The sequence below is a fragment of the Nuphar pumila genome, chromosome 6 (genome assembly GCF_984573655.1).
Source record: "Nuphar pumila chromosome 6, dmNupPumi1.hap1.1, whole genome shotgun sequence".
In the NCBI taxonomy this organism is placed as follows: Eukaryota; Viridiplantae; Streptophyta; class Magnoliopsida; order Nymphaeales; family Nymphaeaceae; genus Nuphar; species Nuphar pumila.
This window is the reverse complement of record NC_143254.1, coordinates 95,963,802-96,085,697: the sequence shown is the minus strand read 5'-3', so window position 1 is coordinate 96,085,697 and position 121,896 is coordinate 95,963,802. Positions and strand designations below refer to the sequence as shown.

General features: G+C 39.1%; 5 protein-coding genes across 6 annotated transcripts; 3 read left to right on the top strand and 2 right to left on the bottom strand.

Annotated features, from left to right (window-relative positions):
* Positions 1 to 1,595: 1,595 nt before the first annotated feature.
* Positions 1,596 to 9,868, top strand: LOC149835284 (protein ALTERED PHOSPHATE STARVATION RESPONSE 1-like). The gene is made up of 4 exons (XM_090010487.1): positions 1,596 to 2,564; positions 4,469 to 4,644; positions 5,542 to 5,765; positions 8,859 to 9,868. The coding sequence occupies exons 1-4, from the start codon at positions 1,601 to 1,603 to the stop codon at positions 9,664 to 9,666; spliced, it is 2,172 nt and encodes a 723-aa protein (XP_089866613.1). The 5' UTR covers positions 1,596 to 1,600; the 3' UTR covers positions 9,667 to 9,868.
* A 22,909-nt stretch (positions 9,869 to 32,777) lies between these two features.
* LOC149835283 (ras-related protein RHN1-like) lies at positions 32,778 to 46,370 on the top strand. 2 transcript variants are annotated; one of them, XM_090010485.1, is made up of 8 exons: positions 32,778 to 32,938; positions 33,152 to 33,210; positions 34,144 to 34,221; positions 34,298 to 34,471; positions 38,398 to 38,446; positions 39,424 to 39,497; positions 40,281 to 40,374; positions 46,048 to 46,370. In XM_090010485.1, the coding sequence occupies exons 2-8, from the start codon at positions 33,172 to 33,174 to the stop codon at positions 46,149 to 46,151; spliced, it is 612 nt and encodes a 203-aa protein (XP_089866611.1). In that variant the 5' UTR covers positions 32,778 to 32,938; positions 33,152 to 33,171; the 3' UTR covers positions 46,152 to 46,370. The 2 variants fall into 2 exon arrangements, with proteins under 2 accessions (XP_089866611.1, XP_089866612.1); XM_090010486.1 differs by having other exon boundaries at positions 32,781 to 32,938; positions 34,304 to 34,471.
* Positions 46,371 to 64,535: 18,165 nt separating this feature from the next.
* On the bottom strand, positions 64,536 to 70,432 carry LOC149835282 (uncharacterized). The gene is made up of 6 exons (XM_090009553.1): positions 70,192 to 70,432; positions 69,982 to 70,114; positions 69,106 to 69,177; positions 65,340 to 65,512; positions 64,827 to 65,004; positions 64,536 to 64,691 (listed from the first exon to the last, which is right to left on the bottom strand). Exons 1-6 carry the CDS (start codon positions 70,230 to 70,232, stop codon positions 64,536 to 64,538), a joined length of 753 nt encoding a protein of 250 aa, XP_089865679.1. The 5' UTR covers positions 70,233 to 70,432.
* A 12,332-nt stretch (positions 70,433 to 82,764) lies between these two features.
* LOC149835281 (uncharacterized) lies at positions 82,765 to 101,248 on the top strand. The gene is made up of 2 exons (XM_090011790.1): positions 82,765 to 82,999; positions 100,699 to 101,248. Exons 1-2 carry the CDS (start codon positions 82,814 to 82,816, stop codon positions 100,903 to 100,905), a joined length of 393 nt encoding a protein of 130 aa, XP_089867916.1. The 5' UTR covers positions 82,765 to 82,813; the 3' UTR covers positions 100,906 to 101,248.
* A 12,830-nt stretch (positions 101,249 to 114,078) lies between these two features.
* Positions 114,079 to 117,024, bottom strand: LOC149835280 (auxin-responsive protein IAA31-like). The gene is made up of 5 exons (XM_090010484.1): positions 116,895 to 117,024; positions 116,526 to 116,715; positions 115,515 to 115,720; positions 114,831 to 114,933; positions 114,079 to 114,386 (listed from the first exon to the last, which is right to left on the bottom strand). The coding sequence occupies exons 1-5, from the start codon at positions 116,938 to 116,940 to the stop codon at positions 114,335 to 114,337; spliced, it is 597 nt and encodes a 198-aa protein (XP_089866610.1). The 5' UTR covers positions 116,941 to 117,024; the 3' UTR covers positions 114,079 to 114,334.
* Between the last annotated feature and the right edge of the window lie 4,872 nt (positions 117,025 to 121,896).

The window sequence follows — 121,896 nt, the reverse complement described above, 5'->3', positions numbered from 1 at the left end:
TAATGCACAATGCATTTAAGAAATAAAAAAATATTGGCTACCCTCGATTGTACCACAGTTTCTAGTAGAAACAGGGCAAAAAGATTAGGTGCAATATGATTGCACTAATATTTGTGCACTAAGTACTTGATCACCCTCCATCTTGGGCTGATTATCCTCCATCTTGTGGGGCTCAAGCCTGATAGAGGGCAATCAGGTGCTTAATGCACAAACTTTGTTCCATGTGATTGCACCCGATCCCGACTCACAAACAGCTAATTCCATCACATTTTCTTGTTTGCTTTTTGTTTGGGATCAAATCTTATAGATATGATTATGTAGTTTGTTTGGTCAAATACATGTTTTAGATCGTTTGACTGCATTATATACGCAAATTTTTTTAAAGGCTTCAAAATGCAAAAATCTACAATGTGTAAAAATTTTGCAGTTGAGAAAATCATGTTTTTACCTCAAAACTACTTAACTAAAATCATATTAGCTAGTATAAATGGACCATACTAAACCCATATGTGAAGCCAAATTGATGAAATAAAACTCTCATCTATGAGTTTTAGCTAGAGGGTAGGGCACTCTAGAGTGTAGCCAATACTTTCCCTAAGAAACATACATCTTTAAAATTTTAGCAAAAATATCTATGATATATACATATTTATAATGTGAACACAATGTTTAGGGTAATTTATATGTAGGCACTTATGTTAAATGTATGTTTAGGTGCTTCAGGTTTCAAAGATTTTAAGATAAATGTATAAATTCTCAAGAAATGACTTAAATGACTGTCAAGTTAATTTTCATTCAACCAATTCTAGTTAACTCTTAAAAATAACAGTTTCGACCTCTTTTTTTAATTATTGAATGTCACTTTTTTAGCTCCCCAGTATTGTCGTTGGAGTTAAAAGACAAATAAATACTTTTAGAAGGTAAACCGTAAAAGTAACGTAGACTGCCAACAACAAATTTTTTGTTTGTTTTGAACGTATGTATTTTCTTAAATATTTGGACCTTGAAACAGTTAAACATGAATTAAGTATGCATTAGGTGCCTACCTATAAATAAATTAGGAAACACAAATTTATTTTTTTTATGACGAGGAACCCACGCCGAAGCGAGGCAAACCCGGGTGGGGCCCGACGACTACACTGCCTTACGTGGCCCACCTCTAACGACAATACTGGGGAGCTAAAAAAATAATTGGGAAACACAATTCTTATAATAATTGGGAAACACCTGCACCGACCCAGAACCGAAACCCGATGCATTGGGCCGGATTGACGTTTCAATCAACCCAAATCCAGACCCGTATCCATATGTGGGTGTTGTTCCAGTGTCCTGTCCAAAATCCAAATACTTTAATACGGATTAGGTTCTGGAGGATACCCGAAAAAAGACATCCGACCCATTAACAGCCAAACCACGGCACGGAGTGTTCGCCCGCCATTTCAAAAAAATGCAAAGGCTATTATCGGTATTCATAAATATGCAACGTTACCTTTTGGTTTGTCCCGTTTCCCTCTCCTGTGTCTCTGCTCCCCTTTTTGAAGCCCCTCTCTGACACTCCCCCACCCACCCGTCTTCTCTCCTGCGCTCGAGAGAGAGAGAGATGGGTTGCGCACAGTCGAGGATAGATCAGGAGGAGGCGGTGGCGAGGTGCAAGGACCGGAAGCAGAACATGAAGGACGCCGTCTCCCACAGGAACGCCTTCGCCGCTGCCCACTCCGCCTACGCCATGTCTCTCAAGAACGTCGGCGCGGCCCTCAACGACTACGGCCAGGGAGAGGTCCTCGACCCCCGCCCGCCCACCTCCTCCGCCCCAGCCCCCCCCGTCGACCTCCCCCCTCCCCCTCCCCCTCTCCCCGAAGAGTTCACCAGCCACACCTCTCCACCTCCTCCTCCCCCTCCCCTCCATAAGGCCATGAGCATGCCCAATCTCCGCCTCCCCAAGCCCCCTCCCCACCCCGACGGCACCATCCACGAGGAGGACGAGGACGCCGACGCCGATACCGAGGTCTCCGGAGGCAGCCGCGCCACTCCCCGTCCTCCCTCCCCCGTCCCCCAAGCCACCGCCGCCGCCGCCCCGCCCTCTCCCCAGGGTCAGACCAGCCACTGGCCGGATCAGAGCGGCCACTGGCAAGATTTCTTCTTCCCCGACTCCGATCCCTTGACGGGGATGTCCATAGGCGAGCCCCCTCCGCCTCCGGCCCCAGAGGAGGCCCCGCCTCCGCCTCCTCCACCCGTAAACGACGAGGAGAGAAGCTACGCGAAAGCCTCGCGGAAATCGGAGGATCGGAGGAGCAGGTCCGAGGAGGCGGTCGAGAATGTGGAGGAGGCCGCTGCTCCTCCGCCGCCGCCACCCACAAAGGCCTCGAAGAAGCCAAAGCAGAGCACACAGCTGGCGGTCGCGGGGTCGGAGTCCAAGAGGACCAGGGCCGAGAGCGCGAACCTGATCCAGATCCTGCATGATTTGGATGATCAGTTCCTCAAGGCGTCCGAGAGCGGTCAAGCGGTTACGAAGATGCTCGAGGCCCATCGATTGCATTACCATTCGAATTTCGCCGATAATCGAGGTGATTTCTTCAACCCTCCCCCACTCGCCTTCCTGCTTTCATTCCTCTCTGTTTTCAGTTTAGCTCAGATTTGTTGCTGTTCCTTTGTGATTGGTAGTTTTGCTTGTGTCTGTAGCGTGCTGGTTTCTGATTAGACTTCTTTGAGTACAAATTACCCACCTTTCTGCCCTTTTGCGATCCAGGATTGTTTGTAAGCTAGGTATATTGTAGGATTAGTCACTAGTTTTTCACTTCAATTTGTGCAGTTATCTAGATTTTGTGAGTTCTGAACAAATGCAATTCGTTTGCACTGCTTAAATGCTGGTTTCACTATGTTAATTGATTAGGTTTCAACTTCTTTGATTCATTTCAGTGAATCTTGTTTGGTGTCGAGTGGGGATCACTATGGTTACCTTCATACTTAACTGGTGGTATGAAAACTTGAGCAGTTTTCTGATGGTATATGATGGAGTTAATAGGCTCCCGTTATAAAAGAGTTATACTTAGTACGAGCCTCGTGGCAATATTTACATTTCCCATTAATATGGACCATAGTCACAAGGTTAGAGTCACTCCAGGGCATTGTTGAGGACGAGCAACCGAGTGATGTTGATACTGCTATTACTAATATGGTTCTACTTGGTTCTAAGCGTGGAAGATCATTGTGCCTGGTTTGCTGAAGAAGATTCTGAGCAAGCAGTTGATATTGGTACATGGTATGCTACCATGAGTTGGCAAGGCTTAGTTTTGGTTGTTAACCCTATGGAACTGTGTAGATTTGAATATGCAGAGCTCTATACTTTTACAACTAGGCATTCGTAAACAACGGATGCATCCTACTTCTGTAGAAGTCTATAGGATCTATTATTTAGGATAATTTTTGGTAGTTTCGTCCCCTAACTCCGATGACGGGAAACAAGTCATTTGCCCAAGAGGTGGTTGTTAACAACCTGTCCATCAGAGTTTTGTACCAATCCATCATCTCCCTTGATGAACACAGCGGGTCGAATGAGTACGTCAGATATTATTTAACTGAAGACTCATTCTATATGCTCTGGTTTTTCAACTCACTTGAGCATCTTGCTTGTGAAGGCGAACATCATCATTATGTCATTTCAACAATATGCCATTGCACGTTTCGAGGTTACCACAGACCTCTCATCCTATTCATCGTAGTACAAACATATCATACTTGTCTAGTGTCTAAAAATACAATCACTATGAGAAGGGCCAACTTACTTGTGAGGGTGAAAACATTACCATGCCTTTCATGTTTGTTAAGACGTGGTATGTTTTACGTCTTTCTTGGTCTGCATATGCTTAACTAAACATAGTAGAATAAATACTTGGCATCCCAAAAGAGGCCTACTTAAGTGTACTTGCTGAATGACCTTATCCTACTGCTGACCTGTGCTGGTCCTGAGTTCTGTGAAGTACAGAAATTGTGGTGCAAGAGTTTTACTATTTTTCTCTTATTTTCCACTAGTCAGCTATACTATTTTGCATTTATCCCCAGAGCAGTCCACCTAAAACTTGTACAATTCCTCATGAGTACATTGTGCGCATTAAGTATCCAATGGGCAATCTGTGGATTCATCTGAAGCAGAAACCTTTCCCTGTGGTTGTTATTATTTCTCCAGGTGTTGCAGATAATGTAGTCACTAATCATCTTATTTTCTCAAGCATGTGTTTTTATTTTGTAATATCTGAAGTTTGAACTGGTATAAACAAATATCAAGAAATCAACCTAATAATTTATCTGATATATTTCTCCAACTGGTGCTGGTTGCTGGATGGTAGAAGTGGTGCCATCTATTTTTTCCAAATGATCTCGATTTTGAATCTGTTTGTATTAGTGGAATTATAGATCTTCTCTACTTAAAATACATTTTTTGATCTAGTCTAACACATCATGCTTTATACAGGACACATTGATCATTCTGCACAAGTCATGCATGTTATCACATGGAACCGGTCATTCAAAGGAATCCATAACCCTGATGACAAAAAGGACACATTTGATGCAGAAGATTCTGAAACTCATGCAACTGTGCTTGATCAGTTGCTTGCATGGGAAAAGAAACTTTATGATGAAGTAAAGGTGGGCATCAAAATCTCTTCATTGCTTAGATTGGCATGTTCTCTTTGCTTGGCTTCCTGTTGCTATGAAATTCATCATCCATGACAAAATTTTGAATTCTTGGAACTTCAAATTCGTTTTAGTTAATTTAAGTGAAACAAACATGTGTCTTTGACTCTAATTTCTCAATGAGTATAACTGAATCTATAAGATCTACATTAACAAAGATCTTCAAGATTTCAACTTTTTCTTTGGTGATGTTTTGCCCCTGGAAAAGTGAAAAAAAGGATAGAAAACAACCATGTGTCTTTGGCTCTAATTTCTCAATGGGTATAACTGCATCTATAAGATCTAGATTAACAAAGATCTTCATTATTTTGACTTTTTCTTTGTTGATGTTTTGCCTTTGGAAAAGTGAAAAAGTATAAAAAATTTCAAGGGTTTTCCTAGGTTCTCAAATTTATAGAGATTTGGAGAAGTCATTTAAATTCAATTCAATTCACTCCCAACATTTATCATATTCTTACTAGAACTTTCCGCTCCCTCTTTTTTTTTCCAAAAATCATAGAAATGGCATTGGCAATAATATTTTGAGAACAGGTTTGGTTATTAAGGTTAGTTGTCATGACTGAAGCTAAGTCCACTTTGTGTGCATGCGTGGTATACAGGTTCATAATTTTTATGGTACTTATGACATGGTTCAGATTCATGAACTGCCTATAGATCACCTGATTAAAAAATCAGTCACAATATTGGTTCTTTTGGGCACATTGTCTTGGCTGATAGTCTTCCAGTTCCAGTGGATATTTTTATGTATCTCTTATTTGGTTTATTGGCAAGTTCCATGCTTATTGCTTAGATCATGTGGAGTTGTTGATATCTTCGAAATCTTTCACTTATTCAAATTGTGGCCTTCAGGCAGGTGAGACTATGAAAATTGAGTATCAAAGGAAGATGGCTTCGCTAAATAAGCAAAAGAAACGTGGTGTTAGTTCTGAGGCACTTGAAAGAACTAAAGCTGCTGTAAGTCATCTACACACAAGATACATTGTCGATATGCAATCCATGGATTCCACTGTCTCAGAGATTTACCGCTTGCGTGATGAACTGCTCTATCCAAAACTTGTGGAGCTTGTTAATGGGTAAGTTGCAATCAATCAAGAAAATACAGATATGCACACTTATGTTTGCATTGTTGACTTTTTTCTTGATGGAAAACTTTGATATCCATCTCTATGAACCATCAAATATATTTGTTTTTAATTTTTTATCTTGCTACCTGTTTCTATTTATGAATGTTTCTGCTTTTATTTTTCCTTCTCTTTTGCTGTTTGCTTTCATTTGAACATGTTAACTTCCTGTGGCAAGGATGCTGCCATTTGTAACTGTACGCCCACATGCAAATTGTGTTACCTTCTATAGATCATTCAACTCATATTCTTTCTTGGAAGATGTGCTTTAGATCATGTATTCTGCATGATTCTTGTTCTTTATCTAAGCCAAGGAATTGAACTTAATTCAAACATAGGAGCAGTCCAGGACAAGGTGACCAGTCATCACTTATAGGGATAAGGGTGGTGCACTTTGATAGGCTCTCATGTGGCAAATTTTGTCAGTAGCACTCGTTGACATTGTGTATTCTGTAGTTCCCGCTAAACATTTCACCTAGCAGTTTTTTAACACCATGTCCATATCTTCAACCATTTTTTACCTCTTCCAGGTTTCTGAACCTAAATGGTAAAACTTTTAGATGTTGATCCCATGTTCTGATTGACCCTGTGACTGTTGTAAGGTATAGCAGACCTGGACTTTACATTATCATGTATACTTTTATGTGACTCATCTGCCTTTTCCATAGCAAATTGAATGATATGATAAGACTGGTGAGTGTGATTGATACTTTGTCTACGTATAAGGAATCTCCTTCTGAGTATGTAGAAGATAGCATACACCAACACAACTGCATAACACTGTCAATGTGAAATAGCGTGAGGCTTCCCCAGTACATCTGCAGTCAGGATGATGTAGTTATGTATTTGTAGTTACAAGTTAGAACTTGGAAAAGAGGTTGTGATGGTCAACTGTTGTTCTGATTCAATCCTTGTTGATTACTTACTGGACATTTGGGTGGATTATAGCTCACTATGATGGAAATTACTTTTTCTGCACAAATAGATAATGTCCCTGACACATTAGTTTCTTTGTAACAGTAATGGGTCTTGCCTCCTTGAGTCATGCCTCGCAATGCCTTCCAGGTGTCTCAGGATACCTTCTTTAATATTCAAAATTTTGTTTTACCAGTATTTCTGTTATTTCTTATGCTGTATATGCTCTTGTGCCAAAATCCTTGTGTTTAAAGACAGTATAGGATATCTTTGTAGCTGTCAATGTTTTTCACCTGTTTACCAAAGTTGGTAAGTTCTCCCTCACATCATGTTTCTGAGTTGTGTTTCTTATATCAATACCCTAGTGGCACCATGGGCGAGTTGCATTTTAGCGTCTATCATTATAAGGATGTCTTGAACCCTTGGCTTTGCTTCTCAGTGATAGCCTTCATACTTGAGGATGTGAGTTGCATTTTAGCGTTTATGATTATAAGAATGTCTCAGTGACAGCTTTCATACTTGAGGATCAGCATATTGTTGAGAAGTGAAGTTTTTTAGTTGCTATTTTTGGTCTGGTCTTTCTTCTATTGCTCTCATGTAACTAGAGCTTGGTTTACGAAACAAAAGAAACTTTTTGTACAGTATACACATTTGTTTTTGCTGATAGATATTGTTTCTTATATCTGAATCACCTGTGTCCCAAATTAGGGTCTTAATTTATTGTTTCCACCCTATGTCACAGGGACTTGGCAAACCGGGTGCCGCACCCGTGTCGACGCGACGCGGGTGCGGCACCCAGTGCGGTCAACCCGACCCTGGGTGCGTTGACCGCAACTAGGGTCATTTGTGTCCAATTTTTATAAACAACAACAACAACAACAACTACACCTTCATCCCAAAACAATTGGGGTCGGCGATATGAACCAACAAAGAAAATCATTATGGGTCTTCCACATGAATCCTTCTCCTCCATTCATTTCTATCCAATGCCATGTCCTCGGTGAGGTTCAAAGCATTCATATCATTTCTTATCACCTCCATCCATGTCTTCCTAGGCCTACCCCGACCTCTTTTAACTAATATATTTTCCCATTTCTCCATTCTTCTAACTGGAGCATCATTAGGCCTTCGTCGAATATGTCCAAACCACCGTAAACGATTCTCTCTCATCTTAACGTATCTCCTCGTTCCGAATCTTATCTTTTATTGTATTTTCACACATCCATCTCAGCATACGCATCTCAGTTACACTCATTTTTTGAATATGATGTCTCTTGGCAGCCCAACATTTCGTACTATATAGTAAAGCGGGCCTAATAGTCGTCCTATAAAACTTTTCCTTCAACCGCAATGGCATTCTACGATCGCACAACACTCCAGTTGCACTCTTCTATTTCATCCACCCAACCTTTATCCTATGATTTACATCTCCATCAATTTCCCGATAGATCCCAAATATTTGAAAGAATCATCCACCGGTATTTTGTGCTCACCAAGCTTCACTACACTCTCATCACTACTTCGTTGCTTACTAAATCGACATTCCATGTATTCTGTCTTACTCTTACTCAACTTAAAACCTCTTGCTTCCAATGTCTGTGTCCAATTTTTATATTAAAAAAAAACTGCAAGGGGGGGAGCCCCCGGATCCCCCTTTCTGCAAGGGCAAAAACTCTAAATCAGGCTTTACAACTCATCAGCTCGACCCCTCCCCTGCACAAATTTTATATATATATATATATATATATATATATATATATATATATATATATATATATATATTTTGCCGCACCCCGCACCCAAGTTTTTTGAAAGTGCCGCACTCCCGTGCCCACACCCACACCCACACCCGCACCCATGTGACATAGTTTCCACCGTGTTGAAGTTTCAAGCAACCAAATTTATATGCACTTGTGATTCATATCTATATGAACGATTTGATTTCTTATTTGCTTTATAACTGATTGTCAAATTCTTAGTAGTCAATTGTTGCATTAATTCTGTTTGCTAAAGTGATTCTGTACCTGATATCAACTAAAACTAACTGTCCTGAGTTTCCACTAGTGGTGAAACCATATTAACTTAACAAGTAGTTTCTGGCCACCTGACACGCTGCAACTTCTGTATCAGGATGGCTACTATGTGGGAGACCATGCATGCCAGTCACGTTAATCAGAAGAGGACTGTTAATAACTTCAGGCTCCTTGACATATCGAATGCTTGCAAAGAAACGATGGAATCACACCATAAACGTACAGAACAGCTGTGCAATGTTACGAGTGACTGGGGCTTGGAATTCCAGAAGCTGGTGCAACATCAGAAAGAATATATCCAAACACTGAACAATTGGTTGCGGCTTAGCTTAATTCCCATAGAAAGCAGCTTGAAGGAGAAAGTTTCCTCACCACCAAGGGTTGTCGATCCTCCCATTAAGAACCTCCTTAAAGAATGGAACGATGAACTTGAGCATCTGCCTGATGATGTGACCAAGAATGCCATAACAAGCTTCTCTGCAGTTGTAAAAGCTATATTTGTACAGCAACAGGAGGAGCTGAACCAGAGGCATAAGTGTGAGGATGCTAAGAGGGACTACGACAAGAAGCTTCGGAGTTACCACGAGTGGCTAGAGAGGTACAAGCAGAAAAAACAACACGAGGAGGATGTCGATCCCGACAGGGCTGAGGGCAGCAGTGACAAGGATCCTGTTGTGGAAGAGAAGGATTATCAAGTTCAACTTAGCAAGAAAAGGTGGGAGGAAGAGCTGGAATTATACCAGAAGCTCTGCAAACAAACAAGGGAAAAGTCATTGGGTAGTCTGAAGACGGGCTTGCCTGCACTCTTTAACGCCATGGTTGAATTTTCCAACTCATGTTATGAGTCGTACAAGAAGCTGTCGTGCTCTATCCCATCACCCCAGACCACAGAGAAGTCTGCCTGAAGATCTTGTGCAATTTGTTGTACAAGTCACGGTGTTCTCTTGCAGTCTTCTGTGAGTTGCCGATTGGATGTATGGTTAGTGATGACTGTGTTTATATGTTTATACATCTTGTTTGCCTTGATGGCTGAGTGCTTGTTTCGAGACATTTTGCTTATTTGTATTCTCTATCGACGTTTGTTATAAGTAAAATTTTCCAACCTAACATTTTTTTCCTGACGTCTTTAATCTGCTTGTGAATTTGCTTGATCATTCTGTTTAGCCATGAGAGAAATCAGGGCAGTGGTCTTGCATTGATGAGACTTTGTGTGTGTGTATATATCATGAGGGAAGATCTGAAGGTTCGTTGGAGAAAATTTCCAAATCTTCTCTAGAAATTTTGATCAAGTGGAGAAAGTTTTCATAGATATGGATAGAAAGGAACGGCTCATATAAATTATTCCAGTTTTGACAGGAAAAAATTTTGGTCACATTTTTTTTCCGCACAGGGCCTTGGGTCACTTTCAGAACTGAGAAAAAATTTCATATAATAGAAAATGGTTCCTATGAATTGTTTTTATAGAAAAAAATGTCCTTAAAAAAGACTCATCTTATATTCCTAGAGTAAAGTTGTTTTGGTGGTTTCCCCCAATCTAGAACCAGCTAAGCTGAGTTTTTTTTTTTCGAACGAGAAAACTGTGGTTTGTTAGACCCCTACCTCAGTGGTGGAGCCAGGGGTGGGCGGTCGCCCACCCCAGAATTAGAAACCGAGTCGGAAAAAAAATTTGGACATGTGTCGATCCGAGTCAGACCCAGGCCTGACCCGGGCTTTCGATCATTCGAGAGCCTGCGTCTTTAAAAGACGCAGGCCGAAAGGGGCGAGGGGTAAAACCCTCGCCACTTTCCCTCTCTCCTTTGCTCCACCCCTCCGTTCTCCATCTGTCACCGGCGAGTCGGTGACTACATTCATCGGCGCTCCTCCCTCGTGCCCTGCAGCCATCGGCGACTGTGTCGTCGGCCTCCATTTGGTGAACCCGCGGTGCTCCCCTCTAAGCTTCTCCCTCTCTACTGCAAACTCCGACAATGCGAGCCACCGGTGTCGGACCTTCCTCCTCCTTCATCATCTTCCTTTTGTCGATGACCATCGCCAGTCGTCGCAGGTAACCTCCCCACCCCCTTCTCTCTTGTTTTTCTAGTCGATCGGCAGGGGCTGAAGCCCCGTCCTGTAGCTCCATTTTCCGACAGGGCTCGGCCTGCCGGCAAGTGTGGTCGGCAGGGGCTTTGGGGGACCCTCCTCTTGATGTTGTTCGGCAGGGGGCTTCGCTCCTCCCTGCCTTGTGTTGTTTCTCGACAGGGGGCTCCGCCCCTTGTTTCCCGGCGGGGGGAGAGGCCTCCCCTACCCTCTTCTTGCTTCTCAGCAGGGGGTGCCCTCCCCCCCCCCCCTCCCCTCTTCTGCTGTTTCCCAGAAGGGGGGTGCCCCCTGCCTTTGTTGGTGATTCCGGCAGGGGACTTCACCCCCCTTGCCTCTGCGAGCCCTTCCCGACAGGAGGCTTTGCCCCTCCCTGTCCCTCGATTGTCGGCAGGGGCTCTGTTTCCCCTGCCCGACAGGGTTGGAGCCCCTGCCTTTCTCCGGGGGTGGTTGCTCTTTGCCAGGTAGGGGTGAGGCCCTTGGAGACAGGGTGCAGTGTCTCTGCCTCTGCAGCTTGCAGGCAGGGAGCCTCTGTTTCCTGTAAGCGGGTAACCGAGCCCCTTCGTATGATCATACGATGATGGGTTAAGGCTCAGTTTATGCTTGTGCATTTATTCTTTTAGCGGCATATTACTAACGTTTTAAGCATAGCGGCATATTACTAGCCTCATAGAAGATTGTCATTTTCATTTTCCTCCATCCTTTTTTGCAATGAGATTTGGCTCATAGAACATTGTCTTATTTTTTTTCGTTGCATAAAAATGAATAAGTTTATAATGAAAAGGCCAATCTTTGATAAATCTTTTGTAACTCGAGAAGGAAAACCAAGTCAGAAAATAAGCAAAACAAAAATTAATGAATTAGAGTTACCCGCAGACCCTGCACTTCGTCCTTCTATTTGTAGTTATCATCCTAATATTTAAGATAATGTTCGTAGAGCATATATGATCCGAGGTTCTTGTCAACCTCGAGATTGTATGTTTCAACTAAACCATAAAAAATGAAGGTTCATTCCAGCTTGGTATGATGAGTATAAGGATTGGTTGGAGTATAGTACAAGTAAGCATAAAGCATATTGTTTGCAGTGTTATCTTTTCAGGCCAAAAAACACAGAGAAGATTAGTGCAGAGGCATTTGTATCTGAATGATTTGATAACTGAAAGGACAAGAAGATGTTTGATAAACATGTTGGAAGCTCTAGCAGTTTTCACAATTCAGCACGAATGAATTGTCAAAATTTGAGGCAACAAAAACAACATATTGATGTTATACTTTATAAACAAAGTATTCGACAAAAAGATAAATATAGACTTCGCCTTTGGGCAACTGTTAATGTAATCAGATACTTGTTAAGTCAAGGATTGACATTTCGAGGGCATGATGAAGCTAAAGAATCTCTTAATAGAGGGAATTTTATTGAGTTGTTAAAGATATTTACAAAGATCAATGATAACATAAATAAAGTTGTATTGAAAAGTGCTCCAGAAAATAACAAATTGATATCTCTTGATATATAAAAGGATATTGTCAATGCTGGTTCTATATAAAACCACAAATGCTATTATCATGGAACTTGGAGATACTTTTTTTTCTATTTTACTTGATGATTCTCATGATGTATCAACTAAAGAACAAATGACTATTGTTTTACGGTTTGTTAATGAAAAAGGCCGAGTGGTTGAGTGATTTTTTACTCTTGTGCATGTTTTTAAAACAAGTTCTATGTCACTCAAACAAGCAGTTGAAGAAGCATTTTGTAAGAATAAATTAAGCATATCAAGTTTGTGTGGACAAAGTTATGATGGAACGAGTAATATGAGAGAAGAGTTTAATGGATTGAAAAGTCTTATATTACATGAAAATGCATCTCTATATTATATTCATTGTTTTACACATCAACTTCAATTGACATTAGTTGGTGTTGCTAAAAAAAATCATTGTTTGATGTGTTTTTCAATATATTAGGCAGGTTGTCAACTTTTTTCTCCACTTCATGCAAGAGATCTGAGCTTATTCGAGAAGCCGAATTTATGTGAATTGTTGAAGCACTTGCATTGGGTGAACTTGAAATAGGATGAGGATTAAATCAAAAAATAAGTTTCAAACGACCTGATTATACTCGGTGGGGTTCTCATTATGATGCTTTAGTTAATTTACTCAGTATGTATTTTTTTGTTATTCAAGTATTAGATTTCATTGCAGACGATACATATTCAAGAAAAATTTTAGATGCAATTATTTTATATCATCAGTTGCAAGATTTTGAATGTGTTTTTTGCTTATATTTGATGTGTAAAGTTTTGAGAATAACTGATGACCTTTCACAAGCACTTCAGCGAAAAGATCAAGACATTGTGAATGCTATGAGTTTAGTTACTACATAAAAACAGTGCCTTCAAGCTCTGAGAGACAATGGATATGACTCTCTCATAAACAAAGTGTCCATATTTTGTAAGAGATTTGATATTCTGATTCCTAATCTAGGGGACTCATATACACCTCAAGGACGACCAAGATGTAAGGTTGAAAAGATCACCACATTGCATCATTATCGTATTGATGTGTTTTATGTTATTATTGATTTGCAACTTCAAGAGTTGAATGATCATTTCACTAAAGCAAATACAAAGCTCCTCTTTTCAATGGCATGCTTGAGTCCAAAGAATTTTTTTTATTCTTTTGATAAAGATAAGTTGATTCGTCTTGCTGAGCTTTACCCTAAGGACTTTTTTAGAGTAAACATAATTAGACTTGAAAATCAATTGGATATATATTGCAGAAATGCGAAGCAGTGATCAATTTTCAAGTTTAAAATCTTAAGCAGAGCTAGCAGAGATGATGGTAGCAACTCAAAAGCACATTGTATTTTCTCATGTGTATCTATTGATTAAGTTGACATTAACTTTGTCAGTTGCAACAACAAGTATTGAAAGAGCATTTTCAGCTATAAATAATATCAAAAGTCGTCTACGTAATAAAATGTGAGATGAATGGATCAATGATGCTTTGGTTACTTACATAGAGAAGGAAACATTTGATACCATCAGTGATGATGTAATTATGAATTGTTTTCAAAATATGAAAAATAGAAGATACCAATTATAAAATTTTCATGAATTTAGTTGTTTGTATTTCTTAAGTGAACAATCTTTATTTTAATTTAAAAGTATAATTTAAGGTTTTATCTTATTATGTTCATAAATTTAATTGTTTATGTTTGTAACAATTGTTATTTTAATTCAAAGACTTATTTAAGTTTTATCTCTCCACGAACGACTGTTCCTCCAGCGAAAAATTTCTAGCTCCACCACTGGTCCGAATAAATGGATCGTCCTTCAAGACCATAGCATTGTTTCCAAGATTCGAAGTCTGCCCACCCAACGAAAAACTTCTGGCTTCTCCACTGCCCTACCTGTTTATTGAAAGCTTAGAAAAGTTGACCAGAATTACCTAGGTGGAACCTAGTCTGGGTTCAGATTAAACCAAAATTTGTCTACCTTTGAAATGCCCAGAATCGCAAGAGATCTGAACAAGACATTGGATGCTTTAGGAATCAAACACAAATCCACCCTAGGATACCCCTGTAACCTATCCATAGGGAACCAGCCAAGCTGAGTTGGAGACTAGTTTACTCAGCTCCCAATCAGCAAGCAAGCCTTTATCAGTGTTGTCAATATTGGTGCAAATCGGCCTGAATTGGCCCAAATACGATCTGGGGTTATTCAGCCTTCAGCCGGAAGGGAAGGTAATGGTCTTCGCTCTAGAGGATATTCAAAATAGTACTACCATGAATATCGATAGGGAAAGTGAATGCCTGCCAGGAATCTATGTTAAGCAATGTAACCAAGAAAACTATTATAAAAGGAACCTCTCAACTCAATATGAAAAAAGAGAGTTAGAGAGAGAAAAGCATTCCTTCCGTGGACGTAGACTTTGAGAAAAGTCGAACCATGTTATATTGCACTCTGTTTCCTTTTCTGTGTTTTTGCAGTACCTTCTTTTCTTTTGTATGGTATCAGAGCAACCAGAACAGAGCTCCATCTCTTCAACATCCATGGCAACACAAAGCAGCACCTCCAACATGACCATCAGCTCTCTTGGCACATGTTTGACCTTTCCTGTCTTGCCTGCTCCTACTAATCTATAGTATTTTCTTTCAGTAAAGTTAACTGTAGACAATTACTTATTGTGAGAATCACAATTCATCCCACTTCTTAAGAGCTACAACATGATGGGCTTTATTGATGGATCTTCACCATGTCCATTTGAATTTTCGTCTGCTGAAAAGGACAAAGAGGCCACCAAAAACCCAGCATTTCTTGAATGGAATCATATGGATCAATTACTTCTTAGCTGGATTTTGTCTTCTCTAACTAAAACTATCCATAGCCAAGTTGTGGGGCTTGGCACCTCATATAATACTTGGACTGCTATTAAATACATGTATGAGGCTCACTCAAGGGCATAAATTCAGCAGTTAAAATCCCAACTTCAAAATATGAGAAAAGGGACTGATTCCATAACAGTCTACTTTCATAAGGCTAAAGGCATAGCACATCAGTTAGCTATGGCCTCCAAACCTGTAGAAGAAGAAGATCTTGTCATGAACATCCTGATGGGGCTTCCTGCTGAAGAATATGGAGCATTAAGAACCTGCCTGTGCACCCATATAGATCCCATCAAACTTGAAGATCTTTATGCTATGCTTCTTATACAAGAAGTTGATCTCAGTAAAACTGAACCAGTGGAGGAACCCATGGCAAATATAGTGCAGAATCAGAGTTTCAAAAATCAAAATTATAAAGGAAAATATTTTCAACATAAGGGACGCAATAATCGCCCTCAAGAAAATCAAAGGTCCCTTACCTGTCATGCCTATGGAAATCGTGGCCACTTTGCCTCTTAATGACGAACAGTATGTCAAGCATGTAGAAAGACCGGGCACAGAGCATTACATTGCAAAATATATAAATTTCAAAGAGATTCTACCTCTCCAGAAGCATACCACATGGAGTCTGGACCGCAGTCAGAAGAAGGCAGTTGGTACGTTGACACGGGTGCCACACACCATGTTACAACAGATCTGAATAACCTCTCTATGCACTCTGAATATCATGGCTCCGATCAACTGCGTTTAGGAAATGGTGCTGGGCTTCAAATCAAAAGCGTTGGTAATGGCACTCTCCACAATGGTGAATCTAATTTTTTTATAAAGAACGTGTTGCATATTCCAAAATTTTCCAAAAAATTACTATCAGTTCATAAATTTGCTTATGACAATAATGTTGTTTTTGAATTTTACGCAAATCGTTGCTTGGTTAAGAACCTTACAACAGGGAAGACGCTGCTGGAAGGACCAAATAAAGGAGGGTTGTACCAACTGAGGTTGCACAAAACCAGTGGTAATACATCAAAAATGTCTTTCAATAATCATCAATTTTTTGTAGGAGAACCAACCTCGGTTGAAGAATGGCACAAAAGGATGGGTCACCCAGATTTTAGAATTGTGTTTAAAGTTTTGAATAAGTGTGATTTGCCAGTTAGTAGTAAGACTTATAATAAAGTGTGTGATGCATGTCAACAAGGTAAGAGCCATGCTCTACCTTTTCCACCTTCAAAGAACAAGATATTTGCACCTCTTGATTTAATATTCACTGATGTTTGGGGACCGATTGCTACTCCTTCCATGCTTGGCTATAGTTATTATGTGAAATTTTTTTTATGCCTTTTCCCATTTTTGATGGCTTTATATAATCAAGCAAAAATCAGATGTTCTTCTTGTGTTCAATTTTTTTCACAAATTGGTGGAAAGACAATTTGATAGTAAAATAAAGGTTGTTCAAAGTGATTGGGGGGTGAATATAGGACAGTCTCTGAGTTTTTAAAATCAAATGGGATCAACCACTGGATCACTTGTCCTCATGCTCATCAACAGAATGGGCGAGTTGAAAGCAAGCATCACCATATTGTTGAAACAAGCCTCACGCTTCTCGCACAAGCTGGTCTACCATACAAATATTGAGACTTTGCATTCCAAACTGCTACTTATTTGATCAACAGAATGCCAACTACAGTTTTAAATATGAAATCTCCATATCAAGTGTTGTTTAAACATACCCCTAATTTTAAGTTTCTCAAGATATTTGGATGTGCATGCTATCCATGTTTGAGAGACTTCAATACTCATAAGTTGCAGTTTAGAAGCAAACAATGTCTTTTCCTTGGTTATAGTAATTAACACAAGGGATATATATGTCTGGATCCATCTACAAACAAGGTTCTCATTAGCCGTCATGTGATATTTGATTAGACAACATTTCCTTCCAAAGGCGGATCTCTATCTCATGAACACTCTTCTCTCCAACCAACTACATTAATCTCTACAACTCCCATCCCTATCATAGTACCACTCTCTCCAACAACAACAACCTTAAATCCCTTTGACCACCCACAGCCTCCTCCTCCAAATCCTACCCACGAGTCATTATCTCCATCTTCAAGTCCACCAACACCTATGACCCATCCTCTTACTGATATAGCTACTTCCAATCCACCTCCATCTTCTACCCGGATACACACCATGGTCACCCGATCACAAATTGGTTCATTAAGACCTAAGACCTACTTAACTTTAAAATGTCCCTTGCCTGAAGCCTGTCTTGCCAACCTTAGCCTTGAAACCAAGCCTACTAGTTTTTCCCAAGCCAACAAACTTGCCTCTTGGAGATCTGCCATGCAAGAGAAACTCTATGCTCTCCTTAGGAATGCAACTTGGAGTTTAGTACTGCCTCCATTCTCAGCCAATATTGTTGGTTCCAAATGGGTCTACAGAATCAAACGTAAACCTGACGTCACCATTGAACGGTATAAAGCTCGCTTAGTGGCAAAAGGTTATACACAAGAGGCAGGCATTGACTACTTCAAGACATTCAGTCCCGTAGTCAAACCACCTTCTATTCGAACAGTTCTCACCGTTGCTATTAGTCATAAATGGCAGATCCGACAGTTAGACGTTCACAATGCCTTTTTGTATGGTTTACTTACTGAAGAAGTCTCTATGGCTCAACCACCTGAGATCAATGATGCACATTTTCCTCATCATGTTTGCAAGCTTTATAAAGCCATTTATGGACTGAAGCAGTCTCCACGTGCATGGTTCCAACGCCTGAGTACCTTCTTGCTTTCTTTGGGCTTCATAGGATCCAAAGTTGATACTTTATTGTTTATGTGTTTTCAGAGTAACATGGTCATTTATCTCCTTATTTATGTGGACGACATGATCATCATTGGCAATGATCTATCTACGATTGCCTCTATTATTCACAGGCTCAATGAAGAATTCGCCATTAAAGACTTCGGATCATTACATTATTTTCTTGGAATTGAAGTGACCTTCTCTGCTAGAGGACTTTTTTTATCCCAACAAAAATACATGCTTGATATCCTCCAGAAAGCGAATTTGATGAAAGCAAAGCCCTACTCCACTCCCCTGGTTGTCTCCACCAAGTTTTATGCTCATGATGGCGAAGTGTTGCCTAATCCTATGCCCTATCGCCAGTTGGTCGGTGCTCTCCAATATCTCACACTTACGCGCCCAGATCTGGCCTTCGCAGTTAACAAAGTGTGTCAATATATGCATCATCCTACCACTACTCATATGGCTGCTGTTAAACACATATTGCGCTATGTCAAGGCTACTCTCACTTTTGGTTTGCTTTTATGGCCATCCACCACCTTTCAACTTGATGCATATACAGATGCCGACTAGGCTGACAATATCTATGATCACCAATCTACTGGAGGATTCACAATCTTTTTTGGGCAAATCTCTCATATCCTGGTCGGCTCGGAAACAACCTACAGTGGCTCATTCTAGCACCGAAGCCGAATATCGTGCCCTTGCCTTCGGTGCCTTTGACGTTCTCTGGCTCACTTTCTTACTCAAAGAGCTCCGCATTCCTCAGCCCCACATCCCTCATCTTTGGTGTGACAACCCGAGTGCCACGTTCTTATCTGCCAATCCCGTGTTCCATAATAAGATCCAACACATTGAGATTGACGTGCACTTTGTTTGAGATCATATTGCCAAACGCCATTTTGAAGTTGGATATGTCCCAACTCAAGACCAATTGGCTGATATCCTTACCAAGCCACTGTCGTCAATCACCTTTAATCATCTTCGAACCAAACTAAACACTCTTGATCGAGTGTTCAGGTTGAAGGGGGTATTAAGGATATCAAAGCCCTTGACACTTCAGGTGCAACAGTCAAAGAAAGAGATAAACATCCATGTGCAGCAGTTGAAGATAAAGATAAACATCAAGCTAACATTTAGGGAAGTTTTATGAAAGGAGATTCTGTTAAGAGCTGTAACTCCTAGAAATCAGGAATCTATGTTAAGCAATGTAACCAAGAAAACTATTATAAAAGGAACCTCTCAACTCAATATGAAAAAAGAGAGTTAGAGAGAGAAAAGCCTTCCCTCCGTGGACGTAGACTTTGAGAAAAGTCGAACCACGTTATATTGCACTCCGTTTCTTTTTCTGTGTTTTTGCATTACCTTCTTTTCTTTTGTATGTGAGAATATGTCATGTCACTGTTTTTGCAGATTCTCAATTAAGCATTTAATGCGTATGAAAGTTGGTCACAAGTCAGACCCATGACCAACTTTCAGAAGTTACAAGGCTTTAAGATCCATAGGAAGGATCACTTTCCCAGGGTAAAACTTTCTGATGTAATCATGTTTGCAATGCTATAGGCTTCTTTTATCATCATTTTTTCAAAAATCATAGGAAGTTTTGAAAATTCCAGAATCACAGGGTGCTGCAAACATGCCCTTATTAGAGCGCCTTTTCCAAAAGCCACTCCATCTCCAAAAGACAGAACAAACAATGTCTATTTTATGTGCACCACAAGCGATATATGCAAGGTATAACAAAATAAAATAAAAAGATTCTTAGAACAAAGTAAGCTAGAATTTCATATATGTCAGCCAAGAATTGCATTTTTTTTCCATTCTCATCATTGTCATTGATGCAATCCCTCAATTATTTTTCCATTTTGAGCTACTTTCTTTTTTCCGTTCTCACTATATTCGTACAATCCTTCATTTTTCCTCCCTGCTTTGAAATGAGTTACTTTTTTTGTCTCATTGCCTTCCATTGTGGGCCATACATGCCTCTACGGTGGGCCCCACCGTTTTGCAGATGGGCCGGTGGTGATGGAAGGTGAGGATGCCAAAACAAGTGAGAAAAAGACAAACAGCTTCAGTTGCTTTGATGTATAATACTTCATTTTGTAAATGATGTGGAAAGTTTTCACACTAAATTATTTTTTAGTGAAAAAAGAAAAGAAAGAGCATACATTAGCAAATGAAGCCCAAAGGCGTACTGTAAACCTTTGAAGTCAAAAGATTTGCTATAACTTTACAAGTGAGAGCAAAAAAAGGTGGCAACGTAGGCTAACTTCTTAGTGAAATAACCATTTCCTTTATTTGGTTGCATGGAAAAGGGGGCTGTTTTTCACATGGAAAAAGTCTCCCATGTTTGAAGGTTGCATTTGGGGTCTGTAGAAATGGTGCCCACTTTCTGTGCATTTTCACAGACGAGACTATTTCCGTAGCACACAAACGTCCTCTAAAGGGAGAAGTAAAAGAAACCACACATTTCAGTTACATTGATTACTTCCTTGGTAAATGATATGGAAAATTTTTCCTATCATTTCGAGAGGAAAAAAAGGATATATATTTGCAAAGGAAACCCCAAAAGATGTGGGAAACTTTTGTAAATACAAAAGATTAGACATAATTTTGCATGATTTTGCATGTGAGAGCCAAACGATCATGGCAACTTCGTTCGGTTTAGAATGAATTACAAAAAACTGCCTAAACTTATGATCTATTCACAAAAAGCGATCCAATCTTTGGGCTGTCAGTTCAACTGCCTGATTTATTTTACTGCATTTCGGATATTTGCCTGAGGTCTAAAATAACATTTTTGCCTTTTTTAAAATAGAACTCATCTTCTATAATCTTATGGTCTTTTGTTGCACAAATAAGGGCATTTTAATCACTTTATTTGACTAAACGAAGGTCATTTGAAGATAATTTTAGGACCAATCGTGTATTTGAGAGGTAATTTAGTGAAATGCTATGCAGGTTTTTGTAAATAGATAATAAGTGAAGCAGCTTTTTGTAAAGTTATCAATATTTTATCTTAAGGAAAGCAACCAAGTTTTTTAATTTGATTCTCAAGGCTATTGGACACATAAAAATTGTGGGTCTAAGTAAGAAGAGCTAGTTGGTTGGGAACCAAGAACCACAATTTTTTTTTGATAAGCAAAGAACACAGTTTTTCTTTTATTATTATAATTATCATTAAAGGTAATAATCAAAAATAAAAAAACCAGACAGAATATTTTTTGAAGGTCAAATCGGAAAAGGCAAAATGATGGCTGTATATAAAAGAGAAATAGATGGAGAGAATATGGTAAAGGTAAAAGAATTCTGAAGTTGGTTCATTCTTTTCTATTGTGCCATGAGAAGAATCCTTTGAAGCCAACCTAGTAGACTTTGCATCAGGTTCTCTACTGATGTAAACAGATGAAAGATGGATGGTGGTGCTCAATACTTATGGCAAATGTCATCCATCTTTTTTTTGATTTGTAACTCGAAGAAACTGCACCTGGAACAAAAACCTGATCGCGCTGGCTCAGCCTGCCGTACCTACGGTTGTCATGCCGGCAACATAAAACTCTGAGGCTAGGACCCGTGTTGGGCAAAACCCTGTAAAAACAACATGACAGGGAGCGTACTTGGATTTGCCATTGTCCGTGTAGGTAGTTCAGCGTTCTCCTCAGCCGGTCGACGCCCACAATGAGCCCAGGCCTTATGTTGACAGTGAGCCAGACCCTATTCTGCTAAGTCTGAATGCAGAACTGAATTTGGGCAGGGAAGTGTTATGAATTCCCATCATCTTCGTAACCCCTAACCCATTATATAATGGAGAAATTGGGCAGTTACGTGAATGTGATCTCTCCACATTCACGTAACTCTCACCCACTATCTCCATTACTCAGTCACTTACGTGACCCACTAAGAGGGTGTCAAACCGGGTCAGATTGTGGGTTGGACCCGTAACTCAAAATGTCCAACACCCTGCCCTCGGGGCTTATGTTACGTGTTGGCTTATGCAGAGGAGTGACACCTATGGGAATCAAACCTTGACCGTCTAACAGCCAAGGCCCCCACCCCACTACGCCAATCCACCCTTGGGCAAATGTCATCCATGAAATTTTCACCCTAGGATTTCAGATCCTTGGTTTTTTGGGGTCTGACCCAACTTTCCCCACCCCTCTAGGACAAGAAAACCATGGATTTATATTTTCTTAAGAATCTCAATTCCGATGATTTTAGATCCCTGTCTGCATGAAGGTCAGATTTGGTGTAGGCCCCAAGTCAAATCTGACTTTGGGCAGCACGTTCTTTGGATCTTAGGGGTACCTGGGATACAGGGATAACTTAAATAATCTCCTTATGCGAGCAACACCAGCCAATCACATGACAGCATTTCATGAGCTCCACACGGTCAGAATGTAGGCCCAACTCAAAGACAACACTTATGAGATCCCTGGACCCAAACGTATCTCTCGGGTAGGGATGCCAATGAACTGAATTTTATCTGACGATTCTATTTAGTAGCATTTGGTAAGCCAAAACAATATCCGGTTATAATTGGATGCGGATGTGGATATGGTTTTGACTTTTTGCTACTGAATCCGAGTTTGACGAATATCCAAATTTGTTTACATCTAAAAATGTAGATCTGGTATGAGCCATCCAAATCCTAATCCTTTTAACCAACATCTGATTAATAAAATATGGCATTGGTCACATCCAATCCATTTATTTACGTACTCTGTGGGCATATGAATAGATCTACAAGGAACATATACTAGAAGATCAACACAGTGGATAGTAGTGGGTGGTTGATAAGGCTGTCAACTGGTCGGGTTAGGGTCAACCCAGACCCACACATATCATTAATGATCGGGTTCAGGTTTTGCCAGGTCACTAAAAATGCATATAAAATACTCGGGTTGGGTCGGGTACCTGGCAAAAATCATGACCCAAACCCGGCTCGTGTATTGCTCGGGTTGGGTTCGGGTCAGGCTGGGTACCTGATACAAACCCGTCCCATTGACATCCCTAGTGGTTGATACGCAAAAAAAAAAAGCATCAACCACATGGTCAAACAAGACTCAGATTGAGTACAGTCCATGTCTCATTTAAACCAATGATGGTTGCTGTCCCAAAAATTGTGGATCAAGGTCAATGGACTAGTGTGGTACTCAAGAGCCACACATATCTTTGGACCATTGGAGGGTATTCTAGCAGATCAATGAAGAAGACGGTTATGAGTTATGGGTTAGTATATATCCGAACCACAAGTTGGTTAATTTTGTACAAAGTCAAGGTGAGCACAGGTAACCCTTTGGGCATCTGATTTAAAAGTTGCATAAAGTCTTTTCCTGCAGCTCATGGCATCTAAGAAGGTAATTTCCCAAAAAATATGACGGTAAGGCATGGAAAGCGGATCCGAATCCGGATATATAGTAGTTGATCTGGATCTGGATTTAGCCTTTGGGAACATTGGATACAAATTTATACCCAGATCCGGGATAGATCTGAAGAGTTGGAGAAGTGAAGTTAGTCCTGGATTAATTCTTTAGTAGTAACACCATTTTAATGAGATCATGAGCTCGTTTTATCTGATCTTTGCTGTCATGAGCAAAACCTACAATTTTATACTGTCACATGGATACTCTATTTTGATTTTCATTTTGGTATTGCTTTATATATTAATTCTATTGAAAACCTGGTTTATATTTGGTACTAATGAAGGTATGAAACTATTGAGATGGAAATCAGAGGTTCAAGTTATAATATCAACTCAATTTGACTGTATAGATGTGTTGAGCGTGCTTTTTTTGCTAAGGATGAAACCATGGGTCATGTTTTTGAAATATAATAATAAGTTTTTTTAAGACAATATTTTGGTGTATTGTGTCTCATTGATTTTTAAAGCCTTTAGAAAACCTGTCACATGATTCTAAATTCATTTTCTACTAAACAAACATTGCATGTCACATCCATGTGGTCTAATATACAAAGGAATACTAAAAAATATGAAAAAAAATGTGATTTCTACTCAATAGTTCCGGGCCTTCATTAACACCAAATAGTTACCCTATGTAACTTTGTAAAATTGCCTTATCTCTCTCTCTCTCTCTCTCTCTCTGATGAATCCTATCAAGCAGGGGTGGGCAACGGGCCAAGCCAACACGGCCCATCATGGGCTGAGTTCGGGTCAGGGTTTTATGCCCTGTCCCGTTAGCTTGAAACCTGGGCCGTTATATAAATGGGCCGGGTCCATGTCAGCCCATGAGATACAAGGATGATCCGATGGGCCGGAGCTATCGAATTAATTGGTTTAGTAATAATGAAACTAAAGCCAATAACAACATTACTTGTATTAAAACTAATATGAAATTGTAAATTTTATGATTTTTCATTAATTTATTGCTTTTGAAATTCATTTGTTTACTTAATTTTCAATATACGAGCATGACTAGGTCTCTGATCTCGGAGGTGGTTTCTCCGTTCCTCATGCAAAAAAGGAATTAGAGAAATCAGAAAATTAAGTGAAGAGACAGGGATGTATTCTTAACTGAATCCGACCTAATCGGATATTGGCTAATCAAACTCTAATGGAAAAAGGTATAATCCAATCTGGATCTTTAGATATGTCTGGATTCAGGTATCTTTCGGGTTCAAATGTATATACAAACTGAATCCAAATTCAGTTTTATTAATTGGGTTGGACTTGCTTTACCGAATATGGCTAATTAATCAGAGGTTTTCAGTTGGATATCATATGAAATCCAATCCATTCAGATCTCTCTCTCTCTCTCTCTCTATATATATATATATATATATATATGAGACAAGAATATGATAACTGAAAATATGAGAACTAATATGTGAACCACAATTTTCATAATTTTTTTAATTCTTTTCTATTGAATCTAACCATACGGATATGATCTACAAGCTTGGTTTCATAAGAACGTGATCTTGAACCATCCAATTTTGAAGCATAAATGAGATTTTTTTAATTATTTAAAATCAATGGCTTATATTCTTAATAAATATTCAAGCATTCAAAAATCATATTTTTTCATGGAAAATACACAATCCAATTGTTGATTCCTAGCAAATTCATCATGACAAGCATGGATTTGCAAAAAAGTGTTGATACCGATATTTTCAGTTCTCATATTTCAGTAGATTTAATATATATATATATATATATAACCCATCTTACATGACCATCAATCTTGCATGACATACATTGCTACAAGAATGGTGTACCATAGCTCATTGCAAGAAGGTTACTATTTTCTTACTTGAAAAGTCTGGCATCACATGCATTGGTACAAGAATTCAGCTCCACGCGTCCCCTCTGTCATTTTTGTCGTCACACCTCATCTTTGATCAAATCTGGGTGCATAGGTGTGATCTACATAGTTCATTCGACACTTTATTGTGTTACACAACCAATTCCAATCCGACACTTTATTACTTTATTCTGGATACGGATCCTTACATAAGATCTGAATTGGTACTTAGATCAGATTTGAATTTCCTTAATTCCATTATTTTTGGTTTTGGATATACTGGAGTAGTATTTTATGTTGGATGCACGTATGAATTGGCATAAAATGTGACTTGTTTGTTATTTGTAAAATCTTGTTTTCAGCATTCTTCTAACGGACATACCATAAAAATTGAATGCAAATTGGAGTTGGATTCAGATCCAGACTCGAATCTATTGCATGCAATTTGGAGTTGGATTCAGATGGAGCACCATCTGGCCTGTATCAGATCTGGTTGCATCCTTAGTTTCCTACAGGATGATGACACTTAAGTGTTTTGGCTGATAAATGGACTTGGATCTGACTATAAATAGTTTGTAACAACAATGTCTGATCCCTTCATATGAGTGAGTAGTTGGTTTGTTGCAAAGTCATCCAGCCAGACATGATCTTCATGCTGATGATGGTATTAGTCATGCTTTTGTAAAACCTGTAAAAATATTTATTGGATATTATAAATAAAATAATAGAATCATCCTTATTCACGAGTTAGAATCTTGTTTCTAACTATTAAAATTCTTTTATTGGTGGATTTCGTGTCCATTCACTCATTCTGTCTAATAAAGACATAATTGGCATTTTAAAAAAAAAAAAATTGACAAATAATTATGGCTTGCCTATAGCTGCAAGTTCATCGCATGCATTTTAAATTTTTTTTTTTATATAATCAACCATTGATAATTCATTTTTGCGATGAAGTTGCAATTTTTGGACAAAGAGAAACTCATGCTCTTTAGAGACATGAGCAAATGAGGTTGTTAAGTCATTTTATACTTCTCGAGACGTTTGAAAACCCACGACAATGCTAAGAACTTCTTTAGCGAGGGTCCCAGTTATCCACTCAGGCAACAATTGATCAGATTTTCTCCATGCTACATACTCTAAATTAGTATGTAGCATGGAGGTGGCACAAGATGTCAACTTCAAGAAATCCCACCATATCTTGACTTTCTATGAGGCTTTGCCACAATAAAAAATTGTTATGACTAAGCTTGAGTGTCAAAAAGTTGGTGGCATTTAGATTGAACGGATATGGATACTTGATCGAACTTGTCGATTCTACAATCATGACAAAAAAGTGAACCAGACAACAAAAAGAAGAAAGGAGAAGCACACCGGGCGCTCTGCTCTGATACCATGAAAGCAATAAAACAGAGAATAGGAAAAAACATGATCACTTTCTAATTTGCTTGAGATCTCACGAGGTCTCGTGATTTTTGAATCTCAAGCAAATTAGAAAGTGACTCATTTGCAATGGCAAATGAGATTCACTTTCTCACAGCTTAACTTTTTATGTTGGGTTGCTTATACAAATCAGATTCACTTTCGCATTCAAATGAGAAAGTAAATCAGAATGATCTAACCGAGCATGCTCGATCTCATGGGACGAGTTTGCACCAACTTTCCACTTACAGTTTTGGTTTAAGTAGAACATGCATGCATGCATCAATTGGCCTTTAGGTGCATGTGATGCATACACCATTGCAGGCACCTGAGGCTGGTGGCCTACATTTTTCTCAAGTTTCTTATATGGTTGTTGACACCCACAAGATCAAAGGAGCGGCTAAGTGCCCAGCTATGTGACACTAGCCAATCACATGACAGCATTGCTTAGGGTCCACAGCTACAGATTGTAAGCCAGCCCCACAGGGAGCAGATCAGGTCATATGCTGAACATGAGTTTTTTGCTCATGCTTATGGGGCTTGAGGCTAGGAGTTCGGGGGCAGTGCCTCCGAATTTTTTTTAAAGAATCAAAATAACAATAAAATTTGCATTCACATTAAATAAATATAATATTCCAAATATTTATATTATATTAAATAAAAATGTATAAAATATTTATATAAACTACCTAAACAATACTCACTGGCCTTAAAAATGGGCCCCTAAATTTTTTTTGGGCCTAGGGGCCCTGAGGCCCAAGCCTCATTGGCCTCTTTACAGGTCCGGCTCTGCTTCCAGCCCCCACATGGCATGTTGTCATGTGTCACGTACCCAGGCACTTAACCACTCCCCTACATCCCTGAAACAGACACTGCTTGCTGTCGTGCATAGGGGTGTTAACTGTTTGGGTATGACCCAATCCTGACCTGTACCGATTTTGGTAGGGTCAGAGTTTAATTAGTAACAAAGAAACGGGTCCGAATAACTATTTGGGTGTCCGGTTATTAAATAAACCCTATATCATTTTTGAAATTTTATACCAAACTGGAGTCTAACCCTTGTTCGGATTAAGATCTATACATTTTCAATGTAAGAAACTCAAAAAATATTATTTTACCGGGTATGGACTGGTTTGGTTTATGTAATCTTTATCAGATCCGGGTATGATTTTTCTTATTAAAGTGACAGACAGATTCAAATCCAGAGCACTTAATTAGTTGGATCTGGGTTGAGACCCACCCATTTTTTGTGGGGGGTCTGACCCGTTGACACCCTAGCTCTACAAACCAAACAAGCTTGCCACTGGGACAAATTATGAGGTAAGCGATTCAGATTCGGGTCAGATATGACCGATATTATACCCGACTAATCACATATTGGCTGATTGAAGACAGAATCAGATGGAGAAATGCTCATACTATATCCTAATTTTTACATATCATTGGATGTGGATATCAAAAATCCGGATATCTGCCAGATTCGCTACTAAAATCCCACACCATATGATCTGAATCCAACTATAATTGGATATGGTATTGGCTTACTTACTCTGACTCTGTTTAGTCCGATTTGGTTGGGTATTGGACAAATCCGATCTGTTGACATCACTAGGAAAAATGACGAAAAATGTAATCAAGATATCTTTCAGAGTAAAGATCAAGAAAGACCTGAATTTTGAAGGTCTGATTATAGTTTGAGAAACTATTAATCACAAAGGTTTCTTGAGATCTTAATTAGCTACGCCATGCATTTGATTTCTTTACAATTTCTGCCCTACGAATTACTAGTTAACAATCTCTACAAATGGAAAGAATTCCAGCTTGAATCTGGATCAAGTAATTCAAGAAGAGGTTTAAACACATTTCAACCTCCTTTTTTTAATGAAGAAGTGGGTAATCTCCAGGTGGGGTCACTGACACCCAAGCCCTTATGGAGCCCACCGCACCCGCGCACCCGACGGAAATCAAACATGGGACAAAGGGGTCAGTGGTTACAAATTAATACAAGGATTTTCCTTAGTTTCTTTAAAAAGGCAATTATTTTAGTCCCACCCACATAAAGTTTGACCTTCATGTTGGATCCCTTTGGATTGGATCGAAATCTAATCTATCTGAATTCGAACCATAAATGCGTCCGTAAAGGCTGATACCGATATTGACAACATTGGTCAAGGGTAATGTTGTAAAAAGTGTTGAGGCCTAGCTTAGAGTTTCACAAAAAACTGAAACGAGGAGTAATCCTTGAGGCGTAAATCATAAGCCTTAATTTTTTTAAAAAAAACTTTAAAAACCTTTTTAAAATATCTATAAATATTAATAAATAAAAGAAATGCTTTATTAATGAAGCAACAACTAATAAAAATAGAAAATCTCAAATAAATACCGAAAAATATGAAATTAACATGAAAATTCATACTTTTCAATCCTTGCATTTTCAGCATAGCTAACATTAAAAAAACTTAAGAGATAAGTTTTTTTAACACCTATGGGGGGAGGGAGAGAGAGAGAGAGAGAGTTTTTTCCTCTCTTCTACTTTTTAGAGACGAAATGAAAGAGAGAGAGGGAGAGGCGAGAGACTAAGATACTCAAAATGCTGACAAAAAGAGGGAGAGAGTCAAGGGATGAGAGAGAAGTGATAAAGTCGAGAGACGGCAGAGAAGAGGAGAGTCGAGAGACGAGAGAAGAAAGAAAAAGAGGAGAGTCGAGAGACGAGAGAAGAAAGAAAAAGAGGAGAGTTGAGAGACAAGAAAAGAAAGAAGAAGAGAGAGAGAGGCCAGAGAAGAAGGAGGGGCAAGAGCCCGACCCTAATTAGGGTCGGGCTTGAACCTCAAATAATGGTCAAATGGGACCTTTGACCCTCATTTGACTTAAGCACGTGTTGATGTGTGCCTCACCCCAAGGTGTATGCCTCATAACCCATGAGGTGTGAGCCTTACCCCCTCGTACTTTTTGCATGCACTTCAAGGAACAAAGGGGCTTGCCTTGGGGCCAGGCACTACGCCTTTTGAGGCACATTTTTAATAACATTGATCAAGGACATGTCAGCTGGATCTAAATGTAAATGGGGGTGAACTAAGGTTGGATAAAGAAAATATCGATTAGCTAAAATTGAATCTGGATCTGACTAGCTTAAAATCCACTTTTACATGTATTCCCATGTAGATTTAGTCAGATTCTAATGCAAAACTCAATACCAAATCCGATTAGTTGGATTTGGATCCAGGTCATGAGATGCATGTCAGTATTGTTCGACCCATTGACAATACTAGTGTCGGGTGGAAGGTGGGGCCCACTGGTAGATGCAGTGGACGGCCGAGATGGCAATTGCGGACAGTGGTGATGCATTATCACCAGTGAATGGTGATGAGACTTATCACTGGATCTGCTGCCTCTACTAGGTGCTTGAAAGGGCGTAATGATCTTATTTAACCCCACACATCAAAATTACTTGTACGACCAGGTTAATATTTGGTCATGATTCTTTTCTTTTCTTTTTGTTGATGAAGAGCAACCATCACTGAGAACCGGGTCATTTAATGGACCCACCCTTACGAAACAAACCCTAACCCTAGTTGGGGTTACCGAACACCCAAGCCCAATATTTGGTCATGTCATTAGTATGTAATATCTAGTAAACATACAGTTTATTTCACGACAAAGTCATTGTGCCAGGTGCGGTTTCTTCCGGTTTCATATAAGAAAAAAACACAGTTTATTTAACCTTTTTTTTTTCAATGCTCTATAAATCAAGCCATACATAATATGATATAAAAATGATCCCTATATATATAGCACTTGTTTGGTGAGAAACGTTTTTTTTTTTTCTTGTTTTTGATACTTACATCAAGAAACCTCCTCTTTATCCTTGCAAAACTCTGTGGACTTAACGCTTGGATGCCCCCCCATTGTGTTTTCTTTTTTCTTGAAAGAAGCCATAAATGTTTTGAATTATGCATTCATCCACGCGATGAACCACATACCAAATACTATGGATCGGTTCTGGGACTCACAGGTATTTTTCAGAGCCATTGACGCCTTAGATCATGAACGGCATCTGAGGTTTGCAAAATGAACGGCTGAAAAAACAGTTCAAAATTTGTTTTTTGGATGCTAGATGAACGGCATCAGAGCGAGCACTGATGGATCACCGTCAGAGCTGGCTCATCGACTGACCTGGCAATGGCATGCACTTTTTTATATTGTATAAATTGCTAAGTCAACTGCAATTGCTAAGTCCAGAACGGAAACCATTATGAAGGGGGTTAGACAACTGGCAGTTTAGCTTGCAATTTTGCACAATAAAGTAACGTCCAGTGACGCCAGCTTCATTTCTAACACCTTAAGCAAACACACCCTCGTATGCTTGCTAAATGCGTTAACGGTAGGGGTGGTAAAATCTGACCCGACCCGCCAACCCATCAACCTGCTTCTTAGCCGGGTTAGGGTTTGGATTAAACGGGTTCGTGTCATAAACGGGTTGACCCACCTAACCCATTTATTAAACGTTCGTGTTAGGGGTATGCCAACCCGCCAACCCATTTGACCCGTTTAATAAATGGGTTAGGCGGGAGGTCAACCCGTTTATACGAACCCGTTTATATATATATATATATATATATATATATATATATATATATATATATATATATATATATATATATATAGAGAGAGAGAGAGAGAGAGAGAGAGAGAGAGACTGTCTGATAAAAAAAGTCCGATTCCCCACAAGTTAAGTTGAGCAAATGCACAATCCAACTAAATGTCAGATGCACTAAGATAAAAAAAATACATAGAAACACCTTAAAATTTTGATATACATCTAATAAATGTTTTGGGTGCCTATTAATTTTTGCACTAAAAACTGCCTTTTGAGAATCAAATTTGCACTAAAAACTCAAAGCAAAGTTTTAAATAGTTTCACCCTGACTGTCTTGCGAATTACACTTTTACACTTTGAGCTTAGAAAAGCCTCAAGACTTATATCTCACACGTAAAGAGTGCATTCAGACACCTATGGGATGCGAGGTGAAACTGAATTTCCATTAAAAATTAAAAATGTAACTTTAATTTTTATTTCAAATATATAGATTTAATTTCAAGTCTAAGTTCTTAAATTTGAAAACCAAAATTAAAATTAAAATTTAAGTTTTGATGTTAATTGAAATTAAAATTTGAATTTGAATTCAAGATGAAATATCAAGTGAAATGTTGGTTCGAGTATTGTTCTATGAAAAGCTGGTCAATCTGCCCAACACTTCTCTTGATTCAACATTGTTAGTGTCCATCCGTTCGGTATGATGACCTTTGCTCTACTTTGAAACCCCAAAGCTTTACAGTGCCCAACATTATTGGTTGAGAATTAAGTAGTCTAATTTTGAAGATAAATTTTAATTTGCATACTTAAATTCAAATTTAATTTCAAAAGATATATTTAAATTTAAATCTGATTTTAATATTAAAAATCAAATTAGAATAGTTCAAAGTTGAAAGTTAAAGTTGTGTCAAGGTAAAAAGGTCTAGCGTGTGATCCATCCACCTTACCCCTCAAATTGAGATCCAGACCCATATACAAACAAAGACCCGGACCACCTGGATGTAGTTTTCAATCAACCCATATACAATTTCGGTCGACCCTTCCACAACCAAACGGGTTCATCCCACTGTCATAGGGACATGCATGCTTTTTACTACCCGACCCGATCTGAGTATTATATATATATATATTTTTGATAAAAATAAAATTTTAAAATATTCAGGTCCGGGTATGGGTATGGGATACTGTTTTCGTGACCCGATAGAACACGAACCCGGTTAATACTTATATGGGCGGGTCCGGGTCAACCCTGATCGGACCGCTTGACAGCCTACCTCCGTCGACTCACACTCGATTATTTATTTATTTTCTGTTGCTTCAAAGCGGGCCATCGGCCGGTCAATTTTTCCGAATTTCAAACCTAACGGTCTCCTCCAAGTTCTCCTCTACGTTTTCTACCCTCTCTATTCTTTGTTCTTTTTTTCTCTTTCCTCGACCCTTTTTTCTAATCTTCTCTCGTTGCTTTATCACGGGAAATGTTTCCCCAATCGAATCATTGATCCTCTCTCTCTCTCTCTCTCTCTCTCTCTCTCTCTCTCTCTCGTATCCAATCCGGACTCAGGAATTTGGTCTGTGAGGCGAAACTATTAGCTTCTTCTTGATTGAATTTTAATTTGGCATTCCGATCAATCGAGGTAATTCTTTGTTTAAATCCTCAATCCAGTGGTAGGACTCATATTCATAGGATGTGGGTTGAGTTTTGTGGGTGGTGGCCACCGATGCCAACGCTTCTCCTTTATCCTCAATCCAATGTCGGGACTCCTAAATCGAGTCTTGTTCGAGATAATGGAATTCCCTTTTTGAATCTTTCTTTTTGTTCTACTCTGATTTTTATTTTTATTTTTCAGGAGGAGAAATCGTTTTTGAGATGGCGAGAAGCAGCAACAAGAATATTCAGGCAAAGCTGGTGGGTAGGTTTGGTTATTGTTTCTTTCATGATCCTTGATTTGGAAGTTTGCTTTCGGTCATTAGATCATGCAATTCCATGCCCGATTGTATAGACAGTGGGATAAGCAGGGACGTTGCAGTACTCAGCACAATTCAAATGTCCCAATTTATCCTATTTTTAGGATAAGCTGGAATATTACAAATTCATGATCTTGGTAGTACTTTTTTTTCCTGATAAGATCTTGGCAGTGGTGTTTTATCAGTTATTTCACCATGAATTATGGTGTCCCATCCAACTACTGGAAAAACTTCCATAGGAAAAAAACATAACAAATGCATCGCACTATATGTATATGAAAAAGATATTCTTCTTGTGGGAAAGTAACAGAGTAAGATCCCGTCATTCTCTGAAATCGTCAGACATCACACATGCCCTCATGGATGGGAGCAGTCAATCTTTTAGACAGCGATCTATTCACATGTTATTCATTCCCCTTTAGCACTGGATGGTTGGAACTTGATCGATATGCTGAATTCCCATCTACCCAAGGTGTGAATGATTATACTCAGATTAAAAGATGTGGCCAACGAGTTGGGCATATCATGCGATCGCTGTCTTAAATGAAAAAAACTGATAATTAACCAAAGACAATGAGATGGATTTAATTTATTATTGCTTTTCAAAATTGTTCTCCAATTGGCGTGATCAAATTATCAAATTATCCAGATAATGTAAAAACTACGTCTTTTCTGATTTAAAATCTGTTACTGTTTTAGCCCATGAAGACTCAGCTATTTGGTTAGGGGAGCAGCTTGTGGCATCCCAAGTATCGTTTGATTTTTTGTGTTCTCAAAACTATTGTTTGAAGGTGGTTTAATAATCATAACTTGATTGGGTGATGCATTCAGAAATATGTAAGGTTTAACAGGATATGTTATTAGTATTTTCCAGGTACTCCTAGGGGACATGGGAACTGGAAAAACGAGTCTGGTGCTGAGATTTGTGAAGGGACAGTTCTTCGATTACCAGGTACTTAATTTCTAATGCCAGGTTACTTTGTGGTTGCAAACATTTCATAATGAAGGATAATTGACTTAATGATAAGTTTCAGGAATCAACAATTGGAGCGGCTTTTTTCTCCCAAATACTCTCTTTAAATGAAGCCACTGTCAAGTTTGATATATGGGATACTGCTGGCCAAGAAAGATATCATAGCTTGGCACCCATGTATTATCGAGGGGCAGCTGCAGCTGTTGTTGTCTATGATATTACAAGCATGGTAAATTGCATATCCTTAATATCATGCATACTGTTGAAAAGATTTGTTTTGAAATTCACGATTGGCATGTCTTGGTCAATTTTCCTTTTTAACAGCAACCTTTTCAAAAGTGCTCATGAGCTTCTGAAGATAGCTAAGTTCAATTGTTAATATGCTTTTTGCAAGAGATATGAAGTGATAAAAGACTTGAAAGTTATGTTGTTCTTGATGAGAAATAGATTAATTTTTAGTTGGTCCAAACATGTAGCTACCATCGTGATATGGTCCTAGCATCGTATAGGTGTATATCGAGAACCTAGAACAGGGTGTGTGTGTGTGTGCTTCAACTTTCTGAAATATGATAATCTTATTTTGGTAGTGTTTTATAAATATCTTAAATCCTCAAAATTTTCTTATTTTTGTCATTTTAAATTTTTTTATTTTGAATTGATTTATTATTTTGGGCTTCTAGGCGACATGTGACACTTTTGACTACTAAGGTGTGGATGGAATATTAGGTTGCTACCCTGTGTATGTGTATAACTAATAACCTTATCTGGTTTTCCTTTTCTCCCAAAATCTCTCTCTCTCTCTCATTTCCAATTTGAACAGGCAACTGCAGTCTTCATTCTTTTCAATGCATGTTTTTCTATCATATGAATTCACATCTATTGAATGCCAAAAATAAATTATTTTAATCAGAAGAGAATTACTGTGAATGTGAAGAAGCCATCCTTATCAATGCATCCAACCCCGTTTCTTAAGGTCCATTTTAAATCTTCTGGATTTTTCTTTATCATAACAAAGCTTGAATTGTGATTTGAATATGAATAGCCCGTACTGCATCTCAGATGATTTTTAGAGTTCTACAACTGTGTTCAGGTGAAAAGTTTGTATCCCATTCAGGGTTCTTAAGCACAGTGACAACCTATAGAATTAAATCCATCTAATATTTCTTGCACTTGGTTATGCTTTAAGATCCATGATCCATCTATTCTACAAGCTCCTCATCCTTGATTGACTGATCTAAATTTATGAACTAAATTGTTGTTAAGAAAATTCAAAACCATTTAAGTAAACTGCAATCCGTTAGTGTACATTATTGTTTTATCTTCTGATGAAGCATAGATTTTCTATGAATCAACAAGAGTCACCTGTAGCTAGAAATTGATGATTAGGGCTGCACATGAATCATGAAAGATAACTGGATTTCTTTCCTTGACTGAACTAAAGATACACTGTAAAAGTATATCATCTAGGTTCCCAATCCAAGCAACTAAATTTCTATCCTCTAGATGGTAGAAAATGTTTCACCTGTTTCCCTAATAATAATAATAATAATAATATCAGTTTCATCCAAGGTCGTATGTATCGTATCGTAACCCGTATCATTCGGGCCCAAAATAAGACATGTATCATATCGTAAAAAATCATAAATTTTGAAGAAAAAGACTTAAAAAATCTTAAAAAAAATTGTAAAAAAAAAATAGCAAAAATTCTAAAAAATAATAACACAAAAAACAATGATGAAATGCATAAAATGCAACCACAAAATCACATGTGAAACATTTATGTCTCTATGAGATACATAAGACATCATCAATCATCAAATCACAAAATAGTAATATCTTTAATAAAAAGCATGTCACAAAGATTCATCAAAAAGCAAAAAAACCAAGTTTATGAATACTTAACAATTACAAATTACAATACATACCCAAATTTTTAAAAAGTATACCATCAATAATCATTATCATCATAATCTTATTCTTTTTCTTCATCTCCTTCTTGGACATTCAAATCATCTCCAATATACATGGGGTCTTCGTCATCTACGTCTTGAGCTCCCTCCATGTTTATTCATTGAATGCCCTCTTCATTTAGGAGGTCTGCTTCTTCTTAAACCTATTCATCCAATACATCGAAGTTCTCTAAACTGATGGGATGAAACTATTCTTTTGCCTCCTTGATGACAACTTTTGTATTTACCTAAAAGGATAACATAAAAATTTAAAATTAGTTGAATTTTATATGCATAAAAAAATTATTAAATAACGCATGAATATGACAAATAAACTTTATAATTTTAAAATTACCTTTGCCTCAGTCGTAGGTTGTAGCGAACGTACATGATGTCATTGAGCCTTTTGTGCTCTAATATGTTTCTTTGCTTTGTATGAATCTCCTCAAAAACACTCGAATTTCTTTCGCATCAACTTGCACTGCATGTTTAACTTATGATGCGAATAGTAAAAGCTCTTAGGTTTGAAACATCACTTTCAAACCTAGCAAAAACATAACCCATTTCTGCCTCACTCATATCTTTTTCTTGTCTTTTTTCTATCAAACTAGTAAGTAATTGTTGGCATTGCCATTTCACAGCATCCGACAGAGTCCTTGACGTTCATGCCACAACATTTAGATGTGTCTCAGCTAAATGATGCTTCAACCGAGAGATACCACCCAAAATAACAGTATGACAACAGTTGCACTCGATTTTCAACTAGTTTTCACTCATTATTCGAGTGCCCCATTGCCATGCCGGATCATTTGATGTCATTTCCCCCCAAAAAAACTCAATAAGAAGCAAATAATAGGGTTTTTTACCTTAACCCACTTCCTTGAATGAAAAAATGGTGGAAATGCACTTTTACTTGATGAAATCGCAAAAGCCCTTTCCCTTGCACACTGATCGGTCCCCAAATCGCTCTCATGAGTCCTAGGGTGCATAGATACCTATGTAATGGCCTTTACACAAATGAGGGAGTCAGCCCTCAAGAGTTATTTAAACCCCAAAAAATGAAAATTTACTTTTCGGCCGTTTTTAAGTGTGACACACCCGTATCAGATGATATAGGTTAGTATTGTACGGTGCATACGATACGTACTCGTATCGCGATATGAGTGTGTATCGTACCCTATCGTATCGTACAATAGGATATAGACTATAGACAACCTTGGTTTCATCTAGCAAAAGGACATTTTGGGTCTAGATGGATCACTATTCACTCTAGAACATATTGAGCCTATCCAATGAGCCGAGAACCACTCCTACTTCTCAAACTTCAGGCAAATCCACAAACTCATGCATCGACTTTTTACATAAACCAACTAAAGGTCTGCATAGAATGTTTCCAAAATAGAGGTGGTAGCTACAAAATTTGGATTAGATGTTCACAAGGTATATAAGCTGTACGTGTGTCTTCTTCATGGACTCATATGCCTGTTGGATCTATCTGTAATAAATTCAATCATCTGGGCATCAAACCATATTTTGATATCTTAGGAAGAAGTCACCTCTTGTAGATCCAAGTGAAAAATTGAGGCCTTCCTACTTGAGTATTCTGCTGATCTTTCATTACAGGGAGGAATGAAGAGGCTGAAAACATGGAGTTATCTAAGTCATTGAGTCACCAAATGAAGTTGAATACTGCCATGGATAATTTGGTTGTTCTCAAGGCAGATTCCTTAAAGCCTAGATCACCATTCTCCTTAAGAGAATTTCCACATTTACTAATGTAATGCAATGTCTTAGTATTGTGGTTAACCTGGTTACCCTGTCATCACCCTCAATAGCACTTCCCTGCCTCATAGCAATTAGAGAAGGCCTGATTCTGCCATTAGTGATGTAGTTGTCATATATTGCCACAAAATGCCAATTTATATGAGCTCACTGTTTTCCTATGTAGATGTTGTCTCATTGCATTAATGTGATGGGGGAGCATAATTTGGTCAGACAATTTATCCATGAAGAATGAACATGCAATGCAAAAACATTTGAACATTATATACAATATGCATAAATTTTTAGTACCATGCGAGTTATATTTTTTCACCTGTAACTCTTCCACAAGTTTCATCCTTTTATTATTTCCATGCTTGCTTCTTCATGTTGTCTAATAAAGATTATTAAACAAATTTTGATGGTTAATCTTTTCTTCTTACAGGACTCATTTGTTCGAGCTAAAAAATGGGTTCAAGAACTACAAAGACAAGGTGTTTCATATGAATCTTCATTTTTCAGAAGGAACCTATCTATCCAATTTGTCTATGCTAACCTAAATCAATGATCATATGGCATAACAATATTTTGATGTTTGCAATTGATGCACTGGCTTGATTAACCAGTTTGAAGTTTTTTGTTATTGATAGTAGATGAGTTGCTTCATTTGACCAACTGATATCTTTTCATGATACACATCCATCTGTCAATGAATTTGGAAAATAGCAATTTAACTATCCTAGTAATAAAAAATTCAAAATTTATTTGATAACTAAGAGTAAATGACACTAGTTGAATTTATCTACTGAAAAGATTTTCTAGTGTCCTTGTTTATGGAACCTTTACATTGATCAGCCCATTTCTTTCACAGTAATTACATTTAACTAATATCTATGTGAAAGATCATCGCAGATGAAATTTGTTTGCTTCCCAAAAATTTGAAGTTTGCTAGTCTTTTGAGAAATGTAACTCTTATTTTTCCATCCCCTATTGTCCTCTATTTTCTCTCTTCTTTTTCATTGTCTATCAAACTTCATGCATATGTCTTCTGGCAAAAGGAAGAGGGCAAGGGGGTTTTCTTCATGTTATGGGCCTTATGGCCCATTCTTATTAAACAAAGTGTTGGCTTCTTTTCCTCATATGGGAGAACAATGCATGGACTCAAACAACTTGGATCCTGGTTGTGTTTTCCATGTTATTGCTAGGTGACATGGTTTTGCTATTGTCTGCTCTTGCTTCATGCATTTGTATAGAGTTTTATAAGATGGCTATTTAATTGCTAGTCTATTACAAAATCACTGATTCTATGTATGGTCCAGAGTTGATTAATTTTACTTGACCAAATGCGTTTAGTATTGAGCATCAGGTGTTCATATGCATAGTGGGCTTAAGCTTATCATACTCTTAGTGGGGCATGAATCTTCATTTTTTTACATCATGTTTTGGTAATTGACACCTGTACCTTTTGTAGGTAATCCAAATTTAGTGATGGTATTAGTGGCAAATAAAGCAGACCTGGAGACAAAAAGAAATGTGACTAGTGAGGTATCACTAAAACCTATGCAGGCTTTTATTCTGTTTAGTTGTTCATCGCTGTTACCCAGCTGTTTCACCTGAACTTTTAAGATAGAGAAATTTTGTTCTGATAGCTACTTCATTTTGAATGATAGGGTTTTTTAATTTGTTCATGTTAGATAAATGAAGGTTTATTATCATACTCTATTTGTGATACATTCACAAAATAAATGGGATATAAATACAATGAATGCTGTCATAGATGAGCCTATGGCTAAAGAAGTCCCAACTCTCAGCCTTTGTGACATGGGCGCTTTTACCAGCCAGTGTTGTTTGCGCCTGACACTTGGTGACATGGATACCAAGCTTCAGTTCATTGACTGCTCTTTATAAATTTAGTTGTGGATCTAAACATGTTCCACAACAAGTTTAGCAACATTATCTATAACAACATATTCTAATAAAATATGTAACGGCATAAAAGTATATTCTGTGCATGTACAGTATATATTCAGAAGTGCCCAAAAGCACCCAGCGCCAGCATCCAGAATTAGCAGCGCCAACATGAGTATGCTCAGGCGTTTTAAAGTACCTATATTATGCAGTCACACATCTTCACACACAGGCACATGCACACACCGGTTCATAGTGAATGTTTCTGTAGCATGTGATAATTCCTTCTATATTTCTAATGTATGAGAAGACTAACGATTCATGCTGATGTGGGTGAGCTATTTCTTGATAAAACGGGATAATGCTTAGATTTTTGCATCTTTATCATCTCCAGATAATGGCAACTTGTAACTGTTGCAGGATGGTGAAGCATATGCTCAAGAAAATGGGATGTTTTTCATTGAAACGTCTGCAAAGACTGCACAGAACGTAAATGAGCTCTTTTATGAGATAGGTAAAAATCTCCCCATCGGTGTTCGAAATTTCTGGCAAAAATCTAGCTTTCATCACCTCTTTTTTTATTTTTTATTTTATTTTGTATTTTTTTTACTTCAGTTGGACCTTGGCTGGTGTCACAAGCTTAAACTTCGCCTTTGAAGTTAGCCTTGTGCCGACACGAGATCGCCCCGACCTCGTTCAGCTTCACAGCAACAGAAGTCTTTCTTTGACACAAGCCGACTGTAAACAATTACCCACACTTGTATTATTCACATAAAATACAATCACACTGGTCTGGCTTGCATCTCTTGCAATGCCCAGACATTACATCTTTATAGCTTTCAAGGGACATGCCAATCAACGCATCATTTGGGTCGCACCCTTCAGCGAACACAGGTGTCTTCACACCCCTTTGCCACCAACAGTCACTTGGGTCACACCTCTTGGCAAGTGCAGGCGCCTCCTCGCCGCATGCCACCAGTCATTCGAATGCCACGCCTCGTTTCGCATGCCGCCTTGTAATCCGCATTATGCACGCCGCGCCCGTCACACTGCGCATGCCGCCCGCCCGCGCATGCTGCACATGCTGCACATGCCGCGCATGCCGCATGCATGTCGCGTGCATGCCGCGTGCGCTGCACTCCGTTTAGTGAGGGTCTAACAGGCTTTCCCCACCAGATGAATCTGACGTCCTCGTCGGGTTCATCTTCTTTAAGAAGGCTTGGATCAAATCCTCAAATTGCCATAAAGTTGTGTCCTTCTCCCACGTTGCTTCCTCTATTAGCAGTCCTTTCCATTTGACTAGGAAGTAGGTCCTCTGGTTCTTCTTGCTTTGGCCCTCCACCCTTCGGTCCATGATGAACTCAGCTTGCTTCTGAAATTGTGTTCGTATGTTTGGTGGAGCACACCGTGGCACCATCCGCGAGGGTTCCTCCAAGTCTTCATGGTACTCATTGAGGAAACTAACGTTGAACACTGGATGTACCTTAATTCTTTTTGGAAGTTCCAACCTATAAGTTGAGCGTCCAATCCATTTTGTCACCTTAAAAGGTCTGTCACACCGAGGAATGAGTCCCTTATGCGTTGTCTTCCTTATGATCTTTTTCCATATCTGGGGAGTGAGTTTCAGCCATACTCTATCCCTAACTTGGAACTCAAGTGGTCGACGCTTCTCGTATGTCCACTTTTTCATCTGCCTCTTGGCCCTTTCCAAACAATCCTGTGCCTCTTCTATCCTCTCATGTCGTGTTCTTGCGAACCGGTATGCCGCAGGACAACGACCTTGGTCCTTCTGCTTCACTACCTCATGTGGAGTGAAGGGTTGTTGCCCCGTTGCCAACTCAAAGGGACTCTGACCCGTCGTCGAGGTCTGTTGCAGATTGTAGCAGAATTGCGCAATATCCAGCAAATCCACCAAGTTTTGCTGGTTGGCCAGCACGTAATGCCTGAGATATTCCTCCAACAAAGCATTAACGTGTTCCGTCTGACCATCTGTTTGTGGATGATTGCTTGTCGAGAGGTTGAGCGTAGAGCCCATCAACTCGAACAAGGTGGTCCAAAACTTTCCAGTGAATCGTACGTCACGATTACTCACAATGTTCAGCGACAATCCCCAATACTTCATAATCTGTTTTAAAAACAATTGTGCAGTAATCTCCGTTGTATATTCCTTTAGAGCAGGAATGAACGTTGCATACTTCGAAAACCTGTCCACCACGATCATAATCGATATAAACCCTTCCACCTTGGGCAATCCAGAGATGAAGTCCATCGATATGCTTTCCCATGGTCTGGTCGGCGTCGGTAGGGGCTCCAGCAACCCAGCAACTTTTTTCCTCTCCGTCTTGTCTTGCTGACATACAAGACAAGTTCTGACATATAAGTCAGTGTCTTCTTCCATCCGCGGCCAGTAGTAACTGGATGATAGGAGTGCCATCGTGCGCTCCTGTCCCGGATGCCCCGCCCATGGGGTATCATGTGCCTCCCTTAGTAACAGCTTCCGCAAGCCGCCACCGTTAGGCACATAGGGGTCGCCTTCCTTTAGCATAGAGAACACCATCCTCTATCCAAAATTGCCTTGTCACCCCCTCTTCCACTTGCTTCAACAAACGGATAGTGACTGGATCCTTTTGAGTTTCTTCCTTTAAACTCTGCAAGATATCTCCAGATACTTGCGTGATTGAAACAACAACCACCTCAGGTTCCTCCTTGCGGCTTAAGGCATCAGCAACCAAGTTTTCCTTTCCTGGCTTATACTGCAACTCAAAGTCAAACTCTGCCAAGAAGTCTTGCCACCTAGCCTGTTTAGGCGTCAACTTCTTTTGAGTCGCAAAGCAACTTGTAGCAACATCGTTTGTCCGAACTATGAACTTGGAGCCCAACAAGTAGTGCCTCCATGTTCGTAGGCAATGTACCACCGCCGTCATCTCCTTCTCATGAACAAAGTACCTTCTCTCTGTATCATTGAGTTTCCGACTTTCAAAGGCAACTGGGTGTCCCTCTTGAACCAGCACCCCTCCTATTGCAAAGTCTGATGCATCGGTATGGACTTCAAATGCCTTCTCAAAAACCGACAGACGAAGGATGGGTTCTGATGTTACCACCCTCTTCAATTTAGTGAATGCCTCCTGGCATTCAGCAGACCAATCCCAGGTCTTGTCTTTTCTGAGCAACTCAGTAAGCGCCACCGTCTTTTTAGAGTAACTCTTCACGAACTTACGATAGTAGTTCGTAAGGCCAAGAAACGACCGCAGCTTCGAGACCTTCTTTGGTTCTGGCCAGTCCATAATGGCCTGAATCTTCCGTGGATCCATCTTTATTGTGCCTTCTCCGATAATGTGCCCAAGGAAGTGAATTTTCTTCCTTGCAAACTCACATTTCTCTCGCTTGAGATAGAGTTCATTCTCCCGCAGTTTGGTCAAAACTATTTTCAAGTGCATCTTATGCTCCTCAAGAGATTGGCTATAAACCACAATATCATCAAGATACACTACTACGAACAAATCAAGGTACTTCCGAAAGACATTGTTCATTAGAGTGCAGAAAGTTGCAGGAGCATTTGTTAGCCCAAAGGGCATTACAAGGAACTCAAAAGACCCATACCGAGTCACACAGGTAGTCTTTGGTTCATCACCCTCAGCTATCCTGACTTGATAATATCCCGATCGCAGGTCCATCTTTGAGAAGTATCGTGCCTTCCCCAATCGATCAAACAGATCTTCAACGTTAGGCACCGGATACTTGTTTTTGATGGTTACCTTATTAAGAGCACAATAATCTACGCACATCCGAAGGGATCCATCTTGCTTCTTCTAGAACAACACAGGCGCCCCATATAGTGCCTTGCTTGGCCTTAAAAATCCAGAATCAAGCAATTGATTGAGTTGTCGTCGCAACTCAGCCAAATGTGGAGGAGGCATCTTGTAAGGCATCTGGGCTGGTGGAAGTGTCCCTGGAACCAAATCGATCAAGTGGTCGATATCTCGCTTTTTGGGAAGCTTCTTTGGCAACTCATCCGGCATCACATCTGCATAGTCCCGCAGAATATCATTCACTTCTCTCGATTGCTCTGCACCATTCGATCCGCCATCTTCTATCAAGGTTGCAACATAGGTAGGAAGCCCTTTTCGGATTCCATCCCTGAGTTGTAAAGCCGACACCAAGCTCACAACTAAATTTTCTTCCAAGCCCCGAACAAAACAAGGCACCCCCGTCCCTGTGATGAGGATGCTCTTTAGATGTGGCATAACAATGACCGCATTCTTTACCAAGAATTTCATCCCCAGTATAACCTGAAAGTCATCCAGTTGCATTGCCATCAGACTGCAACTGCCAACCCATTCCCCAACTTGCAGTTGGACATGGGCAATGCCACCAATCTGCAATGCTTAGGTGTTAACTGCCTTCACTCGACTTCCGTCCTTGGACAACGGCAAGCCGAACGCCTTCACCTCTTCTGCAGAAATGAAGTTATGGGTCGCCCCAGTATCGACCATAGCCTTTACTGGTTTTCCATTAATCTTTGCCTCCACATAGATTAACTCATTTCGCACAGTCTCCTTTCTCAACGTATTGAGAAGTTGGAGAGGATTCACACGGACTTGCTTTGTGGGTCCTTCCTCACCCACCAAAGCATTTAGCTTCTCTTTCTTTGGGCAATCCTGAGCAAAGTGAGGCCCTTCACAGATGTAGCAGCCAGAAGCTTTCTTCCCGCCTTTATCCGTCTTTTTAAAGCCTGCATCCTCTTTGGGCTTCTTTTCAATCTTGCCCTTACCTTTGCCATTTTCCTTTGACTTGCCCTTGACATCTTGATCATTCGAACCAGAAGATGCCAACTTGTAGTCAACGAGCGCATCAACCGCTGCTACTGCCGCCTGGAGATCTTTCACTCCCTATCTCCTCAACTCAGTCTGAGCCCAAGCCTGCAGCCCAGACATGAAGTTGAAGAGTTTGTCTTTCTCGGACATATTCTTGACATCAAGCATGAGCGAAGAGAATTGTTTGACGTATTCCCGAACAGAACCAACCTGCTTCAAGTTCCTCAAAGCATTCCTTGCCACCCACGCAATATTGCTAGGCAGAAACTGCTCTTTCATTTCCCGAACAAGGTCCTCCCATGAGGCAATAGTTGGACGTCCAGTTTTCCCAGACCGAGTGCGCCACCAAAGTTTAGCATCCTCAGTCAGGTACATGCTGGTCATAGCAACCTTCTCAGCGTCCGGTGTCTTGATATTCTTGAAGTAATGGTCCATATTCTACAAGAAGTTCTCCAACTCCTTGGCATTACGCACACCAGTAAATGCCTTAGGTTCTGGCACTTTGATCTTTCTCATCTCAGTGTCAGCCGAATTACTAAGTAGCGCCAATTTTAAAAGGCCTACCTCATCCCCCAGGGACTTGACATCGCTCTGAATCATGGTGATAAATGAAGGCTCCCCGTGAGACTTCTCGAATCTTTCCTCCCAAGATCTCATGCAGACATCAAATTCAGTAACTCGGGTCTCCAACAGCGTCAACTGAGTGCCCCATGCATCCAGTCGCTCCTCCAGGAGTCCTATCCTTTCCGCAGTCTTATCAGACATGATAGGCAAAACCTGACTCTGATACCACTTGTCACAAGCTTAAACTTCGCCTTTGAAGTTAGCCTTGTGCCGGCACGAGATCGCCCCGACCTCGTTCAGCCTCACAGCAACGAAAGTCTTTCTTTGACACAAGCCGAATGTAAACAATTACCCACACTTGTATTATTCACATAAAATACAATCACACTGGTCTGGCTTGCATCCCTTGCAATGCCTAGACATTACATCTTTATAGCTTTCAAAGGACATGCCAATCAACGCATCCTTTGGGTCGCACCCTTTAGCGAACACAGGTGTCTTCACACCCCTTTGCCACCAATAGTCACTTGGGTCACACCTCTTAGCAAGTGCAAGCGCCTCTTCGCCGCACACCACCAGTCATTCGAATGCCACGCCTCGTAATCTGCATTATGCACGCCGCGCCCGTCGCACTGCGCATGCCGCCCGCCCGCGCATGCTGCACATGCCGCGCGCATGCCGCACATGCCGCGCGCATGCCGCACATGCCGCGTGCGCTGCACTCCGTTTAGTGAGGGTCTAACAGCTGGAGTAAGTTTAATGTTTGGATGCATCATCTTAACCACTTCTTTGTCTATGCTTCTTCACAGCGAAGCGCCTCACAAAGGCCACAAAGGCTTCTCTCTTGAAACGGGGCGGGATGAAGCTGCACAATCAACCACAAGAAGGGAGGAGGAGACTGTTCTGTTGCTGAGTGATCCACCAATTATGTAATTTTGTGCATGGCTCTTATTAATAAGCCGAATCCTGTTCTGTTGCAGACGTGAAAGTGACATGGTTGCCACATTATTCTTTGTTCGGGTCCAGGTATGGGTGGGCTACTCAGCCAGTGTTCTTTGTAACGGATGGCGCATTTGGCTCCTTGATGGTTGAACACTTGATCTTGTATATAATCTATACCTTCATTTCTTGATGCGGTGTTTTCTGATTTGGTGAAATTGGTTCAGAAGCTCAGCATCCCAATTTCCAGTTTCATCCGGGAATTGATGGTGGAGATTGAATCAGGAAACTTAGTAAACTTGACCACCCACCTACTGATTATTTCACAAACGTTTAGCCAGATAGGGGTGGGTAGCGGGTCGGGTACCTGCCCCTGAATGGGCCAGCCACCGGATACCTGACGGTACCCATCCGGGAAGGGATGGGTTTGGGCTAACCTGGCTACGTGTGTTGCCTGAATCACAATAAGACCCATGCCTGACTCAGTCGGAATATACAGTAGGCTTGGTTTGGGACTGGGTTGAAAAAATAAAAGGTCTTGTCCCCGGCAAACTTGGGCATAAGTTCTATTGGTCTGACCTGACTGAAGGAGTGCCAGATATGACCTGAGGGTCGGGCCAGACTATCAGTGGATCGGGGTTGGAGCCTGATCTGTGTAATGAGTACCTGGTTGGGTTGGGCTGGCCCAATTTCCACCCCTGCAATAGGGATGTAAAAGGATCGGAATTGGGACAGATGTAGTCAATACCATATCTGACTAACTGGATATTGGTTAAATGGATTCAAATTCAGATTCAGATTTGGATGGTGAAAATCTCATACAAATTCTGTTTTTTTTTTTTTTGATGTAAACAGATTCAGATATCCATCCAATGCGAATATTCATGAGATTGAGTAGCAAAAAATCAAAACCATGCCTGCAACCGATTATAGTAGGACATGGTTTTGGCTTTCCAAATTCAACTAAATGGAGTTTGGATTTGGTTGGATATTAGATAAAATCCAATCCATTTACGTCCCTAACCTGCAACGAGAATCTAAGATTAATGATGATTAGCATGGTTCGTAGGCGTTTGAAAATGGTGTCGAGTCTAAGATCCAAGCCCCATCCATTCATCAAACCGTAGGTAATGGGAAAAAGAATCCAAGATAACAACTATGAAGGTTCCCTCTGGTGCCTTTCATCTGAAGGAATTGCAACGTTTCAAGCAGTCATAAAATCCAACCCCTTGAGAATTTAGCACACAGACTGGTAACGAGCTGAAAGCCTGACGAGTTCATGATGAGCCAAGCAAGCTCAACAGTCCCACCGGGCATCTCTTGCTCAGGCTTGGCTTTATTAAGACATAACGAGCTCATTAGCCCCAAGGGGGGTTGGCGCAGTGGGGTGGGGCCTTGGACACTAGAAGGTGGTCAAGGTTTGGTTCTCATGGGTGTCTCCTCTCTGTACAAGCTGACTCTCAGCGTAGGCCCTAGGGATGGGGTCCTAGCCTCGGAGTTTTGCCCTGTGGGTACGATGACTGTAGGTATGGCAGGCTGAGCCAGCACTACCAGGTAGGTGCAGTTTCTTAGGGTTATAAATCCGAAAAAAAAAAAAGACATAAGAAGCTGGTTAAACAGACTTGCGCTCTCCAGCCTAATTTACGAGCCCATAGGGTTACCCAAATCGAGTCATGAGCAACTCCCATGATTCAAGAAACATCGTCTCTTTGGTTTCCCATGACTTGTATAGAGAGCCTTGATTGTATCATTGTCCATACCAGAAATTTGATCCAACGAAGTGTAATACATGTAGCTGCTCTATTCTATTTAGTGACATGACAAAAATGTGGAATACACAGCTGAGACCAGCGAAACAAATGATGAAAAGAGGCTTATTATCAACAGAGCATTAAATTGTAGAAGAAACAATCTAATTCCCTACAAAGAACCTTACCCATTATTACCTTCCCTGATCAGAAGCTAACCGTGGAAACCGATCGATTGTGCATCGAATGACCCCTTAGCCATTGCTTGCCCTCCTCATGGCTGCAAATCGAACAGCCAGATCATCATAATCTGGGAGCTTAGGATGAACACGCAGTCCATTGACATTCCCCAAGTCTGGCTGCATCGAAGCTGCACGAGCAGGTCCTTTAACACAATTTTCTTCAGGCTTTGATTGCTCAGGAGGAAGTGAAACAACCCTGTTAGGAGCATGACTCGATTCCAATGCCGAATGTGTTGCCGAGCCCAATGTGGCGCCATCACCATCATCAACATGGCGATGAGGGTGCCTAGTCCCCACTTGAGGGGTATGTTTCCTACTGTAGTGTATTATCAAGAGCTCATCCATGATCTTTTCCTCGTCGTCACCACCACCATCATCATCATAATGCTGAACCCGTCTTCCACGCCTTCTTGGTTTGCCATCAACAAGATGGCCATTCTCATGTCCATGCCGGGCAGGAGAATCATCATTTTTATCAACATTGGTGTGTACTGGTTGTGCGCGTCGCCTCCTCACGGATTTTGGCTTAGGGGCCTTGTCATTGACAGTGTTACTACTATCATGGTCTGCCGGCCTCTCATGATTAGCAGCAGAGACTGCTCGAGTTCTTGGTATTCTGTAGCTAGATCGATCGTCTTCGACCAACAAGTCAGCATCTTGATGACTTTTGGCACCTGCAATTTCATCCTCAGTATCGTTTCTAGGCTTGTGAGCTTTGGGTATGACATAAGGAGGCCTTTTAGCAGCATCCGTGGCTTTTGAGTCGACAGCATCCTGATGATTGTTGGGACCTGCATTTTCAGCCTCGGTATCGAGAGGGTGGTGTATGTTCGCCCCTGATGATTCACTGAATCCCACGTCTGTGTTCGGGGGGTCGAATGAGCGCCACGTATTCATGCACATGGGGCTCGTATTCCCGTGTATGTTGACATAACTTTGCATCAGACTCTGGTGCTGTTGCAAAGACTTAATCACCCTTACTTGCTTTTCTTGCCCTGAAATGACGGTTCGAGAAAATGACAAAAATACCCTCCATTCAAAAGTTGTGAAACGACGGGTCGATAAAAAGACAAAAAAGTCCTCCATCCATTAAGTTCGATGTTAACCATTTAAAGTGGAGACGTTCCCTATTCATTAAACTCCTGCGCCATTTGCTGTAACAGTTGCTCCCATTATCAACCAAAACTTTTCCTTCGTCTCCAGTCGAGCTTTCCGCCTTGTTTTTTATCCTGTTGTACAACACACTGTCGCCTTCTCGTGTCTGCCTTGCGTTACAAAACATTCCTTCCAGTGTCTTCTCTTCATTTTTGCTGTCGTTAGGCATCATGGTAGAAAACAATGATTCACAAACATTTCTTCCAGTGCCATTAAGGCAACGTGAGTAGCTTTTCATCTCATCATGCGATCGATGAAGAAGGCATGTCGTCTTGTCGTCTTGTGTGCCATTAAGGCATTGTTTGGTTATTGCAGGTAGAAATTGTTCTTACGAAGGTTGGAAACTTATCGATATTTGTAAGACGCTGGGACCTATTGACAAGAATGCTTGTTTGCAGATGCTAGGAAGGGCCTCTATCCCATCAGGTATCCTACATTCATTCATCCTTATCGATTTGTAATTAGTAACAGACTCCCGTTTTTGTGAGATACATTTTTGTTAGTTAATATCGATTTGTTTGCTATTATGCTCAAGTTCTTCCTTATCGATTTGTAATTTATTGTGCGATATATTTATCGACCTTTTAGATAGTATGGTTTTGTATCGTCGTGTTGTAAGTTATTATGCTGAACTGCCGTATCGATTTTTAATATCTTACAAATCGCTATACATACATATCGTTTTATAAGATATTATATTTCATGTAATATGTATTTGTAAGATATTTGTACATAGACTTTGAAAACATGTGGATGCAGAAACACATCGTTACACGCATGGCGGGGCGATTTTCGCATGCATATCGCTGCTCTCTCAGCGACTTCTACTGAACTCGCTTTAGAGCCTCGTGGATATTATGAGAGCGTTATCGTCAACACACATGTACGACATGTGTATTTTATTGGCATGGTAAGCGATAAGTCGATGCTCAGTATAAGCAAACATCAAACTGCACTTGCTTTGATACTGTCATGCATTAAATCGTTGTTTTGACTTGCTTAACCCTAGTGGTATCCGTTGTTATATGCATCCTGATTAAATCGTAGTAAACCTATGCCGCTTGCTAACGCAAATTGATATATTGCTTACAAAACATTCCACTGTCTTATTGTATTTGTCGTTGTTGTTAGGCATTATCGAAGAAAGCAATGATGCACAAACATTCCAACCAGTGCCATTAAGGCAGCGTGAGTAGCTTTTCATCTCATCATGCGATCGATGAAGAAGGCATGTCGTCTTGTGTGCCATTAAGGCATTTTTTGGTTATTACAGGTAGATCTTGTTCTTACGAAGGTTGGAAACTTATCGATATTTGTAAGACGCTGGGACCTATTGACAAGAATGCTTGTTTGCAGATGCTAGGAAGGGCCTCTACCCCATCAGGTATCCTACATTCATTCATCGTATGCATTGTATCTCAAACCGTTGTATTAGTAACAGACTGACGTTTTGTTAGTTAATATCGATTTGTTTGCTATTTTGCTGCAAACACAAATTGATATATTGCTTAAAACATTGTTGAGCTTATCATCAGGTTGTAATAAAGACGATGTAGCTGAATCAATCGAAAGATCTAGAGAATTGAATATCTATACTTATGACGCAACTGAAGAATTGAACATCTGCACTAACAATGCACATGAAAAGAAGGGTGCAGGCATTAGACCCACTCTTGACTTGAATGTTCCAGTGGAAGAAATGCAATTCAATGATGAGGTAGACTACCATGATAGTGCACATAATAAAAGTGTAGGCCCCGGCAATGTACACGAAAGTACACTTGACTTGAATGTTCCAGGAGAAGAAATGCAATTCAATAATGAGGTAGATTTTGATGTCAGTACATTTAATAATACCATAGGAACTGAGAATGTACATGGAATTACACGTGACTATGTTCCTGTAGAAGGAATGCAGTTTAATAACGAGCAAGATGCATATAAATTTTACAATGATTATGCCTTAAAAGTTGGCTTCAGTGTGAGAAGGTTTTCTTGGTCAAAAAATGCACAGGGTGTCTTGGTTAGAAAGACATATGTCTGTTCCAAGCAAGGTTGGAAGAAATCAATGGAAAATCCAACAAGGAGCATGCCAGAATCAAGATGTGGATGTCAGGCGAGATTGGTTTTGAGAAGACATCTGAATGGGAAATTTGTCGTGCGTACTTTAATCAGTGATCATAATCATGATTTATCTGCATCATTTATGACTGCTATGCTAAGGTCACATCGTAAAGTAACTGTAGCGCATGCTGCAATGGCTGAAATAGCCGATAGCGCCGGCATTGCACCAAGGAAGACATACAATTTGTTTACCCGCATAGATGGTGGTCGCAAAAATGTGCCATTCACACCTTTGGATATAAGAAACCACTTGAGAAGGAAGAGGACAGATAACATGAAGAACAGAGAAATATGTTGTTTGGTTCGCTACTTACAGAATAAATCAAGCAATGATCATGGTTTCTTTAGTGCAATGCAAGTGGACGAAGATGGATATGCTGTGAATATGTTTTGGGCAGATTCAAAGTCTAGAGTAGATTATGAATGCTTCAATGATGTGCTTGTGTTTGATACTACAGTAAAGATTAATACCGAACAGTGGTCATTTGCGCAGTTTGTGGGAGTGAACCATCACGCACAGAGTTGTATATTAGGCGGTGCTTTTGTGTATGATCAGACCAAGGAAAGCTTTGAGTGGTTGTTCAGAGTATTTACACAGGCAATGAACGGGAAGCATCCAGAAACTGTACTTACAGATGGTGATCACGCAATTGCGGCTGCAGTGCTTCATGTGTGGCCGAATGCACATCATCGCCTATGTTTGCGGCATATCTTTCAAAATGCAGCAAAGAACATAGGACACATATTTAATCAGAATACAGGGTTTGACAAAATGTTTACAAGGTGTGTACTTCATAGCGTAGACGAGGTCACTTTTAAGTCAGATTGAGACAAAATGATTAAGACATACGACCTTACTGATTGTATGTGGTTACAAAATTTATATGCAGAAAAAGAGAAGTGGCCATTGGCATATGGAAAACAATACTTTTGTGCAGGTATGATAAGCACACAAAGAGCCGAATCTATGCATTCCACCCTGAAGAAAACTCGGTATTCATGTTTAACAATGTTTTGTTTCATGGAACAATATGAATTATTTGTAGATGGTCTAAGACAGAATGAGCTTGAACAAGACGTGAAATGCTTCAATACACGACCTCAAACTTTTGGCATGAAAATATTGATGCGACCTGCAGCTCTGTATACACTAACTATATTTGAATGGATCAAGAAAGATGTGTTGCATGTCATGAATTGCAAAATAGAAGGACTCGTGCAAACCGAGAATATGCACAAATACCATATTTTTTGTCAGGGCGAAAAGCATCAGGAAAGGCAACAAGCACATGTCACGTACAATGTTGACAACGGAAGGGTAGAATGTTCGTGCAAAATGTATGAATTCAAAGGCATTCTATGTTGTCATGCATTAAAGGCACTCAATCAAGAAAAGATACAAGAAATACCTGAGTCTTACATAATGCGAAGATGGACCAGACGCGCGAAGATTGAAATGCTCGTTATGGACAATGCGAGTAAATCTGGTGTTGACGAGAAGTGCCACATAGCCTCACGTTACCAACAACTGTGTAGGTCATTCATGCATGTTGCTGATTTGGCATCGAGAAGTGAAGAAGGCTATGCATGTGTGAGAAAAGCTGCAACGAAGTTACTTGAAAACGTGGAGTTAATTCACATTAAGTTCGTTGCAGCGAATGAATACCAGCCGAAGATAATGGGATCGAAAAGCGTAGGTCAAAATAATGTTTCGCTTGACACTCCTGAGAAGTTGCACCGAAGCGTAAACATTATCTTCAACAAGTCAGTAGTGAACGTTGTTGATTATGATGGACATATTCATGAAGCGAAGGGTATCAAAAGAAAACTTGCCTCTGATCGCAGTCGTCGGAGGGCAAAGGGTGCAGTAGAATTTGTTGGCAAGAAGAGGATTAAGAAACAACCTACCTGTAATAAAAAACAACAAGGCCCTTGCAATGAACAGGTATGTAAAACATTATATTGCTTCCCATTGCGTGAAGCTTGTCAAATAGCTAACTCGCGTAATGTCCATCATGCAGCAATACCATGCAGAAGTACCACCAAACGTTCAAACCTACATTCCTCCCGACCAGATTTCCGGCAACAATCGCTACAGTTTTACAAGTCTTTTGGTATGTAATCAATGTTGCGAGGATGTATGCATTTCTTGTGAAACTTAATTCAGTGTCTAATATTTTCTCTTTCATGACAGGCTCTGATGCATTCGACAGATAGGTATGGGACACAGGAATCTCGTGTGGGCTATTAATTTAGTTGTCATGTCTCTTTGCATGCCCCGATCTCCATAATGCCGGATTTGTTTTTGAGTTTATAGTCATTTGTCACTGACGACTTGCGGTCTGTGGTTGGATTTGCTTAAATCGATAGATAGCGATTTTTTGCTTCTGCAGGAAGTCGATTGATGACATCACTGTATGACGATTTGTGATTATTGTTGATTAGCGATATGTGGCATCGCAGCGTAGTGATTTGAGTGTATTGTTCGAATGTCAATCAAAGCGGGATGACAAAGGTTTTTCAAGTAAGCTTTTTTCGGCCAATGAGCAAGGTTGCGCTTCATTTTATGATCTAAGTATGCTATCACCTGCGCGGTTGAAAGCCTACTTGGATCATAAAATGAAGCGCAACCTTGGTCAATGCCCCAAAAAAGCTTACTTGAACAACCTTTGTCATCGCGCTTAGATCGACAGTCGAACAATACCCTCAAATCGCTATGCTGCGATGCCACATATCGCTAATCAACGATAACCACAAATCGCCATACAGTGATGTCATCAATCGACTTCTTGCAGAAGCAAAAAATCGCTATCTATCGATTTAAGCAAATCCAACCACGGACCGCAAGTCGTCAGTGACAAATGACTATAAACTCAAAAATAAATCCGGCATTGTGGAGATCGGGGCATGCAAAGAGGCATGACAACTAAATTAATAGCCCACATGAGATTCCTGTGACACCTCCAATTGCCTTTTGAAATCATTATTGTTATCCTGTGAAAAGTTGTATCCATATATTATAAATAAAATGCTACTCAATGTGTCTTTTCTCTTCCTCACTTCATTTCTTAAGAGGTAAGTCAACCTCTTCATCTGGTACAGGGGAAACTTTGTTCACTTTAACAGTGGAAGTGCAAGTGTGAGTGGTACTCCACAATTTCTCACAATCGCTATGTAGTTCAACCTGTGGGTTTTTTTTTAGATCCGTGGGGTTATTATCAATAAACGTTTATTATCAATTTATACTAGTATCGTTTAACACCGCAAATCGGCGTTGACTAACACCCTTTACAAAGGCCGAGTATTGCTGCACAAATCGCTATTCAACGATAACCACAAATCGCCATGCAGCGAATATGAAGTCGAATTACTCAGTTACAACGGATAACAATAAATGTTTGATTTGTCGTACAGTATTCATTGATCATGTTGGTTGAGCAGTAAATCTTTTAGGTCATAAATAGTCACACAAGTACTAAAAGTTGTGTTTGTCTTCTACTTCGTGAACCAGCAACAATCAAACCGACGGTTCCTTCATAAACCTGGAGATCCGTCCTCCAACATACAAAGTTGTGGTCGGTGACGCAGATGAAGACAGCTACACGACCAACAATGGCGAATCATGGGTATATTGTCTACACATCGTCTACATTTTCATCAAAATCCGTCTGTTTCATGCCATTTTTTGCGATTTGTGTTTTGTGTACTGTATAATGTAATTTCAATATCGTTCGTTGCAATGTCCGCATTCATTTCAGTCGAACATCCACCGACGAAGTTGGGCGAAAACTTAGTCAATCACTCCTGGAGGACATCAACCGAATGCAGAGTGAATTCGCACAATACAACATGATCAGTAATTTTGTTAGTATGAAACTAGTAGCAGTTGTCTATATACGTAAGCCATGTGTACGTCCGTTAACAACAACATATTTGCTGCAAACAGACTATATCCGATTTCGTCAGTTATATTAAAAGCAGCGCACTAAGCCAGACTGTAAGCGTCGTAAGCCCGTATTTCATGGTATATCGGTTTTATTTTATGTTGTTTTCCGTTATTGATTTAGTCCAATTGATTCATATGTTATCGTTAGTGTTAGCAATGTTTGGGTTTGCAGACTATCTTACGTCGTTTGACATACTCTAGTGGATTTCAAGATGGCATACTTTATTGGGTTAACGGTAATCACTGTAGAGACCTTTTGTCAAGTGAAAAGGTAAGCAAACAAACCTAGAGTGCAATATTACAACATAACAAGTGCTAACATCATTTTTTCGATCTATTTGCAGATATTGATTCCTACACTATGGCAATCTGAAAAGCATTGGGTCTTATACGTGATGGATTTACATGAAAAACAACTATGGTGTTACAATTCGTTGAAAGTTGAAAGTGGTCTACGGCTAGACATTTCTCATCTCGTAAGTTTCAATATGTATGTGAGGAACAAGTCGTGTACTGGGTCATGAATTTAATGTCGGTCGCATTATTCTCAGATCGGTTTCCTCAAAGCCATTTTGGGAGTCGATGCTAGCGAGTGGATCTATCGCACGGCATACAATGCTCCTTTACAAGATAATGACGTTGATTGCGGGGTATTTGTAATGAAGTACATTGAAGCAATATACAATGGTGCAGAACCCTGTTTCGACGCTGTATGACATTTCTTCACCTCTGTTATTGGGGATTAAGTGAATGTCTATTACTTCTACTTTACAATCTGTTTTTGCAGGTTGATATACCCGGATTCCGTGAAGAACTCTGCAAAAAATTGACGTCCTTTCTAATTGCGGAGGAGAAAGTGAAGGAGGCCTCGCGAGCATCTAAAAGGCTTGTAATTGACAAAAGATGTGCGCTCAACCCGCGTGGTTGACAGTCGCTGAGTGAGACTGCAATGTATTTTAATGAACAAAGACTTCTACTGTTCGAAATGATAATATTCAACATCGCTATGAAATGTTGTATGCTTAAACATCGCTTTATTGCTGGCATATGAAAAAAGTGGTGAATAAGAGCCATTAATGTAGCTTTCGTATTTTACGAATAGTACAAAGCGATACGCTTAGTGGTCTACCGTCAACTACACTGCTACCACCATGAAAACTTGTGAAAGAATTTGAAAATTTCTTGAATTTTAAATGACATTTCCTTCAATTATGATCTTGCAGACATATGAAAAAAGTATAAATGGATACGACAATTGCGTCAAAGCCGCCTATATGCAGGAATTATTGATTTGTCGGTTCCTTATTCGCGAAGCAAAGTGGAAGTGTGTGTTGTGTCATTCAAATATTAATGAAACGTCCTATCACCCTCCGTCAGTTTTCAAGTATATACGTCAGTTTCATTAAACTAAAAGCAAATCTTCAGTAAAAATGCACTCCGCATTAATGAAATTGAACAATGTAGGGGTTATTCCCAATATTAATCAATATGATTGGACCGAATTTTTTCGATCTCAAATAAATCCACAAGTATGTCCACACGCGTCCCAAGAAATTGCCTTAGGCGTACCTTAACGTAGGTTCAGCAATACAACGATTTCTGAGAACAAACCTTTCTTATTGATAAGTTCACTGAATGCGATTTTTAGAAATATCTTTCGCCGTACAGTATTTTTCATTACTGAAGAACAACTTCTACCAGCATTGGTTATGCGTATACGACACAAAACTATTTCTGATTACGATTTACTTTTCGTAGAACACCCATCACCGGAACAAGATGAACACCCGTCACCGGAATGATGGCTCCGCTGAGACCTCCTCGCTAGGGAGAGGAAGACGATGTGTTGGAGCTTCTGCTGGCCATCCTCAGCGCGACTGCACCAACTGGGTTGCTGTCGAGGAGGAGGGCGAGAACGGTGATGGCGGAGCTCGTTAGGTTGTACAGACAGAACAATCGATATGTTTCACTTCACACTGCGATGTCTGCCGTTCTTTTTAAACTCAATCAATTGTTCACATATTTCGTCGCGTATTTCCGACATAATATCCTGCAACAAAACATGTAATGTGAAACGAATATATAACAGGAATAAACAATAACATCGGATACAAAGCTCATACAGCGTGGAAAGTAACTTCTATTCCATTGTATATTGCTTCAATATGCTTCATTACGAATATGCCACAATCAACCCCATTACTTTGTAAAGGAGCATCGTCAGCACAGAGCAACATCCACTCAGCAATGTCGACACTCATAGTCTCGTTAAGGAATCCCGCCTGTGATAAAGGGATAGTATATTACACTCCGGTCCACCTCGAATAGCTACGATTCACCTATGGCCACAATCTTACAAAATGCATAGCATCGCGTTCTACGCCACTGTGGCAGTCCAATGAGTTGTAGTACCATAGTTGTTTTTCCAGAAAATTCATCTCGTATAGGACCCAATGGTCGGGATTTTGCCAGAGTGTCGGAAGTAAAATCTGTGAATCGAAAAAATAATTTCTCATTTCATAGACATATCGTGATGGGGATGTTACGACTAAACCTTGGAGAAGAGGTTTGTTCACTTACCTTTCCAAATTTCGAAATGTCTAGGCACTCATCATCGCTGTTCCAACAAGGTAGTGCATCTTTGAATCCAATGTTGTATGGCTTTCGCCAGACGTACATCTGTTGCATGAAATAGTAAGATTTAACCACCAAGAAACATGAGTACGTAATAAAAACAAACAAAACAACAGTGGAACAGCCATACCATGAAATAAGGGCTGATTATGCATACTATATTGCTCGTTGGCTTGCTCTGGATGTAATTGACAAAATCACACATTGTCTAGTTGCACAAATTTACGAACTTCAAAACATACAAACCGGAATGACCTAGAAATTGATAGTGGTTAAATACTTACAAAATTATTGATAGTGTTCCCAACTGCAAATTCATCTTGCATCTGCTCGATGTCATCTACGCATTCGTCAGGGCGTTGCCGCCCAACCTTGCCTGTGGATGTTGAACTGAGTGCACCATGAGCGTGGTATTCAGGATTCGACATTGAAATTATTGTCTACAATAAACAACAATAGTCCAAATACGACATGAAAAGGCAAATGTTGACTAAACCGCTCAAGCGTTTCAAAAAATATACGTCTTAAGCGCTAATGCTGGTATTGTGGATGTGGTTGTCTTCTTCTTCGGCGTCGTGCCTGGCCCTTTTGCTCCCATCGTCCTCTCCGTTGTAGCCGTGCCTGGTCGTTTTGCTCCCATCGTCCTCTCTGTTGCCGCTGTGCCTGGTCGTTTTGCTCCCATCGTCCTCTCTGTTGCCCTCGTGCCCGATCGTAGTGCTCCTATTGTCTTTGGCATAGTGTCGGGTCGTATTGCCCCCATAGTCCTTTCCTTGGACGCCATGGCTGGTCATACTGCTCCGACTGTCCCCTTCTTCGGCGCCATGCCTGGACGGAGATATCGATGGCACCTTTGCAATGCAGATACGGAAACGTCGTCCTCAGTCTAATACAAAGGTAAAGTGCTTTAACGTCCCGCCCTTTTCCGAAAATATCCCGTTAATTAAATGATTGCGTTTTAAATAAATAAAAATACGTCTTTTCGCATGCCGCCCTTTTTTCGATAGCCGCCGCCAAATTAAATGATTGCGTTCGAAGTATTTAAAAATACGTCTTTCCACAAACCGCCCTTTTTTTGATAGAAATAATTGAAAATACGTCGTCTCACATGCCAGACTTTTTCTGAAACACCCCGGAAATTAAATTATTCACTTTTAAATAATTAAAAACCCGTCGTTTGTCGGTCGCATTATAACAAGCTTTCAGGTATGAATAATCTTTCACGATTATTCTATTGATTATCGTATATGTATACATCGATATATTCATGCAACATACTTTCCTCAGCGATTTTTTAACAACAAACCATTTTCTTATCGCTATTGACTGTTATCATTTACGCCGTCAGAACTCGTTAAATTATTGTTTACGGCTTACATCGCCAATCCTTTTTGCGATATTCTTTCGAGGCGGAGACAAATACAGCGATTGCTAAATAGAAATGATATATCTTAGCGATGCCAGAGAGGTTAGGCAATGCCACAATTTTTGAACAAACATCTATTTTCGATTAAAGTTTATTTATTACCGAGATCCACAGACGAAAAGATGTAATAATAAAGAATTAAACAATAAAAGAATGTCACGTTACTACAACTCATTATACAATTACAACAAAAAACCTAGCGTGATAAAAATGAAAATCTAGGATTTATTCCGAGGCACTTGACGAATTAAATGAAATATTATAGACTTGTCTCTCACTTTTTATTTGTGCACTGTCTATCCTGCGTGGCATCTTCGTTGCGAGACCTTTATTAAGAAAACTGCCTATCATCTCTACCACTGAGTTCAATTGAATCCCCATAGTGCTTACTTCTACCCTTAATTTCTTATTCTCCCTCTCCATAACTTCGAACCTTGCGGCAGAGACAATGTTCTCTTTTAGAGCAAGTGTTCGCTCTTCCTCGCGCTTTGTTACTGAGGGACTAGTCGTAGTAACCGGAGAGAGACGACGTTTTGGTTGTAGAGGCTGAGCTGCAACATGAGAAGGGGCAGTTGGGAGGCATGGGTTCACAATTTTTTCAATCTTCAGATTTCGCCGCATTGGTTCCCAATACCTTTCGAAATAGACGGGATCAAATTGTTGTCCTTCATGATCATACGATACGGTAGGAAAACCACCTGAGTTCCAATTTAATAATTCGTTCCTGTAGCGATCGGGCCAATTCATGTTCCTGCCCCCACCACTATTCATCTTCCTTCTCACTTCCAAAGGCTTATTTGGGATAGACTGCCCCAAGCCAGATTGTAGGAGAACTCGACTACCTTGCTGCAACTCGGCTTCAAAATTGCAGAATAGCCACAAATCGCGGTCAGACAATCTAGCAGCCTCCGCAATAACGTCTTCATCATCGTCCTCCCCATCTCCATAAGGTCTCCACAAAACATATACATTGGTAATTATTTTTAATAACGAATGACAAATATATTAAAATTTATTTACGCATGATATGGCAACAACGATATGTACTACGGAAGACAATCCTGCAGCGATGGATACTTAAGAATGCTGAACATTACAACGATTTATAATACTTAATGGTAAATGCTGACGCGATTGTAAACAATTTTAGAACGTTTACCTCGTTTAGTTGCAGCCCATCTAAAATGGACTTAGCATTATAAACTGCGACGTTTATTCTAGCCCAGCGACCGATCTTTGGAAAACCACAAATCGGAAGGCCACAACGTGGACGCAATGGGATAATATGTTCCAAAGCCCAGGCCTAACAAAAACAATATTATTAGTAACACCACAACCTACAATGAGATTGTTCTACAATTACTAAGTATGTAATCAACAAATACCTGAACAAATGGCCAAAATCCACCAACTGTTTTGGTACCGTTACTCGCACGGTGGAGTTGATTGTACAAGTGTGCGAGCATAGCGGCACCCCAGGCATAGTTGTTGACTTTGTCTAAGTCTGTCAGAACTGCAGCCACATGGAACTTATTCTCGAACCAGAACAATCGGAAAATAATGTAAGACCAAAAAAATATAGAAGGAAGTCGCGCAACTCTTGGTCAGCTATTTCAGATGCACAAGTAGCGGAGTGGCCTTCCCATTTATTACGAAAAATTGAGACCTTCATTGATGTGAAATTTATTCCACCAGAAATACATTGACTCCATTCGTCCATCGACATTCCTAACAGGGCCATGCATTTCTCCCTTGCGTTATAGTTTGAATGTCGTAACAGGACAACACTGCCATCGCATTTAAGGCCAGTGATCCTCGCCACATCTTCTAGAGTCATGGTGATCTCAAAAGAATCAAACTGGAATGTGTTCGTCTTATCATTCCATTTATTTACCAGGTGGGTCATGGTATTCCAGCAAGTTTCAAAATATTGTTGGTCCAAAAGGCCACCGAAGTGCATATTTCGTAATCGGTCCTTCTGATATGCACTCAGCTGACCATACCACGACAGAACTACAGGCCATTGACACCGACCTCTGAGCTTTTCACCTGGTGCTCTACTTCTCCTGTGAACTCCTTATAACACAAAATAACATATTATTCCTACCAATTGTAATTTAGTTTCATTTGTACTTATAAATACTATTTTACTAACCGCTATAAATAATATTGGTTGTAGACAGACTATCACAGTAATCGCTATATATATTAATACCTAACACAGTAATCGCTATACCAAAATCGCTAAACATGTTATTAAATCTTCACAGACAAAATGAATATATTTACCTTGGTCGCTATTTTCTCCTGTTTTCCATCCAACCTGGGACTTTCTGGTGGGTCCACTGCCTCCAATTGTCTTTCAATCTCCATCTTTACCGGCTCCACCATCGCATGCCTTTCTCTCGCCTTCCTTTTCTCGCCCTCCTTCTCTCGCCCTCCTTCTCCATCCTTTCTCTATCCTTCCTTTTCTCCTCCTTCTCCTTCCTTTCTCTCTCCCTTTTCTCCTCCTCCTTCTGCTTCTTTTCCCTCTCCATATTCTCCTCCTCCTTCTTCTCCTTCCTTTCTCTCTCCCTTTTCTCCAATTCCTTCATCTTCTTCCTTTCTCTTTCCCTTTTCTCCTCCTCCTCCTTCTGCTTTCTTTCTCTCTCCCTATTCTCCTCCTCTTTTTTATCGTTCCTTTCTCTCTCCCTTTTCTCCTCTTCCTTTCTCTGCTTCATTTCTCTCTCCCTTTTCTCCTCCTGCATCCTTTCTCTCTCTTTTTTCGCCTCTTCCTCCTTCTCCTTCCTTTCTCTCTATTTTTTCTCCTCATCCTTCTGCTTCATTTCTCTCTCCCTTTTCGCCTCTTCCTCCTGCTTCTTCCTTAACCTTTCCTGCACTTCCTCCTCCTGCTTCTTCATTTCCCTTTCCTTTTCTTCCTCCTCCTTCTCCTTCTGCCGCCTTTCTTTCTCTTCAAGTTCTTGTTTCCATCTTTCCTGGAATTCTTCCTCCTGCTTCTTCCTTTCTCTTTCCTTTTCTTCTTCCTCCTCCTTCTCCTTTCGTTGCCTTTCCTTCTTTTCCTCATTCTCCTTCTCCTGCTTTTGCATTTCCTTAGCTTCCTCAAACTCCTTCTCCCTCATTCGCCTTCTTCCTTATACTGAGGAATATTCTGTTCCTTCTTTTCATCATCCTTATTCATTTGCCTTCGCCTCTCCTCCTCCTCCTTCAGTAGCCTTGCCTTGTTTCGCATTGCACTACACTCCAAGTCTCTCCTCTTACATTGTGCCGCAGTTTCATCCACTAAATAGCTAACATAACTTTGAAACTCCTCCGCATTCTTCTTCATCTTTTCTCTCTCCCGTGCGTCAATCCTCCGCCTTCTATTTATATTCTCATCAATATTTCTTGCCTTTGCCTTCAATTCGTAATCCTTGTTCTGCATCTTTCATAATTCAGAGTTCTTCCTTTGGTCCGCAGCCTCGATATCTGATGGATAATCCTCTGCATAATACGATTCCAAGGCTTTTTCCATGTCTTCATCGTTCTCAATCTTAAGTATATTTTGGTATCTTTCAAAAACCTTAGATAGATGGGACTGGCGGATTACTTCTCTAATAGACAACCCATAGAACGACGGGGTATCTCTAATCTGATGAGGCGCAGACATTGCTAACCTGCACAACACATTACACGGTCATCATGATTAGAAATCGTCGGAATATTTGGATTCATAAGAAACAAATCGTTGTATTAAGAAGCAATCTTCAGATTGAAGAAAGAAACCTTACACGAAACTCACTGAAACAATGAGAATTTGGATATTCCAACTGTAGAGTAAGCAGTGGTAAAACTAATACGCAACAGAAGGTGGTTATTATGTTGCGGTTGTGCTTAAGACGAAAACAGATGCTCTGAAACAAAGGGAAAGGATGCTCCGACGACTCCAGATGAAAACAACGAATCTCCGGTAGAGTGCTTAGAGCGAAAATGGATTGTTTTGAACTATTTGAATCCTACAACATAACACTTGCTACATACGCAAACTCTGCGGAACGTTTTGGCGCGATAACGATGAAGGACAGTTTTATCCTTTTCACGAACCGACGGTTCAGTTTTCTAGAAAGAGGACATTTATGTCCGCTCGAGGAAGATGAAGCGAATGGCGGTAAAGGGTACTTAAGTCTTTGTTGCGGCACCAAATTATGATGCAATATGATGCGGACAGTCATCGGGATCCATGCCGGTCTGGATCTTATACGTGGCGCTATTTGGAACCCCCGAACATGAGATCTCAGTACCGGCCCTGTTCGGGGGGGGGGGGGGGACATATAACGGGGGAGGTCTGACGTTCCTGATCGAATTGGGCTTCCTGCTGTCTGGTGCGTCTCTTCCTCTTGTGTTCTCTACAAGTGCACGACGATTACGGGCCATGAGAATCTCCCCACCATCAGACTCTTCCGATTCTGTATCGCAAGGGGGATTTGGTTTCTTAGGGGATTTGGTTTTGTTGGGCAAAGTCTTTTGGCTCACCCTTTCGTTCGCTGCATCATCCCATCCCTCAGGTTCGCTCTTTCTATCACTTTCATCATCCATATACTCCAAAGGGTGTTCACTTTTTGCGTGAAACAAAGTCTCCTGGCGGCCTCTTGCATGAAACTTGTCATCCTCTGTTATAGTTGGTTCCCTGGTGTATCCCAGAGGAGGTTCACTCTTTCTGTGTGACAAAGAGTCTTTACTGCCTTTTTTGTTGGTAACATAATCCCCATCAATGCATCCATCATTCAAGTCAGATGAGTCCTCTGTTCCCTGAGATGGAAAGAAGAGGAAGAAGCAAAAAAGGGCAAAAAAAAAAAGTGATGCTGACCCATCAGCTACCATTATGTAACAATAATAGCATTTCTACAGAAGAACTAACCAGTTTAGAAGCATACACTGTTCATTAATAGAAGTGAACCGTTTCCAAGTTCCAAGTAAATGTTAGTTGATTGGCCATGATTATGTGCCTAGGAGGTCGCAACCAACCTCCATGTGGCCACGTTAGTTTTCTGAACCTAAACATTACCGCATTCTGGATAAGAAAATGTCATTCGGTGACCAAAAAGCTATATTAGGAGCTCACATTTTCTGATGCATAAAGGTCTGCAATCCTCTCCTCAAAAGCCTTGAAGTTCCACATAATAGATGATTCTTTTGCTATTTCTCGCATTAAATTCAACTTCGCTACTGTTGAAGGAGGCCTTGACGACGAGAGTATCTCTGCAAACTAGTAATAGAGAAATAACCGTGTTATTTTTTATACTCTTCAAAAAAAAAAACTGTTGTTTTTTATAAACAATTGAGTTGAGAGGGTGTTGTAGAAAGTGAGAATTGGACAGAGGATTGATCCCTGGTTGGGTACCTCATGATTAACAGCGCAATCTGGATCTGAATGCAAGTCTTCGGCACTATACGCAAGTGCAGTACCATATCTCCCTGTGAATAAGTTCCTAAGATTGCGTAGTTCTGGCAAATCAGCAAATCTAGCAGCAGCAAACATGAGACTTGCTACAGGCTCCCTACTTTCAGGAGGACATTCTCTGTACAACAAGAGAAACAAATGCATTACTCACCTTAATTATTAGTAGGAACTTGATTGGAGATGCTTCATATTGCAAGCAAAAAGATTAATACATTCATTACCAATTCGATGGACATTACATTTAGATATGTATTTATAGTTGAGTAATATTTGAAAATCAGGCATGGTTCTTTTAAATATGCAGCTACAAAGGCCAAGTAAAAAGAGGGGGACAAAGCACGTTCATGCAACTTATAAAAGACTAAATTTTAAACACATCGGGACTCTATACAATAACGAAATTTCTCAGGTTAAGCCAATTCATGTTGGAAATTTTTATGCTACTTCCCATACCTCTGCTTTTGAATGGCCGGGAGGTTACTCGAGATGGAATTGCAAAATTGCTTGATCATATCATACGCAGTGGAGATGTTCTGCTCAGCCATTAGTACCTCAACCTGTTTTAGTATACGCCAGTAAGGGGAATTCACAGGTATCACATCAACATAGAATGCCGCACAAACAGCCTTAAATATAGGAAAAAGAAAAAGGCGTATGATGAAGTTGCAGATGTCAGCTGAAGAAGCTAAAAAAATATGGCAAACATTCAATACTTAAAGATGCTGAATTGAAGTTGACACCGTTGGCTGTAGAACTATGTTTTGAACTTGCATTTTTATCCCAGCACTATGTTAAATAGAATTCTAATCAAAACCAAGAGTTAGCTAATGAAGAAGCACTGTGATCATCGGAAAAACAACCGTGAATTCTAAAGTACAGGATGTTATAGCAGAGCTTAGTTAAGATAGCAATGATTTAAAAATGACCTATTTGTAAATCTGCATTAAAATACCCAATACCCAAGGGGTTTGGTGCAGTGGAAGGGGCCTTGGCAACTAGAAGGGTGGTTAGAGTTCCATTCCCATGAGCAACGAGTACTTCGAGAACTGGGTCACTACAATGGACCCGCCTCCTGCGAGGTAAACTCCATGAACAACTAACCATACGCATGTTTGGTAAAAACAATGGGAACCATTTCAAACCATCAGCTTTCAAGAGTGACAAAAACCCCCCACTGGGTCAGCCACTTAATCCAGAAGATATAGATACAACGAAATTGAAAATCGGTATTTTCCTCTCAATTAAGCATCGTGAAAGACCAATCTTATGATATTTAGATAATGAGAACTGAATATTAGGACCCATTTCTCATTCTGCCCCATAGTTTTGAAGTAATTTATGATAGATCTGAACCATTAGATGTGTTTAACATGCTAGATTTAGTGAGAATCGACTCTTGGATCATGTTTTTTGGACGAAAAAACATGTTTTTATGAGCCTGAAAAAACTGATACCTTCATAGCCATTGATTTTGGAGAACGGGAAAAACCTGTATACAGTATACAGGTCATATTCTAGTAATCCAAAAGCTGGTTCCAACTAAAGAAAACCTATTGATCACATCTATGGTGTTAGATGTGAGAAAAATACCAAAAAAATGTGATTTTGAGGAGGCAGAATGGGGTAAAACGATAAACTGGGCAGAACCAGCGCATTACTCTTACATAATTAACAATATATAGTGTTTAAATTAAAAAACTTTTAGATGAAAGCTTGGAGCACTCAACTAGTCTAAATTACCAAAATATCCTTACGGCATGGGCTTTTCTTTTTGAAATTTGCATTGGTACTTTTAGAGGTAGATTAGGTCTTTTGTGTTTATCTGAAAGAAATTAACTGAAACAGAAAAGAAGGTCCTAATTTAAAAATAAGCAAGGCATAAAATACATGAAAGTGACCTTTTATACACTAAAAAGTAACAACAAATCTCAAAAATTGTCACCGCTTGAAGTGGTATTTTGGTAAGTTGGAGGTTTGGAACTCTCTAACCTGTGTCACAAAGATAGGGGTACAATCCGACTCACAATACGAATTCAACAAAAACAATCATTTTTTTTCTGAAAATAGGGCACTCGGATGTGGATTTTTATTTTTATTTTTCAAAAATAAAAATGTTTTTCATATTTTAACATATACAAAATATATTTTTATAAAACAATTAAAAATAATTCTAAAACAATTAAAATCTATTAAAATCATGTCCGTACGTGACATATCTCGCAACTTATAATGAATCGGATTTACATCGGACAAACAGCCTGTCCCAAACTTGAATAGTGGATACCCAAGTATGGGCATAAAAATGCTTAGCCGAATATTGGGTGGACTGGAGCCTGACCTCACTAATATGTCGTCGCGTTTGGGCTTCCATTTTCTAAACCTCAACATAATCCGAACTCAGACCCAAACCAGGCTACTACTTATTTGGGCAGGCATGGTTATATGCTCATGAGTCGGACCATATATATATATATATATATATATATATATATATATATATATATATATATATATAGAGAGAGAGAGAGAGAGAGAGAGGTGCAACATCTAATGATTGGGCAACGTTCTTTCTTTAAAGATCGAGTTTTCGGGCTCTACGTATTGCAATTTTACAATTTATTTAATAATCAACATGTTTTAGATTATAAATTTTCAATATTCAGACGCATTTTTTTAAAGCACTAAAAATCAACCCTTGACAATACTTTGTATTGTAAAACTTTGAGCAGTCCATTTTCATGTTTTGAAAAACATGTGTAGATGTAAAATCTTCATGTAAACCATAATTTTTTTTAATAAACTGTAAAGAACAAATATATAAGATCCGATGGATGAAGAACACCAAGAAGGAGAGCCATCCAAGCATCATTTGTTATAGATGTTGTACCTTCTTTTTGTTGGACAGTCTCCCTTTTATATATACATATATACATATATATATATATAGAGAGAGAGAGAAAGAGAGTCACTAGAATATGAAAACTGAAAATATGTGTAAATAGTGATTTTTATGATTTTTTTGTTATTTTCTCTTGAATCTAATAGTACATATGTGATCTACATGCTTGGTTTTATAAGAACTTGCTCTTAAATCATCCAATTTTGATACATAAACAATAATTTTTTAGACTTTAAATCAATGGCTCACAATCTTCATAAATATTCAAGCATTTAAAAAATCATATTTTCATCGAAAATACACAATCCAATGGTTGATTCATATCAAATTCAACATGCCAAGCACATCCACATGGTTAGATTTGCAAAAAAAAGTGTTGAAAGTACCCATATTTTTTGTTCTCATATTTCAGTTGTCATATTCTAGTTACTATATATATATATAACATTACTGCTGACGATAATCAACAACATTCCTTCTTGAACGATCAAGTTTTTCATTGATCAGACTTTAGATATTGAATTTTTATCATTAATTTAGTAAGTGACATGTTTTGGATCATGAATTTTCGATGTTTAGATGCATTTTTGAAAGCACTCAAAATCTATAGCCCATAATACTTTGTATTGTAAAGTTTTAAATGCATTGTGAGCCATCAATTTTTTATATTTCGAAAAACATGCTTGTATGTCGTAAAGTCTTCATGTAAAGCATCTTTCTTACTAAATAAATTATAAAGAACAAACATATGAGGTCTTATTGATGAGAGATGCTCAAGCATTGAAGAAGAAGAGTTGTCTAATCATTTGTTGTAGATTTTGGACCTTCCTATATATATTAGTTGGACAACCCTTAGGTGCGCAGCTACTAGGATGATGAGGATGCTCAATATTTTTTTTCACTAAAAAAATGTTGAAACAACATAAAAATGCCAAAAAAATAACTTCAGCGCACTTTATGAGTGCCACTAAAGTTCTTTTTAAAAGGATGGGTGCATCTTTTATAGGCTTTAGTAGCACTTTCATAGCACCATTAATTCCTTTTCAACGGCCGTCTATCACGCCCTGTGATGGACGACCAACATGATTCCTCAAGTAGCGGCATACCTAAGCGTTGCACAGCTACCACTTTTATATATATATATATATATATATATATATATATATATATATATATATATATATATATATATATATATATATATGAGTAGGTGCCAAATTGATACCTGCTAAATGGGTTTTTTATGCCATTCTGATATTTTTTTTTTTCAGTTCCGACTCCATAAATGTATATGAAGTATACACACCTAGATCATGTGTTTTCGATTAATTGGACCGTCGATTTTTCAAACCTTGTAAAAATCCACCCATATGCCACTTCAAGAGCTGATCCCTATCAAAACAAGTACATAGATCACAACGACGGTCAGAATTTAAAAATAAAATAAAATTAAAAACTTCCTAAATGCGTGTGAACCACGCATTTAGGACATTGTTTTTTGCAAATCCTACCATGCAGATGTGTTCAGCATGGTGAATTTGCTAAACTCTTTTGGAGCGTTGAGAAAGAATGCAAACATCCTTCCCCGCTACGTTACAATTGGAATTTCTCCAGTTTCAGGCGATTTTACGAGACCAGAGATTCAGGCGATTCACTGTATTCATCTGAACTTTATTCAAATCATGAAGCCCCCCCCCCCCCCCCCCCACCCACCCACACACACACACACCACCCCCAAAAAAGACCCTGTTATCCTTTCCAAATTGAAACAGAAAACCATAAAGAAAGTTACAGAGTTTCAAATTGTCGACAGGCGAGGCAAACAGAGGACAACTTACTAACATCAAATTCCTTGAAATAATACTACTATTTCATGATCTTTATAAATTAATCTCCTGTTTTCTTTAATTTTAGATTTCTTATCCTTTTCCGTACGTTTCTTTGAAGTAGTTTGCCAAAAGCTTCATCTACGCATCGAATTAAACGCAGCGCAGAGTTTCAACAAAATAAAGGAGTCTAATTGCAACATGCAAATTCTTTCACCAAATTTCCTCAAAGAGAAACAGAGAAAACTGAAACCTTATAAAATTACTAATTCCATCCCGGCACCAGAATCCCCAGCTCATTCATTACCAAAATGACTCAAAGAAAATGCAAAAAGAATGAAAAAAAGAAGAAGAATGAGACTTAATTTACCCGATTAAACGCCTTCATTTCCTGCCCGCCACTAAGAAGATCGGCCACATCTTTCTTCAAAAACCTCAGAATTGAATTCCTCTTCCTCCTTATCAACTCTAACCTCGCATTTATAAGCTTGATCGACGATTTACTGCAAGACAAAAATCTTCAGCAAAAACTAATATAATCTCCATATCCGCCAAACCGTAAAAGTCCAGATAAATTCACGATTTCGCAGGCAAGCCCTTGCCGAGCAATCCGTCCAACATCTTTGCTCTGATTCGGGCTCAGATTTATCGTCTATCCAAAGCAGAAAGAGAAGAAAAGGATTGAAAAACCGAGAACTTCTCTTAAAGCCGACGCTGCGCTCCGATAAAAAAGACTCCGAAACCGGACGAATGCTGAAGGGAGTGAGATGTCAAGATTTTCCGGCGAAAACAGGCCTCCGGAATTCCTTCATAAAGAAGTTGACGACGACGACGATCTTGATGATGATACAGCTGGAGGTCACATGAGAAAAGGAGCTAGCATATGATCCACGGCCGCGTCCTCCCGGAAAACCGTGAAGTCCGGCGAGGTTTCTCCTGTCCGGCAGAGCTCGGCGGCCTTAATTCCGTCCTCCCTCTGCGATTCTGCATGGCTTCCCGGGGAACCCGGACGATCGGAGGAAAGCACGCCGATCGAAACTCGCCACGTTCCCTCGATCTCTTAATGAGGGATTAAAGGACTCTTTAATTAATCATGAGCAGGGCGGGAGACGTTCAATTGCCTCCTAACCGAAAATCCCTCCTCTCTTCCCCTCCTTTTATACTCAACGGCTCGTGAAATTTTGCCTTTCGTTACCTCTTTCACCGCATGGTGAAAATTCTCTCAGTAAAAAAATACTAAAATTTATCTGATTCTCTCACTGCCCAGCTTTCAGTTTGGTTCCCAAATGTTTGTTTTGGTTTTTTTTACCAAATTGCCCTTCGGGAGAGTAGCGTTTAGGGATGGCAGTGGACCGGGGCGGGGGACAAGGTCTCCACCCCCGCCCCGTTTTAAAATCTGATCCTTCATCCCCGCACGGGGATAGATTTTAACCTTCATCCCCGCCTCCATCCCCGTTTCATGCCCTTCATCCCCGGTCGAAATGGGGCGAGGCGGGGCAGGGCTCCGGAATCCCCCGGTCCACTGCCATCCCTAGACTAGCATTCCGGTTCTTGGAAGCGGGTTCTGGTATCAACTATGGTTAGGCTGGACCCGATTTAGGGTTTCGGCGTCCACTGGGTCTTAGCCCTGTGAGCTCATGATCTATGGTAATTAGTCGATCAATACAGTTTAACAAATCCAGATCTAATATGATCTTTGCACAATTAGATTGTTTTTAGGTAGGGATGTAAACGGTTCGGATGTGGCTGATGCCGCATTCGACTAATCGGATGTTAGCTAAACAGATTTGGATGGCAAAAATCTCATATCAGATCTGCCTTTTTACATGTAAATGGATTCGGATATCCTGTCAAATTAAAATATTTGTCTAATTCAGTAGCAAAAAATTCAAAACCATATCTGCATTACCATTATATTCGGATATGGTTTTGACTTACCAAATGCAACTAAATGGAATTGAATTGGGTAGGATATCTGATAATATCATATTCATTGACATCCATCATTAATTGTGATTACATAGCTATTGGAAGTAGGGCTGGTAAACGAGCTGAATGAACCGAACATAGCTTGTTTAGGCTCGGCTAATTGGAAGTTATGCATGAATGTAAGGCTCACAAACTCTCTTTAAACCTAGCTAGCTGCTGTCGAACCTCCATCTACAAATGGATAATTCTTTGATGCGATACTCTGCACAGATCCAATGGGCTCGGGCTCTGAACTGCACCCAAAAATGCCCTAATTGGATTCAGATCCTTGGATTTTATTTGGATTTGAAGTTTTTACTTTGTTTTACCACTCGATCAGCTTTTCCCTTGTGCGTTTGGGTAGGAGAGTTCGTAGAAATTTCAGATATGTCTGAAAAGTTCTACCTAGATTGTGTAAAATGGATCTGGATTGCAAGAAAAGATGGGTCCAGTTTGGCTGACTAGCACATTCTAAATAGAGTGGGACAACTTGTTAAAAGTAAGCCAAGGGCTGAGCCAGGTGGACCTTTTACTATTTAAAAAAACAGGTCCCAAAGGTTGGGATTAGGAATTGTGACTTTAAGGTGGTTTTGTTGGTTCTGGTAGAACATTATTTTCAAGAACTTACAATGGCGCTGTTGACCTCGAACCTTGTTTGGTGTGTTTTAGTTAAGTTCTGATAATGGTACAAACGGATCAGGTTCCAGTGGGGCCTCCAATCTGAGTAGGATACATTTTTCACAGATATGGGTCCTGAAATAAGATCCAAGTGGTCTCATTTGAACCTACTACGCCTGGTCCTTTCAGATTCGGATCCAAGTAGTTCAGCTTGGTACTTTCTGTCAGATCCTCAATCGGATCAGAATTATACAAAGCCTATTTGTGTTTTTTCTTTCTTTTTTAAGATCTGGATCCAGATTTAAGTCTACTGCATTTATCTAGTTCAATTCTAGATTCAGACTTGCTGACTAATATGTGGGTTTAGATTCGGATCTATGATAATCTGGCCTAACTCTGGCCGTTTGCACTCATCACCCCCGGGGTCGCCCTCATGGCCATTGGGTGGTTGTGAGGGTGTTGAGATGAAGACGCTGAATCAAACCCTGTTGGCACATGGGTGTGTTCGTAGCTTTCAGAGGTGGCCCTATTTTCCATTGAAGAATATGTAATCTGCTGAGTGACTGCAAAATTGTCATCGACGTGCCATGGATGACAAGCCGATGTCTTTACCGCCCTTGCGCCATTCTTGAAGTTCAGAGAGGAATATCGTGAGGTAATCCTTCGTGGCATGCGATAAAAAATTGTTGACTGCATAAGGACGACTAGTTGGTTGCTAAATAAACCCAAATTGCGAAATAACTCGGCTGACCATTTGATGCTCAACTTCATTCGTGTTGTACAACCAAATATCCTTTCTCATAATATTCTTCACCCCTACAACCACATCGGCATTCTCCTCCTCATCCAATACGGCTTCATAAGAGAAGCATTTTATCTATATTTTCTTTGTAGTTATGCCTACAGACATGTATTGAAAAATATACAAAATATAAAAAATAATACTTACGTTTGCCCTAGTCAGTCTGTGAAGCGATGTAGCGCATTCGGCATATGACATGCGAGGACCTATCAATTTTTTATCACGGCCCTCTTTATTGCATGATGAACTCCACATTGCAACATGTAGGAATTCATGGGCAACGTCACACATCTGGGGCCTTTCAATGGATATGTGCTCTCATAACCAAACCTTCACAACAATGATTAACGAGGATTAATGCAAAGTATGTATCAAAACACAATATATAAGTATAGAAATAACTATAAATAAAAAATTTAAGTACAATAAAAGAATAAATACCTCTAACAACACCATCCCAATAAAGTTTTTTCTTTCACTCATTGTGCTACTTAAACTTAAATACAAATGTGCAAGTGTCGTTGCTCTCCATAAGTATTGATCGACATGATTCAAGTTTTTCAATAATTTGATGTACGATGTATGGACCGACTTTCCACCAGTGTCGATGAATAAGCAGGAGCCAAAGAAGTATAGCAAGAATGCTCTCACAATCTTGTCCGCCCTACTAACAGCCTTTCCTCCAACACATGGTAGTTCCACCTCACTGGGGTCATACTAGCTCTTAAGTCATGAAAACTTGATCTTATTTCCTTTGAATGCATCATTATTGATTTGCTTCCAAATAAATATCATATAAGTGCTTAAAATCTCCATCATTGTCCACTGACTGACTCTACATGTCACTTTAGTCTGGTGATTTGTGTCATATCCTCCAACGTGATGATCATCTCAAGATCTTCAAGTTGAAATGTATTGGTTGTCGAATTACAAAACTGCACAACGGCCTCTAAGAGGGGCTAAGTGATGTTTCATAGTGTAATCTCCAAGAATTTGCAAAAATGCATTCGATCCAACAACTCATTCGCTTCTTCCGTTAGTGTTAAAAACTATTTATATGCTTGGTTCCAATAGAACCGGTGCATGCAAGATGTTAACTATCTTGAATCAATTGAATGAGAATCCTGCAATCCAATTTAATTTTGTTGAGCAGTTAATTTTAATAAATTTCAATGATTGAATGTATATATGTATAGTAATTTCAATTTCAATTGCATTCATTGATATATATATATATATATATATATATATATATATATATATATATATATATATATATATATATATATATATATATATATATATATATATATATATATATATATATATATATAAACTCATATCTTCGAACAGATTTTTCTTCAAACACATTCGCATGTGCGACATAATGCTACACGTTCTTTTTTTTAATGGCATTTAGTAGCAGTTTTGTACCATCGCTAATTGATGTTTTTCTGCCCAGAGATTTAAAAGCAGTCAAGACCACCGCTAAATCTCCTGAATGCACAAATAAAAAAATGATGAAGCATCGTTGTTTAATCGTGTGATCAATGATGAATTTTCATCCAATGTATCTTCAAAAAGTTTAATTGTTTGAAGAAATGAGTTACTATATATATATATCCCAATTTAATAAATAAAATTAATCAATTTCAATGAATTTCTATATGTTTTATACATACATGACAAACTAATGAATTGCATTCATGGATAGTAACAACATTAAATCAACCAATTATTTAATGTCTATATGTATATTAACATTTTCAATTTTAATTTCAATTGCATTCATAGATAGTAGCAATACATGTCCATGAGCACCAGACCTTCTTACCCGCTGCGACCTCTTCGTCGGAGCATACACTTAATTTCTCCTTTGCATGGAGAGTAGTATCAGACTTTTGAATGATGTTCACATCTGATCCAACCACATGACCCTCACTTACATCTACTTCTTGAGGATGGTCTACATTAACCTCAACCCCTTGATCAGGTACTTCCTTCGCTCTCTCACCACTACCACTACTACACGTGACCGTATCTTCAACTTCATTTATCTAGGCATTGAAGTTAGCAACAACCTCAGTGAGGTCACCCTCCTCATCCTTAGATGCTTTCAGGATGTGAGATAAGATTGTGCCTACAAACTACTTAACTTTTTTTCACATTTTGCCTTAGATACGAGTTATTTTAAAATTTGTAATTGTTCACTATATGACAATTCAGATTTTTATGTTAGTTCATTATTTGAACGTAGTTGTATGTGATTATTGAGGGTGCATTTTTTGTTAACATTCAAAGCATTTTCCAGATACACACTCTGAAAGGTCATATAAAAGTAGCTAAGTGCTTTTCCCATAAGGGCATGGTCTAAAATCCTAAACAATTTGAGACTGCAAGCATCATAGAAACAAGTTGAATGGACATCTACCACCAAGTATCACAAGCCTTGGAGAGTTGCCTATAGAGTTGTTACATATTTTGTACTAAATTGATAAGGTGATAAGGTTATCATTAGCTATAGCTACTGCAAAACACTTTTTTTTTGTTAAGAACCCAACACAATTAGCGAGAGGCAGAATGATCAAGACTTTGGAATATCACCCAAGACTGGCACCCATTGATAGAAGGGTGAATTTTTGTGTAAATCAAAACAAGTATTGGTTTAATGAAGAGGTAGGGGTCTGACTAACCCCAGCTTGACTATCAAAAAGAAAAAGAAAATTGCCTCTTGCTATTGAAAAATATGCCTCTCCACACTTTCTTCTCTTAACGGGAATCCTAGTGCTTCGTTCTTCTCATAGTTACCAAGAAGCTAAATGGATATGGAAAGTGATATGTGAATTAGAAGCAAGATAACAAGTATTATAAAGTAGTATAAAGCATGAAGCGAGATTCATTTTGGAAGCGATTGTTAAAACATGTGAAACAAAAAAAGAAAAAATGAAGGAAATGAGAGAAAAACAAGTCAAGCTAAGGGAAAGTAAAAAGAATAAATAATATCGTGAAAAACACACAAAAAACAAAGGAAAAGCGAGGGAAAATGAGTGAAAAACGAAAAGGATGCGAGAGAAAAGCGATTTGAGAAGTGAAAAGCGCATGTGGGAAGCGAGTTTCCCTTAAAAAAGGGGAAGCATTCTTCACGCCTTAGAGAGGCACTTCCTGTAACTATAATCCTTCCAGCTCTCCCACGTGCTTTCGTTGCGTATGGTTGTGTATAAAATAGCAAGTTTTGCTGCCATTTATCTCATAAACGGACGATGCTTGACAAAGTGTTGTTGGACTGGTGGGTGCTATGGTTAGTGTCTGCACAGAAAATTAAACCATAAAACTCGGTAGCTGTTACTAAAAATGTCCTGCTTCATGGACTGCTAAACCATCAATAAAAAAAGCTAACTTATATAGGGACACCATAAATATCACGTTCAAGACGAGCCAGGATCAGGTGCCATCACATGGCACACTTTGAGTGTGCCCCTGCATCTGGCTGCTCTCCATCTATGGCTGACAATCTGTCAGTTGTGGGGCTCAAAAGCAGATGGAGGGCAGCCAGGTGCAGAGGCACATTCAAAGTGTGCCATGGCACCTTGCTCCATTCAAGACCCTTTAGGGCCTAATAAGTGATAAGCCCACGTACAAACAACTGACTTTTGTTCCTGGAACTAAAGGCCTTTCGTTTCATGCACCCAAAAAGAAAAAGGCACAACAAAGTTGAACCATGATGCCTTCTTTGTTTGGGGCCACCATGGTTCACTAGACATGGGGTGACCATGGTTCGAAACCCATGAGGAGCGTCCCTGGCTGCAAGTTGGAAGCTTGCACTCCTCAGTGAGCAGAGGGATCTAGACGTTTTACTAATTAGAGAGCTGATCGTTGATAGGAGGTTTTCCCTCAGTAAGAAACACACACACACATAGCAAAAGCAACAGGAAAGAGAAGAGGCACTCACCAACATTTTATCTTATCTAAAAGAGTTTGCAAAAGAGAGAACATGGGTTGCCGTAGTTGCTTTGCTCTCTAGAAGTTAACCGATACAACATTATATAGTAAGTCAAAAGTTGAGAAAAAACCAAAGCTCAAAAGAAAAGAAAAGAAAAAAAACAATGGAGGAAAATTTGTTGTCACCAGAAACATCTCAAGATATTAATAATACAATGGAAAAGGTAATTCTCTCTCTCCAGAAGATCGTTCTCTACAAAACGCTCCAAGTTTATATTCCTCGGCAGCAGATCACTATAATACAAGATGGTGGCGAAGGAAGCTACTGGCCGGACTGTGAGTGATACCATAAGCCTACATAGAGACCTGATCATCAAGGAGAGCATTGCCTGCAATATTAATAACCAACATATCACTCAAGCAAAGAACTAAGAATATAAGATGCAAATTAAAACTTAGTTTAAAAAAACATGAAAAGAGATACCATCAGTTGCAGAGGCAAAGGAGGCAAGGGAGAGAGAGAGAAAACGAGAAGAAAGAAAACATGGTGGCAATATGTTTGTTTTAGAGATTGGAAGGGACGGTGGGTGTGGAGAGAAAGAGGCAGTAATGGTTGGTCAAAGGCTCGAAACCATCTACCAATCTTTCAACAACTATTCACACCGGTTGGTCTTAGGGCCAAAGGTGGGGGCATGCCAGGGAGGATCAGGTGCAATTTGATTGCACACTTTTAGTGTGATGCTGCACCTGATCACCCTCTATCTGCTGCACCTGATCGTCTCAAAGATGGAGGGCGATCAGGTGCAGCAGCACACTACAATTGCATTGCACCTGATCCTCCCTCGGGCCTGCAAGCTCATGGATGGGTGCCTCGAGAGCAGAGTTACTCCTGTTGTCGATGGTTGGCAATGGGCGTTAGGAACAAGGCTTGGCATGTGCGCTTGATACAAGAATTCTCAAGAATACCCTGCTCTTATTATCAGCCCCCGGTTTTCTAAGGCTGTAAATCTGATGTAGAGCAGGAGCAGGAGCAGATCCATAGGGTTCAGTAAAATCCAATTTGTGTGTTTTTTCTTTATTTTGGGTCTCTTGTATTTTGAATATTGGAGCAATATATCTGATTTTTTTTTATATGACGAGAAGTCCTTGCTGAGAACCAGATCACTTATCCCAGTAAAACCCAAGTGGGATCATCGATCGACACCCAAGCCCTTATGAAACCTAGCAGTTAAAGACACCAGCCTGCACGGCCGATGAGAGTTGAACATGAGACAAAGGAATCAGCACCTTCTCCCCAAACTCGCTCCCACTTGGGCGACCCAGGTGGCTGTATCTGATCCATATTTATAATGAGAATAACTTTGTCCTAATTGAAAGGTTTATTAAAATTATCAATCTTTAGTATGTTAAAATTAGAAGCACTCATTTATAAAGAGATGAGATGTCTAGAAGATTAGGCAGCTGAGAGTTGAGTTGTGAGATAATTTCTATTTTTTTATTATTTTCTGTTATTTTCTTAGATAATAAAATGTCTATTTATTTTCAGTTCATTTTAGTTACTTCTAGGAAATTTAGCTTTGTAGTGTAATTTGGTTTTAACTACGCCCTACGTCAGAACTGGTATTAGTGTAATTTAAATCCCTTATCTTGATTGACGTGCAGTTTGTGGTGGATGCATGGCAGATTAAGATGCATATTATAGATCTGAATGATGAACACATGTCTAGCTAGGTTGTTGTCTCTTTGCATATTGAATATAGAGAATTTAAATGACAAATACATGTTTAGCTGGTTGGAACCATGGTTACTGGAACTCAGTTACACGTGAGAAACTCGTTTTCGAAACCGGAAACCATACTTTTTCGAAACTTGTGGGAAACTAATAAAAAAGCATGATAAACCCGTTTCACATCACATGGAAAACCTATATGATAAACTCATCTCCCTTATTTGAGAAACATGTTTTCTTATCTTTTTTTGCAAGTTTTTTTTAATTGAGACTTATTTTACAATGAATAGTTCAGATATATGTGTTATACAAGATTTAAATTACTAATTTAGTTGTAATCAATGTAGTCATATATTTTATAAAAAAATATTAGTCTTTACTATTTATCATAATACTAGTAAAAAAGTAAAGTTTATGTAAACTTATAATATTTGCATTTTTGCTACACACACTATATATATATATATATATATATATATATATATATATATATATATATATATATGTATGTATATATATATATATATGGAGTAGAGCGTAGGTGCTTAATGATACATACCCAAACACACACTCTCTTTCTCTCTCTATTATATATATATATATATATATATATATATATATAATGTTTCCTGTTTCACATAAAATTTAAAAAGCCTCATTTTCAGTTTCCGTTTCCCAACACGTTTCTCGTTTCTGCTTCCCTTCCAACCCTTTGCAACTAGGGCTGCAAACAGATCAGATAAAGCAGGATCTTGTTAGATAAGAATCTGAATCCAAAGTGTACAATATAGATCCGAATCCCAATGTGGAACTGAATCAGATCCAATATGGTATGGTTGAATCCATACGTGGTACTACTATATCTGATAAGAAACAAGCTCTTTACATGTGGAAAAAAAATGAAATCGCATTCCATTTTGACCCAGATCTAAATTAAAACCAACCTAAAATACTGATCCGAATCCAATCCAAATCTTACTATAAAGATCCGAATTCAATTATATCAAATCAGTTTACAGCCCTATTTGCGACGTTTAGAGTGACGAACTGGCTATGATGCATATAAGGAGCAACCATCCCAGCTTAAAGTAAGGTACTCTTTGGGATCCAATTTATAGTTTATATTCTTTGGATATTTATTATCTTATATATATGAAATTTTTTATTCATGTATTTCAATTTTTTGTTCTTAAAAATATGGTTCATAAGACATTTAGATGGGAGATTGATTTATTCACACATATCTATTTAGTGTTTTTATTGTGATTTGCTTGTTAATTTATTTTGAAGGCTGAATTAGATTTTAGTTCAATACCTAATTTAGATTACAATAATAACATAAATTAGATTTTATCGTTAATTCATTGCTGGAACCAATGTTGTCAGTATCGGTATCAGCCCTGTATCATTTGGCCAACGATTCAGGTGAATCCGCCGATACCGATACTCAAGTGAACCTTTCTGAATTGGCCAAAAAATAATTAAAAAATATTAGTGTCAATCAGAACATGACACGTGTTAAAGCCATTAAAATAATATTAGAAAATTAATTTTAAGTATTTTTTACATTTATTAAAAAATAGCCTAAGGGTGAAGGGTATTGATTTTCTACCGTTAGCAGTTGCACACCGGCACTCACAACATTGGCTGGAACTAGACCCAAGGGGGTTGGCATTGTGGGATGGGGCCTAGACCATTTGACGGGCAGTCTAGCATCAAATCCCATGGGCATCAGCTTGGCGACTCCTTGGGGTCAAGGGGTAAGCAGTATGCTGACATGGATAGCGACCATTAGTATGCCGCGCCAGGCCGAGCCAGCGTGGCTAGGTCTTTGTGCCTAGGGCGCTTTCTCCGAATAAAAATAAAAAAAACAAAAAAAAAACATTGGCTGGAACTGCTAAAGAATTAAAAGATCCTAGTGTGGCCTGCAAAAACTCTTTGTGCTTTGTGCATTTTCATGAAAACCTCCATGTTTTAGTGGCACACAAAGGGCCCCTAAACGTCCTTCTTACCCTTTTACATGAATTGGATCAGATTCAAATCAAAATATTGACATATTCTAATTTGTATTGAAAAGCCAATCCTTTACCCGGTTTTTCTTTAGGGTTTTCCTTCGTCATAAAAACAAAACAAAACCATTCATTTGATGATCTTGATCCAACCCAAACTCAAGGAATCTATCCACCCACACTCGGCCTATTAAAGCTCATTTAGATCATGATTTTAAACTGCCTATTGATGAACTCAAAACGGGATCTACCTCTTATCCTCACTATTAAACTCAATCCATCAAGTCAAGGTTTGTTTCCATATTTGGATGGTTTGAAGAGTAGGAATGAACCATCTCAGCCCAAGCCCATTTTCTTGAAAAGGCTACGCCCAACTTAGACAGGTCGGGCCACATGTTACATGAGCCTAAATCGTGGTCACAAATCTCGTTCTCGAGAAAACATTTAGTGATATTTTGAAAAATCTTGTTTTTTGGAATAAAATCTTGAGCAGGTAAAATAAAATTACACATAATATAAAACTCTGTAATTTTAACATGTTAATATTGCAATAAAAATATCACAATTAAAAAATTGTGTTGTTTGGGTATAGTATTCGCTTTCAAAATATCATGATAAAATCATCATATTATCAAACTAAATGATGTATGTAACCATGGTCAAAATCTGGACCAGACCCATACGAGTAGGGCTGGGCTATGGTTTGGAAATATCTAATTTTTTAGGAAGGAGAAAAAAAAGAAAAAGAAACAAAGGGGGGTGGGCTGAGCAAGCCTAGCTCAATGTTCAGCCCTAGTACATAGAAGCCAAGGTAGAGAATTTTTTCCATTATTGCATACAATGGGATTTTCACACCTCATTTTTTTATTTATGACCTGAAGAAAACACATCTGGGCGCGAAGACCTGGTCGTGCTGGTTCAGCCTACCATACCTACATCGTTGGTCGCGAGGTCTAAAACTCTGAGTCTAGGACCCTCACCCCCAGGGCCTATACTGGATGTGGGCTTGTGCGAGGGAGTGATGCAGGCAGCAATCAAACTTCGACGGCGAAACCATGAGATATGTGAAAGTGGGACCCATGCATATCTCCACAAGTGAGAAGTGTGATCACTGCTAAAAGTGTTTTTAATGATCTAGACCCATGCATATCTGGTCTTTGAAACAAGAATGTTAATTGTAGTAAGCATATCTTATAAAATCCAAATCCAAATCCAAATCCATTTAGTTAGATTAGGTAGCCAATGTTAATTATATATCAGATCTAGACACAATAACTAGTTTTGCAATTTGGATCTTAACCCTAATTTGAGTAAGTTCCAAATCCAACTAAAATCCAAATTGGAATACATGTAAACGTTGGACTTTAAGCTAGGTGAATGTTGATTCAGTTTTAGCTGATCCCCATCCAACTCTGAATCTGAATGTGGGTCTGATTATGATCCGTGCCCAGCTCCAACTCAAGTGTGGCCTGTTTACACCCCTAATTTTTGTTGCGGACAGCTACAAGTAATTATCATAATATTAGCCAGTCTTTTCTAAGTATAAATTAGACAGTTTTTTTTGGCAATAACCCTTGAGCGAAGCTTGCTACGTGGTATTACCAGTAGCTGGGATTCGATTAGGGGTGTCAACGGGTTGGGTTCGACCCGGACCTGATCCGTCCAAACCTTATAGGGTTAGGGTTTTGTGATAAAGAAGGGGTCAGGTTAGAAACCAGGTCAGACCAAAAGGGACTGATTAGTATATGGAACCAGGTATGGTTTGTGAAATTTCATTACTAGACCCGAGTCTGACCCAAGTTCTGATTAAGACCCATGTTTTTTTCAATATAAAAAAGGGAAAAAAATATTAATTTTTCAACAATGAACGGGTCCTTATCGGACCCGAGTATGGTTTTTCTTATGGTGGAGACTGTTCTTAACGAAAACTTTTACCAAAATGGTGTGTTCCCGTGTCCTTTTCCGTGTCCTTGTGACAACTTATTACTGTTTTGAAACGTGCCTCGTTTGGTTTGGTGGGTGGCCAGGTGGGGCAGGGAAAGAGATAGCTGCCGAGTTAAAGTGAGGCCTCTCAGTCGCCGAAGGCGGCAACAGCAGCAGCAGAGAGAGAGAGAGAGAGAGAGAGAGAGAGAGAGAGATGGCTGGGTGGTGCCTCTCTGCAGCAACCATCTCCTCCGCCCCTTCCACGTCGGCCGTCCTCCCTTCTGTCCACCTCTTCCCTCGCCGGGGAGTCGCCCTTCCTGCCGGCCGCCGTGCATCTCCGGTCTGTATGGCGCCCGAGGAAGAGAAGATGACGCGTCGGTCTCCGCTCGATTTCCCCATCGTAACTCTCTTCTTCGCTTCTAATTTTTTATTTTTGTTATTCTTTTGTTTTGGTCTATTTGCTTTGATTGTTGTTCGAGATGGAACGAGGTGCTTTTTTTTTGGGTGATTGAGTTTTTTCTTTGCGTTTTTGAAGTTATTCGATTGTGAACGCTAGCAAAATGGGAGCATAAAATTTGTGTTCTTGTGATGATTTTAGTATCGATTTTAAATTAAGGTTTTTTTTCATGTATAGCCAAGGTTTTTAAAGGCGTGAGGCGTATTGAGGTGTTTTTGAAAAATATGAGTGAGTTTTTTTTTTTTGAAAAATATGAGTGAGGCGTAAGCCTTGAGGCGCAACGAGGCGTAAACCTCATTCAAGGCATAAAGTTGAGAAAAAAAAACTCTAAATTGATCCATTTGCACTCGTATGAATGTAAGATACACGTACACAGTTCAATTGCAAACATCACTAAATCCAACCTAAACAGATTTAAGTTCATACGAAAAAGGCTGATACTGAATCTGGATCCTGTTCGGTGTTAGCCATTCAAGCTAACCAGACTAGATTCAAAACAGCTAAGAGGATCCAAATTAGTCTTGGATGCAAGCATTATCAAATAAGACTAAATGAGACATAGGTAAATCTACCACTTTAGTTTCTGATTTGCATCCAACTTCCGATATGAATGCAATGAATCCTATTTAACAATTAGATTACTCTACCAGATCTAATTGATTGGATATGGATCCAAATCCAAACTATTGACATTCCTATGTACACAAGTTCAGGTCATTGGAGCCCTGTTGGCTAAATTTGAATGCCTCTGAATCTTTGAAATAAATATGCAGATTTTTTTTTTGAGGTGATCAAAGTTTGGAAAGAAATTTCAATATTGCTAATTAATTTTTTAATGAAAACTATCCTCTTTGATTTTTTCCCTCTAATTCTCTGTTCAATATCAATTCTGCCCTCTTATATCTTTTTTTAACCTTTCAATGGCTTCTAAGCTATGTCATATAGTTGCGGGTGCAGGGAGGATATATATATATATATATATATATATATATATATAATTTTTAACAGTTTTAAGTTAACACTATGTGTATTTGTGTCCATTTATGTATTTATATATATAATATAGATAAAAATGAACTTGATTAGGGTTAACTGAATCTACTTTTGGATAGAAATGGACCTCAGTATGGTTGACTTCACCTAACACAAAGCAAGCCGTGTCCAAGTGTCACACCCGCCTGGGTGCGACATGGGTGTGGTGCCCTGTTAGAAGAGTCCGTGTGACATAGCTTCTAAGGCAATTCTAAATTTACAAGGTGCCCAACGTATATCTTTTTTTTTTTTTTTACTTTTATTAGGAGCTTATTTAATAATATGAATACGTGGCATTTTTAAATTATGAAATTAATTGCCTTTTTATATGAAATCTATGCGTTGCCTACATTTTGTTGCATAAAGCACCGTGACTACATTATCCAATGTGTGACTAGTTGAGAGGCCAATGCCTCTCATTGAAGCTTAAGCCTCAATATAGAGCCTTGGGCCTCTTTGGTAAAGAGGGATGGCCTCTTTCCCTATTAATGAGGCTTAGGCCTCAAGGCCCATTTAAGGTAGAGGCGTTAAAGGCTCCAACACCTTTAAAATCCATGTGCATAGCTCATATAGATTGCTGATTCTTGCCTTCATGCTGTGAAAAAATCACGCAGAGATGGATAAAGAGGAAAAGATTTCTACGGATCTTTGTAGAAATTATGTTCTCTTCTGGTTAAGAATTTATTTCCTTGATTTTTTTTTCACTTCCTTGAGAGTTAATCTATTTGTTGGTTTTATGTCGCAAAATCTGCCTCATAGGAACATTTCAGTTCAATTCAATTGATGTAGATGTAGGCTCTCTGGAGAAAATGTTGTTTTTCATTTTCAATGATGTATCATTTTTATGTTGCAATTAATCTAGTTGGAAGGAAGGAGAAGGTATCGTATGGTTTTGGCTTTCTTGTTTCATTTCCTTAAGGGTCCTCTATGGTTGGAAATCCAGAAATTTAGTTTTCTGGTTTTCTACTTTTCAAACTTTTGAAACTTTTGGTTTTTTAAAATTTGGATAAATGTAATGTTTGGATGCACTTAAAAATCTGGAAAAGTTACCCAGATTTTCATTTTTCACATGTTTGGATGGTTGAATTAAAAATCTGGAAAAAATATAAAGCTCATAAAACAAAATCAATTCAAATTCCCAAATTAAAATATTTTTCTTTTCAAAATAAGTAATTAATCAAAATAAATATAACTCATCACTTCAAAATGAATTTAACTCTCAAAATAAATAATCAATAAAAAATAAACAATCTTCAAAATGAATATAACTCTTCACTTCCGGTGGAGTGCCACCACCACGCCATCATTCATGATAGATCTGGAAACAACAGATCTGGCATGAGCCACCCCCGATAAGCCACATGGTGATGCACCCATCGCGGTACACATGCGAGCATGGCAGCATCCTTCTGCACAAGCCGTCGGTGAACTCCTTCATTCAGAAGTGCATATTAGACATGGCAGATATCTTTCGTGTGTTTGTATTTGTATTTGAGTTTGGATCTGGATCTAGACCGAATCCAATTTACATATGTGTAACATGTCCAATATATATTGGACATACTTGTAAATACTTGTAACTTATTAGGGTTACTTGTAAAAACCATGTATTAGGTTTTGTGTTTTATATTAAAAGGAAGAGATCATGATTTTTACTCTATGGAAAAACGTGATCAGTTGCAACCTCATTTCTCTTCCCTCTCTGTAGCTTCTTGGTTATCGATTTTGGAGAACTCTAACATGGTATCAGAGCAGATCTGACCCGAGGGCTAAAAGTTTTTCCAGCTAAAGGATCTTCTTCTCTTTCTTATCTCTTTTCTAAACCTTTACTCTTCTTCCTCTTTATTTCATCTCTAAACCTTTTCTTCTGGCCTCTATTCTTCTGTTTTTTATTTCTTCTCTAGATATTTATCCATCTAATCTCTTCAGGTCTAACGTTTCTTCATTCATTTTTGTTTTGGGTTTGCGTCAAATATTTTGCATCAAATATTTCTGAAACTGATTTGGGTTTGCGTCCAATTAGTTTTTACGACAATCTTATTTCTTTTCTGTAACAACAAATTTGTGCATATCGGATTTGTTCGTCCGATCTGTGTATCAGATCTGACGTCTAACAGTCTTTCCCAGATTTGTGCACCAGATCTAACGTCTGACTATAATCTCTCTTTTCATTTGTAATAACAGATCTACGTATGAACATATCTGATTATTTTTTTTCAGATATATGTCGACCGACCACTTGATATAATCAGATCTGAAGTCTGGAACTTTCAGATCTATTTTCTTACATAATACTTGGCTTCATCTGTGTATACAACCCTCTCTTTTTATTATTGCTGTGTGCAATTTCACATAAAAATTCGCAGTTTACACTCTTTTGATGAAATTAGATTAAATTTGTCTAATCAGATCAGATTGTTTTCGGCTTTTGCTTTCTTCTATTTAAAAAAAGAAGAAGAAGACGAGCCTCATTTTGTTGCATCGTGATCTGCAAAACTTTACATATTGATTGCACATGCCAATATTGTTTTTCCGTTTTAAGTCATGGATTCTTCTTCTCAATCTTTTCTCTCATCTAACTTTCTTGGCCAACTTATTTCTGAAAAACTTACCAATTCAAATTTCTTGATCTGGAAAAGACAAATTCTTTCATTCATTAAGAGTCAAGGTCTTTCTGGACACCTAAATGGATCAATCCCAACCCCTCCAGAATTTATCATAAAAGAAACTAAGGATGGAAATGATGTTGATTTTATACAACAAATACCAAATCCCCAATACGAGATTTGGATGAAGAATGATCAAGTTGCAGTTGCTTTTATTATTTCTACTATCTGTCAAGAGGTATTGGTGGGAATTCCAGAAGAGTGTTCAGCAAAAGAACTGTGGGACAAGCTAGTGAAGACATATTTTCAGATATCAGAGGCTAGAATTTCATTCCTTCAACGTGAATTTCAATTCCTTACTAAGGGTTCCATGTCTCTCATGGAGTACTTGAACAAGGTCAAGAGCATCAGTGATCAACTAGCCGTTGTAGGGTATGAAGTGACAGATAAAGACAAAGTCAGGCAAACCTTGAATGGATTGGGACCAGAATTTCATGTCCTTTTGACCTCACTGCTATGTCTACCCGACTTATTGTCATTTGAGGACTTGCAAGCAAAATTACTTCAATATGAGATGACTTTGAAGGGGATGTTACATGAGACTGGTGGACAAGTTTTTGCTACTGGTGTTTCTTTTGGTCAGGGACGTGGGGATAACAATTTTGGTGGTGGTAGAGTACGAGGACGAGGTACTCCAGGGGGGCATGGGTTGCTGCCTACCCCTAATGTTACACCTATTTTCAATATGAAAAATGTACCCACATGTTACCTCTGTAACAAGCGAGGTCACATCAAAGCCAATTGTTGGCACAATCCACAAAATAAAGGAAAGTTTCAAAAGGGAGAGAGCTCGTCAGTGCGAAAGGAGAACTCATCAAAGTTTGGTGGAGATGTGAAAGAGCTCCTCTTGGCCACGTTGTCTGAACTTGATCTAAAGTGCGATGATAAAGGAGTGTGGTACATTGATTCAGGGGCAGCTACTTATGTCACAGGTAATACGGGTAAATTCTCTACTCTAATTCCTTATTTTGGAAAAAGTAACATAGTCACTGGAGATGGGTCACACCATCCCATTACTCACATTGGAAATGTTTCTGTTCCCTTGCTTAATTTTCCGCTCCATCTTTCAAATGTCCTTCATGCCCCAGATATCAAGAAAAATATCATTTCAGTTTCTAAGCTTGTTGATCATACTAATTCTTCTGTTGAATTTACTCCGTCTTTTGTTTATGTCAAGGATCTACAAACGAAGGAGACGTTCGCTAGAGGAGAACGCCGTAGAAATATGTATGTCTTCCAGGAGGATCCTTCTACTTGTGTTCGACCTACCTTGAAGTCATCTCCTCAGTCTATGTCGTCAAAGAGTATTCGTGTGTTTAGTCTGGAACCTTCAAATAAATGTAATAAGCCCGATTCTTGGCATTCACGTCTTGGTCATTGTAGTCGAGTCTTTGTTGAACGACTAATATCTAATGGGCTTATTCCTGAATCTAGCTTGAATTCTAGATCAGATGATAAAATATGTTCTAGTTGTCAACTGTATAAGAGTCATGTTCTTCCTTTCCATTCAATAAATAAGAGAGCTTTAAGGCCTTTTGAAATTGTTTGTTCTGATGTGTGGGGGCCAATCTCTAATTTTGGCAGCAGATATTATGTCATTTTTATCGATAATTTCTCTCATTTCACTTGGATATATTTCATGAAGAATAAATCGGAAGTCTTTCCTATTTTCTGTCGTTTTCATGCTTTTATTAAAACTCATTTCTCTTGTAATATTTTACATTTCCAATGTGATAGTGGGGGGAATACTTCTCTGGGGAATTTATCAATTACCTCCCAGATAGTGGAATAAATCGTAGAGTATCTTGCCCGCATACACCTTAACAAAATGGGGTTGTAGAACGGAAACACCGTCACATTGTAGAGAGCACTATGAGCATGATGCACTAAAGTCATGTTCCCATAGGATTATGGACATAGGCTTTTCATTTTGCTGTTCACATTATTAATCGCCTGCCCATGAAGATTTTAGAAAATAAATCACCTTATTTCGTTTTATTTGGGAAACATCCTAATTATGAACTAAAAACTTTTGGCTGCATGTGTTATGTTCATATTGACTCTTTTTTGCGAAACAAATTTCAGGTTAAGGCATCAAAGTGCAGATTTGTTGGATATGCAGATCATCATAAAGGGTATAGGTGTTATGATCCTGACAAGAGGCGAATCAAGATATCTAGAAATGTAGTTTTTGATGAAAATGATTTTGGAGATGGAGAATATGTTTCTGCCCAAACCAATATGAATGCGTTCTTTTATGATCCATGGCTCAGTGCAGATCTATTTTCTGATACAAGTAACGAGTGCTCTTCCTCCTGTGCTCAAGGGATATCCTGTCAAGATGAAAACAATGGAATACATGAACTTGAAATAGAAAATCCTCTAGAGATTAATAAGTTTGCTGGGCAGGTTTATAAGAGAAGAGAGAGGGGCTCCCCTTTGACTCCGAATGATACTGAACAAGAAGCACTTACCTCTTATTCGCCCAATGACACCACTTCTCCAGTTTCTACTACAGTGGCACTTCCGATCAGACAATCAAAAAGAGTCTGGCATCCTATTGAAAGGTGGGTTAGTGATGAGAATTTCACCATGGATTTTCAACTATTTTTGTCATAGATTGAGAAAGAGACCAAGCCTAGGCATTTTTATCAAGCCATTAACTCCAAAAAATGGATTCAAGCCATGAATGAAGAGATAGAAGCTTTGTATTAATGTCAAACATGGACAGTTGTTCCTCGACCTTGAGATAAAAATGTTGTTGGGTCACGATGGGATTACAAGATTAAATACAAACCGGATGGGAGTGTTGAACGATACAAAGCTCACCTCGTAGCAAAGAGATTCACGCAAGAATTTGGACAGGATTATGATGAAACCTTTAGTCCAGTCTTGAAAATGGGCACAATTCACATTGTTCTTTTATTGACGGTAGATTATGGTTGGAGAATAAGTCAGTTAGATGTGAATAATGCTTTTCTTCATGGGGACTTGAAAGAAGAAGTATATATGGAGCAGTCGTTAGGATATACAGAAGGGGATTCAAAGGAGTATGTCTGCAAATTAAATCGAGCACTCTATGGCCTGAAACAAGCGTCTCAATCTTGGTTTGAAAGTTTTTCCCTAGAAATTCAAAGACATGGTTTTTATCGATCACAACTGGATCATTCTTTTTTTATTCTTCGAGGTAGGGAGTTTACTATCTTTTGTTGATATATGTTGATGATATAATTATTACTGGGAGTAGTGAGAACCATGTTCAAGAGACTAAAGATCTTTTGAGTCGGAGATTCAAAATGAAGGACCTTGGAGTCCTTCGATACTTTCTTGGAGTAGAAGTGGATAATCAAGGAAATAAGCTTACTTTGACCCAACATAAATACACCCTGGATTGAAAAGATAACGTCTGTTTACCTTGGACCGGATCCTTAAGATCCAGATCCAATCATTTATCCTTAATATTCCAGACGTCTCTTGTAAGTGGTCATGTTGTAATTTTTATTTATTATTAAGGGTAAACTTGTACCCTAATATGTTTTGTAATACCTATATATACAATGAGAAAGGACGCCTAGAGGAGGTATTCCTCTCTGTTTCGTATACCCCTCTTTTCTGCTGTCTTTCTGTCTTCTACAGGTAAAGGATTGGAGTTCTGAAAGTCTAACATGGTATCAGAGCACGTTAAATCTGGGTGTGAACGTGATTTCCAGAAGGTATGACTGAAGAGACTCTTTACTCTCCAAATCAAAAAAAAAATCTTTCGTAGTCTTGTCTCTTGCCTTTAAACCTTATTAAAATTTTCACGTCCTACCTTCCTCTTTTTCTGTTCTCTTTCGATTCTCTCTATTCGCGATAGCCTCGAACTACCTTTTGTTTCAGCCTGTCACAGATTTATTTTGTTTTGACTTCAGATCTGGATTGTTGCAACCCTATTTTTTTTCTCTGATTTACTGTTCTCTTTCTGGGTCAGATCTCCAGATCTGGAACTGTGAATCCCAGATTTGAAAATCGGTGCTTTCTGCATCCACATTCTTTTTCGCTGAATATCGTTCCACTATCTTAACGCCTTCTATATTCTTCTTACTGCTGAGCCAAAAGATAACCATATCTGGTTAGTATCAGGTCTGTCTATCACCATCCTTGTTTTCTGTTTTCCTTTTCCAATATTCTTTTATCTACTATGGATTTCCCCGCTGCACAGTCCAGTCTTTCCGCGAGCTTCCTTAACCAACTTGTGTCTGAAAAACTACACACTTCCAATTTTTTGACCTGGAAAAGACAAATAATCCCTTTTATATATATCACTTCGACCCTATCGCAGGAAGTCTTTATTGCCATTCCAGATGATTGCACAACTGCACAGTTATGGGACAGATTGGTTTGCTCATATTCTCAGATTTCAGAGGCTCGAGTGGTATTCCTCAAGCGTGAATTTCAGATGATGAGGAAGGATTCTTTGACTGTCATGGCATATTTGAATATAATGAAAAGTGTAGCTGATCAGTTAGCCCTCATTGGATGCCCTGTTAGTGATAAAGACATGGTTCAACAAATTTTGATGGATTTATCATGTTCTTACAACTTCATTGTTGTGTCTACCTGAATTACCAAAGTTAGAGGATTTGCGCGCTAAGTTGCTATAGTATGAGATGTTGTTGAAGGGTTTGCCAGAGGAATCTCATACACAAGGAAACAATCAGGATGTTCTTGCTACAGGAGTCAACTATGGGCGAGGGAGAGGAGGATATGGTTTTCGAGGACGTGGAGGACAGGGCAAAAACACATGAGGGGGACGCGGGCTCTTACCCACCCCTAATGCTCTTCTGAATTCTCAAGGACAGAGAAATGTGCCTACATGTTATATATGCAACAAAAAGGGTCATGTTAAGGTCAACTGCTGGTTTAATCCACAAAATAAAGAGAATCACCAACAAGGAGAGCATAAGAAAGAAACTGAATCGAATGGAGAATTAAAATAATTGCTCATGTCAGCCCTAGCAGCATTGAATTTAAAGCAGAATGAGCAGGGAACATGATATGTTGATTCTGGGGCAGCAACTCATATTACTGGAGACGCAGGTAAGCTTCTCAATCCTATTCCTTATTCTAGTGGAAATTATATAGTCACTGGGAATGGATCCCATCACTCTATTTCTCATGTTGGAAATTTAGTTATCCCTATGTCCAAGTCTGTTCTCAACCTTTCCAGTGTTATTCATGCCCCAAATATTAAAAAAAATATTATTTCTGTTTCCAAACTTGTTGATGATAATCATGTCTCCGTTGAATTCACTCCTTCTGTTCATGTGAAGGATCTCCATTCGAAGAAAACATTTGTTTAAGGCAAGCGATAAGGTAACATGTATGTTTTTCAAGAGGATCCTTCTGCATGTCGTCTGCCAATCTATAATGCCTTGAAGCCTCCGTCTGTGTCTTTCCTTGTCTCATCTGATTTTATTTTCAGTGTTTCAGATTGTAATAAGCCAGATCTATGGCATGGTCGGTTGGGTCACTGTGGTGATCATTTTGTTAAAAAGCTTGTCACTAATAACCTCATTCCTAGTGAGAGTCTGAGTCTTGAAAAGACTAAACAAAAATGTTCTAGTTGTCAACTATGTAAGAGCCATGTGCTCCCTTTTCATAATGTCAATAAAAGAGCTTCAAGGCTTTTTGAAATTGTTTGTTCGGATGTCTGGGGACCTGCTCCAATTAGTTCCTGTTTTGGTACTAGATATTATCTCATTTTCATTGATAGCTATTCTCGTTATACGTGAATATTTTTCATAAAACATAAGTTAAAAACTTTTTCCTTGTTTCAAAGATTTCACTCTTATGTCAAGAATCACTTCTCCGAAAATATTCAGTACTTACAGTTCGATGGGGGAAGTGAATTTTCTTCTAGTGACTATTAGTTTTCTCCAGAAAAATGGAATAGGAAGAAAGGTGTCCTGCCTGCACACCCCTCAACAAAATGGAATTGCTGAGAGGAAGCATCGACACATTGTGGAAACTGCAATGAGCATGATGCACGACAGTAATTTACCCATAAATTTATGGACGGAAGCCTTCCATACTGCAGTTCATATTATAAATAGATTGTCGATGAATATTTTGGAAAATAAATCTCCATATTTTACTCTATATGGAGTCCATCCCAATTACCATGATTTACGTGTGTTTGGATGTGTATGTTATGTTCATGTTGACAGCTCATTAAGGCACAAATTTCAAGATAATGCCCTAAAGTGTAGATTTGTAGGGTATGCAGATGACTACAAGGGCTACAGATGTTATGATCTAAGGACAAAGCGCATCAAAGTCTCTAGACACGTTTTTGATGAGATGAATTTTGATTCCCATCCAGGCTTCACAGAATACTCGTCGAGTGCTGTTGAATTCTACTATCCATGGTTGAGCTCTGAATTATTTACTGAAGCCGATATCAGCCATCCTGCAGAATGTAGGCAGGTAACAGAGAGAGTTGAACAACATGACAATTTGAGTCATCATGAAAATTGGAGTCACCAAGAAGATATAGAAGCCTCACCACAACCCGGTAGGTACAAGGACATTGTATATACTCGGCGAGAACAGCATAGGCCAACGACCAACATGCTTGAGCAGGCACCCTCACAAAATCCTGGCCTTAGAAAGTCTAATCGAATTCGACATCCTGTTGAAAGATGGGTTAGTTACGAGAATTTCTCTATGGATTTTCAATTATTTTTGACCGCTTTGGACAAAGAGGATGAACCCATTACTTTTCACCAAGCAGCACATTCTAGACAGTGGGTTGAGGCCATGAACGATGAGATGGAAGCACTACATGAGTGTGGAACTTGGGAGATTGTTCCAAGACCATCAAATAGAAATGTTGTTGGGTCAAAATGGGTATATAAAATCAAATACAAGCCAGATGGAACCATTGAAAGATATAAGGCGAGGCTTGTGGCCAAAGGCTTCACCCAAGAACAGGGACTAGACTATGATGAAACATTTAGTCCTGTTATAAAGATGGGGACAATTCAGCTTATTCTCTCTCTAGCTGTTGAGCATGGATGGACACTAAGCCAACTTGATGTTAAAAATGCCTTTCTTCATGGTGATCTAAAGGATGAAGTTTACATGGAGCAGCCCACAAGATGTGCTGAAGGAGATCCACAAAGGTATGTATGAAAGTTAAGAAGGGCAATTGATGGATTGAAACAGGCATCGCGTTCTTGGTTTGACAATTTTTCGGTAGCAATAAGGGAGCACAGTTTTTCCCGATCACTTTTAGATCTTTCTCTGTTTATTTTTAGACAGGGAGATGTAATCACCTTGCTTCTCATATATGTTGATGAAATTGTTATTACTGGGAACTCTAGAGATCATATTGAAGAGGTCAAGCAACTTCTAAGTCAAAGGTTTAAGATGAAAGACTTAGGGGAGCTGCGTTATTTTCTTGGGATTGAGGTTGACGGAAAATCAAATGCCCTAAGTCTCACTCAACATAAATACACCATGGATATCTTAACAAAGGCAGGTATGAAAGAATGTAAACCTCTGAGCACTCCATGCATTCTTCACCAGAAGTTAAGTTCAAGAGATGGAGACTTATATGAAGACCCTACACGATATCGAAGCTTGGTTGGCATGCTCCAGTATCTCACTTTTACTCGACCTGTCATAGTTTATTCAGTCAATCAGGTCTCACAATTTATGCATGAACCCAGGGTAGGGCATATGGAAGCAATTAAAAGGATTCTTCGGTATTTAAAGGGGACGATTGGAGATGGTCTTCTGTATAAACCGAGCTTGTCAGAAACGACCAAACATGAGATTGTCGTCTATAGCGATGCTGATTGGGGAGGAGATCCAGATGAACGAAGGTACGTTTCAGGTTACTCATTTATATGGGGCTGAACTTAATATAATGGAGTAGTAGAAAACAAAAGGCTGTTGCGAGATCAAGTACAAAAGCCGAATATAGATCAATGGCTGCTGCCACTGCTGAAGCCACTTGAATCAGACATATATTGACTGAAGTGGGACAACATATTTCACGAACACTCTTATTGTGTGACAATCAGAGTGCGATTAATGTCTTTCAACCCCATTCATCATAGTCGAGCTAAGCATATTGAAATTGACAAGCATTTTGTGAGACAAAAGGTAGAAGACAAGGAGGTTAAACCTCAATTTGTGAGAACTGAAGATCAAGTTGCAGACCTATTCACCAAAGGGTTAATGAAGGACAAATTTTGGATACAAAAGGGCAAGTTGTCCATGGTACAAGGCCACGCACAACTTGAGGGAGGGTGAAAAGATAGCGTTTGTTTACCTTGAACCGAATCCTTAAGATCCAGATCCAATCATTTATCCTTAATATTCCAGACGTCTCTTGTAAGTGGTCATGTTGTAATTTTTATTTATTATTAAGGGTAAACTTGTACCTTAATATGTTTTGTAATACCTATATATACAATGAAAAAGGATGCCCCGAGGAGGTATTCCTCTCTGTTTCGTATACCCCTCTTTTCTGTTGTCTTTTTGTCTTCTACAGGTAAAGGACTGGAGATCTGAAAGTCTAACATGGATCTGTTAGAAAAAACTGGAATGAAGGATTGCAAACCTCTTGCTACTCCTGGTGTGCTCAATCAGAAATTAAGTACACAAGATGGAGACTTGTATCATGATCCCACCAAATATCTGAGTCTAGTGGGGATGCTTCAGTATCTTACATTTACCAGGCCTGATATCACATATTCAGTCAATCAAGTCTCTCAATTCATGCATGAGCCAAGGATGGGACACATGGATGCAGTAAAAAGGATATTGAGATACTTGAAGAGTACTGATTACTACTGAATACAGGGCGATGACTGTTGCTACGACAGAAGTAACATGGACTAGACATTTGTTAACAGAGTTAAAGGAGCCAATTTCTAGTTGCATTCTCCTTTGTGACAACCAAAGTGCTATACAAATATCTCTTAATCCTATTCATCACAGCAAGACCAAGCACATTGAGATTGATCAACATTTTATCAGGCAGAAGATTGAAGACAAAGAGATTGAGCCTCATTATGTTAGAACCTATGTCATAGGGACTCGTCTAGTAGGGTGCCGCACCCGCGTCGACTCGACTCGATGCGGGTGCGGTCAACCCGACGCTGGGTGCGTTGATCGCACCCAGGGTCATTTTGGTCCATTTTTTTGTTTTTTTTTAAAAATTTTTGCCCTATGAAATGGGCTGCAAAATTTAATTTTTTTTGGGGGGGCGCTGCCCCCCTATAACCCCCGTAAGGGGCGGCCCTCCTGGACCCTTGCCTGCTGACCGCGCAACGGGACCCGCGCCGTGGGAAACCCCCGGACACCCCTTATATATATATTTTACATTTTTGCCCCTACCGCACCCTCGCACCCGGGTTTTTTGGAACACCCGCACCCGCACTCGCACCCGCACCCATGTGACATAGGTTAGAACAGAAGACCAGGTGGTTGATTTGCTCACTAAGGGGCTCACAAAATGCTGTTTTTGGTTCTTAAAGAGCAAGTTGTCCATGATTCAAAATCATGCACAACTTGAGGGGGACTATTAGACAAGGCATATATCTTCCGTGTGTTTGTATTTGTATTTGAGTTTGGATCCGGATCTGGACCGGATCCAATCTACATATGTGTAACATGTCTAGCATATATTGGACATACTTTTAAATACTTGTAACTTATTAGGGTTACTTCTAAAAACCATGTATTAGGTTTTGTGTTTTATATTAAAAGGAAGAGATCATGATTTTTCCTCTATGGAAAAACGTGATCAGTTGCAACCTCATTTCTCTTTCCTCTCTGTAGCTTCTTGGTTATCAATTTTGGAGAACTCTAACAGTGCAGACATTGGCGCAATCGACGGTGATCATGAATGAAACCGACCACTCCTGTGAGGGGCTCCCTAGATCGGTCACCGCATGCTCGTAGTTGGGGATGGTGAGTGAAGGGTGGCCCAACCGACCAAAAAGCTAGATTGAGAGTAGCCAGATGAGATTCTTCGGCCCCTGATTGCTGGTCGTGCTCTGGCAAGGTAATATGGCCTCTTGGTCGCTGGATTTTGGCATGGTGATCGCCAGAGAGAGAGAGAGAGAGAGAGAGAGAGAGAGAGAGAGAGAGAGACTTGAAGGTTTGGTCAGGGAAGGGGAGGGGAGGTGGGGGTGTTGGAAGACTTGTGTTTTGGGATAAAACCAGAGTTACCGGAAGTGCCTAGGTGCATGGGGAAGCACGTTTCGGAAGTGCGAAACGTCACGCTTCCGAAACATGCAGGGAAGCGCGCTTCCCCCTCGCTTCCCCATTTTTTTTATTATTTTTATTTTTTTTTTTGCTTCCCCCTCGCTTCTGGTTCGCTTCCGAGACAGTTCGTAATTTTCTTCTAAGTCATCCCACGCTTCCCACTTCCTAAATTTTTGAAAGTGCCTCGCTTCCCGCTCCTGCTCCCGCTTCCCGCTCCCGCTTCCCGCTTCCCGCTCCCCGTATCGCTTCCCGCTCCGGCTTCCACGACTGGTAACTTTGGATAAAACATAACTTAAATTTTTTCCAGTTTTTATTAATCCAGGTCCCCTGGATTAACTTGTTTTTTTTTTCAGAAATCCGATTTTAACAAATCCGTTTTGCTATCCAAACAGTAAAAAATATATATTTTATTTTTTATTTTTCTAATATCCTGTATATCTGGATATTTAGTACTAACCAAACAGGCCCTATATACAGGATATTAGAAAAATAAAAAATAGGATATATATTTTTAGAGGGCCTGTAATATGTCCAAGGAGGTGAGTTTAGAGCTCCAAGGTCCTAAGAAGGTCAGAAATTGAAGAAAACTTCGTGAGAGGAAAGTTCAAACTGAAGAACCTCAACACTTGATTAAGGGTGATTTGGACTCACTTGGCTCTACAAATGCTTCAAAGTTTTCTGATCCTATCGTGGACCTATCAGCTCGTACAACAAGATGCTGCCATGCTCGCATGTGTACCACGATGGGTGCATCACCATGTGGCTCACCGGGGGCAGCTCATGCCCGCTCTGCTGCTGTCGGATCCGGCATGAATCATGGCGTGGTGGTGGCGCTCCACCAAAAGTGAAGAATTATATTCATTTTGAAGATTGTTTATTTTTTATTGATTATTTATTTTGAGTTATATTCATTTTAAAATGATGAATTATATTTATTTTGATTAATTATTTATTTTGAAAATAAAAATATTTTAATTTGTTGATTTGAATTGATTTTGTCTTATGAGGTTGATAATTTTTCCAGATTTTTAATTCAACCATCCAAACATGTGAAAAATGAAAATCTGGATATCCTTTCCAGATTTTTAAGTGCACTGAAACAATTCATTTATCCAAATTTTAAAAAACCTGAAGTTTCAAAAGTTTGAAAAGTAGAAAACCAGAAAACTAAATTTCTGGATTTACAACCAAACAGGCCCTAAATGGTGGAGATTGTAGAAGTCCAGAGGAATTTTATTTTTCTATGGTTTGAGATGTTACAAATCAGGGTCATAATCACCCTTTTTCTAGATTCGATGTAATATTGCTGTTTTGGTATGTTTCAGTTGGCAATCTATCTTCTGTTTGGTCAACTTCTGAAGTTTGTTGCTTAGTGGTGGTGGAGTGACAGAGGGAGCAAAATGTGTTTGGAGGTGGGAAATTAATAGGAAGCGAATGCATGAAGAGGGTGGTTTGATTCTTGCTAGTGTAAGAGTAGGGAAGAGGAGGAGAGTTGAGCATAGGTAGCTGAATAATTTGGAAAGACACTTTCAATTGTGGCCACTCTTCTCTCCTGATCACAAAACAATGGAATAATCTTTTATAATCACTAAAATTCCTCGTCCTCAATGAAAAGGTTCCAGGCTTCCCTATGTTAATGCGACATGGCACCTTGGGTGCCGTACCCGTGTCGACACGGGTACTCGTACCTGGACACGGTATTTGCCGTGTCCTATATTATATTTATATTATGTATTATATTTTCAATATATAATATATATTTATATATATAATATATATTTTCAGTATATTTTAGATATATAATATATATTTTTCAGTATATATTTAGCCATGTCTCCGTACCCACATATTTTGGAATTGCCGTGTCATAGCCTGCGTACCCGCACCCGTACCCAGGTGACATAGAGGCTTCCAGTGTCGCAACTCATAAGTTTCCACTCTATGTCATAGCAACATGCCTATTTGGGATAGTGTCCCCTCCAAACAACCATGTACATGCATTCTGGCACAAGACACTTCAAAATAGGTTAGGCTTGTTCATTGCTGTGTCCATCCCGTCAACGCAGTCCATTGCATCGTATGTTCAGTGAATGCATCTGAATATATATGCTTCAATAATACATATATATTTTAAACGATAGCTAAGTCTACCCAATGAGAGTGATATTTTGAAAGTTGGCACTTATCATAGTAAGGCTGCTATCTGGTATCTCAAGCGCATAACCACACTTGGGTCATTCAAAATACTTAACCATCAATAAGCAGGTATCAAGTGCTCCTCACTGATTCCATTATGCATTCCTCAGGAATAGATTTTGGATACCGATATCAACATTAGCAATCATGTGATAAGAGACGAGTTCACTTCACTAGTCCTATTTTGTGAAATCAAAAGGTTCTCGTCATTAGCATACTTTTCCCTGTGCATGGAAGTGAACAGTGTCGATGATGTGGTGGAGAAACAGAAACAGGGTAATTTCAGCTTCCTTGCAGTGAGAAGATTTATTTTCCAGTGTAGATCAGTCCATCATTTGTGTGTTCTCCAATATTCAGTCATCTTTCTTCTTTGGCAACTTCCTTGTTCCAGTTCTTTTTTTTAGATGATTGTGCAAAAAACTTTTGCTGACTTGATTCTTGGTTTATTTCTCACAGTGATACTGTGTCTGAATGTGTCAACTTATCTAGATAAATGGGATAAGCTGGGACGTTGCACTATTGTGCAAGCACTATCACATTTTTGGATAAGCAAGTGCATCTAAAGGCTCTATTGATTTGTTTCTCTTTTAACAAAACTGGAGTTAAAATTTCATGTTGAATTGCCAGCTATGATTTCTGGGACAAGAATCTTCTACTTCTGAACACAAATTATTTGCTGTTTGGCCAATTCATGGCCCATTCTCATTCTTGTGGGATTTCACGAACCACGATTGGCTGCTTGTGTGCAGTAACTTCCCTTTGAGTTACATATGATTCACGTGTACTCTTTTTTTAACCATTTCCAATGTCTTGAGTTCCAGTGAGTTTTCCATATGCGCCCAGCTTTTTCTCTTCCCTCCTAATACCAATCTGCAAGTGACTCCAACTATGTGCATCATTCTGGTGTTTCAAACCTTGTTTGCAGATGCATTGTTGATTGATTCTAGTCAGTCTCCTACATCAGATCCACCCTTGAGCAATAAATGCTGCTATCTTGTTGCACATGAAAGTATAAAACACTTGCCATTGACGGTGTAGGTTCACTCTAAAGAGTTGCACTCCCAAGTGGGCTTGTAGACTAACCTTTCATAGATGATTGAGATATCACACTGCAGCAGGCTCGTTTAAAATTTCTGCTAAGAGAATAAACATGAGTAAAAAATAAAGTCTATTCTCTCTTAGTGGTGCCATGACTACCAATGAGGATGTGTATGTGTATGCGAACAGCGTATTTTTGTAGTTTTGCTTGTAATCATTTGTCCAAAAGAACAAAAATGATCCAAGTTGCATTATCTTCTTTCATTATTCTTTGCCTTCAGTTTTGGTTTTGTGGATTTGCCTACTCTTTTGGTTGCTTTGCTCGCTGTCTGACCTTTTCTTTTCCTGTTTTAGACGAGTATTCCTTCTTTCACATAAATCTTTCATGATCCAGTCAGAAAGAGTTGCTTTGTTTGATCAACTACACTGATGTCTTGGTTGCAGGAATGGGAGAGACCAAAACCTGGTAGAAGACCAGATATCTTCCCTCAGTTCAGCCCTATGAAAACACCACTTCCGACACCCTTGCCAGCTGATCCTCCCGAAGAAGACGAGGAAGAGGAAGAAAAGAAAGAGGAAGAGGAAGAAGATCCTCAGGAGGAAGAACCAGAAAAACCAGAAAAGGAATCTATGATGTGGTACACATTGTAACAGAAATCAGCAGGTTGAAAATTGCCCGTATAAACATGGTGTTTCTGCTGCGGAGAGTCTTGCCTTGAATTGGTCAGAAGCTGCCAATGCATCACATGTTTGGTTCTTGCATAGCCACCATGTTTTTGGTCATGGAGGCGAATGTGGACAGTGCATTATTTCCTTCTTCAGATTGCCCTGGACAGCTTAGGGCAGTATTTTTGTAGGGTTGTCTAGAATGCTGATGAAACTTATCTGAGCATGGGGTTGATGCATTCAGACACGTAGAGCTTGTATCAGTATCAAACATTTTTGTTTTGCCCTTTTCACACACTGCAAAAACTGTGATTTATTATGCTGCAAAGTAAGGATAGTTGGGTGACTGCATCTCCTCCGGTAAGCAAGCAATATGGCTCTGACTCCAACTTATAAACAGATCTGACTATTGGTTCATTCATGCTGTATTCAGACCGATATTGACGACATCGGTCTGTCTCTATTCAAAGAATAGTTACAATGGCAATTTCAATATAATACAACCTACGTCACAGGGACACCATTTTGGCCACATGAACCGGTCATGTTATGACATACTGTCACAATCCTCACATGTATATACATTGTTTTAATACCGTTTGCCGATTACTTCCATTTTCACAAGGCTCTTAAGCCTAATTCCGATGATATTTAGATCAGATAAAGCATATAAAGCTATGGGGATTGTGGACTTAGGTTGGTTCACCCACAGCTGATTATGCTAGACAATACATCTGGTTCCCTTTGGGAGCTGTGACTAGGAGGGAATTTAAGGTAATGAAAACAATGAAAATCTTCAATCCTTAAAATTGGCAAATACCATCTCGGATCAACTTTAAAAGGCAAAAAAAAACCAGCATCTATTGTTGGGATTCGCAAAGCCACCTTTAGGGATAACATTTGCTAGTTACAATTTTGGGTGCCTTTTTGATCGAGCTCCAATCCAATTCCTCTTTGTTCTTTTGATCGAGGTTCAACCCAGTTCCTCTTTATTCTTTTAGGCTATGTTTGGGAACCCGTGTTAAAGGGAGTTGCAAGGAGTAGGGAGAAATACAATTACTGGATTTCAAATGGATTTGGGAGGAGTTGTTGACTTCTTTTATTTGGAAGCATAAACAACTTCTTCAAGGTTTCAGGCTTGCAACTACTCTTGATTCCTCACCCTGTTTAGGAACCAGTAGCATGGTATTTGAGTAGCAAAGAATGTAGAGAAAGGTTATATTTTATTTAATTGTATCATTGATATTTTATTTTTTAACAAATAAATAATATTTAAATTAAACATAAATATTAATTAAACCAACTACAATCTCAAGTATTTTAAAATAAGTCCAAAAGTATGAAGATAAATATAAAAGTCCATTACAATTACAATGAAGTATAATCAAACTAGAGATATGATTTCAACATGAGCACAAGAACTAGTTATGCAGAACAAACTTTATGGTATGTAAATTTACAAAAAAACGTGATTGAAATGCCCAGTTCACATAGTAGTTATGATAACTACTATATATATATATATATTAGTTATCATATTTCTAGTCTCTCAAATCCATTGTCCCAAATTACAGGCAAATACCCCATATAAGCTTAACTGCCTGTAACTACTTCGGACGCCTTCTCATTCCCTCCGATGCCTTCCCAAACACAGCCTTATACAAATTCCGTCGGAGCTTAAAAGAGTGCAACAGATTCAATCGCATCTTAATTCTTATGATAGGAACACAACTTGTTTTTTTGGTCAGGATACAAGAGACAAGTGTCATAAAGCCTGAATAAAACTGAAGATGTTATCCACAATCTTGCCAAATATTTTCTGATAGTTTCAAGTTCTGCTCTATATTGTGGGCAAGTTGGGATATAAACAGCAGAGATCTAATTCAGAACGTGCTACAACCACCCAATTGATTCATCCTTCTCAATTTCTCACAAAAGCATGGATGCAAAGAGGCACAATTTTTCCCACTCTTCTTAAGACCTGAACCTCCAAAAGTTCCCTTCTGCAAGGCCTTCCTTGCCTCTCAACTCTTTAAGAGCCTCACACAGAAATGAGCTTCAGAAACACAACAAATAGAAACATAGCAGGTGTACCTATGATGCCTGAGCAACCAAAGATCAAGCAGCATTTACCTTTCATTCCTCCTTTTTCTTTTGTAGGCAACACCATGCAAACCATTAGTTGTGAAACTGTTGGCAAACAAAAGTTCGATGCAGTTTCAGGTTACGAGTTGAGTTAGCACTCCCAAGTAGCTGTATTTCAGGTTACGAGTACTCTGTGTATTCCTCTATCCGTAGAGTACATTGAATGTATAGAAATGGCTATAACAGAGTTTCTGTTATTTGTATTAACAGCTACTCTAGAAAGAATGTTTTGCTAATGATTTAATAACTATTTTTGCAGCTTCAGAATGTTTCAGTATATGCTCCTACCTATTATCTGGATATACCAAGAGAGATGTACGGTCTAATGAGGCTACTACAAAATATTTACTCATGGGTGGGGCAAGCTCTTCTATTCTGGTTTATGGTTTTTCTTGACTATATGGTTCATTTGAGAGAGAGAGATCGAGGTTCAAGAAATAGTGAACGGTCTTATCAATACACAAATATATATTATTCAAACACTTCATGAAGCAAACATGCCGTAGAAAGCCCTTAGTGAGGAAACAACCCTTAAAACTACTGATGCATCGAAAAAACAAACACACAAAAAAGCAAAACTAGAAAGCTGCCGTATATGAAGAACAAAGATTTTACATAGTTTGACAAAAGTTGCCAAAGTCCAAGACCACACTAAACTTTCTTCTATGTTGATTGAGACACCGTACAAGAGCCAAATTACCTCTTTTAAATAGAAGGAGGTCCAGCGTTGTCATGGATGTAGGCATAAAATGGATAACAGAAGAGCCACTTATTGGATGTGGCCATGGACGATCCGAACAACGCTTTGATGGATGTGGGTGGTTGGCATTCTCTTCAGCCAATCAACACCATCGATAAGCCTGAACCGTCATGTCGAATGATGAGCAAGACCCTTGAACTCAAAGAGAGATTATCCTTGGTAGTTCTCATTAAGCTACCATGGATCTCCTTATATAATGGGAGAAGAGCGGAGTTACATGCATGTGAACCTTTCACGTTGACATATTGAATGTGAACCTTTCACATTCACGTAACAACCCTCTCACTCTCATTTTGTCTCTTGGTGTTTCTTGTATCAAACCGGGTCACATCCGGTTAAACTCGATCCAAAAAGTCCAACATTCTCTCACTTGACTCATTGACACAAAAAAGCACATAATCGAAGTTCTTTAATGTTATCTCTGTTCAATTTTCATGTGGGTTCACATGCTATCATGTATCACAAGAATGAATCATATGAGTCAGGGAGATGAACACCTCTATATCAGATGTCATATTTCTATGTACAACAATATTATTCATTTTAAGTGTTTAATATGTTAAGAATATATTTATTAACATGTTGGTTTCTAACCCATTTTATTGGTTCTTTTAATATTGTTATCTTGCTATTCTGTCTTTTCAAAATAAGCGATACTTTACATAGAACCAACAATACAAAAATATCATAGACAATCAATTTAGTTTCACAGATCACATAACATCATAATGTATTGTCATACATCAGAAGGAATAAAATAAACTCATCCTCATTACATATTGGGAATATAATTCTGATGCTTCATATCAATTGTATCATTACAAAGCATGCCTATGCAATCATGATAATGCATACATATTCATGATAAACTATGTATAATAACAACAAAAGACACAAATTCATGCTACATATCTTATGCATAAATGAATATTTGATAAAACATATCACATATATCATGAATTAAGTCATAATTTCATACTTAAATATCATGGATAACTGAAAACAACATAAAATGCATGCAAAAGTCATGCATCCATAATAAAAATACACATAAAGCATGAGAAAATAACAAAGGCATGTTGTTACATGTAGTACCTAGGGTCTTAGTGTTGGAACCAGCCATAAAATATCCCAAATTGGTGTAAAACGGTCTTGAACCGGTCAAGAATGACTCTGAACTGGTCTTAGAACTACCAAACCATTCTCAAATATGCACAAAAGTATAAAAACCCTTAAAATCGAATGAGAAAACCCTTGTTTATTTTTACATACAAAAAATAGGGTCTCCTCTTGCATGAACCGGTATACAAACTTTCGAAACTGGTAAGAAAATGCTCTAAACTGGTCCCAAAATCTATCGTATCGATCACCAAACCGATTTTGCTCCTTAAAAGAGGTAAATAGTGCATGGATCAAGTTTCGAACCTGATCTGACCAAGTTCAGATCCAGAACCAGTCTCAATGGATCTAGGCTACATCTCATGGATCCAGACCAGTACGGATCCAAACCCATTTCAAATGGATATTGGGTTAGATCCCACCTTACAAACCTGATCTGGATCCAAAACCAAGTCCAATCGGATCCCAGGTCGGATCCATCGATCCGACTGGTTGGGATCCTGACCTCGATCAAACTCGGTTCGGATCTAGATCTGGTCCGATCGGGTCTTGGGTCGGATCAGGCCAAACGAGTCAGTCATAGAGCCGACCCATTCAGAACCTCTGGATGAGTCCAAACCCTGGACCAAATCCCACAATATCAGGTTTAGACCCAAACCTGGAACCCCAATGGGTCCGGATCGAGTCCTCGGGGTCAGTTGCTAACCCGATCCACTCGAGACCCCGTAATGGGTTTGGGTCTGGATCAGGTCACCTGGGTCAGTTCCTATATATGATCCACTCGAAACCCATTCATTGGGTTCGGGTTCAGATCAAGATTTTTGGGGCAGGCTCAGAGCCGATCCACAGGATCCACTATAGATGCTACAGTGAATGCCGACCATACACGTCCCTACAATTGAAAATTTTGGTTTTTTTTATCAGGGTTCCGTCCACCACCCCACTCCCATCCAGCCTTCGTCGGGTGTGGCTGCCTCCGACGACCAACCCTAGGTGTCGCTAGCGATGGCCACCCTGAAGCGGCCAACCGCCAACTTCCTAGGTCATTAGGCGGTGGTTGCAATAATGGAAGACCTTGGTTCTAGATGGGGTCATGTTCCCTCTCGGCTGCAGATAGCAGTCGACTTCCATCACCGATGGCATCCACCACTGAGCATGGCCATCTGCTGTCGATGATAGCTGGCCTAGTAGTTGACTGTGACTATTTGCAGTCATAGCAATCAAGAAGCAACCGCCACCGAAAAATATGCACAAAGGAGGAGAGTCGGTTGAGACTGGATAGGGATAAGCCAAATGACTTATCCGCACATTCGGTGTACCAGATGACAAAAGTTGTGTCATCCTATAGTGGGACAACATTCCCTTTTGTCGTCCCTAATAGCAGACGATGTTATGTTTTGTTGTCCCCATTACTGAACAACATTCTATTTTGTCGTCCCCTATAGCTGATGGGTCAAATAGGGATGTGACAAGACTCGATGGCATAGACACTTTATCGTCCCCAATACCGAACAACACTCTTATCAGACGGCAATCTTAGCGGATGACAATCTCTAAAATTTAAATTTTTTATCATATTTTAGGTATTTTTTGATATTTTTATGGGTTTTTTCTAAACTAGAGTAAGAAATCACTCAATTTTAGGATTTCCACCTTAGGACCTAAAAAAACACTTTCTAACAATGTCATTATTTGGGCATCTTTGAAAAATTAAGTGTCTACATATATGGATCTCATATTGGATCTAAAAACAAAAAAATGTTCAAAATTTAGAAATTTTGAGAAAAAATAAGAATTGATTTTTTTGATATAATTTAATCAATGCCATATTAGATCTAATTATGAAAATTTATCAAAAAATTATGGATTTTAGCCTCAAATATGGATCTCAAATTTGATCCAAGTACGAAAAAAATATTTAAATTTTGGGTAATTTGAGAAAGAATAAAAAATCATATTTTTATATATACATAAAAAACATAAATAAATTATAAAGTCCTAAAATACAAGAAAATAAATCATAAATAAACCAAAAACCCTAAACCACAAGAAAAATAAATCAAAGAAATCATAAACAAACCATAAAATTAAATATAAAAGCCCTAATTCAAACCCTAATAAAAGAAGTTCAAAGAAAACAACCCTAATCAAATTAAGTATAGAAAGCCCTAATTAAAGAAATTTGATTTAAAAACTTAATCAAATTAAATATCTAAAACCCTAATTAAAGATATTTGATTCTCGGCCCTAATCAGAGAAAAAAACTCTAATCAAATTAAATAACAAAAGCCCTAATTAAAGATAGTTTATTCAAAGCCCTAATCAATGAAAAATAAAAAACCCTTAATTAATAAAAAAAACTAATCAAAGAAAAAAAAGTAAGAAGAAGAAGAACAAAAAACAAAAAATGAAGGGGAAGAGAGAGAGAGAGGAATGAAGAAGGGGCCTCGTTGTCGACTGCTGCACAGGAGAGAGGGGGGGGGGGGGGGGAAGAGCGACAGAGGGTGAAGGTTTGACCCCCCTCCGCCCGATTTTTTTTAAAGTCGTTTTCTCCCTGTCATGTTATCAGCGTAACAGAGGGGTGGAACGATGTTTCACTATTCCATAGACGTGCGGAATGCACGTCCGCTGCGTCCACTGTTTGGTGTGGGATGGGTGATCAAACACCCCCTTAAAGATCGTCCTAAAAACCTGTCTAGATGAAATGCAGAACATGCCATATGTAGCTAATGGATCCTGTTTCTCATCAAACCAGCAATTCCCAATAACATAAAAAGTTTAACATCTCTAATTCTTTGCTCATACTGCTTCTTTGAACTCTCTAACATAAGCTTCACAGGAGGAATCGGGGAAGGAGCTGATGTGCTGATGCAAAAGACCTCTTTAGTGAAAAACCTGTCGGTTTATTTCATTAAGGTTGATTGAACCCAAGTGGAACAAAGGATCATTTTCAAATATAAACTGGGCATTTTCAACACTTTTTTTTGCAAATCCAATCATGTAGATGTATTCCGAACGTGAATTTGCTAGGAATGAACTGTTGGATTACGTATTTTCTATGGCAAAATATGATTTTTTGGATGCTAGAATATTTATGAAGATTATGAGCTATTGATTTTAAAGCCTCAAAAACTCTTGTTTATGCATTGGAATCGGATACTTCAAGAGCTGGCCCTTATAAAAAAAAAGATCACACTAATACAGTTAGATTTAAGAGAAAAGAACAAAAAATCCATAAAAATCGCGATTCACATATTAGTTCTTATATTCATGTTCTCGGTGATTGCATTGAACAGGGGATATGCATGTACATTTTATTTTCAAACAGACAATACTGGATCTAGAAGGCATTTTCTTTCATGAAGGACAGATAAATCATGCTCGGGATCAGAGACCTAGTCGCGCTGCCTCAACCTGCCGTACTTATGGTCGCCTTCAAGACGCGTGGTGCACACCCCTTACCCCCAGGGAGTCGCCCGGCTTCTGCTGAACAAGGGTTTATCCCTAGCCCTTATTAATTCTAGGGGTTTGATACTCATGAGAATAGAACCCTGACCATGTGTCTCGTGGCCAAGGCCCCCTCCACTGCACCAAACCCCTTGGGTCCAATCTAGAAGGCATTATAATGGTGCAAAAGAATGAGGGTTTGGATACAAAAGGATAGGGTTGATGCCAGCCGATATCAACAGTTCACAACCACTTGAACAATTGGGTGGTGCACGTATGAAAACGAGAGGTCCATGAGAGATGAGGGCTTTCTTAGACAGGAATGGTGGAGATGCCATCATCTTAGCACATCACATGCAGTGGACTGGCCTTCATTACTAGGGTTGGAATAAGAGGGAACCATGAATGAGAAAGGGTTTGTTTAGAAAGAGACCATCCAGATAATTAATGGGGAAGCCTAGCTAGGCGTGGTGGCCCATGCCTAGCAGTTAGACTTTGAGCATGGAGAGGAAGCCAAGAAAAGGGCACTTGGGTTTTGATTGAGTTTGGCACATTTCGGGTGCAATTGAAGTGATCATGGTGCTTTGAAGATAGAAACATCCACTACAAGAAATAAAAGCTTTAATTACTGGCGCAGCGTTTGCACTAGTAAAACTCTTTACTGGCACAACTGCGCAGGTAAAAGCCTCAGTGGGGGCACAGTGGGGATGCTATCATACAGGTGGTTAAGGTTCAATCCTTGTAGGCGTCACCTCCCTGCACAAGCCGACACCCAGCATAGGCCATGAGGGCGAGGGTTGCGTCCTAGACCATGGAACACCCCACCCCCGCCCGGCAACCCAAACCCCAGCCACAATTTTTTTTCTTTTTTACTGGATCGAAACCACTGCTATGGTTTGGACTTTGGGCATCCTATTACAAGTTGAGAGGTATGTTATATTGACTGCAGAACTAAACCAGTGTCTCCAGTAAAAAACTCTACGAGTACTCCCTGCGTACTGAGGATAGTATTCTATGAAATGTGTCATATTTCAAAGAGTTTTGTGGAAAAGTATTCTAACCCCTTTACCAAACTTGTTTTTGTAGAGCCTTGTATATAGGGGTGGCAATCGGGTCGGGTTGGCGTGTCAGCATACCTCAACCCGAACCCGACCCGTTTATTAAACGGGTCGGCTATGGCAAACACTAACCCGACCCATTTAAAAAATGGGTAACCCGACATGACCCGCCAACCCGTTTAATAAATGGGTTGGGTCGGGAAAACGGGTTGGCGGGTAGCGGGCGGGTTGGCGGGTCGGGTTGGTTGGCGGGTCGGGTTAGCGGGTTGGTGGGTTGACCCGCCCGCCTAACCCGTTCATTAAACGGGTCAGCCAGGTTGGCATACCCCCAACCCGAACCCGACCCGTTTAATAAACGGGTTAGGCGGGTTGACCCGTTTATTAAACGGGTTGGCTTAAGCCCAACCCGAACCCGCCTAAGAGGCGGGTTGGCGGGTCATGTCAGGTTTTGCCACCCCTACTTGTATATGATACACGTACGGACATTTTGCATTGCATAAATTGCTATGGGCAATGAAGTTAGTGAACTTGCTATCAAATCTTTCAGCCTTGAACTTAAAAATAGGGGTGGGTACAGGCTGGGCAGCTCCATGGACCAAGCCAACCTTGCCCGCTATGGACTGGGTTTGGGTCAAGGTTTTAGGCCGAGGCCCGTTAGCTAGCTACCGGAGGAAAACCCAGCCTGTTTTATATGTGGGCCCAGTTCGGGCCAGCCCGATGGGCTTGAGCTATTTATTAGTTTTTAATAATATAAAAATTAAAAAAATTAATTAATTGTATAGCAACTTGGTAACTATTATTATTTACCTAATTAGTTGCATTAATTTTATGAAAACTAGAAAGATAATTAGTTGGGTACATGAGAATTTGTTAATTATTTATTATTTACTTAATTAGTTGCACTAATTAATTGAGTATGGGCCGAGCCGGTCTGGGCCCAGCGCACTTCACATTAGCCCATTGGTTCGGGTTATGGTCTGTTCTTCAAACCTGAGCTCGTTAAGAACCAGAACAAGGCTCGTCCGGTTAGTAAATGGGCCAGGTCACCTCCGGGTTGGCCGGAGCTCTAAATGGTACCGTACTTAAAACTAAGCTAAGTGATTTTAGTTGAATTAATGTTAGACGTGCTAAACTGGTAAGGCAAACATTTAACCTTATATCCCACAAAAGAGGCGAGCAGATCCAGTAGTAGGAGCCAAGTACTTGGCAAATTAATTAGCGCTAGCTGCAACCATTCCTCTACCTGAGGGTTTTTGTAGTGCCCCATATGATGTCTTCTGAATTGGCAAATCCGTTATCCAATTTCAATATTCTAATATGTCATGAAATTTTGACAAAATCATGATGTTTAAATGAATATTTCATGATTTTGTGGTATTTACATTTATATGGGGGAAACATATTTACTGTATTTTCATGCATTTACAAAATTATAATTCTTGTAAATTTCTAGTTTTCTAAATTTATTTATTTCTGCCAAGATTTTCTCAATAAATTAAAACCTGTTTTTTTTTTTTAAATACACAGCCTAAATAATTCCCCACTTTAAACATTTGTCATTGCAAGCAATTGTGAGAGTAGGAGCAGCCCTATAGTTCACAAAATTGAGGGGTCATGCCATCAAACGTTTGCCATTGTGTTTAGGATAAATCCCAAAAAAAAAACTGCAAGAAAAACATGGGTTACTATATATATATATATATATATATATATATATATATATATATATATATATATATATATATGTGTGTGTGTGTGTGTGTGTGTGTGTTTTGCCCAGTTCTTACAAAAATCATAGTTTTTTGTATTTTTTCTCACATCTAACACCATAGATGTGATTTATAAGTTTTTTTTAGTGGGAACCAGCTTTTGGATCATCGGAATCTGACTTATATATAGGTTTTTCCGGTGATCCAAAATCAATGGCTATGATCAATTTTTTCGATCATAAAAATTCATTTTTTTTGTCTAAAAAACATGATCCAAGAGTCATTCTCACAAAATCAAGCATGCTAAATACATCCAACGGTTCAGATCTATCATAAAATACTTCAAACTATATGGGGCCTGATGTTCAGTTTATATATATATGAGAACTGAACATATTAGGCTCACTTTTCTTGTTTTGCCCCATAGTTTGAAGTGTTTTATGATAGATCTGAACCGTTAGATGTGTTTAGCATACTCGATTTAGTGAGAATGACACCTGAATTGTATATTTTCAACAACAAAAAATATATTTTTATGAGCCAAAAAAATTGATGCCTTCATAGCCATTGATTTTGAATCACTTGAAAAACCCATCATTTTATGAGACGCCATGGAAAAATGACCAATTTTGTGAACTCCAAAATTTAATTTATCAAACTTTCAAGTCCATGAACTTAATCACAATGCAAAAACCAAATGAACTCACTCAAGAGTCAGGACCAACAGTTTTTTTTTTTTTGTACAATGGGGAGAAACGACCATTATGGTTGGGATGTCTCGTTAGGGGATGAGAGGTTCCACATTGACCATAGCCATGTTTCGGTATTGGCAGCCTAAAACTTCACGAGTACTTCCCTTTAGCTACCCATTGGGGATAATTTTCCATTAGCTTCGTCCTTGCAGAAAAAGGATGCACACCTCGGGTATCGAACTTACAATGTGTCCTTCAACTTGAATGCTTTTAGCTGACCTGCCTAGCCAAGTGTGTGGAGCTAGGACTGTCAAAGGGTCGGGTTTTGTTCAGACTCAGGCAGACCTGATCTCAATTTTCGGGTATGGTATCGGGTCTGTGTCTGATTCTAATTAGACCCACCGTAAGAGAAACCATACCTGCACCCTATGAGAACTACATGAACCAGACGAGCCATACCTGATAAAACAATATTTTTTTTTATCATTTTTACCTTGAAAAATTGTGGGTCATAATCGGAACTCGGGTCTGGTATAAAATTTCACAAACTATACTCGGATTCATGTATTAATCGGACCTTCAGATCCAGACCCAGGTCTTTATCGGTTCTTCTTATTTATCACCATACCTGGACCTTATAGGGTTTGGTATGGGTCAGATTGACACCCCTATATGAAGCCTTTGTGAATAGGGGTATCAATGGGTCGGGTTTGACCTGGACCCGACCAGACCCATACCAAACCCTAAACCCTATAGGGTTTGGTGATAAATAAGAAGGTCCGATTAGAATCCAGGCTGGACCTGAAGGATCCAATATAATATATGGATCCGGCATGGTTTGTGAAATTTCATACCAGATCCGGGCCCGACCTGAGTTCCAACTAAGATCAGCAACTTTTCAATGTAAAAAAGATAAAAAACATATTAGGCCCACTTTACTATATGGTACGGAATGTTGGGCTGCCAAGAGATATCATATTAAAAAAATGAGTGTAGCTGAGATGCGTATGCTGAAATGGATGTGTGGAAATACAATAAAAGATAAGATTCAGAACGAGAAGATACGTAAGAAGGTAGGCGTTGCACCCATTGAAAATAAGATGACAGAGAATCGTTTACGGTGTTTGGACATATTTGGCAAAGGCCTAATGATGCTCCAGTTAGAAGGATGGAGAAATGAGAAAATATATTAGTTAAAAGAGGTCGGGGTAGGCCTAGGAAGACATAGATGGAGGTGATAGGAAAGGATATGAATGCTTTGAACATCACCGAGGACATGGCATTGGATAGAAATGATTGGAGGAGAAGGATTCATGTGGAAGACCCAGAATGATTTTCTTTTTTGGTTCATATCGCCGACCCCAACTGTTTTGGGATGAAGGCGTAGTTGTTGTTGTTTGTTATTGTTGGGTATGGTTCACGTAATCATTATTGGATCTAGTTATGGTTTAATTTCTCTTATTGTGGATCCAATTGGAACTAGGTCTGAACCCAACACCATCATCTCAAATCAGGTCTGGGTCTGAACCAAACCTGACCCGTTGACACCCCTGTGAACCACCCAAGACCAATTACTTACCTAGTTATTTTGAAGTGCTGATGTATAATTGAGTATGTATTCTCTATAATCTAGTGTACCGTACTATCCAATTAAAAACAATAGTGTGAGTCCCGTAGATGCATCCAACATGGTTTATTTGTTGTATGCACCGTAATTTTCATATATTTTTATTTTTATTTTTTTAAATCTTACCATGCAGATGTGATCTAGATGCTTGGTTTTATAAAAACAGATTAAGATACGTACAAGAACGATCTTTTAAGATTTGAAAATCAATCATAAATATTCAAACATACAAAATCACATTTTTTGATCTGATTACGATGATCAAATAGTCAATTCCAAGCAAATGGACCAAACCGAATGCATCTGCAGGGTTAGATTTGCAAAACAAACTATGAAAATCTCTGTTCATACTAATTTACATATTTTGCTGGTTTATATATTTCAGTTTCCCTTGTTTGTTAGAGATTGCATCTTGAATTGTTTTATTTTGCCATAAAAACATAGTTCTGGCTCATGCAGCTTTGGTGCATTGTGAGCCATTGTTTTTTTAAGCCCTTTAATAGCCTACTTACACAGCATAATCACATTATCTAAAACATGTTTTCCACTTAACCAACCATGAAAATCGCATCTACAAGGTTGGATTCATTAAAAAGGAAAATGAAAAAAAAAACACGGGGTGTTTTTTTTCTATTCGATTATACATACAGTCAACTGTAACAAATATTTACCATACAGGAACAATAAAGTAGCTATAATCATCAATTTGTCCATGGAGCAGACATGGCATCATTTCACAGATACATTCATACGGCATGCATGCCCTACTATACGTAAAGACATGTTCCAATAAGTTTATGACTCTTCATCGCCACTAAACAGGGCTCATGTACTGGATCAGTACAAAACTTTAATTATTAGAAGCCGTTCCTTCTTATCTTCAAACGCTTGACCGAGCGTACAAAAGTACTGCAGACCAACAGACAAATGTTAATAGACCAATAATGGCAGGACATCACGTGAGTTCGTGAAACATGAAAAGTTCATGAACCCTTCCTAGTGACAAAAGTTTAAAATGAATGATGACAGCAAAAATTGAATGAAAATTTCAAAATTTTTATTGTCTCGCATCTTTATAAGCAACATAAATAAATTAAAATTTAGAAACATGCAAAAAAATTGACAGAAACTGAAAATACATGCAGATAGAACAACTATTTTTCACAAGAAATAGCTGCTAAAAATGTAATATCGTGATAAGATCATGAAATTTTCATTACAGCGAATATTGTCGCCATTTAAAAGCGGAGACCAAAATATCACAATTTTTTCAAAATATTTTCAAAATATTGCTGATGTTTGTGCATGCGCATGAAATGAATGATGAAGATTTGCAACAAGTTGTGTACTTACTGCCAGGGAACATCTCCAACAAGCATACAGTCTCCGTCTCTGTCTTCATAGGTCAGACTGTAAATGGGATGCCCACCAGCCCCATCCTTTTGCTGATTTATGTCTGCAAAATTTTGAAAACATGGTCATATTTCGGCATTCATAAATTTTATATATATGATAACAAAAAAATTGTATTGTTTTATTCTGCCCTGCATTTTTTTTTTTCTAATTTGTACTTTTTGTTTGTGTTTTACACAATGTACTAACGTAGTGATGCTATTGGTATGCCTAGTGATTACGGAGTTCTGTAAATGGATTGGTGCTGATGGTAAACAGAGACAGGGATTGATTCGACTGGCAAGGAAGAATGGAGAAAGACTTGGATTCCTTGCTTATAAAAATGAGTTCTTTATTCTCCTTTTCTAATGTAATTTTAGTGCTACTAATGGGAGATGTAAATGATCTTTTCATGATTCTTAATAATCATTAAATGGGCTTACTTCTTGAAATAATTAAAAAAATGGAATCATAAAGTTCGCTGAAAGAATGTGAAAAGGTAAAACTAAGGCAACTCTTGTGTGACTGGAATCCAACTTATGCAATATGTTATGAACAAGTCTCTGAAATGGAGTTCTGCATGGTTGGCCCACAACAATCACCTGAGAACTTAAAGCCATATATATATAGAGAGAGAGAGGTCACCTTTTCCAAACATATTCTGCAATGTGTTCATCAGTGTCTTATAGTCATGATGCAGGCTTAAGTCTACTTTCCTACCAATGGTTACGCCTTCCAAGTTAACCTTTACATACAAAGAAGTCTGCTCTGGGACTGATTGGCTCGAATTGCAGTCTGATTGCGAAAGACTGTTGCAGGATTTGACGGGTGGCCATTCCACAATTTGGCTTCTGCAACCAAAAGAACTCCAAAATTAACTTTTTTCATGACATTTCCGATTTTTGTTTTCTTTTGAGAAGAAGAGATCAAATCATTAAAACGAGACATAAATAAATAACACATCAATCTCATAATTGTCAAGAAGTCACCTAAAACAGTAAGTTTTTTTTTAGAGAACCTAAAACAGCAAGTTAAAGGACCTATAAAAAGGAGGCAGGGAAGTTTCCATTCATTTTGTTGAGTAACATCTCTAGAAGCATGCTTCATGCCAACATTTGGTCTTTGATTGTGTTGATGATTTCATCAATGGTCACGTTTGGGGGCTATTGTGAATGATCTTCAGGTTTTCTAGTGTTCTCAAAAATTAATTATCTGCGCAGAAGGGCTCCTCTCATCTAGCAGGGGAAACTTGTGAAATATCACCAAGTTGAAGGAACGTCACAAGTTTTTGAAATCCATGGGCGTGCATCCCTTGACATGAGGCAGAAGCTGTGTACTCCTTGGTGGGTGAGGGGAACCTGGGGTTTTTACACCAGTGACCTCGCGAGCATGTGATGTGGTTTTCCCCGGTTATCCAAAAAAGAAAGAAAGAAACTATATATATTCCTAAAAGTTTCGGATATTCGAATTCCCAGGAAATAGTTGAAAACTCAGAAATCTGAGAAATTGGATATCGCTGGCACTCTCTCTCGATATTGATTTTTTTTTTGGACAATTCAACGGTAAAACCCTCAACATCGACCTCACATTGGCTAGCTTCCGAATATTGATATATAAACTAAAACAGAGAATTTCTTAACAAGGTTGCACTCTCACCCTACAGAACACTTGGAACAACCATCACCAGACAAAAGAGAGAACATCTCATCTTCCGTGTTCACTGCATCAAACGCTTCATTCAAGTCTCTTTTGCCAGAAAATCGGTTGCCCAAATGTTCGAATTCGCATGCACAATTAAGATCAAGCAGATTCTCCCTACCACTACCAGAATCTGGCTTCCCAGCACCTAATTTAAAATACAAAACAAACAAAAAAATCACAAATTTATCATCACCAACCTCAGCAAAATCACAGCACATCATGAGAAAAAATTTATGTACTCTCTCTCTCTCTCTCTCTCTCTCTATATATATATATATAATGTGTGTGTTAAAAGTGAAGAAAAAGAAAGAAGAGAAGCAATACCTAAGTTGATATGATTAGGGAGACCGAGGCAGAGTTCGAGCTCCATTTTCGAGAAAGAGAAGGAACAGGGGAAGATGATGATAGCAAAGCAAGAAGTTGGGGGGAAAAGGATTTAGTAATTTAGTGGAAGAGAAGAAAGGGGGACAAAGGGGACAAGAATGCAAGGTGGATATTCGACACAGCAGCAGTAGCCTAGGGTCAAAACTATAGGGCTCTAAGCAGTTCTGCTGGTCTTTTTGCCTACCTACTACTACAGTACTAGCACAAAGTGGTACCCTTCCCTTAGGCCCTAGGGGACGGTGGACCATCCCACTGGCATTAAGTCAGCACAAAACAACAACCCTACGGTTTTGGGGGTGGGGCCCTACATGGGGTTGACAGTAGAGATAGGGTGTTTTAATGCAAAGCCTTGTCTGGGAGCAGGGCAGTGCTGGTTTCCTGGGGTGGGAGTGGGTCAGCCTGTGGGGTGCTGCTATTCTCTTGTTGTCTTTGCAAAATTCTGTCCCACAATTTTGACGTTTATTCGCCCCAAAGAGGTTTGGCGTAGTGGGATTGGGGTCTATGCCGCAAGGTATCAGGTCTAGGTTCAAATCTCATGGATGTCACCTCTTGCGCAAACCGAAGGGTAGAGATTCTATTGAGATAAGGGGTAAGCTCAGAGTTTTACGCGGCCAGAACAGTGGTCGTAAGTATGGCAGGCAGAGCCAGCGTGGTTAGGTCTCTAATTCTGGGAGCAATTTTGATATGTTTATTTTCCGTCCGTGGTTGAAGGCGGATAAACAGATTTTGCTTTTGATTCAGAATGTCAGCTTGCTGATTTGAGATACTTCATTGATCGTTTGGATCAATGTTGTCAATATTGGTGTGTATCGGAAAATACTAACCTGAATCAACTATTTTTTAATAAATATAAAAAATTCTTAAATTTAATTTTTAAAAATTATTTTAATGGTTTTAACACCTCACATTCTAATTGACACGAAATATTTTTTTAATTATTTTTTTAGCTGATTCAGAACGATTCACTTGAGAATTGGTATTGACCGATTCATCTGAATCGTTGGCCAAACTATTCAAAGGCCGATACCATACTGACAACATTGGTTTGGACAGCAAAAATATTCACCTATTGAAGTCTTGCGATGGTGAGAACTCCATCCTACGGACCGGTGCTTGTACCGATGCAGGCTGTTGAATTAAAAAAGAAAAACATGACTTTTTAGTGACGGTTTAAATCGTTGCTGAAGTCTTTAACGACGGGTCACCACAGTTGACACCCACTGAGTGAAATTTCCAACGCTCTTATAAGGCCAAAACCAAACTCACAACTAAAAGAGAGCTAATATTTATAGATAATAATAGATTTATGAAATTCAAGCACACGTGCACACATACACCACGTACAGATTCGATAATGGTGACACAGGAATGTCGTCGTTATAGGCCTTCAACCTGAAAAATAAGTTTTTTATATGTTTTTTTTATAATGATCCAGTTTCTTTTCAATTGCCTTGATTATCTCATCTTTCCGAGAAATTCTTGTCTCCCCTTTCTCGATATTTTTATTATCCTGTTATAATCTAGCAGGAAATGAGAAGGAAAAAATCAACAAAGGCATTAAACATTCATCTTAGATAGATAGTGCAAGAATTTGGAGGCAAAGAGAAAGACCACTAATTTTGGTTTATAAGGAAGGCTTGCAAATTTAAAGCTAAAAATTAAGATTAGCCAACCAGACGTTGACATTCACAACCATTTCAAAAGAACTAATGTTAGCCATTTCTAAAGAACATAGTAGGGTCACTAGAGTCGTAACAAGTTTGCAGTTTCTGAACATATCATTTTCTAAGACAATCACTCATCTAGATGTTAAGTTTTTCATAATAATTAGAGAATTATTCATCTATTGGAAAAAGAAAGAGAAACAAAGTAGAAGGTAAAGAAAACTAGACCTGACGAATATACTGCCATTTCAGACAACAAAGGCCTAGCCAACCATAGGGAGCAACAGCAATAAAAAAACTGTACAACTACAAATATAAGGGAATATTAGAGAGGACATCCACATAAGCGTTCACAATATTATAAACACACTACGCAATATCTTAGTTGATTCAGTCTAGCTGTTTTGGTGAATATCCAAGGAAAGATCATGCCATGTGTCAGCTTCAAGTAGTTGATTCTCCTGATCTGAAAGGAGAAACAAAACCTCAATAATTTGGAAGAAAGCGGTAAAAAACAATCATTAGATTGCCATTAGTATCCAGAAGTTTAAATTTGCACTTATGTCTTCGGTATCATCAGTTATGGCAGCCACAACAGGAGGTAACGGGATATCTGCAACAATTGGAGAATTTTTTTTTCACCAGAATAATAGATAAAACATTAACTATATGTCTTTAAACATAGGAAAGTTGTTCAATGAGCAGAGTGTCTCTCATCCATTCTTCATCAACAATATCTAATAATACACTAAACCTCTGCCATTTTTCTTGTTGTAAGTGTCATATAGTTAGAACATTGTCACCATAGCAATCACTAACCAGTCAGGAAAAGTCAATGAAGTGAAAACATTTTTTCACTTGGCAAAATGAGTATGTTCTCTTAACACACTCAACACAATCCTCACATGCTTGAAGTGATTCTCTCAATTAGAACTATATACCAATATGTCGTCAAAAAATACCAATACAAATTTTCTTAATATAAGTCTAAAGATGTCATTCATAGTTCTTTGGAAGGTGGATAGTGCATTGGTCAACCCAAATGACATAACCAAGAATTTATAATGACCATCATGTGTGCGAAAAATGATATTTTCTATGTCTTCCTTAGCCATTCAGATTTGGTGATATCCGGCTCTTAAATCAAGCTTGAAAAAATACTTAGCATCGAACAACTCATCCAATAACTCATCAATTATAGAAATTGGATGTTTATACTTAAATGCCACCTCATTCAATGCTCTATAATCAATACAAAACCGCCATGTGTTATCATTCTTGTGCACAAGAACTAATGAAGAGTAAGCACTTGAACTTGGGCGAATGATGCCACTTGGAAACATCTCTTGCACTAATTTTTCAATTTCACTCTTTTGTGCAAAAGCATACCGATATGGTCTCACACTAACTGGCCCTTGCCTCAGAATAAGAGGCATATGATGGTCTTGAGTGCGTGAAAGAGGTACCCCATTGGGTTCTCCAAAAACATCCTCATATGACTCAAGCAATTAATTCACTCATGTCCAGAGGAACAATGTCTTCCAACTTGGACTCTTCTTTTGGTGTTATAGGTTGTGCCAAACATAAGAAAGCCATATGTGTAGCCCAAAAAAATTTAATGGCCTCTTGGTTATCAATCACCTCGCCATCTTGTGTAGAGTTATCTCTTAAGATTATTGGTCGGTCTGCTTTAGCAAATGACATTTCCATGTTGGTGAAGTTCCATGTGGCACTTCCTAAAGAGCAAAGCCAACATATCCCTAACACAATGTCGGCACCGTGCATAGGCAATACAAACAAGTCAAGTTTAAAATGTGATCCTTTGAGGTTAATCTTCACATCAGTACATAATTGGCCACATTTGAGATGACTTTCATCTCTCACCATAACATCAAACTTTGGATGCTCATGTGGCCGAAGTTTGAATTTAGACACTAAGTCCTCTCTCACAAAGTTATGGGTAAACCTCGTGTCTATCAAAACATCCACTTTCTTGCCAGATAAAGTGCCAGAGACTTGCATGAAATTTAAGGCTGATTTGCTTCGCAAAGCATATTCTTGAAGAACTCCAATTTCCTCTTGGTCCAATTCTTTCATGGTCTCTCCTTTCGACTCACAGTCATTTTTATTATTGGTTACTATCAAGCACTTTAATGATTTGCATTTGTGTCACAATATCCAATTGCTCTTGCAATTAAAATATAAGTTTTTTCTTCATAATTTTTTAATCTCCTCCCGAGAGATACGCTCCACCTTAAGGTTATTGGAACCCTGAAACTTAACCCCTTTATTCAACGTAGGCCTTGGTATGAACTTAGAATTTTGGTTGGCATTCATGGAGCTTTTACAAAAACCATGATTCTCTTGTGTTTCTTTTCAATGATGCGAGCTTGAAGATAGCAATCCTCAAGTGTATGTGAATTTTGAGCCAATAGCTCATAACAGATGTTATCTTTTAATCCACCAATGAATGTGCTCAAGAGAGCATTATCATTCCATTCTCCACAAAGAGAACACAAATTCATAAATTGAACTTGGTACTCTTGTACAGATCTAACTTAGCGAAGTTTCATTTCCACGCAATTATTAGTGTATGGAGTTGGGCCAAATCGTTTAAGAAGGTCATGCTGAAGTATGTCCCAAGTAGGGTACCCATGTCGTTGGTCAAACCAACAAAATCAATGAATAACTTCACCTTTAAAGCTCATAACGATGCATCGAACCATGTGTTCAAGTCTCACATTATGGCTTATAAAGAATTGTTGTGCCTTATACAACCATTCTATTGAATTTTTCCCGAAAAAGGTTGAAAATGGTAGCTTGATCGATCTAGGAAGATTCACATCATAGTAATTTTCATAATGGCTATATGTTCGACCACTATGCTCACGTTCAAGTGTGTGCTCAAACCCTTGCATGTCATCAATTTGTTCGAACTCATCCTTGAAATGGTCATCTCTTAAAGTTATTGCTTCGATTCTGCCCCCATGCGCATAGACAGTCGGCTCACATGCATTGCGCGTGGGTGGTGCCCTATCGCGTGCAAGGTGTGCTTGCTCTGCCATACTGAAATCGCCACGCGCATCGCATTACGTTGTGCCACGCATACTGTTCAGGTGCTCTCCCACATGGAAAGTGTCATGCACGTCGTGCATCATCGTGTCGTGTGTCCCACTTGCATGCTCTCCCGCATAACAATAGTTGCATGCATTGTGTGTCACTAGATACTATGCATACGCGTTAGCGCCTAGCACATCACGCATTCTAGTATAGTGCAA

Coding starts and splice junctions, on each gene's coding strand:
- LOC149835284 (XM_090010487.1), top strand. CDS start 1,601: ATGGGTTGCGCACAGTCGAGGATAGATCAGGAGGAGGCGGTGGCGAGG. Junction 2,565..4,468: donor GAATTTCGCCGATAATCGAG/GTGATTTCTTCA, acceptor TGCTTTATACAG/GACACATTGATCATTCTGCA. Junction 5,766..8,858: donor CTTGTGGAGCTTGTTAATGG/GTAAGTTGCAAT, acceptor CTTCTGTATCAG/GATGGCTACTATGTGGGAGA.
- LOC149835283 (XM_090010485.1), top strand. CDS start 33,172: ATGGCGAGAAGCAGCAACAAGAATATTCAGGCAAAGCTG. Junction 33,211..34,143: donor AGAATATTCAGGCAAAGCTG/GTGGGTAGGTTT, acceptor AGTATTTTCCAG/GTACTCCTAGGGGACATGGG. Junction 39,498..40,280: donor AAAGAAATGTGACTAGTGAG/GTATCACTAAAA, acceptor TAACTGTTGCAG/GATGGTGAAGCATATGCTCA.
- LOC149835282 (XM_090009553.1), bottom strand. CDS start 70,232: ATGTTGGACGGATTGCTCGGCAAGGGCTTGCCTGCGAAATC. Junction 69,178..69,981: donor AAATGAAGGCGTTTAATCGG/GTAAATTAAGTC, acceptor TTGTTTTGATAG/GGATCAGCTCTTGAAGTGGC. Junction 65,005..65,339: donor CCGGCCATTCAAAAGCAGAG/GTATGGGAAGTA, acceptor CTTGTTGTACAG/AGAATGTCCTCCTGAAAGTA.
- LOC149835281 (XM_090011790.1), top strand. CDS start 82,814: ATGGCTGGGTGGTGCCTCTCTGCAGCAACCATCTCCTCCGCCCCTTCC. Junction 83,000..100,698: donor CTCCGCTCGATTTCCCCATC/GTAACTCTCTTC, acceptor TCTTGGTTGCAG/GAATGGGAGAGACCAAAACC.
- LOC149835280 (XM_090010484.1), bottom strand. CDS start 116,940: ATGGAGCTCGAACTCTGCCTCGGTCTCCCTAATCATATCAACTTAG. Junction 115,721..116,525: donor TGTTCCAAGTGTTCTGTAGG/GTGAGAGTGCAA, acceptor TTTTGGTTGCAG/AAGCCAAATTGTGGAATGGC. Junction 114,934..115,514: donor GCAGAATATGTTTGGAAAAG/GTGACCTCTCTC, acceptor AAAATTTTGCAG/ACATAAATCAGCAAAAGGAT.